The sequence below is a fragment of the Lygodium microphyllum genome, chromosome 15 (assembly GCF_053477565.2).
Source record: "Lygodium microphyllum isolate KBCC chromosome 15, Lygodium_microphyllum_v1.1.10, whole genome shotgun sequence".
Taxonomy (NCBI): Eukaryota; Viridiplantae; Streptophyta; class Polypodiopsida; order Schizaeales; family Lygodiaceae; genus Lygodium; species Lygodium microphyllum.
The window spans coordinates 112,914,627-113,058,805 of NC_141149.1; the positions used below are offsets into that span (position 1 = coordinate 112,914,627).

A 144,179-nucleotide genomic window follows, 5' to 3' on the forward strand; every position below is an offset into this window, starting at 1 on the left:
ATGAACACTAAAATCTTATGCATACTAATATCCTCTCATTTTTAACCTGCTAACAAGCTCTAAAGTTTGGGTTTTTTTAAAATCCCCACAATAAACTCTCATTATTCTCTTTGTCTACCTAAATTAATACCAGGTAGCTTGTGAATCATAATTAATGTTACATTTAACTAACACAAATCAATGAGGTGATAAAATTGTCCACTTACTGGAAACTAAAATATATTGCATTTTCATTACAAGTTGATTGGCCCAAGGCTCTATTTATCGAAGTGATAGTAACCCTCTCCAATGTCTTGTTCAAAATCTCACTCATCTAGTTCAATAGATTTTAGAAGGCTACCACATTTTACTATGAAGTTCAAAGAATTAAACTATACAAGTTTGCAAAGGATAAAAACAAAAGTAAACATTTTCATTTTCATATTGATTAAGATAAAAAATTTCAATGTTTTAGAGTTCACATACTTGCTTGCAAACTTCATACCTTCTACTTTGAGATTTCTCCACTAGGGCAAGGGGCCAATAATAAAACACCTAAGAAAAAAGATGTTTTTTTTTTTTTGGGGGGGGGGGGGGGGGGGGGGGGGGGGAGGGGGAGGTTTCACATTATGTAGATTTTTTAAGATTTGAATATGTGAGCATGTGAGGGATATCGAGAATTGAGTGTCCAATATTGAACTTTGTATTTTTGAAACATTCTATGTAATTTAAGAAGTACAATTTTAAGAGAGAAGTGTACACTTAGACAATAATGTTACACTTTTTGGCAAACCAATGAGTGACATATAAGCAATATTCTCAACATATTTCTCTTTTTTTGTAACATCACTAACCCTTAAAGTGTTTGCTTTTTGGCATCCGTTTTGCAATTAGTTCCCTTACCCTACTATTTTGTAGATTTGGTACATCCTTTATTAGAGATGTCATCCTTATCTGCTAATGCTTGCAATTAGCTCATATATTACTAGTTAATGAGAGATTATACCTTATTAACCTTTTGAACTTTCTATTGATTCAACACCTCATGATTGCAACAAATCTGAGCTACACAATGAACACTAAATGAAATAGTTCCCTATGGCTACAATTAAGAAAAACTACCATGATAGGTAAAATAAGAGATGTTCATATTATAAGAGTACATCAAAATCTAAATTTGCTTCCTCATCATTTCAATCCAACTTTCCATTTTCCTTTTGTTTCCAACTAAGGCACTCTCTCCCCTTTTATATAGTCCTCTATCATATCCCTTATTTAAGAAACATGCCATATTATCCATGACATGACTCTAATTAATATTTGGATTTCCTCTAAGGGTTGTTTACAATACACTTGTAAAGCTTGTGATCTCTAGGGCTACATTGCAAGAACACTTACATAAACCAACATGTGCACGTGCACACGCATTCAATAACATTCAAATAACCAACATTCACACATGCTCTCTCTCTCTCTCTCTCTCTCTCTCTCTCTCTCTCTCTCTCTCTCTCTCTCTCTCTCTCTCTCTCTCTCTCTCTCTCTCTCTCTCTCTCTCTCTCTCTCTCTCTCTCTCTCTCTCTCTCTCTCTCTCTCTCTCTCTCTCTCTCTCTCTCTCTCTCTCTCTCTCTCTCTCTCTCTCTCAAGCTCTAGTATCATTTAGTAAAAGCATTCAATAAATAAACTATTTGAATATATCATTAATGAAATAGCAAACATCCTCATAGAAAGCAAAGTTTATAGTACATAGAGCTGCAACTTGATTAAGGGACGTTAATACTCGCATTATTACTCTGCAATCCTTCCCATGTGTCCATACGTACACGTTCTGCCATCTTCTTGTGCATGCTGCATACAGTGTGGTCCATCGCGTAGACAATTCTGAGTCAAGATCTCAGGACAAGGATACGTGCATGGAGTAAATCATAAGAGGAAGAGAGAGGAGAGCCTGACAGGGCCTCTGTATATGGAAGCTGAAAATATCGATTGCTCTATGCAAGGTTTCCCAAGGCTTGAGGCAGCTGACAACAAACTCCCTACCTCTTGTGAGGACTACAACCTTCAGCTAGAAGCCAACCCTCCGAACATATCGAAAATCTTGGATGCAACTCTCCAACGTAACATGAAAGACCAAGTCCCTGGAGTGGCCAATATCAATTTGGATGGAGAGAACGCCTGTCATAACATCCTTCAATTCAATGTACAAGCAGTGCTGGCTTTTTTCACGGGTAGGGTGCCGAAAGCAATGGATGTTGCCTCATGTTTCAATGCTATTCTCAAGGATGATGGATCGGTTGAGCAAATCTATTATGGTGGATACAGCTTTTTCAAAGCGGTATTCGACAAGAGAGAAGCCACTTAGAAGATTTTGGCACTAGGAATTTATTTCTGGGGGCTGAAACTTGTGTACAATATGCCCCAGCCGATTGAGGCAGGATGAGATTTGCTTAAGTGAGAGTGTCCTATATGGGTGGAGATACCCAAGCTGACTGCTTACCTTTGGAATTTCTTGCCCGACATTGCCAAGGGTTTGGAGAAAACATATGTGTCACTGCTTGCTAGCCCATTTTGCAATAGTGTGTCTTTTATGGAATACTGGTGAGCCTAAGCTAGACGCAGTGGAGTTGGATATACCTCAGGTGGGTCAACTTAGGCTCAAATTGGGGTGGAGCCATTTTGCTGGTGCTTGTTTTGGATGTGGGCTATGGGAGCGTCCAAACTCAAATGCAAAATCTGCTGAAATTAAATAGAGCCCAAAGGGAACCACATGGGCAAAAGTTGCAAAAGCACCTCAAGCTCGAGGAGGGAAGCTGGATGAGACAAAGGTTACTTCTGTGGAGAAAGAGGATGGATGGAAGCTGGTTAATAACAAAAAAAGTAAAGGCCAAACAAGCAAAACACCAGAGCACCCAATGGACAGTGCAATCGACTACTACTCCATTGTTAGAAATTTCTAGAGCAAAGTTGCTATACCTTGGTCTAATAGAAACATGGCTAGCTCCTTCACATATCTTAATAGGGTTCCTTTAGAGCACCTGGATCAAACCCAATGTAGCATGCCATAGGGTGTCTTGAATCAAACATGGAGTGGGTGTTATAGGCTTATGATTTCATTTGATACCACCAATACTACAACCAGTCTCAATTGCAAAGAAAATTTTGGGGGGGGCGGGGGGGGGGGGGGGGGGGATCGCCATTAGCAATACCTAAGCATTTGAATGTTTATGATTCACAAATGCCTATTCACTAATGTTTTAATGTTGAGATGATGTATTGACGCTTGGGGATGCTCTATGGATTGATTATAGCTCATTTTTCTCAACCATTAGAAGGTTATTTGCTATCATTGACAATGGACAGCAAGCATGTGCTTTGAATGTCAGTGAAGTCTATGCTTTCATGCCATTCAAGAATATGCTCTTGGATCATATGTATGCTTGACATTGCTAGTCATGTATGAATATGCTCTTCTTTGTGCCTTGAGTGTTCATTTTAAGCTCTTGTACATTCGTATTTGATAGAGGTTGCATGGTTCCGTTATCTACTATTTGCAAGCCTGGATGCTTATGTTATTTATATGATCTCGAATATATTGCTTGGTATATTTGGGATTACAGATGTTATGAGATACATGTATTGAGAGCTTGCTTTGCTCTTGAATACTCCAATTTGCTTCCAATGGGAGTACTTTCAAATTTAATTGTAGAGCTTGGTTTTTATGGACTGTGGAAGTCTCTCATATATGCTCATTGGTTCATACAGACAGGGAGGAAAGCAAGTCACACATTGTGATTGTTGGAGTTCCCACACACCGATCTTACTCTCTTGACTTCAAACCTCCATAGCATTGTTCATGTTTCCACTCATACTCTTCTCTCTCATACTCTTCTTTCTCTCACCCTTCCTCACTCTTTCATATTGTAAAAATGGAAAAGTTATTCTACCATCCTTTTAAGAACTACCTCAACTTTTGTGAAATTTATTGGATGGTTATCATAGACATAGCCATGAATTTAAAAATGGCATTCAAGGATATAATAGTGCCCTTCTCTTTGTTTTAATGGGGACGCATGTAGATGAGATTTTAGGTTCTACTAAGAATGGGTGTTTTAATATGTGTGGTTTAGTTGTTTCATCATATTGATCCAATGTTACTTGCCAACAAGCGAGAAAAAAGACCCAGATTTGCATGATTGTGTGTGTATGATACTAAGCATGAACTAAGAAATCAATTGTAAGTGATGCCTAGCTTGATATTTGAATCATTTCATAAGCTTCAAGGGATGATGCACAATTGTAGTCTACAATATCTATACTTGGGCTTTTCACTCTATTAGGGCTCTATGGATGTGTACTATATTATTGAGTATTGTAGGTTTGCATAGTATTGTTAGAATCGGCAAATATGCATGCAAAATTGTATGAAGGATTGGAAGACATGGTGGGTGGTATTGACAATACTAATGTTCATGTCGTGGGGGCAAGTGTTTCTAAGAGAATTGTTCTACCTTTCTCTTCCATGGGTGATCCAAGGTTCATTCATCAATTATATTAGGACACTATGGGAGTTATGGTGCAAAGGGAGATCCCAATCTATCAAAAGTAGTTTCCAACTTGCTTGGTAGAAAGTAACGAAAACATGCATAGATAGGATTATAACTTTTACATGCAATCTCAATAAGTGCTCTTGTGAGATTAAATAGCACATGACCATCTTGACTTTACTAAAGTTTTTTGTTGAAGTCGTGTGGATTTCATAGACATGCCTATCAAGAAAAGGATTTTCTTAAGGGTTGCTAGATATGTTAGCATTATAGTTCGAGAAGAGAGGCTTGCTTCACTCTCATACTCTATTGATTCTAAAAGAGTTGTTTAAACCTCTAACACCATGGCATTATAATAGAATAGTTTGTGTAGATTTACCAACTAAGGAAAAATTCTATACATTGCATGAAACAATGTTAGATGTGACATACACAAACCATGTGGACTATTTAATTCATATAGTATGAGGAATGGGAAGTCTACAAAGGGATATCCAAAGAAGTTTATTCATGGGACTAGTGTTAAGTTTACTAGTTATCTTGTTTATAGAAGATGTGATGACAATTAAACTATGAATATTAATGATAATGCCATTGATAATCGTTGGGTTGTACCCTACAATCCATACCTTTCAAAGAGATACAATGCACACATCAATATTGAGATATATTTTATTATTGCAACTATAAAGATTCTTTATAAGTACATTTATCAGGGTCACAATAGAGCCACAATTAGGCTTGCCTTTGTGAGATCAAAAGGTAACAATATAAACATTTTGGTAGAAAGGATTGGTGAGATTGACAAAAATGTCGATATTTGCTATATATTTGCATCTTAGATGTGGTGGCATATTTTTTATTATCATCTGCACACTGAAAAGCCTAATATTCAAAGAGTGTGGTTGATGAAGATGGTGATGATGTATGAGATGTGCTTGCAAATATAATGCTAGAAAGACTACTCTTGTAGGGAGGCTTTTATGCAACCAACAATATCCAAAAGTGAGGCTATTTATATACTAGTACTTTCCTATACCAGGTATGGAATGCATCCAAAAAACTTTGGACAAAAGGGAAAAATGGTAATGCCATTGTTCGAATGTTTTTTCTTTCTCCTATGTGGGATGAATGATACTATTTACGTATGGTCTTAATAATTTGTAGGGGAGCACATCCTTTGAGGACTTGAGAACAATTGGCTTTGTGTTATCTTCCGCCTTTAAGGAGGCTTACGCAGCCATGGGCATATTGGAGAGTTATGAAGAATGGTTTCAATGTTTGGAGGAGGCTTCACAGATGTAGCTTGGAGGCAATTAAGGAATATATTTGTGGCAATATTTATATTCTATAAAGCTACTTCTCCATGACAACTATGGGAGAAATTTGAAGCTTCTCTTATAGAGAATATGATTTATAAGTTGAGAATGACTAGTTTACAAAAGGTTATCGATGTAGATGGCAAGAAATTATGCCTTCAAACACTTGTTGAGAATGACTAGTTTGCAAGGCTATTGATGTAGCTTGGAAGAAATTAAGGAATATATTTGTGGCAATATTTCTATTCTATAAATCTACTTCCTCATGACAACTATGGGAGAAATTTGAAGCTTCTCTTATGGAGAATATGATTTATAAGTTTAGAATGACTAGTTTGCAAGGCTATCGATGTAGATGGAGGAGGCACTTCTTAGATAATGAAAACGACTCAATAAAGGAGACTTATTGTTGCATTTCATGTTGTTGTCAATCATATTCATAGTGGTGAAAGCTATTTGTTCTTTTTGGATGGTCTTGGAAAGACAGATCATACATTTCTTTACAAATGTATTTTGGAATGAGGACAATGTTCATGTGTCACTTGTTACTCTAATCTATAGCAACATGTTAAATCTTTAAGGTTGATGTAGAGGATGCAAGTCTATTCTAATGATGACTCAATGGGTGGAGACTTCATTAGTTTGATTCAAGATATTGGAGATGGTATTGGCATAACAAATACTAATATTAGGCTTCCATTACCTGCAAACATGGTTATACAAGGAGAATACATTGGAGATCTCATTGCATGTGTATATGGTGATTTTTCCAATGTTCATGATCATGAAATCTTATTTGCTAAAAGAGCAATGTTGTGGAACAACTGCAATAGATGGCGGAATAAGTGTGGAGCTCTTATTGTTTCAGGAGTCCAACCATTCAATGTAAACCAACTCTCACCTAGTCCCTCACCTCTCTCCTCCAACCACTAGCCACTCTCACAACCAATAGATATAAGATTGTAGCAAACACACCTTGAATTTGCTCGTCATTATAGTCCCTTGCAAGCCAAAGTAGGCCCCATGATCCTCATTTAGCAAGATCTCGATCTAGACATTCAACCCAACACCAAACTCAATTACTATCATATAAAGGATGCTGAGACAATAAAGGCTTCTTATTAGACCTTTGAATATTCATACTGTGTACAATGTTCCATTTTCCTTCGTCATTACCATCCACAAATATCTTTGGTTAGTTTAGACTATCTCCATGCCTTTCATGCTAGTTTGCATGCATTGCAAATAGGATAACAATTGCTACACTTTTTCTTGCAAAGTGTTCATGTTGTAAATGATGAAATTGCCAATGTGCATTATGGTCTCTAGGGAAGCATAGGAAACCATAGTAACATGGTTATTGAAGATCCTTCATATCAAGTTCATACAAGTGGCGTTCAAAATCGATGGGACCACTATTGTGCACTATGAGTTGATAGAAGTAACAGGCTTTTATGCTCTGCCTTCGCAATAGCCTAAAGGAAACCTTTATCGTGCCACAGAGGGAGAAGAGCAATAGATGACATGGGACATGCTTTGCTTAGCACAAATACAATTCAAGAAGAACAAGTGATTGGGGGCTAAATAGATACATGGTTTTGAAGGGATAGTGTGACATGATCCCTCTTTCTTTCTACAAAATGGGGGATTGTGCTCCATTTTGCATGACTTGCTTGAGTTTGACAACACCTTGCTATGAATATACTAGCACCCAAAGATTCAAAGGTGCTTTCCATTGGGAATCTTGAGAAATTGCATATGGATTGTGGAAACTAGAATTATGCATTGTCGCACATTTGGTAAAAATTATTGTGTTTGGGGTTAAAGGCTGCCTATGCCTAGCCATCTATATTTACCTTATACTCAGTGCTTGCACACTTGTGCATTGCAAGTGATGGTCACCCATCACTTACATCTTTATTCTTTATTCTTTACTATGATAGAATAATAAAGGAAAGGCAAATCACACATCGTGAGTGTTGGAGTTCTCACACACCGCTCTTACTCTCCCAAGTTCAAACCTCCATAGCCATCGCTCTTGTTTCCACTTGTGCTCTTCTCTCTCTCACTCTTATCATTTTTCAACTAGTAGACCGCACATTTAAGGAGCTTTAGCCATCCCACTTCGGCCATATCTTGTCGCTCACAAAGGTACAATGGTGCAAACCATATGGACCATCATAATGGCACCTGAACATATGGGAGCAGAGCATGCATGTTCATTCTTATCAGTGCTCTTTCCCTCTCCCCTATTTTTTGTTAATCCACTGTCATTGTAGTTGGAGCATGTAATTTCCACTAAATATGTGGTGCACTTGATTTGTCTCCCACATTTGGGAGCTTGAAAGGAACTTGATATATTTAGTCTAATTTTAGTCTCTTTTGTTAGTATCCCATGGAGTTTGTTTTTTGAGGGCACACCTAGTCGAGAGAGAATAAACTAATAAATCTATAAATCTATGCTTATTTTTAGTTTACTCTTAGTATTTCATGGGGTCTCTTTCTTGAGGGGCTACAAATTGTGAGAGAGAGAGAGAGAGAGAGAGAGAGAGAGAGAGAGAGAGAGAGAGAGAGAGAGAGAGAGAGAGAGAGAGAGAGAGAGAGAGAGAGAGAGAGAGAGAGAGAGAGAGAGAGAGAGAGAGAGAGAGAGAGAGAGAGAGAGAGAGAGAATTGGGTTTGACAACTCTCCTCTCATTGCTTTATGGCTAGCCTTAGGAAATGTGAAAATAAGGGGGGGATTCATAATCATCTAGATGGGATCCTACTATATGCTTGCACGGTATTGCATGGAGGTTTCTTAGAAAAGATATCTGCAGATGGAAAAGTTGAGTGGCCTATGCTCCTCGTCCCAAAGTTATTTCTCCCACATTTCTACTACAAGGTTTGAACCCCTCGACATGGTCGCTCATGAGGTGGAAGCAAATGCAGCCTACCAATCCTATTTCGTTGACATGTACATGGAAAAGTAAAAAAATTGATATTAGGTTCAAACGTGTGTGAATACAAAGGTTCCCTTTTTTCCAAGCGAGTCTGGCAGACATCTGGATGATTGTAAAAGTGTGTGAATGCAAAGGTTCCCTTTTTTCCAAGCGAGTCTGGCACACATTTGGATGATTGTAAAATTGCAGATAATGTAGATAGAGAGAATTGAACTCTCGCCAACAAATAATGTTTCAAGATTTCTAAGCATCAAGTGATGGGCTGCAATCTATACTATTAGTTAACAAGAGGTGGGGGGCGGGTGCCATGTGGCAGCCCCCCACCTCCCCCACAAGAAGAAAAAGAGAACGCGGGGACGGGTGCCACGCGTCCAGCACCCGCCCCCGCCTGCAAAAATCGCGCCCACCCCGCCAGGGCGATCTCCGCGCCTAGTTTGTAGAATGGAAATGCCACACTAGTGGGGAGCTTTATGGGCCCCTTTAAACCGACCTCAAAATTGTGACACGTGAAAGTAGGTTCCTTGGGACGGGAAGTCAGACACATATGTGAAACTGCCCTTAGATCTGGCAAGGCGGTCACGTTACACGTTTTCCTTGTTCCCTTCTTCTTCTTCGTCTTCTTCCTTATGCAGGTATCTGGAAGGTTGAAGCCGCCGCAGAACCTCTGAACGCGCGGATGCCGCGAGGGAAGCAGAGATCCGAGCCTCTTCGAAGGCAGGGTCGAAGCAGGTTCTCCACCACCCGCCTTGCCTCCTTAGCTTATAGATTTTTCTTCATTAATTTCCTCCACACTCTTTTCATCGTCCCGAACAGATTGCTTCAAGATGTTCAGAAGAGGCTTGTTCCACCGTCTTCCTGCCTTTTGAGGGCTTGTGCCACCCTCCCCTCCTCCTGTGGACGAATCTGCGAAAAGCAGAGAGAAGTGCCATTGCGTTTTCGTGACCTTCCATCCATAAGCTAAACCGCCCCCCCCTCTCCCTCCTTCTCGAGCATCTAGCACAGAAAAGAGTGTGACATCAAGAATGCTTTGGATAGAGCCATCGTTGCGGTTGAAAAAGAGCGCGACATCGAGAAACACATCATGAAGCACCAAAGCAAAGTCCTTATAAGTTGAAAGCTGCAGGCTGCAGCACAGGACCTGTACATGACAAGCTGGGACCTGGGATGTGCCACTTATATCTGACAAGCTTCAACGTCTGCTCCTTTAAAATGTGCTTCTTGATTTGCCTCTCCTTCAACCACAATGATGGCTTTGAAATTGTCCAAACGTGCAATGGCGGATAATATTGCCTCGGCTCCTCAAGTAAACAATCACTTCTACTGTTCAATTTCTACTTGTCTCAGGATGGGATGAGCATGAAGTCGTTGCAGTCTTCTCGTTCTTATAGCTCGACTAATGGCAACCGAGCGGACTTTGGCGTCTCAGCATCCTTGCAAAGATCTAGTACAGGTTCTTTCTTATTTTAGATTAAAATTATCGTTAGACAGTGGCTTTGTTTGTACATAAAGAAAACTAGAATGCATGCGAGCTTTGTAGATCTGAATTTTAACGTTTTTGTTGCTATGGTTGGAAGAGAAGGATGCTCCCCGTTTCTCAAATCAGGGCTTGGTTCTTATGTCATCCTAAGAGGATTAAGAGATTTACGTTACCGTTATTACACATGATTAGCCATGTGAAGAGGAGTCCATCATGAGCGGAAAAGACCATGGGACTCGTGAAGAGGAGCTCATCATGAGCGGGAAACTCCATGGAAATTGTTATGATGTCAGCTTGATGTAGAGTTGGTCTTTGTGAAAAGTGTCTAAGGTAAACAAGTTATGTAGAGTTGGTCTTTGTGAAAAGTGTGTAAGGTAAACAAGTTTTCTTTAGCTTAGGGATTCATTCTCGTGGCTTGTGCCATTTCTCTAATGGAAGAGAGAGAGAGAGAGAGAGAGAGAGGGAAACAATTATATGGGGGTTCGTTAAGATTCCTCAAGGTATCCACTTCTAATTATCATTTACACACAAGAATCTAATTGGTAATGCTAGAAAATTTACTACATCAATTAATGACCACGAAATAGTCTAATTCATAAGAATTTTGACTTCTTACAAGATGGTTTTGTCACCTTTCACCATTTGATTAATATTTTTGTTTGCCAATTACCTTTATCTTAGTAGTCCTAGTATTAAATGCTTTGAGTTGGTAGTTTAAGTTTTTTTTTGTGGTACCTTCAGTGAGTGCCCACTTCAAGATAAGTGAACTCACATGAATAATCAAGTTTTATGCATTTGTTTCTTTTACCAATCCTTGTGATGGATACAATTGGATTGCCTTATTAAAGTATTCTTTGTCTTGTGGTAAGCTTTGTTTACATTATCCATCTTGCGGTAGGCATTTGTATGCATTGTCTGTCTTGTGGTAAGTATTGACAAGATAGTATTGCTCTGATGATGTAGATAATAGGAATTGGAATAACAACGTTACACTTTTGAGAAAATGAACTTGGGGCGTCTTTGCAAAGTACGTTGGGTTTTGAATCAAGAAATTCTTGAATTGCAATACTTCTACTATCGAGCATGCCTCTAGTTGATATGAAGATTCCTTATCACCTCCTTTCAAAGTGATTTTAATTTGTTAAAGGTATTAGGGCTCTTTGTAGTGGAGTAGCAACTTGAAAAATTGAGATTGGTGAAGCACTTCAAATGGTTAGAGGATGGAATGTAAGTCATATATGCTATAGTCTCATCTCAAATTAAAGTTTTGAGTATATGGGAGTGGGCTAAGTCATTTGGTCTAATTAAGGAAAAATTAGAGGGGGATTATTGGAGAGGAACATTATAGATGGTTTAAGTATAGCATGTAGATCATGTAGTCTATAGTCTTGTTCCAAAGTTTGATATTTGAAAAGTTTGTAGGTGATTGGGTTACCATCAAGATGAAATATTGGTGTAATCTAGATTGGATAAATGTATGGAGTGGGCTAAATTATTGGATGTAAGTATGGGAAAATGAGAGGGAAATAATGAGGGGGAAATACTACAGGAGATACAGGATAGCATGCAAGTCACATGGGCTATAATCTCATTTTAAAGCTTGGAGATTTGAAAAGTTTATGGGTATCCGGGTCACCGATGATATGGAATATTGGTTGGTGTTGCCTAGATTGGATAAATGTATGGGAGTGGGTTAGGTTATTGGATGTAAATATTGCAAAAGCAAAGGGAAATTATCTTAAGAGTTGAAGTGATCTTGAATGGGTTAGTCTCATTCAATTAGTTAGAGATCCTTACTAAAAAAGTTAAGCAAAAAGATGTGGGGCTTGGTAAGTCCTTATGGTCTTTGGTATTGTGTATAGCTAGTGGAAGCAAAGGGCTCCACGGACATGTAACAAGAAATGAGTAAATATGTCGTGATCATTGTAGTAGTTGAAGAGTCTCATTGTTGTTGCCATTAGATATTAGCACATCTTAGTATCTTAACATTATCATTGCATGGATCACTTTTTATTAATGCACATTAGTTTGCTATTTCAGATGATATATCTATAGCATTGTGATATCTTATTGAAGTTGTCAATATACTATTGCATTTGTAATATAAGAAGTGAGTTGGTGTATAATAAAAGACACTTTCTTAGTCATTAAGAAATGTTCATTAATGATCTACTAGTATTTCTAGGAATGCTTTCTCGCTTTGCGACAGCTTCATTGCCACAAAGCGGGGTGCAAGGAAAGCGAAGCTGACATGCGATAACTGTGCTATCGCATGATAGCTTCACTTTCTATTGCACAGTGGGTAATGCTATCATAAAAAAATCACATGCTTTACTCTCCTCTATTCACGGCGCCTCTAATTCACGCTCCTTTTATACCTCTCCCCTTTGTACCCACCCACACTCACTCAATCACTCTTCCTTCCTCCCTCCCTCTCTCTCTTGCACACGTTTAAAAGGACGAATATACATTTGCGTCAAGGAGTATGTAGACTCGTATAAACATGCAATGACCATGCAACAAACTTGTAAACTTATATCCATATTTCTTTGCACAACAATTAGAAGTAGCTCTAGATTATCCTTGGATGCTATAATGAGAAATAACCTTGTTACTATGAAACAAACCACAAATGAAAGATGTATAAACCACACCACAAAGATTTAAGTTTGTCCAAGCATTGCATGCAAACTCTCAATATTAATAACCCACATAGGTAAAGCAAACCTTGAAACCAAAGTTTCTTCTAGAGATTGTGTCAATAACCTTGCATCACAAATTCAAGTATCAACAAATCACGAAGTGTTGCTCCTTGATTGTGCCTATGTATCTATATGCACGTACAAAAGGTCAAACAAGCATCTAAGAGTACATAGACTTGTATATACATGCAATGACCATGTACCAATGTTGCAGTTGCATCCATACTTGCTTTGTGCAATAGCTAGAAGTAGCTTTATATGGTAATTTGACGTTACAATAAAAAATAACATTGTTATGTTGAAATGAACCACAAAGTATAAGCATATTCAAGCATTAAGTATAGACTCTTAGCAATATTAACAAATCACACAGGTAAAGCAAAGCCCAAAACCAAAGCTTGCTCCAGAGTTGATATCTTTGTATCATAAATCCATCCAAGTATCAACAAACCACAAAGTGTCACTTTTTGATTACACGTGCATCTATATTCAAACATTATAAAAATATCATAGCTCGGCAGGCATTGTCACAGCTTAATGTAGCGTCACAAAACAATCGATGTCCTTAAATTTATACGTCGGCCATCCCTTTGGTATTCTATTAGTGTGAGATCATTGTAATCTCTTTTCTTGCTCAGCTTGATCCATATGTACTCAAAAACACTGAGTATATCCACAATGCGTCACCTCAATAAAAATTGGAAGTAAAATCTCTATATTGACATTATTTTATAAATGCTCAATGATCCTTTCAAGCGTCCTTATAATATCATGCGTTGTCATTGCATGCAAGATACACTGCAGTTCATTCTAATACTCAGAAGCTGGATAATAATCCCATCTTGGAGTAGGCATCTGTAAAAGTCAAGCAAACACTTATATACAGTGTAGGAAATATATACTCAATTACAATTGAGTATATACCAATTGAATATAGCACAAAGGCCAATTTACATATACGCCAAGCAGGAACTACAAAGCCATCAAAATTCAATAGATACATCTTTGTAAAAATACAAGCATATCATCCCATCCTTCTAAAAATTTATCTATGTATGTACCTGTGTAAAAAAGCAATGCATCTTATTGTATCTTTTGAAGCACATCCTTGTATACAATGTTTGTCGTGACATTCACAATGCTTTCATTCTCATCTAGTAAGACCCTCACACCGCATGAGGATTTCACCCTTGAAAATGCAACATGCAATTGTTCATTTGTAAATACTAGTGTCTTTAAGTAAAGATCAACAACAGACAACATATGGCCTTGCGACTTATTGATCATCATAGCAAATGCTAATTGAACAGGAAATTGCCTTCGTCTCATAGTAAACAGAAATTGTAAGGTGCTAAGAATAAAAGTGGTTCTAGGAATAAAGACTCGTTCCCCTATATTTGTCCTTGTTATTATCTCAATATATATCACCTTTTTATTGAATGCCTTACATATCAACCGTGTACCATTACACAAACCTTTTGCTAGATTTAAGTTTCTAAGCAGAATAATAGGTGCATTCATCTTTAGCAACAATAGATGGGGAGGAAATCCACCTCCGAGATCTAATGTATTTAAAGGCTCTATAGAGTGTAAAAATGAGTTATCACTGGTCTCTGCAATTGAATTCGCACTATAGTACTGTATAACTTCTCTAGGCATTGATTACAATGCACAATGATTCAAAGAAGCCACCTATGTATTCCGTGCTGCAAGTATAGCACGCTCGCTGAAATATACTCCAAAGTCTCTCACTGTGGACACTTCATCGTACACACTATTAACCAAGGTTTCAATAGTGTGTCCTTTCAATACCCATGCTAGATGGAATATGTAATTTATCACAATTCTCCATAATACCCACTCTATCCCCTATCCCTTGAATCCAACTAATAAATCCATTATCCATTATACCACTAGTGGTTGACATCCTCATATTCCCAGACAACCTTAGCACCTTAACATATTGCCATAAATGAGAGTAACATAGTGCCGCATTAACAATATCTTCATGGGAGCCCTTCATCATAAAGGGCAGGATCTGCCTAAAATCACCTCCAAGCAAAGTGACCTTTCCACCAAATCGTTTATTGTAGCTCATAACATCTCTTAAAGTTCTATCAATAGTCTCAAATACAAACATGTGCATCATGGGAGCCTCACTCCACAAAATAAGACTCGATTGTTTGAACAGTTGAGCAAGATCGCTTTGAACATGAATATTACATGTGGATCGATTATATAGATCCAATGGAATTTTAAGCCTCGAGTGAGCAATACGACTATCCTGTAGAAGCAAAGCAGCAAGCAAGATGATGCTTTTGCTAATACTATATGATGATCACTGCGCAACCTAGCAAGCAAACACTTGTAAAGAAATGTCTTTCTAGACTCACTGGGACCATTTAAAAAAAAACACATCCCCAGAGTTTCCACCAATAGCATCTATACTTGCATTATATGCAGCTCTTTGTCCGTCATTCAACATTGCCTTCATAGAAACACAAACTCTACGTTGCTCTAGTATATCATATGCATATTCATCTTCCAAAAGAGGGTTAGCACACAACTTAATCGACGAGGTTTTGGCAATCCATCAAAGTCAGATAATCTTCGCCCATGCCCACCATTGGTGACATAAACCTATCCCAAAGTTGACCAGGCTGTGTAGGCTCACAGAAGATCAAAATTGCAGCAAACAAAGTACGCAATTGGGCACCAATTTGTATAGATACAGCTTCTTCCAAGCACACATCACACTCATCATCACCCTCTAACAAGCCCTTTGCAATGCAAGCTTCCTTAAAGGTGTTGTATACCATGTTGCCAACAGTACACAAATTATCAAAAGACATACATTCTCGAGACACTGTCAAGAGCATTCACAAGTAATAACGCTCACTAGATGTGGGGGCACAAAGTATATTTGACCACACGTATTTCCACGCTTTCTCTTCGTCCATACCTTTCATTGTGCATTCCACACTCCATACACCTTGAAGTCTTCATAGCGAATAGCTCAAGCCTCTGGATGAATACGATTGTACACAAACCATTACGTAAGAGTAGTTTTCCTAATATCTTCATTCTGCATAACATATGATATATTGTATGTATCTTGAAACACCACATAATTCTCATCATGCAAGTGCACCTACAACTGTTGTATATTAGGCTTTTCATTGTGCAATGCATAGTCATATATTCACCAACACGCTTTTGAAGTAGAAATATATTGTGCATCTAAATAACTCTCGATCTCATCCACTTCATGAAAGGTCGCACCATTTAACCCTGAGTTTCCAACATAAAATTTAATGGTTGCACGATCTTGTCCCTTGTATATATGCTTATACAAATACTTAACAGCTGCCACCGTTGAGCATACCTCAACATTTATATGTGCATTGTATTTTTTACTCTTGTAAGGATTGTATGGAACAATCCATCGATTATCAATAGTATTACCCTTTATTGTGATTATCTTTCCATCATCTCATCTTCTATAGATAGGATGGCTAGAGCTATTAACAATTGTTACATTCACAAACCTTCGAGGGAATTTTTTAGTGCATCGACCTTTGCGCATGCAAGGGCTCTTGGGATTCATTACACTGCAAGATCCATGAACATTGCATTTTGAGATAGTTTCAAACAAAACTGAAAACTTTGCTTTATCAGGAAACTCAACACAAACAAATCTATCATAATGGCATGCTTCAGAGGGTTTAAAATGGTACTCCAAAATTAGCAAAGTATTAGAATGTGGTAGCCTTCGCTTTTGAAACTCAATTATACTAACATAGCTTGTAACATTCCCAAACAGATTCCTTTTCAACAATGTATGCATCATATCAGCATGTTTTTTATGGAAGACTCAAGTAGTCAAATCAGGACAATCATAAGTAGTTTGTCCAGGCAACAAAGAATTGGTTGTCTCTAACCACTTTGGATTACATGTCATCGTTATAAACAGATTAGGTTTCCCTTGCTTCACACTATTGCCATGGCATCATGATACAACTAAAACATGTGCCTTGGCCTACCAATAAAAGATGGCAAAACCACCCTTTTGCCAATAGAGGCACTAATAATTCCCATTGGCCCATCATCCATCACTCCCATCATATCTGCTAAGCCCTTATAAACTTCTGAGCGTAAAATTGATTGATTCTGATGACACCAAGCCAACCTACATTGCTCTATACTACAATAAGCATCAACAATAAATTGTTGCAACAATTGGCCACCCCGCAACATGCACACCTCAATGTCCTCACGCACTTGTAGTCGAAATGCATAAAATTGCATCTAAGTAACACAGTCCTTATTAGACAATCCATGTATATTAATTGGAGCATTAATACCACTATAAGATACCTTTACATGCCAACCATCATCACCCATAGGAAAAAGAAGAATGTATAGCATTGGCATATATGCCCTATGCAAGTTTGAAATAGCAATACATTGCCCATCTTGACTATAAACATGTATGTCTCGATGATCAAGAGTACTCTCATTGCCTTGTCTTGGCATGATAGCCGCAACCTCAGTTGCCATTGGAGTTGAGTATTGTCTATTAGCATGTTGAATCCCAAAAATAATCATTCTCAAATCATGCAAGGGATTGTTTTGCAATTGCAACCCACGGATCTAAAAGCTTGTGCATATGCATTGTATTGATGCATCATAGATTGAAGCTCCCCAAGCAAATTTAGCAATAAATTAGGCATAACATCCAATCCATTAGATAACTCATGCTTAGTATCATAAACATAAAGATGTGCAAGTATTGGCCTTTCCTGTTGTTGCACATTAGGAATCAAAGGGCCTATATGATGATAAATGGAGCCATGCACTCTAAAGGTATCAGAATTTCCTACAACAGACAAAAGCTCATCAACATTGGCACCAAGTGACACAAATGCAAGAGCACTATTATATGCTCGTATATTATTTTTAAATACTCTATTTTGAGAATGCATATCATGCAACAAATCATGCAATAGCTGTGGTGGATATTGCAACTATGGTAACATTACTTTTTCATTTCGACAACAAAGTTTACCAAACAAAACTGACCCCTACACTTGACCCTCACATCTCCACAATTTAGCCGAACATCGCTTACACATCTTAGAAAGACTCCTCATGAAATGCACAAACGGGTCTTGAAATAGCAATATTGTAGTTGTAGGATGAATATCCATTGCAGGCAAAGCATGTAAAATGGAACAAAAACCTCCATTTCGAGGACTAAAGGTTGGAGCATTATTGACATGTGACTCATTAATCGCAGGATTTCCTAGATTTTGGTGATTTTCAGCATCACAATTATAATCATTAGCAAATTGCTGCTCAATCAAACTGTGAAGTCCCTCACGAATCAAGCTACCATGATTTAGAGCCCCTCCTTGCAAAATGTTATGACACTTGGCTGTAATAGAACACATCTCTTTGTGCCCCCTCCGGTCATGTAACTCTTCTCTGTAGATTGCAAGACATAATAAGTGTTTCTATAGATCAAACCTCAAGAAAGAGGCAATATACTTAAAAATAAAAATGTATTTAATATTTACAAACTCTTCAAAAGAGAAAGAATACACATTATTCCAATACATAGCAAGTTCCTAGACATTGAAACTAATATGAGAGAGAGAGAGAGAGAGAGATGTCCATATCCAAGAATTTTATAGAGAATATTACTCTTTGATACGTACTACATTGCAAAAATCAATGAAGTTTTCTCTCTAGATTGCAAGACAATAATAATTCTATCTATAGATCAAACCTCAACAAAGAGATAATAGACATATACATAGAATTATAAATGCAATCAATGTTTACAAACTCTTTAAAAGAGAAAAATGCATCATAGACTGAAGCTCCCTAATAAATTGAACCAAGCGTGAGAGAGAGAGAGAGAGAGATGAATATTCAAACATTACAATTAGACCATACAATTAGATAATATTATTCACATGCATTACACCGCAAAAATGAATAAAGTTATACCCACATTGTTTGACATGATAATGATAATTCTTTGTACAAATTAAATGTCAAGAAAGAGACATCACACCACATTGTAGGTACCCAATACATTTTACTCAATTTAGTCTCGTTACAAAAAAAACAAAGCACACATTATCACAAAAAAAGAAGTGGCCGAAGTACTTCAAAATAACATAAGTGAGACAACAATATATCATAACCTTCATCCAAATATTGAAGAGAGAGAGAGATATAGAGGTGAATATTCAAACATTACAATTACAATTAGACCATACAATTAAAGAATATTACTCTCACATGCATTACACTACAATAATAAAAAAAGTTGTATCCACATCGCAAGACATGATAATTCTTTATATAGATCAAACCTCAAGAAAGAGGTATCACATCGTTACATTAAAACCAATATAAGCTTCACAAAAAGAAAGCACACATCATCACAAAAAAAACATTGGCTCAAGCACTTTAAAATAAGATATAAGCGAGACAATAATAGATCATAAGCCTCATCCAAGCAAGTCCTCCTCAATTGTGACTGTTCATTTGATGACTCAATTGGTATAGCAAGGCATTAAACCTATTAACATTCATTTGAAACTGCAAGAGTAGTCGACAATTCCTCTAGCAAATCACAGGCTCGTGGTCATCTCCAAGTCCTCCAAAACGATGCCCACATATCATTTAGCAACAAATTCATCAACCTATTTGTCTCAGAGACAATTGCCAAAAGTTCCCTCACTTTACCATCCAAACCACTCGAGACTTGTTGAAGAACACTTTGGGTGTGCTTTGTCTCGCACATAACACCGTACAAACCTTTAGCTTGTTCATGCAACTCTGCAGAGTAAATGGCAAGCGCATAATCGACACGTGTGGATAAACTCATTTGTAATTCCATCAACTCATTCATCTTGGTCTCAAGGCATTTAAACTCCAAAGAACTTGAAGCAGCCTTTGTGTTTCTTCGAATCGTTGATGTCCTTGTGGATTTAGTAACATGTCCTCCCTATTGCCTTGCCACTTCTTTCATCTTTCGCATAGTAACTTTATTCACTCTATTAAACTCCACATTTTAGCTGCAACAAAATACACAAATGACTATCTCCCCAAAAAGTACACAATACCTTAATGAAAATACAATTAGAATAACTATCTCTTATATCCATGCGAATGGCTCCAAGCAGGCAAGCGTTGAAGAGATGATGTTGTGGTTGTTTTCTTTAATTTAACCGAATCAATTGCATTCAATGGAGTCGAATGCACTATGTTTGGAACATCGTCCATAGCTTTGCTTTGTTTCATGATGACTATACAAAACTTTCAACAGAGTATAAGAGTCTCGATAGAGAAATCTCAAAGCCATTGAAGACAAACACATTTGCAACTGAAAACCCTAAATCAAAAGTGTCTTGGATTCAAAGACAAAAGAATAGTCATGCATGAACACATGCGTAAATAATCATGCATGAGCATATACATACACAGTGCTCGCCAAAAGCCAATTAATGATTCCCCTCTCCAATGGATGTCCATTCATCCACGTGCACATGACACTCACTAAAGGTCCAGCAAGCATCACTCAAACTTGAAGATATGTTAGTCTCAAGGATATCCTAGACTCGAAAGTGAAAGAATGCACACATATTAGGCCCAACATGCATAACCAAATGCATATATGGCCATGCCTTAGCACATGCACACAACGCTCAACAAAGGCCGGCTAAGTATTGTCTAACCTCCCTCCTCTTCCCCCACGCTCTCTCTCTCTCTCTCTCTCTCTCTCTCTCTCTCTCTCTCTCTCTCTCTCTCTCTCTCTCTCTCTCTAAAAGCCCTCCTAATGGATGTTCGTTCGTCTAGATCCATACATAGGTCTTGACAAAGGCTCGAATGTGTTGAAAATCCAAAGGTGTTCGACGCTCGAAGATGAATAAATACCAATGCGAAAATATGAAAAAATAAACTATTAAAATGAGTTCAAAAAATTTTAATAATTTGGAAGAGAGAGAATGTGTTTTTCAAAATGGAGATTTTCATCAATCGAATTAAATACAACTCATTTAAAAAGTATTGCAGAGGTGATATATATCAAGTATGTGGCAATTTTCAATTTGGAAGAGAGAGACTGTTTTTCAAAATGGAGATTTTCAAGGATGTGCTTATGCGGCAGTGACTCGTCCAAGTTAACATTGCCAAAAACCTATCTAGATAAACTTTGAAAGAAGCAAGTTGCACATCAAGGGCAATGTTCTCGAGTGTAAGGGGATGACCCCACATGGCGATTCATTTGGGTTAACATTGTCGAGAACCTATTAAGAGAAACTTTCAAAGAAGTAAGTTGCACATCAAGGGAAACATTCCCATTCTTGTGAGCAATTAACTCACATACGCCATCCTCTATACGACCAGCACTGTCAATAAGATCTTTCATCTTCTCTTCATGATGATCCAAGGATCCAATACGTGGCCAATATTTTCAAACATGGTCATATATCTCCCCTATGTAACCCTTGATTTCTTCTAACTCATCATGTATCCTCACCCCATCCCAAAAGTTCCCTTCGTATTTCTCCTCCAAAATTCTCTCAATCCTCTATAGACAACTATCAATGCTCTCACCAAGAGAAATCAAAGCCCTTTGATGTCGAAATAGTACCTTCACTTGCTTCTCAAGCCCATCCAAGCGATGAATGACTCTCAAGAAACTAATAGAACTTTCGTATCCTCCAACATGCCTAAGTGCACGACGAACTGCCTTCTTCCTTGTAACCTCTTTCCCTTTGCACATATTCATTTGCACACTGGGAGCGCACTGCACAACATTTAATGCAGACACATTTTTGTCATCCATGCTGTGCAAAACACATGCGTCAACATCGAGGTGCATATCAACCCCTCCACAAAATACATTCCACTCTACAAAATTATATGAACGATGTAACACTTCCCACTCCTGCCAATAAAATTATAGCTCACACACTAAACAAACTTCTTAAGTTTAAAAGCATCAATATAGGTTTTAATAATGCCCCACAAATCGCAATCAGTCAGGCAAAGGATAGTTCTATCTCTCAATAATGAAAGTCATGAGTAATATAGTAGTATTATAATTTAGCTCCACTCTAGAACCTTTAAGGATCAACAATATAATACATATCTTAAAGTTACTACAAAATCTTCCACTCAATGTTTAAAAATCAACGTAAAAGATACCTTTCACTCCATGTCTTAAAACACATATCCTAAAACATTTATTAGTAAATTAAACATAGTTATAATTATAATAACAATAACAACAAACTAATATCTATATCTATCTAATCTAATCATGCCCAATAATCATTCTCATCAGCCTTCAATCACTTGTCTTTCTCCTAGCATTCCTTGCAAAGCGTCTTAACCCAAGAACTAATCAATGAAACAAGACCTTGAGATTTAATTTTCATTATGGCCTATGTGGTGAGTAAATCCTCATCATCCAACCCCCAAGATTGGCACCATTTACGATTACTCTCTTGCAGCACTAGGCCAAGTATCTATGCCCAAGGCGTGTCCCTTTTCCAACTTCTAACTAGAAGTTTACCTTTGAGTAAATGAATTTTCTCTTGAACATCCATCAATTGAAGCCCATCTTGTTGGAAGTCACCTTTAAGTTGCTCCATGGTAATTGGAGCCAAATATTTGGTCTGATGATTCCTTTCCCATAAGAACCGTCTTGTGAGTCCAATTTTCTTTGAGCATTAGTGTTCCAAGACAATAGGGGAATATAAAAGTGCGGTGCTAGAAAAGGAAATGTTTGCAAAATCTTAAATGTAACATGAATAGACCATGCAGTACATGCCCAACTATTGACCTTGTCCTACATCTTATCAAGAACCCAATTCACCCGTAAAACTTCTGGAGTGTCCACACCAATAGAGAATCCCAAGTACTTAAAGATTTTCCCCCTTCTTCCCATAATACTTCCTCTCCATCCTAAGTTCAAAAGGTCTCGCTCCGAGACACTAATTAAAGTAGGTTTGCAGATATTAAAAATTGAAACCAACAGCATTGTTGTAGATTTCAAGAACAAATAAAGTTCTATCCAAATTACTATCAGAAGCCTCATTCATCATCAGCAAGTCATCAGCGAAACCTTGACCAAGAAGATGCTTTCCTTTGTATCTAAGATTGATGAGCTCACCATTCGTGGCCAAGTTTTCCAACATCATAAAGATTGGGTGAGTGGTCAAAGCAAAAAGGATGGGATTGATGGGACATCCTTACCTAACATCAAGGTGGATCTCAAATTATCCCACAAGCTTGACATTAATTGCCAGTTGAGATTTTGAATTTTGAGCCAACATATATGGAAGATTTGCAATTTTTGGATGAAACCCCATCTTTAGCATTCACCTATCTAAGATATTCCCAATGGACCTGATCAAAGGCTTTCTCCACATCTAGCTGAAGAAAAACAATATTTTGGCTAGAAGGCTTCGCCCAATGAATGGCCATAATGGCGTTCAGCACATTGTCAAGAATAGATTTGCCTTGGACAAAGCCATACTGAAATGGATGAACCACATTTTGGACTATCGGGCTCAGTCTATTGGCAAGAGCCTTTGTGAAAATTTATAAACCATGCTCACTAAAGCAATAGGCCGCCAATGGGAAATTTTCATGCAATGCTTTTGCTTGGGGATAAGGCAAAGCATGATGTTGGTCCAAGAGCAAGGAAGATGACTAGTGTCCCAGTAGTGATTAACAAGTTGAGTGATTGATGGGCCCAACTCTTTCCAATAAAAGAGTATGCATTCCAATGTGATGCCATTTGCTCTTAGGAATTTCCTCCTACCCATGCCCTTTAGAGCCGCGTAGAGTTCAACTTGATCAAATGGTTGAACCAATTGATCATTGGACTCTTGAGTGACAGTTGTTTGTACATGCCTAAACATCAGGTCAATAGCACCCCAATCAACAACATCCGTGGGTCCTTATACAAAGCTTCGAAGTAGGATATGCATTGCTATGTAATCTCCTTCTTATCAGAAATCCAACGACCATCCTCTTGATCCAAGATAGTCAAGATTTCTCTAAATCTCCTCAATCTTATGCTTTGAATAAAGCTTGTAGAGATGTGGCTTAAATCTAGGACTAGTCTCTTATTGAACCGTATGGAAATTTTCTCTAGCTCTCATACATGGGTAGAGCGTCTGACTTGTTGAGATAGGGTCGGCAATGAAATTTTAGCCTCATCTAAGAGATTTTGACTTGCCCTCTGAGAGCTAACTCCTCAACGACAGCATTAGCCCATTTTAAAAGGTTTCACTCTTCATTGCAAAGCCAAATTCCTTGTAAAGAAGTACAATGCTGTAGAGTCATAGCAGAATTCTTCCATGGATCCAAACAATCATCCTCAATGTCATGAGCCAACTTAGAAATGGCCCCTTGCATCATATACTTGAAAGTAAGCTGACAAAAATGTCTCTTGTTGATTACCAAATTCTTATGCTCCCCCTCCACAACACATGGCTGGAGACGGGCATGAGTTCTAAGAGGACCGAGACATGATCAAAGAGCAAACTGATGAAATCCATTTTCAGTTTTACCATTGCAGTGAGCCATTCATCACCTCCCAACATGTATCACTGATCTAATCTAGCCCAATAAGATTGGTGACTAAGCAAATGATATGTGAAAGGACAATGCCATAACTGTAGGAATTCTTTCATATGTTTCATATCAAGCAAATTCAATTTACTACATGCCTCCCACCATTCTTCCATTTTTTCTCCCACCATTAATGAGGAGGATGATGTTGCATCATCCAGATCAAAAACTGAATTCAAATCTTCGCTAGGAAAACCTGAAGCAAGAGAAAGAGTAGTAAGTTCAGTCCAGAGATCCCACTTATGCTTGATGTCATTAAACCCATAAATATTAGTAATGGATATTCTAGAATCCTCCCATTCCATTTCAGCTGACAAGATTCGTCCATTGTTGGCTACTATTGTAAATGCAGGTAGGATTACGATTGGATTTGATGGCTGTGAAGCATCTTGACTCCCCATCTTTTGTACCATCAAAATAGCATTGATAATCCCCATAAGAAAAAGACGAGCCACTCCATTTATGCATTTTGTGTTCTTGGACCATCACAACATCCAAATCCCAACTCCGAACCCATTTCCAAAATAGGCTATGCTTCACACATCCATTAAGCCCTTTGGCATTTATTGTAGTAATCTTCCCCCTATCAATTACCCCCATTCTGATTATGTGTTGCTTCATCAAGCTATACTCCTCCCGTACCAATGTTAGTATCAATCGGATTAATTTGCTATCAACCCAAAGTGAGGTAAATTAAGATATGGAAGATAATATGGCATGGCTACACGAACTTAATATATTATGGGAACCTTTTATCAGTCACTCATGTTATGGTTTTTTTTTTTGTTAAATTTTATAGTACTTTTAATGATCTATGATGGATAGTTTGAATTTAATTGTAGGTTAATAGACTATGTATGGCCTAACTTTGCCAATACAGAGAGGGTTTTTTTTTGTTGAAAATGTAATATTTTATAAGTTAAGATCATGATACAAACAATAGCCTATATTTAAGAAAAAATATAGTCTTATTTTGGTTACAATATATGGTCTGCCTTCTTTAATATAGATGGAATTTCTACTGTAAAAATGGTATCTCAATATGTTAAATATATGGGTAGCTTTTGTGTAAATTGAATATGTTAAAATTTCTTTAATATAGATGGAAATTTTACTGTAAAAATGGTATCTCAATGTGTTAAATATGTGGGTAGCTTTCATGCAAATTGAATATGTTAAAATTACCTTCCAATATATTATGAATCGTTACCAAACTATGTAGTGACATTAGGCATAGCATAACCTCTGCCGAGTGCATTTAGCCTTGTGTATTACAACTCGTAAATATTTGTCAAATTTGAGAAAATGAAGTGTTTGAATCAGCCCAAAGATATCTCACAGCATGGGCATGACATCCCCAAAGTATTCAGCAGCAATCATAGCCATTTGGGCATCAAATGATCATAATCAAGGAGCATGAAGCATCAAGACAAGGGGTTGCCCAATTTTATAGCATGTGGACTATTATTCACAATCTAGAATTGAAGATATGGTGGTCAATCTCAATGTCAAGTGTCAATAGTCAATGATGGGGTTCAGTGCCACTTACCAAGAGTGTAACCAAGAAAGATAAGCCACCATTGAGCTGGAGTAGAAGTGGGAGAGGATTGAACTGTTAAAGAAAAGATCTAGACAACTAATGTGAATTTGCGCCTATTTTTCCTAAGGTTTGGGCAGTAGCAAGTAATGCCTTGTAAGCCTCAATTAAGGCTACATGAAGGCTAGGATAAGCCTAAACCAAGTATGGAGCAAGCCCTACAAGTCTCCATGTGCAAACAAAGGTGGAACTAACCTAGATGTTGAGCTAAAAGCCTATTTTATTAAGCTCATCACACAAGCTCAAGGAAATCATGTAAAGCACCCACAAAGGTAGGGGAAAAATAGAACTCCTAGTCTAGCTCTGATACCAATTTGAAGTGCATGGATCCAGAGAGCTTCAATGGATTTTTTAGCATTCAATCCCACTTGTTACAATAGTGAAAACCTCTGCAAAATTGAGTAAATGAGTGCTTAAATCAATCCAAGAAGCATCCAAGACATTGCCATAACATCCCCAAGCGATTCAGCATTCGGGAAGCATAAGTGACCTCTAGATAATGAGTTAAGGATTATCCAAAACTGTATTATAGCAAACTATCATAAATTATGAGCCAATGGCTAAACCCAAGAGCTCCAACTAATGCCCAAACTCATGCCAAGGTTGATGGGTATAATGCCAAGTGATTGCCCAAGGCCGGGAGCAAGGCCGAGAGCAATACTAGGAGCTGGAGATCATGTAGGATGAAGCAAATCTAAGTAGGAAGGAGAGAAGCCTAGTCAGTGCGAATTGTGCTTGATGTCCTGGGAGCTCTACTAGTTGGGTTGATGCCAATAGGGCTCAAGGGAAGCTTAGGGGGATCTCAATGCAACTCTCAAAACATGCCTTAACAAGCTAGGAAGTAAGTGAACAACAATATATACCACTTCAAGTTTGTGAATTGAAGGTATTCTCATAAGCTAAAGCAATGATGGTAGGTCAGGGGGCTCAAGCACTTGAGGAAGATGGCTTCGATACCAATTGAAAAGAGTGAGCCATGAAGTGGAAGAATGGAGTCCAAGTAAGAGCTATGTGAAAGGAGAGAGAGAGAGAGAGAGAGAGAGAGAGATGTGGGAACTCCAATAGCCACATTGTGTGACCGGCCTTCCCTTTATTAAAATGTCACTGAAAGAATAAAGAATGAAGTGACAGCGATAGGCACCTACCACCTGCAATGTACATTTGTACGGTAACTAATACATGGTGCATGTACTATCAGTGTACCTAATACATGACCGACTAGGCACAGGTGCCTTTACCCCCAACACAAATTCAATGTGCATGCCATGAAGTATCAAAATTATGAAAAGAAAGGCAAAATAATGGCAAAAATATGTTCCTTATTATGAACTGTTGAAAATTTTATTTTCTATTTTTTGAGGCACGTATCTCCTAAATAGTGAAGAATTTGGACAACTCTTCAAATGAAAAAAGTGTTCTTCTTGATGCCCTGTTTGAACTCTTTGACATGATCTTTGGCTAATTTTATTTTCTTTAGTCAAAATTAAGCTCAAATACAATATATACTGCTATGTGTTAAAATTCTTGACCAAAAATATATCATCACAAAAATTTATCAATGTAGCTTTCAAGTACAAACTTAGATGGATGAATGTGTATTGATTCATGCACTTTGGACCCATTCATTGCTTGTGATCTCTCACCCCATGAGCTTCCTAGCCATGCATCTCTCTAATCCCATCTAGTCAAAGACGCTATGATCTTTTCAAACTTAGCTATTGAAATTACCAAAAAGAAAGTAGATGGGCAAAGGAAACTCACCATGTTGTTGTCTAGAAGTTATAAATGAGTTTTGAGCTCTACCAACTCTAGTTGTCACTCCTCTTCATGGCTTCATTCTTCTTGATCCCACATCCCTTGCACACAAGCAATCAATCTCCTCTACTTGTCCATTCAAGTCGAAGCAAGTTCACCTTCTCTCTCCCTCTCTCACTCTTATTTCGTTTCTATTTCATCTCTTTGGTTAACACCTCTCCCTTCTTACCCCTCACTCTACTCCTAAAAAGAAATAGAAGAAATCAAGGAAGATGAATGGGTCTTCCAATGAGTGAAAAATGTATGCCCTCTTCTCTTAATCAATCCATGAGGCAACAATAGCCTTTTATCTCAATGGAGAGATTACAGTCAAAGCAAAGAGAAGATGAAAGGACAAGGATAAGATATGTTAAATTGCAACCACAATGATGATTTCAATTCAAAATTTTCCACTTTGAATATGATTGGTCTCTTTTCCATAATATGCTTAGCCAAATAGGCTTACTACAACATTTTTTGGAGGAGGTATGGCCGTCATATGCTTATTTGCATGTCTTTGGATATGAGGTTTTTTGCCATGTTCCCAAAGACAAACACTTGGATCCTAAATAAATGAAAGGTATTTTTCTTAGTTATGGGGATGTAGGTGAGATGGGCTATTGCTTATGAGATCCACAGCCTAGAAAGGTAATTTGTAGCCATGATATTGTTTTCCATGAGGAGAAGATGCATAAGTAGCATGAGTAGGTAGTTGAGGTACATAGGGTGATTTTTTAGGAGAAGCCTCTTGTTGCCATTATAGCTAGCTAAATAGCTTTTAGTTGATGCTCTAATGGCCCATGATCATAATGTTAGATAGGATACACATGCCCCACAACCTGTTTTGAGATGATCTACAAGAGATAGACGTCAGCTTGATTAGTTTGAGCCCTCTATGGACTATGTTATGGTGATAGATTTTGGTGAGTCCCTTACTTATGAGAAAGCCATTTACAGAAGTGAGAGTCACCCTTGGGAGAGGACCATGCAGTTAAAGTATGACTTTGCAAAAAAATCATACATGGGATTTGATTTCTTTTCCCAATGGGAAACATGCATTGCCATGCAAGTGGGTGTACAAGTTGAGGAGTAGCCTTGGATGCCCCAAGCCAGCATATAATGCCAAATTGGTTGCAAAGGGTTTAAGCAAGAGCATGGTGTTTGACTTTGATTAGGATTTTTTCTTATAGTCATGATGACTATTCTATGTTTAGTATTGGCCTTGGTTCCTTAGCTAGATTTTGATCTCTATCAGATGGATGTTAAGAGTTATTTCTTACATGGAGACTTACATTATGAGATGTATATGCAGCAACTAAAGGGCTTTTAGGAAAAGAGTAGGGAACACCTAGTGTGCAAGTTGAGAAAGAGCCTTTATGGTCTTAACCAGACATCTCTAGAATGTTATGATAAATTTTATGCATTTATGCGGTCACAATCTTACTCCCATAGTGATATGATTCTGTGTCTCTACACAAAAAAGGCTCATAGCCTTATTATCTTGGTACTTTATGTGGATGATATCTTGATTGCTAGGAGAGCTCATGATGAGCTCAATGCTTTGAAAACTCAACTCAAGAAGAGCTTTGAGATGAAGGACATGGGGTAGGCCCCACATATTCTTGGGATGCATGTCACACGTGATCACTCTAAGGGGCTCCTTTACTTGTCACAGAAGGCGTAGATATAAAAGATCCCTGAGTGCTTCCATATGTAGGATGTTAAGCCTATTGGCTATCCTTTACCTTTTTTTCTGAAGGTCAATCAGGCAGATTGTTGTCCCTAGTCAAACGATGATCTAGAAGCATGGCTCAAAGAGCTTGAAGATTTCTTTGTACTATAGGAATTCTTCGAAGAAGCAAAGGCTAAGATTGCAATTCTATAGCTTTGTAGTGTGGTAAAATTATGGTGAAAGTCCTATATGTAGAGTAGGATTTGAGTCAAGTCTATCTTATGGGAGGAGTTTCATACATCTACCAAGAAAAGATATTGCTCTCCCCACTACAATATGGGGTGTATATATATAATATATATATAATTCCAAATAGTTTGAAGATGATAACCATGATCTTTCTATCAACGAATATAAATAAAAGTCTTAATGGCTTCATAAATATGCTCTTGAAGTGACTAAAATTGCCCTAAAAGGCAAGTTCATTGAAGGATTGAAAGATGACTTCAAATATCAAGTCAAGGGATCATGGTACATTGATTTCCATGACATTGTAGCCAAAGTAGAGAACTATGAGAAGATGCAGAAGTGCAATGAAAAGGAGGTACCTTATCCATTTAACATGGAAGAGTTTAAATAGTTGAAATTGGAACCAGATAATCTCTTGAAGAAAGGGTTTCATTAGACCAAGTGTTTCTCCTTGAGGTGCTCCTATGTGGTTCAAAAAGAAAAAAGGATACGACGTCATACAACCTTTGTATTAACTACAATACCAAACAAACCATCAAGAATATTACATCCTCTTCCTTGCATTGAAAATTTTGAGTCAATTGAGTGGTGCAAAGGTGCTCTCAAAGATTGATTTGCAATCTGACTCACTAAATCTATATAGAGTCAAAGGATATTCCAAAGACTACTTTTCGTACTAAGTATGTACGTTTTGGCTTCATGATTCTAGTCTTTGGATTGGCCAATGCACCTACCACATTCATGTGTTTGATAAATCACTCCATCCCTATCTTGATGAAATCATTTTTTCTTAGATGACATTTTTTTGTCTTCCAAAGTGATCAAGAATGTCTTAAGAAAATTCTTCAAATTTTAAGAGAATATAAACTAATGCAATAAGGAGTAAATGTTTCTTGTCTAGGATAACATTGTATTCTTGGGAAGAGTTATTTCTAAAGATAGAATTCGTATAGACCCTAAAAAGTTAAAGGCTATCGTTAAGTGGCCTATACCCAAGTGTGTGAGAGATATGATAAGTTTCATGGGATTAGTTTAGTATGAGAGAGCCCATGTTCGAGACTTTCTCCAAGATAGCAAGCCCACTGAATGATATGACAAAGAAAGCAAGCTTTTTTTTAAAAATGGATTCATGCCAAAGAGCCTTTGAAACTTTAAAACAAAGGGTGGCCAAAATTAGTACTTTGGAAATTCCAAAAAGGGAAAAATATTTTCCTCATGTGATGTTATTGGGGAACAATTAGGATGTGTGTTGAAAAAAGGGAAGAGTAGTGGTATATGAGTGCCAAAAATTGAGGAAACATGAGTAAACTATCTTGTACATGACTTAGATGTTGGGATAGTTCATGCCTAGAAACATTGGGTGAAATTTGAATTAAGGACTAAGTCTAGAATACATCTTCACTCAACCATTATTGAATAACAAGAAAAAGAGATTGTTGTAATTATTTTATGAATACGACTTTGCCCTCAAATATGTAGTAAAAAAGGAAAACAAAGTCGTTGATGCTTTGAGTCATAGACCTATGTGTAATAGTTTGTTTATTGTATGAACTAATTTAGTTGATGAAATATAACTTGAAGTAAAAGATGACCCAATGCATTCAAGGCCCTTGCTTTTGTAAATGGAAATCAAGGGAAGATGTATGAAGAGAAGTTACATGTGCTAAAAGGAAATCTTCATCATTTAAATTTCTTTGTATTCTTGTTGCTTCACAAGTTAAGAATGAAAATTTTCAAGTTTTTCACAATTTGCCATTCTCTATACATCTTGGATTTGGTAAGCCTTATAACTAGGTCAAGAGTTATTTTTTTGTTGCCAGACATGAAAAAGGATATTAGAACGTATGTGAGTGGGTTCTTGGACTATCAATGGTAACGATTTAAAAAAAGCATATGCTAAGTGAAATGCAACCACTAGACATATCCTATCACATGTGAAAATTTGTATCTATGCATTTGATTAGGAACCTACTTGTTATTTGCTAAGGGAGGATACAATACCATCTTTGTGGTGGTTGATGGACTCGCTAAGATGGCCCACTTCTTGCCAATTCAAAAGACTAACATCACATTAAATAGAGCAATACTATTTGTGAGTGAAATATTTCGTTTGCATTGCATACCTAAAATTATTGTTTCAGAAAGAGATTCAAAATGCACATCTAACTTTTAGCAAGTCATTTTAAGGCCATAGGGATAGAACTGAGAATGAGCATTGCATTTTATCCACAAAATAACCAAGAAATAGAAAAGTGAATCAGGTTCCCGAGGATATTGCTAGGATGTATCAACAAGAAACAACATAATTAGACTAAATGTTTGTCATTACATGCATCAATTAAAATAACTTCTTTTTGAAGCAATGTGTAGCTATAACTATTTAACTCCTATTCATTTCTTATATGCTTCAAATAGAGTTGAGATTTCGTAACAAATGCTTGAAAAGATGGATGAAGAATTGAGAAAAATCAAACAACACGTTAAGGAAGCTCAATAAAGATAACAGAAATACATGGTAAGAGTAAAAGACCATTAGAATTCAATGAAAGTGATGTGGTTTTCCTAAGAGTTTAGCCTTGTTAGACTAACCTATTTCTTAGAAAAGATAGAAGGTTGTCTTTATGTTTTGTAGAAACGTTCAAAATTTTAGGGAAATTTGGAACACTTGCATATGAACTTGAGTTCCCATCTCATGTCAGGGTTCATTCTATTTTTCATGTTATTTTATTAAAAAAGTATATTGCTATCTCTAGGAATGTTTTATAGGACAAGTCTAAGCTTCAAGAAGATGGAGCACTAAAAATGGAACTAGAATTAATATTAGACCACATAGCTAGACATGTTAGGGATACAAATATTATAGAAGTTTTTATTAAATGGGATGCATGTCCTATAGAGGATGCAATTTGGAGACATTAAATGCTTTGCAGTCAAAATATTCTTTTGTCCAACTTTGAGGATAGAATTTTTAGAAGAAAGGGAGAATGTGATATGCCTTGATAATGACATAGTAGAAATTTTTGTAACATGTGTCCAATAGTGCTAAGAAGTGATTTTTACGCCATTTTGGATGTGTGAACAAATTTTAGTCATGACATTTTTTGTTAATTTTTTTCTAACATGATAATTTTTGTACTCGGACCAAATTTTTGGGTAAATGGAGTAGAATTTAGCCAAATGCCATCTAAATAGGTTGAAGATGGCTGCACATTTTGTTCTCTCATTAGCTTGCCTGAATTCTTCAATATTTAAGAGATATAGGCCTTCAAAAATAGAAAATAATTTTTTCCAAGAAAAAAAAGGGAACCTATTTGTGCCTTGCTTTTAGTTTTATTTTTGTTATTTTGAGAAGTCATGCATGCACGCGTTGAATTTGGAACACCACATTGATCTGGAATGTGTTTTTCTCGAAAAATGTCGAATTATGAAAAGGCTATATTAGTTGTTCGTCGCTCTGAAGTGATTTCCAAATTCATACAAGACAACATGTCGAGATGTCTTATTCTCTTCATCGCAATTCTAAGATTGAGATTGAGAGTGAGAGTGAGAGTGACAATACAATTGAGAGATTCATGTACATGTCTATTTCTCAAGGGTGATAAGGTTGCTCAAGCTCCACCTTGGAGTGCATGTTGTGATGTTGTAGTTGCTATTGTAAACTTGATCAAATATAATACCACAAATTTTCTTTTTCTCATGCAATCATGAAGGGAGCATGTCTCACTAGAATGGTACAATGGTGGGATAAAATCTTAGGATTCCAATTGGTATTGATTCTTTAGCTAGTAGTGGTAGCCATCTATTACGATTGGAGACTTGATGGGTTGCTAAGCATATATAAGCATCATACATAGAAGGTGTTGTGTTGTATAGTCAAATGGGATAATAGTTGGACCATTAATAAATAGTGCTTAAGAAATCTAGCATTATTTTTAAAATGAGATAATTACATGCAACAATGATAAAGATGATGCTTTGTATGTATCCTATTTGGGTGACATATTCTTGGTTGCTATGGATAATGGCATGTCTCAAAACTAGCTTTTGTATTCTAGAGCATCATTTCATATTGTCTAACATAGAGAATGGCTTTCTACTTTTATGATGTTGGAAAGAGAAGACATGTTTGCCTTGAAAATAACTATACATGCAACATTGTTGGCATTGGGGATGTACACTTGTCATTGTGGAATGGTTCTTCTTTTGCCTTGCAAAATGTATAGACTTGACAAAAAAGTTTGATTAGTACATGGAAACTTGATTATTGTGGCTATAGAGTGATCTTTAATGATCATGTGTGGAAAATTTGTAAGATATCTCTTGTTATGGCCAAAGGGCCAAAATTTAATACTTCGTATCCTTAGAATGTTTCTAGTGTTAAAGACCATGTTGTAGCTGTCAGTAAATAGCCATCTATTTCTTTATGGCATCATTATTTAGAGCATATGCCAATCATTAAAATAAAAGCTTCGTGTCATTTGAACTATATTCCTTGTCTAATTTTTTAAATCTTGTTTTTTTTAAGCATTGTCTCATTGGAAAACAAAATGTCACATAAGAGAGATGGTGGGGGCTAGAATATCGAAATGTCTTGAATTAGTTCATGTTGATTTATGTGGGCCAAGACCCACGGTTTCATTAGAGGGAGCATCATAGCTTGAATTAGTTCATGTTGATTTATGTGGGCCAAGACCCATGGTTTCATTAGAGGGAGCATCATAGCTTGTCACTTTCATAGATGATTCCACAAGGAAGATTTTGGGCTTATCCTCTTTGCAAGAAGAGTGATGTGATGAATGCATTTCAAACGTTATTGATATTTACAGAGAATTAGTCATGCAAGAAGCTTAAGTACTTGAGGATTGATACTGATGGGAGAGTGCACCTCATGCGCCTTTATAAACTTTTGTGCAAGCTATGGTATCAAGAGAGAGTTGAATGCTCTTAAGAATCCTACTAAAATGGTGTGGGTTGAGAAGATGAACATGGCCATTTAGGAAAGGGTCCATAGTTTTCTCTCTAATATTGGTCTAACTAATGGATTTTGGGCTAAAGTTGTAAAGACAACAGTTTTGATCAACAGTCTCCTAGCAAGCCATTGGATGATAAGATACTAAAGGAGCTATGGTCTAGCAAGATCACTTGCATGTTTTTGGTTGTGAGGCATTTAATCATATAGCTAGGGAGAAGTGGAGTAAGCTTGATCCTAAGTCCAAGAAATGCATTTTTCTTGGCTATAGAGAGCTGGGTGAAATAGGCTACCACTTGTGGAATCTTGAATCTAGAAGGGTAGTACACATTTTTCTTAGCTACGGAGAGTTAGGTGAAATGGACTATTTCTTATGGGATCTTGAATCTAAAAGGATAGCGTGTAGCTATATAATGTTATCTTTAATGAGGATAAGATGCATAAGTAGCCAATCATAATAGTTGAGATTTGCAAAGTGGTATTTTGGGACAATAGGCAACTAGCATGTGAGCAATTTGCATTATCTGTTCAACATGATGCAATACTTAGACAACCTATTAATGCTAAGATGGAAGTGCCATAGGATGGTAAATAACATCATGTCTTATAGGATAGACAAGTGAAACCTTTAGAGGCTTAGAGGGAATACATTTGGGAAGGTATTGGAGATTTCAATATGGAGAGGGAGAAGGCTATCAATGCTCTATCACCTATGTATTTGAAACTTAGCTAGGCAGACATAGCAAAAGGCTAAAATCGCCAAGGTTCCATATACATCTATAGTTGGTAGCTTTGATGTATACCATGGTTGCTACACATCTAGATATTGTCTATGTAGTGGGACTTGTAGCAGGTATTGTCCAACCCTAGCAAGAAGAATTGGGAGGTGGTAAAGAGTATCCTGAGATACTTGGATAGCATTAGACCTATGTGCAAATGCTTTAGAATGAATGATCCATGTGTTCTTGGATATGTAGATGCTAATTTTGCGAGGAGTGAACTCTAGAAGGTCTACAATATGTTTTGTCTTCACCTTCATAGGTGGTGTAGTCTCTTGGGTCTTTCTATTGCAACCATGTATGTCTTTATCTACCACTGAAATAGAGTATGTTATAGCCATTAAGGTTTGCAAGAAAGTTATATGGCTTATTCATCTAGTGGGATACTTGGGGAATAGCAAGAGAGGTGCCAACATTGCATGGAAAGTGCCATTTAGTTGGCACAAAACACTTGTCTTTCATGCAAACAAAAACCACATTGAGGTGAAGTATCACTTCATTAGGGAGGTTCTTGAGGACAAGCACATTTATCTTGCCAAGTTCCATATGGATGATCACCCTATAGATCTTGCTATAAAAAGTTTACCTTTTGAGCACTTTGCACACTACTCCTATAAAGGCACATTGGCGTTTAAATGGAAGGTTGTTGGGGTGGAGGACAATGGCCAATAGCCAAGAGGGCACCCCTTGTATACATACACATTTTATAGTCATATATAAGTGAACATAATAAAGAATAAGGGTAACATTCATTTCTTACTTGCATAACTCTATTGCATTCTTCTCTCTCTCTCTCTCTCTCAACCCTCTTACACTATATAGCTTTTATCTCACATCCCACCATAACTTCCCTCCCACTTAGCCTAGAATTTTGGCATAAGCCAATCAAACCATGAGATAACAATTCCAAGAGGAGCACCTAAATAACAAAAGACCTACCCTTCCTTGATGACTTTCAAACCAATAGAAGTGAACTCCTTGCCTTCATCATATAGGGCTAGCATCAAATCTTTAGTCTTTTCTTTGTTGAGTTACGGAGGCTGAAACCATGGCAAATTCTTCATAAACAATAAGTATCTCAAAAGTTGACCTTCTTTTAGCTCCAACAATGTTGTTGGAATTGTCATCAACAAATATCTAAGAGGAATAATAGAGCTTTTCAATTGAAAGGAGGGAGAATAATACCCATCAATATATAATATAACAGAGGCAAATTTGAACATGGATTTTACCATTTTACCAAATATACTACCAAGCTTGCACCATGCAAGAATTCGTAGAACAAAACTAACTTAGTCACAAGTTCTATACGATCCATGTTGATGAGCAAATACTTCTCTTTTGCTCACAAGATAATCTATTCCAAGGATTCAATTAAGTATTTCATCATGAAATTCTTGAATGCAAAAATCCATATTGAGTTGAATGAGCTTGGCTAATACAAATTTAATCCTCTCAACTAGTGCTTTAGAATAAACCATATATGCCACATTCATGATTCAACATCCTCTTGACCTCTCCTTTTGGAATAAGCTTAATTAGGCCCCTATTTTCTTCCCTCATCTCATGAAGCCACTCGTCCTACATGCATTCAAGATCCATGCTTTTTGGTGTGTCTTCTCTTGCCACTCTCATAATGCTCTTGCAAGAGCCATGCTTTTTGGCATACCTTCTCTTGCCACATTCGTAACGCTCTTGCTTGAGCTCTAGTCAATACTCCAACAAGAAACAAATTCCTGTCTAACATACATTTGTCCAATCAATTGCCTAATAAGGGATTTGATGTCATTATCTCTTGGATTTGCATGGGTAAGGTTATCTTCTTCCACTTGGAGACCACATGGATTGCTTTAATCACATGGTCAACCCACAAGAGGCCTATAGGATTATCGAATATATTGGCTTTAACATGACCCACGTAAAAGACTATGCACATGAAAATATAACACACAATTATGAAGTGCAAATATGAGATTTTGAATTACAAATATCAAAAGCACCTTCACTACTTTCCATAGCAATAAGTATACAACAAAAAGGTGAAATTTGGTGGCAATAATAAATTGTTTTTCACCATGTTCATTTTCCAAAGATACATCAATATTAGATATTGCACCTTGATCTAAAAAAGGAACAACTTTTAGTTCAGACATCATGGGAATACATACGCCACTTTATATCTACCATGTAGCTATAGTAATGTAGTTGGACCTTAACAACCTTATTCACAAAGGATTCGATAGAGAATACAAATAGATCCCAATCAAAAGTGCCCTCCAATGATGTCTTCCAAAGAAGATGATTCCTAAGTTTTTCTTTAAAACGTTACTAAGTCATAAAGTTGAACATGTTCCAACATTCCTATTGAAAACGTCATTCAAAATTGAGCAAGATTTAGGTGATTATTTGAGCAATTGTTGTCAATAGAGCACAATTCACAAGCATAGATGATATGTGAAAATAGTTTATACACACCTTATCCATAAAGGATCCTCGAGCCACTATCAAGATTATTTAGCATCGAATTTCACATATTAGCTCATGCACTTTGGGCCAATTTCTCTAGACCCAAGTTCTCCACTCACTGTTTATAGAGCCTCTCCAAAATATCTCGTCTCAACTTAGAGTTGAAGTGAGGAAGTTTGTAATCACCCCTATAGTATACCCATGATATTTTTATCATTTGGAAAACCCCAAGTATATGTCATGAGTTGGAGAGACAATGCCTATCTACTGGGGTGTATCTCTCATTAGATTGTAGTTTTGAAGGGGGAGCTTTGCATGAGATCCTTCACCTAATTACAACTCACTAGTTGTGACAATACCTAGGGTAGGATGGAAGCTTTTGCATAGATTCCCTATGTATAGTACATACATAGACATATACATACATAATCCACACATGCACATACATATAGTACATGTATGTATATATGTCTATGTGTGTGCATGTGTATGGGACACACACACACATGTATATGTATATGTATATGTATATGCATATGCATATGCATATGTATGTACATGTACATGTACATGTATGTGTATGTGTATGTGTATGTGTATGTGTATGTGTATGTGTATGTGTATGTGTATGTGTATGCATATGCATATCCATATCCATATCCATATACATATACATATACATATACATAAGTAATGGGCTTAAGTGACTTTCATTTTTCTTTATACATATTGAGATAACTTTCTTGGAATCACACAACAACTGGTGTTCAGTTACAAGTGTGATTGCTCATGCGGTGAGACTATGCTTTAACTTGCAAAAAGTTATCATGCTTGCTTTAGACTTTTGAAAGAGGAAATCAAATGGGAGGAAATTCTATCACTACATTAGTTGATCCATGTCTAAGGATGTCATGGTTAGAGTTCACAAGGTGGAGACACATGAATTCAACTGAGTAGCTTGCTAGGTTTGAAATAGATATTTTGGTAAATTTGACACAAAAATCAAGAACCTTAGCCACAGGAAATGGAGAGAGAGAGAGAGAGAGAGAGAGAGAGAGAGAGAGAGAGAGAGAGAGAGAGAGAGAGAGAGAGAGAGAGAGAGAGAGAGAGAGAGAGAGAGAGAGAGAGAGAGAGAGAGAGAGAGAGAGAGAGAGAGAGCACAACAATAATACAAGACTTTAGCTATTCTAGCCTACACCCTCCATGCATTAATCACTTAACAAATTTCATGAAGTAATCCTTTAAGGCACAAGATAGTAGTGAAGTTGACTAGAGGACACAATGTCTTTGTGAAGTTAACAAGATAAAGGACATGATAACACATACAAATCTTTTGTTATTTGGAAAATCCCTAGTATACTTTATAAGTTGTTTATATTTAGATAAAAATATAGGATCATCAGGCATGTATACTTTTAAAACCCATGTCACTATAAAGATAGATATACACACCAATATTAATTGTAAGGGCGTGGTGTTAGAATTATAGATTTATGTGAGGACATGTTAGGGGAGATGTTCTTCCAAGCCTCTCTAAGGCAATATATTGACATGGTACAAAGATATGTATTTTTTTACAAGTAGAAATTGAGTATTTGTGTCAAAAGCACAATGGTCCTAATTTTAAACAAAGTTATTGTCGCTCCAAGAAAGTCAAAACCTGATAAAATATTTGAGCATAGTGTCCTAAAAGAAGCATGCAATGACATCCTTGCCTCTTTAGTTTGACATACTTTGAATATTTAGTTACACAATATAAGAAAACATGCAGCCAACTTCAACCAGATTGCTTGTCATTGTACCAATGGCATGGAAATCTATTAAAATGACATATGAAGAATACAAGCCGTGCTCACTTGTCTTCATTCATTGTGGAGATTCTTGTAGCAAGGTTCTTTGGGACCAATTGTGAAGCCCCTAATGTGTGGAATGTTTCCAAAGAACATAATCATACCCCCTTGATGTGAGCACTCAAGCAAGCTACATCCAACCTTGCACTGATTGAGGAATCATTGTGCTAGGTGACATGAGCAAAGAGCCTTGCAACAACCTAACAAGCATGTTCAAAGAGCTACATGTAAGGAAAGTTTCAATGGGGTAACAATAACGCATATGAGCAATATATGCTATATTTGTATGACACTTCAAAGCTTATTGCTTCAATGTCACACAAGCTATTGTTACAAGTTTGATCACTCTATTACGTAGAGAATATTCTTATGCTACTATAAGTTATTGAGTTAAGTCATATAGCCTATCTTCATTGAATACAGCATAAATAAGTTCAATGCATGTTGTCATGTTTTCCTTGCAATGATAATACAATTGTCCACTTCTCATTTGCTAAGGCAAGATTTCAACTTGTTTTTTTGGGTCAAAAATTTATGAATCTAAAAGGCTATTGTAGCCATGGGAAAGAGTCCAAGCATGCCTTCAAACTAGCATGTATAGGACATGAATACCATTGTCATTGTATGGCATAAATAGAGAGATTCATGAAGCAATGGGATTAATGACTAGGACTTGACTGGTAAATTTCAAAGGAATGTTTTTGTTGCCCACATGTCAAATATGGCAACTCGTGTAAAACTAGTAAACTAGCATGACATGACACCTTGATGTGAAACATGGGTGGGAAAAGGTTGTGGAGTTTTTAGCTTTAAAGGAGCTAAAGACTTTTACAAGAAACTATATCTTAGTGAGTAGGTGAATGGGGTGCAAATGAGGTAGCGATTGAAGGGAGGTGAGCCTTGAAGTGAAAGCACAAGCAGGAACAAGAGCTACGGTGGAAGGAGTAAGAGCAAGAGATAGAGAGACACACACAATGTGGGACTCCAACAGTCACAATGTGTGACCAGCCTTCCCTTTCTTCAAATGTCACTGAAAAACTAAAGAATGAAGTGAGGTGATGGGTGCCCACTGCCTGCAGTGTGCAAGCATGAGTATTGTTAGTGTAGTAATACACAAGTAGCTAGGTAGAGATGCATTTGCCCCCAACAACCTCCCACTTAAAGGCGAATCTGCCTCAATGAGAAGAGTGAAAAGAAAAAACAAAAGATAGTATAGCATATACATAAATATAACAAGATGAGAAAAGATGTCATCTCATCCAACACCCATCAACCTCCTAAGGAAGGCAAAGCACTCTGTAGAGAGGCTTTTTGTGAGCAAGTCTACAAGATTCTGGTCAATTGAGATCTTGCCAAGGTCAACAAACCTATCCTCAATGACCTTGCGAATGAAGTGATACCTCACCTCAATGCGTTTCATCTTCACACGGAAGACTATATTCTTGGCTAACTGGATAGCACTCATAGACTCCGAATGCAGTGTAGGGATAGTATCTGCAATACCAAGGTCGGCAACCAAACGACCCAACTAGATGGCCTCCTTGCAAGCCTTAATGGCTGCAATATACTCAGTCTCTGTGGTAGAAAGGGCTGTGCGTTTCTGCACCTTGGACATCCATGAAAGAGCACCTCCAGCAAAAGTGAACACATAGCCAAAAGTGAAATTCCTTGTATTTGCATGTCCTGCATAGTCAGAATCAGTGGATCCCATGACTTATGTACCCTGGCTGCCATGACATATGCACATATCAACAGTCCCCTTCAGGTACCTCATGATACCATTCATGGCATCCTAATGCCTCTTGCCATGTGTAGCCATATAACGTGCCACAACACCAACTGCAAATGCAATATTTGGATGGGTGGCTATCATGGCATATATAAGACTACCCATTGCGGATGCATAGGGAATCTTGGCCATCTCTGCCCTCTGCTCATCTATCTATGGACAATCGTCCTATGATACCTTCACATGAGAAGGCAATGGACAACCGGTAGGCTTCACATCCTGCATATGGAAATGCTCAAGGACTTTATAGATCTACTCCTGTGTAACAAATAGAGTAGTCCTTGAGACATTTCACACGTCATGTGCACACCAAGTATATGAGAGGCTTGTCCCAGATCTTTCATCTCAAAGCTATTCTTAAGCTGAGTCTTAAGAGCATCTAGCTCATCATGAGCTTTCCCTGTTAAAAGCATGTCATCCACATAGAGTACCAAAATTAGTAATGAACCATCACGGGCTTTCTTTCTATACAAGCACAGATCCATAGCACTACTATGGTTGTAACCCTATGACTGCATGAATGCATAAAATTTGTGGTACTATTCCCTAGGTGCTTGCTTCAAGCCATAAAGACTCTTCCTCAATTTGCACACGAGTTGTTCCCTGCTCAGCTCTACAAAGCCCTTAGGCTACTCCATGTATATCTAATCATGTAAGTCTCCATGTAAGAAAGCTCTCTTAACATCTAACTATTAGAAGTCGAAATCAAGCTGTGCAACCAAAGCCAAGACTAAGCATAAGGGTGGTCATCTTAACCACAGGAGAGAATAACTCATCAAAGTCAACCCCATGCTCTTGCTTAAAACCCTTTGCTACCAATCTGGCCTTGTATGCCGGCCTGGGGTGTCTAGGGATACTTTTCAACTTGTACAAGTGCACAAATCGGATGCTGTATGCACGCGTAGTGAGCGTCGGAAGGTCCCCAAGAACAAATAACTCTACATAAACTTCATAAAAGCAAGAAGAGAGTTTGCACAACATGAGGCAAAAAGACAAATTGGGTACAATCTCCCCCCATGCCTTGTGTGAGCGCTCCACAAGGCATGTATTTATAAATTTATTAATCTCCAAGCTAAAAAATATCCCAATTTACAATTAGCATGCTTTGGCTTTTGTGTTTGCTTTTGCCCAAATAAAGAATAAAACAGTTGGGAGCCCCAAAAGTCGGGCTGTGCCCAATACAATGTTCAATAATGAAATATTTAAACCGAGTGTCTATGCACATACAAAATAATAAATGTTTGTCAAGTGCTTCAATAAATGAGTGCGTGTAAATAAATATTAGTGCCACCACACCTTTAATGATAAGGCATGTGCCCATAAAAAATGATAATTTATTCTAGGTAATCTGAATACACACTATCGTCAAGTGCTTCCCAACGCCACCGCTATGTGTTCTACACATCAACTGAACCATTCACAATTGTTAGAAAATAATGAAATTAAACCGACAAAAGTAAATACCTAGTAGTCTTCAGCTACAAAATAAATAAATAGGTTGGAACTCTGTCCTAACCTTAATTTAATATGAGTACACTCTAAACTCATAAACGTCTATTAATTTAAATATGTATTTTGCGGAATCACCCACTATAGAATCACCAACGTGCACATTAAATTAATCTAATGCCGGAGAAGGACATACGTCCCCGTCAACTTCTCGCACAAGGAATCCACCTTGTGTACGAGCCCCGGCAAATAAATATAGTTTTATGGAATCCATCGCAAAACCTCACTGAATCCACCACAGAATAAAAACCTCACTGAATCCACCGTGGAATATGCCTCCTGGCATCATGTACGTCCACTTGCAAGGCAAAGCCCTCTTGCCACTAGGCAAGGAAACCAAATCCCACGTATGATTCTTATGCATGAGTCAATCTCAGACTGCATAACCCTCTCCTACGAGTGACTGTTACCCTTGCGTATAGCCTCACCATAGATGAGAGGTTCTCCTGTATCTGTAACCAAGACATAATTTATGTAGGGCTCATAATGGTCAGGAGGTCATCTATCTCTAGTAGGACACCTCAATGCAGGTTGTGTTGCCTATCCAATAGCTTGGCCAGGAGCATACTGCTACAGGAGCAAGTGGCTCCTCCTCCTAAAAAATAATATCGTGTATCTCAACAACTTTCTCAGGCTACCTATGCATTTTGTCCTCATGGAACACAACACCATGGATAGTGATCACTTTTTGTGCGTGCAAATCCCAAAGATGGTATCCCATCTCACTTGCATCTCCACAGCCAAGGAAAATGCATTTCAAACTTTTAGGATCCAACTTATTACATTTGTCCTTGGGCACATGGCAAAAGGCCTCACATCCAAAGACACACAAATGAGCATATGAGGGAGGCTTTCCTATCCATGCCTCCGCTGCAACTTGGAAGTCAATACCACTGAAGGCGACCGATTAATGATATGTATTGTAGTACTAACTACCTCAGCCCAAAAATGCTATGGTAAGCTAGCCTGGCTAAGCATGCTATGGACCCTATCCTAGATAGTCCTATTCATGCACTCACCATACCATTCTAGGGAGGGATATAAGGGGTGGTAAATTAACGCTTAATACCGCACTCATCACAAAATTGCTCAAAGGTATTGAAATGTACTCACCCCCATTATCAGTCCTTAGGCATTTTAGCTTATCCCCAGAGACTGATTCTCTGTGAGAGCAAGCCAACATTGAAAGATAGCCAAGACATCATAATTTTGCTTTATGGGATAAGCCCAAACCTTATATGAATAATTGTCAATAAATGTGACAAAATACTTCGTATCCCCTAATAACTAATAGTGCATGGATCCACATACATCTCAATGCACAAGAGCCAAAGGCTCACCCATGCGTGGAACACCAGATTTTTATGTGAATTCGTAGTCTACCCCTACCATATAAACAATGATCACACAACTTAAAATGCGAGTAGTCAAAAGGTGAAAGATACTGCAAAGCACTAAGCATTTTCATTCATTTAAGCGACATATGCCCTGAGCATGCTCGAGAGATACATGTGGGATAGAACCCATTTACAAAACATGATCAATAGTAATATATACAACCAAGGGGTAGAGTCTGCCAGACTTGGCACCTCACGCAATAACAAGCCTACCACGAGTTATCTTCCATGTAGAACCACCAAAGCATATATGATAATATGTATCATCAAGCTACCCAACTGACATAAGGCTTTTAGCTAGTGCGGGTACATGACATATTATGCATAACAAAAGAACTACTAGAGGGAAATTGTAAAGTGGCATCACCAATGCCAATAATAGCAAGAGACCGATCATCATCTAAGCGCACAGAACCAGATACACTGCGATAAGTATGAAACCACTCACGATAGGGGGTCACATGAAAAGACGCATTCGAATCCAAGAGCCAACACTATGCATGCATAAAGTGAGCCTCGATCAGTTGAGAGGCATCACATGAAGAGGCTGCTAATATGTAGTCACCATCGAATTCCTCAAGCCGCATGACATTTATCTCCTCAATCTTTATGCTAGACTTTACAGGTACAATACTGCGATCATTGGATTTCTCATGCACTTTCTCTTTCCCCTTTCTTTGTTTATCATTGCGCATATTATGGCGCTGCAGCTTTATATTTCCTACTTTCCCACAATAATGGCATGTAAGATTAGACTTACGTCAAGCGGACTTGATGTGTCCATGTGACCTAGACTGGGACTTCTGAGAGTTCTTCCCATGACGATCATTATCTTTCTTGCCACTTTTGCCACCTCTAATGGATAAAGAATGTGAACTACGGAAAGCATCATTGTTTTTCTTGTTAATTTCTTTAGTCAAAAGAGTACTCTCTATATCTTTCAATTTCAGCCCATCAAGTTTGTTGATATAGATTGCAATGCGGAACAAAGGATGCAGATTATCCTGAAACTCAATACCCTATTGAAGTAGATTCTTCATGATAGAATAAAACTAGCTAAAGTGAGTAGACAATGGGGTGCCCTCTTTCATGCGGACATCCATTAACTGTTAAAGCCAATACATCTGTGAAGCATGGCTATGCTTTGCATAAAGTTCCTTAATATTTTCCCATAGATTCCATGCACTTTGATTTTCATCTTCGACAACATGATTGTAGACCTCTTCAGAGAGTGATAAAATGATAGTGGACTTGCATAGTATATCTAAATCAGCCCAGTCATCATCATCCATGTTCTTGGGTTTAATACCCTTGTTTCTTAGTGGCTTAATCTGCAATTTCTACACCAAAACTTGCCATATTTGAGACTTCCAGTAGCCATAGTTGGTACCATCCAACTTGGCAATGTTAAACAAAGCTGTATCTTTGAGATGATCAGTCGTAATGAGTCAAACAGAGGCAGACTATGTAGAAAATAACTTGTTGTATTAGCAGTAAACATGCCAAAACCATTGCCAAACAAGCTGAAAATAAGAGATATTGCTAAAATGACCAACTGTCCATTGGATAGTACCAAAAGTACATCAAAATGACATGATTAAGCTCAATAAATACATCACAGTCTTCATAAAATAACTTATTGTAATAAAACACATTAGTGAGAAAAAGAGAGCAAATAATGAGCTAATAGTGATCCAAAATCAAGTATGACTACCAAGTCAGATCCTACATCAAGCGGGCATGTAATAAGCACTGTAGTAGCCAAGAAACATGAACCAAACACCCAAATGTGTCAAAGCAATCGATATCAGTATAAGGATACAACCCTTGGTATAAAGAACTCAGAGAGTAAGCCAAGCTAGGTGTATGCCTTTTAACAGGACTTGACAAAGGTCGGTGTATGCTCAAAGAGAAGACGGATCAAATTAGCCCAAAAGCATCCAATGCAGCAAGTATCTATCAAGAGCATAGACATGCAATAAATCCCAATCTCATATACTCAAGAAGCTCAATTGTATAACCCACAAAGCTCTGCAATATCCAAAGACAGCATGAAGCTCCCACTAGTAAAAAGATCGATGTCAATCAAGCAACTAAGCTCAAAGATAGCATGTGAATACATAAGACATCATGTAGCCAAGACCGTATATAAACAGAGCATCTAGAGCAAGTGATCAGTCAAGCATTGGACAATGTAAGGAGCATGCAATTCTAACATATGCTTCAAAGCATGTATTGAAGGGTCAAGCATAGACCATAGGCATAATGAATGTCACAAAGCATGCCACTATAGACCAATGTCAATCAAATGCCAACCAAGACGGAGCTCAATTGAGGCTTAAAAGGCATTCTGGAGCAATACAAGACATGTGCCAATCTTCATATACATCCATGTAGTCACATGAATCACACGAGAAGCACTCGTGACCAATAGCCAAAGCATAAAAACTGACCAAATAAGCTTCAACCCTAGTGTATTATAGCAATAAAATCACTACTAAACTGAGATAAAACAGGGTCAAAATTAGCTCCAAATCATTCTCATAACATATGCATAACATTCCCTGACATTTGGGCATCAATCTGGTACCAAATGGCATCAACAACTAGTGCCAACCAAGCATAAACATCAAATGGTAACGTAACACTGCATGTGGACTGTTATAGCAGTCCTGAAACTGATGTATATCAGTCCAAACCCAATGCCAATGATCAAAGCCGTCAATGCCAAGCTCTAGGCATGTTTGTATGCATTAGACGAACCCTTTTCAAGTGCGAAAGGCCTGGGAGAGTTGCTCTGGACCAAAGTGAAACTGAAACGTGACGTGTGAGTAGCCAAATTGATGACACCTTCAGTCATTGAGGGGTTGAGGAGCTACAACAAAGCTTTGGCTAGGTGGCTGGGGGGGGGGGGGGTGTCCCCAAGGACCCCGTGAAGCTCCCTCTTAAAGGGTAAATGCAGTGGGAAGGTATATGCTTCACAAGAAATAAAGAGGCATGGCTGCCCTGTTGTTCATACTCTATGAATTGAAGTAAAGCAACAAAAGAAAGCTCCAGTACCTTCAAATGAATGCCCTGAGGGTGTCCAGGAAGCCCCAATACAAGGCCGACAATGATGAGATTGTCCGGAAGCTCGAAGGTGCAGCTATGGCTGCGAAGAGTGAAGACCAAGTTGTAGGTATTTGAATGAATGTTGAACCAAGCTCGAGCTCTTGAAGAAGAAGGCTTTGATACCAGTTGAAGGGAGGTGAGCCCTAAAGTGGAAGCATGAGCGGGAGCAAGAGCTATGGTGGAAGGAGCAAGAGAGAGAGAGAGAGAGAGAGAGAGAGAGAGAGAGAGAGAGAGAGAGAGAGAGAGAGAGAGAGAGAGAGAGAGAGAGAGAGAGTGGGAACTCCAACAGTCACAATGTGTGACCGGTCTTCCCTTTATTCAAATGTCACTGAAAGAATAAAGAATGAAGTGATAGTGATAGGCGCCGGTACTGTAAGTGTAGTAATACACGGACGGCTAGGCAGAGGCACCTTTACCCCCAATAATGATGAGTTGGAAACTTGGGTGTGGTAGGGCGAGCTGGGCTACTAGGTTACACAAGTCACCAAGCATGAGTTATCACTTTTGTATGGGTTACTATATTGCCTTGAAATACACACATCACTCTGACCATTGATCCCACTACTACCCCTGTGTCATATCGTGCCAAAAACAAAAAGTCGTGAAAAACCAATAATCCTTCCATGAGGTAACACTTTGATGTGAAACATGGTTGGGATAAGTTTTTGAAATTGAATTTTTAGCTTTAAAAGGGGCTAAAGATATCTATAACAAACTATAGCTTAGTGCACATGTGATTGGGGTGCAAACAAGGTGGTGGTGAGTTTGAAACTTTAGTGTGGTAGGGCTCGTTGGGCATGCCACACAATAGCACAAAGTACTACGTTTGCACGTGTTACTATGGGTGGTTATGCATTGCCTTGGACGATCGAGGTAGTGTGAAAACCATTTGTGCTATCCTTTACACACAATCCGTGGCCACATTCTTTACCTGAAGGTGGTTGGCCAACAAGTTAGAGTGTAGGAATGTGAGGGGATTGGTGAGGGTTGTAACCTCATCAATTGAAAATCTTACTTTTTTGTTAACGAGCCCTCATCACTTTGTGACTTAGGTGTCGATGTGTGCCTTAGGCTCCCAACCAAATGTGCCCATTGCCTATAAAATGTGGGCCCAATCATGAGTTGACGCATCAAGCTAATGTCATTATTTTTGCATTGATCCATCTGTTTGGGTAGTGTGTAAACAGCCTATATTGCCTCGAGATGCATGTGTCCCTCTGGCCATGGCCATTATCCCATCCCACTACTATCCCGGTCTCATATCATGACGGGACATGACTAGGATGCCTTCATGGACAGTCTCAACATTATCTCACACGGGCAGGGACAGGGATCAACGTACGAAGTGGGATCCTATGGGTATAGCCCAGCCTTTCCGACACCAGGATCTCTCACGGGACCATCGATGGAGTCCTCCCTCTTCGCTCCCTCGTCTTCTTCTTGTGGCATCCGGCGTTCCTCCTTCAATGGCAACCAGCTGCATCGTGACGGGCCACTCTATCGTCAGCCTTCTCGTCGATTGTTGCCGTCCCGCACAGCAATCCGCAGCTGCCACAGCCGAAGCTTCCAGACCAACTCCCTCGACCTGAGAACCATCGATTCCGCCCCGGCTCCCATCAATGGAAGCCCCAGTGTACCCCCTCCTCTCCGCAAAGTCCTTCCCGAATCCCTGCAGCATACTGCAGGGTTCTTGGCCTCCAACCCGCACAAAGACACCCCCTCCGGTTCGCTTCCCTTTCGGCAGTCGGCCCTGTCGTACCTCACTCGCATCCTCTCCTCCAAAGTCTATGATGTTGCCATTGAGTCGCCTCTGGAGCTCGCACCGAAATTGAGTGAACGAATGGGGGCAAATATCTACCTCAAACGTGAAGATTTACAGCCGGTACGATATTTTTCCGAGAAAAAGGTGTGTTTGGTTTACGGAATGCGGTGTTGACATTTTCCAGAAGACATCCATTCACGGAATACAGACTGCGTGTGACTTCAAGCACAGAACTTCTATGCATTGATGCATTGCACTGCGCATCTTGGATGGCCATGTAAGGACGTGCCAATTGATTAGATTGCATGTTTATAGTGCATCGAGTTCCTTATGGAATGCATACTGCAGGTGACTTTGAGCATAGGCCTTCCGTACTTTGATGCACTGCACATATCGGATTGTTTTCAAAATCACTGCACAGACCTTCTGTGCACCGATGCATTGTGCATAACAGATTGTTTTGACTAACACCGATTGTGTAAGGACATGCCAATTAGACTGCATGTTGGTAGCACATTGAGTTCCTTCCAAATCTTGATCTCCACTGTCCATATGTGCAGCATTATGATGATTTCTATTGAGAATGTGCTAGCTAATCAGACCATCAGATTCATTTCAAGTTCCCACAACATGCTTTACTTCCACAATAGGAGATGCCTCTTATTTGCGATCAATATGTGTCACCACATGCAGCAGCTGCATTCATAATGTCATTTTGTTGCCATCATTGTCTTAAGCTACTGCAGCACTGCAGACACATGCCTTGAAGCTTGTGTTAATTGTCCTTGACAAAATGGTTAATTTGAGAAAATATATCTCTGTGTGAATGGTCAAATGCAATATGCAGAGTGTGTGAAATTTTTATTATTGGTAATACATTGCTTCTTGAGGCTTCCACATGTTAAGACCAAGTGTTACTATGAGAAAGGATATTTTGGTGTGGATGATCAAATGCAACATACATGTTTTCATTGTGTGAGATTCTGATTTTTCAGTACATTGGTTGCTGAGAACACATTGATGTGCAGGTGTTCTCCTTTAAGTTGCGTGGTGCTTACAATATGATGGCCAACCTAACACAAGAGCAGCTGAAGCATGGCGTCATTTGCTCCTCTGCTGGTAACCATGCTCAGGGAGTTGCTTTGGCAGCTTGCAAGCTGAAATGTGATGCTGTCATTGCCATGCCTGTGACAACTCCAGAAATCAAGGTCTGTCACCTATCTGTGTGGGATGGAACTCAAACTAGTGAAGCTCTTGTTGTTAGGTTTTTCTTGCTAAATCAATGCTGAAATGTGATGCTGATGTTGCTGTACCTGTGACAACTCCAGAAATCAAGGTCTACCGAGCTCTTAGTTTTAGGATATTTTTCCCGGGTCAATGGATCACTAGTCCTTGGTTTTCTTTCTTACGATACAAAATTTTGAATACCTCTCTTTTCCCTCTTCCTTTACTCAAAAGTCCAAAAAGAGGAGTTAATCTTCTATACTCATGTGTTAGAAGGAATGAGAGGTATGCTGACCAGCCCCATGAACAAGGATAAACCACACTAATAAATTATAAGAGTTTCTAGTGAAATAAAAACTATTTTACTGTACAAGTTTGAAGATGTCTGTTTCCAAATTGCACTTTCAGTACAGCAAACCATGTAACAAAGAAGCTTCAAAAACATGGAAGAAGAATGAAAAACCATGAACACTGAATCATGCTTATACAATGGATCTGAGCTTGGCGATGACTGCACTATTCTGGCTGATCAGGCGGCAGCATCTGGAAGGGATGTACATTGTGAAAGGAGTCCAACGTAGTCCTTAAGAGCTGTCAGAGATGAAGAAGATGCTGAGATCTCTCTAAGATGATGGCTGCTGTCAAGGCGACTGCTGAGCAGCCAATTGGAGAAGAAAACACAAGTATGTCTGATGAAGATCTCTCCATGTAAGTGGCTGCAGATAGGCGACGGCTGGGTGGCCCTTCACATAGGAGAAAGCATAAAAATGCAGGTGTCTGATGTCGGGCTGATGTAGAGGGTGTAGACTGCTGTAGATAGCCTAGATTCACTGCAAATGCAGCGTCCAAAAGGTTGCTGATGGCTGGGAACTGTTGCCTGGGTGTTGGGGTGGCAGCAGGAGCTGGAAATGCACAATGAAGATGAAGACATTTTGCTGTATCAGCCCAGGCCCTAGGCAGGAGTGAAACCAGAAAATGCAGCAGTGGAAAATAATGAATAGATTGCTAGGTTTTGTGGACTCAAAACATAGCAAACTGGAGTGTTTGGCGGTGGTGGTGTGAACAAGCCTGCTGATATGGTGTCGCGATCAGTTAGACAGTACCACAAACTGAGATATTTGTGAGGATAGGGATGTGGACAGTAGTGATAGAGGGGTGAGGTTGAAAGTGTGATGCAGTGAATGTACTAATAAAGAATGAATAGGATGGAGCAAGGATGAATGTGATCAATATTGCCCATGCTGTATTTACAGGCACATGAGTCACTGAACTATGTAGGGTGGCTCCATTTTAGGGCTGTAAACGGAGACCAAAATAGAAATCATTAATGTAATGCAATGCACTTAATGACTTTGGTATATCAACATGCACCATGTAGTCATCAGTCCTTTTAAGTCAAGTCTCGATGCAATCATGCATTAAACATAAGCAACATTGGCTTAGCTAAGGACAATTAAGGTGGATCAACCATTAGTCAAGCTTTAGTGCAACTAATAAAGGCATAAAGGGCAATTGAGCAGGCTTTTAGATTGCCATTATGTAGTCTTCCTATGCAAGATATGCTCAAATACCAAGGCATGTGTATATCTCCAAGTAGACTTGTAGTGGTGCACTTTGTTGGCTTAGTTGAGGCCATCATATATCAAGCCCACCAACAAGTCAATGCAATAAGTTCTGAGTGTGGGCATTGCCAATATCAAGATTAGCCAAACCATGCATTGGAGGTCAATGAACAAGTTGAAGATTTACTTGTCTAGCAAATTTGCTCAACAATACTAGTAGATTCTTTGTAAATTGCCAAGATCAACTTGCAAACAAGGTACTTAGGTAGCAAGGACTACAATCAGTGCGACTAAGCAATTAGATGTGACTGGTAGCCAATCATTTGCAAGGTTGAACATGCAAGTAAAAGAGAGGCTGCAAATAAACTATAAATGCAAAGCATAAGTGTACATGGGAATAAGAAATCTTTGTGTGATTTAAAAATACAATGGCAAAGTATAAGCTCACTCAATTTATAGGCTCTCTCTTTCCACCCTAATATCTACAAGTACAAGTGTATGAATTTACTAGAAATGTTTCATCCTTTTTTGTGTTTCAAGGTTTGAAGGTTTTGTTTCATATTTGGTTTCGTTGGTTACCTTGAGGTTTTGAGATTTCAAAAAACATCATTTTTAATAATTAAAACTACTATATTGTAGTAATATTTGAGGAAGAAAATACTTCCATATATAATAGTATTAGTGGAAAAAATAGATCCATAAAATGAAAATATTCATTCCACCTAGATCCTAGAGTCAAAAGTCTAGAACCTAAAATTACCATTCACAACTCACAAATCATCACAACATATAGGCTACAATATATAGATAATATGTAATACAAAGCAAAATAAAATTATAATGTGCATGAGCAGAATCCTTTTGGGGAGGCGCATATCGGTCGAGGAGGTGAAGGCCCAAGTCAGAGGAGGAGATGGAGAAGCAATGTATGGAAAAAGTGGTGAAGGAACAGGAAGAGATGAGGTTGATGTGTTAAGCTAAAACAATTCATTATACATTAAACCTTTTTTGGCTCATTAAACAACCCCAAACTCGAATGCAATTAGTGTGTTTCATCGTCCCATAAATAAACTCCCCACATTTGGTTGGTTCCATCTTTATAAATAGAGAGTGTGCTAGGTGACTCATACCCCTTGTCATCACTTCTACCCCAGTTGCATCCATCGCATCCTCAATCTTCCCCCTTCAGTGGTGGCTGCCATGCAATGACATCTTTAACTGGCTGCTCTTCATCATTCGGTGTATTGTATTTGTTCCGAGCTTACATCGATTTGTTGTTGTTTGAGTTGCCTATCTAATGCTGGCCTGATTTGGTGGAGTTTTCATGCTACTTACTTACATCTTTTTCACCATCTCTAGTAGCCGTCTCCTAGTCTACCTTGGTGTTACTAGCTCCTCTAGCCCTTGCCAACAACACCAACCTATGTTTTTATTGTTTTAGTTGACGCTTTACCAGTAAATACTTGCAATGTTAGTCCTAAGCTTAATACAAAACCTAGTATGTAAGTATTAGAAAAGAAATTGACAAACCAAATGTTTCAAATTGAGATGGTTTGGTTACTGTGCAAGTGTGAAAAAATGGATCTAAGTGAGTGCGGATTTAGTAAGACTAAAAATAAGATGCATAAATACAGCTATTTCATGGTAGCCTAAAGATCTAGCTAGACTCCCGAAGGAAAGACTAGTCGAATGTAGCCTAAAGGATATAGATTGTACTATCCTAAGGACCCTAAGAAAGATGCATAAATCTTAAGAATCCAGCCTAACGGAGGATAATGATCAAGCAAGTCAAATAAGCCATGAGGCACTACTAAGGGGGAGATCCAGAGTCTATCACACTAGTGGTGAGCCATGATGAACATAGATACCAAGGGGTGGAGAAACTGCACTACCTTTCTAGAGAAGATACCCTCTCAACCTCCATGGAGTGGCACCATTGTGGCCAAAGGGGTTGAGATTGGTCTTGGATTTAGCTTTTGGTGTTGGTAGAATATCCTCAATTGTGGATGGTGTGATTTTAGGTGTGTGCGTCGTGGGGATGTGAATTCTTGATACTTTGCTTAACATTTGGCTTAGACATTTTAGCCATTTTGAGAAGAATTTTGTAATTTTGCCTATGTTGACTTGTCGATTAGGGTCATTTCAATTGTTTTGAGCATCTAGATGACCATATTTGGAGTTTGTATGACAAAGTTATGGTCAAAACAAGTCGCAGCTTGATTGAGGGCTTGTAGAAAAAGAAAAACATGGAAAGTAAAAAAGTAAAGGCAAGAAAAGCAAAAGCAAGCTTTTGTGTTTGGAAAGCAAGATTTTGAGTTTGTAAACAAGGGATAGAGTTGTATAAATAGAAGCATGGATAAAGGAGAAGACTTGGGCACTTCGAGAATTGAAGATATCTTGTATCTTTGATATGAAGATGCAAGCTTGAGTACTAAACGGGTGCCTTGGCCCAAAAGGCTACCTGAATGAGGAGATTGAGCTAAGATTCTACTTGACTTTGGCCTAAAACTTGAAGGTCTCATAGAGAGTAATCATTCTTGTATTGTTAGAGTTTGCTCGAGGGTTTCTCATCTTTATACAGTGCTTATATTCAGTAATACACATATTCTTTGGTCTTTATTTTTCCTCTCTCATCTTTTGTCTTGTCTAATCAAGAACCCTTGTGGTTAGTGGCTATTCGCAAATCCAATGACAACATGTTGCTCAACATTTTGGTTCCATTGCGGGGACCAAGGGCACATTATTCACGTGGTAGCTTGCATGTCTCGTGTGGCACAATAGGAAGGGCATACTCATGTCAACTTTGAAACACTTCAAATTAGTTAGATTTGTGTTCTCGGAATTAGATATATACTTAAGCTCCATTTCTAGATTTTATTTTCATGTGTGCAACTCTGATATATATTAATAGGGTGGAGTTGTAAAGTTGATAGTTAGAAACCTTTTGTACAATCGAAAATCACAAGGGATCATCTTGGATTGTGAGAGGTCAACTTGAGCGTAAGTTAGTAGTAAGGATCACACCATCTTAGGTGTGAATAGGGGCTTGAAAGGCCCATTAGGTTGTTAAGTGAAACCAGCCTTACTTCTTAGATAGGGTGGTAAATAACTTGATTTAACACCAATTACAGGAAGCATAAATACATAAACTGAAAATGCAAATGTTACCACTTAATCTTGGACATTGGACACCCAATTGGTCCTAAAATGGGTCCCCCTTGTGATATTTCTTTAACTTGTATTGCTAAGGTTGAAGTACATTGAGATCTAGCTTGATCTCCTTCAATCTTCAATACATTTTGTTGTCCATAGCAACTTGCAAGCCTTCAAACCAATTTGCCCCTTGGTTTGCTTGGGGATTGGCCTTCAATTTGCTCCTTGGATGACAAATTCTGCCCGTAACTTGATGGTGATTGGCTGGCCTCTTGAAATTCTCTAAAATCCCCACATTTCAGTTGCTAAGTTTCAAATACTAGGCCCCCATTTCTGAGCACTCTTCCTAGGGTGGTTGGTAAACCCTAATTTCTGCTGTAACTTAGGGTTTAGCAGTAGAAATTCTTCAATTGCACCCTCTTGGGATGAATTTGGCTGAGATCTCGAGTGAGAATGGAGAGGAAGCTGTAGAGAGAGAGATTTTAGAGTTTCATCACCAAAATTGGTTGAAATTTGATGTTGGCCTGTTGTGAATGACCGATTTTCTACACTCCACAATCAACAGGAGCTCCACATGTAATTGTTAGAAGTGGATGTTGTGACGGAAGTGTGTGAAAACTGCTATAATAGATTGTTGTGCACAAAAGACAAAGAAAAGAGAAAGAGAAACACTGCAAAAGAAAAGAACACTGCACAAGGGACTCAGAGGCATAGAGATACTCGGGAAATGGAATCCATATACCAAGTTATGAGATAGTACAGAGCCAATGTGCGTCACCGGCTGTGAAGGCACTGGCATGTGCTCCACTCCCTCTACTAGAACCAGTCAAGTGATAAATGATCAATGAATGTGGAGGAGAAGCCTGAATAAATAGGCAAAAATAATGCCATAAATCATGTCAGGTCAACAAACATTTAATATTGGTCAGTTAGCAATAAATGCCAAAATGACCATCATAAAATGCCAGGAAAAATGCCTAAATAATCATGATAATATCTTGGTGCCTTAGCCCATTGATATGCACAGACTCAGCTATGAACTAACATATCTGCTAGCACCCTCTCTCAGATCATGGGGGATTTGATACAATACAATACACAATGATAATGTCCCATCATAGTACATACAACAAGGACCACCAGAAGAGAACCATGGATACCCAAGCAATGGGTGCACAAGCCACCACCAAGGTGCCTCGGAGAGAACCTAACGTCAATGTCAATTGTATTAGCACTTGAAAATAGAGAAAAATCATAACAACTCTCAATATCTGTCAACAATGTCTCGCAGAAGCATCCAAGACCATGTGGTCAAAAATGCCTCTGAACATATGTGGCCATGGATTCCCCGCCTTTGGCTAGATTGCCTAAGTGTCCCCTCATGTGAGCTCAGACTAGGAGCCAAGACCGCTCGCTGTCAAAGAAGAAGCTCATCATGAACCCGGATGTCAATCCCAGCTCCAAGATTTGAACCTGCCAAATGTCGGGCGGTATGTCAAAGAAACCCCTCTCTAGCACCTGTGCACTTGTATACTTGTATAGCTGAGGTTCACCTACCCCATCTCACCACCCTCTTTACACTCCCTCTGGCACTAGAGAGTTGTGAGGGATGACCCCATTACCTGTACTAGCAACTTGGAAGGGAGATCCCCGCAGCCATCGCTGGGGCCATATAGATGGAGTATAAACTTGGACTTGGAGAAGAGGAAGACACGTTGGGAGAGTTGTCACCCGTCGTCATCGTCTACACTTGCTCCTGTTGTAGTCCTTCTAGAGGTGTCCCTTCTTGCCACAATAATAGCACCGAGACTTCTTTTTCAGCTGTATGGCACCCCTCTTTGAAACTAGAACCTCTGAAGTACCAAGAGATAGCATCCTCATAGAAACTTGAAGCTAAACATAGCAAGTCGCCAACATAACACTTGTAGATGAGTAAAGAATATTTGCATGTTGACCATTAGGAGGAGATGCTGGAGGAGCCATGAGGAGGAATATAGCAGAGAAGATGAAGAAAGACAAGGGACCTTTAGGGAGAAGAGTTTGCCAAAAATATAGACTCACAAGGATTGCACGAGTTTCAAATAGTAAAGAAAGCACATAGAGAAAAGATCAACAATAACCAGAGTGTAGTGATGAGAACACGACAATTGGATGCACATGAACCCTCTCTAACGCTGAGCAGTATACCACAGTGTGAGAAGAAAGACCAAAAATATCCAAAACCAGCCTGAAAATACTGTCACCCAGCCCTGCAGAGGAGCAAACAACCAAAATGCAGGTGCTGATCAGTAAAACGCAGGCAGCAAACACCGAAATGCAGAGTTGGAAGGGTCAGTAACAGGTCCCTAGCCTTGAAATAGGCCCAAAAAGCTGAAAACTAAAATGGCAATCAACCAAACGCTGAGGTGATTGGTTGAAAATGATCAGAAGATGGTTGCCCAGGATGTAAATCAGTCACAGCAGTCAGAACAGGTCCAATCAGCAGACGAAAAGTCAAAAGTCAAACCTGAAACAGTGTAAAACAGCAGCAAGAACAATGATCCTGCAATTTGATACCATGTCAGAAGTGGATGCAGTGATGGAAGCATGTGGAAAACTGCAGTAATAGACTGTTGTACACAAGACAAAGAAAAGAGAAAGGGAAACATTGCAAAAGAAAAGAACATTGCACAAGGAACTCAGAAGCAAAGAGATACTCGGGAAATGGAATCCATATACCAAGATACGAGACAATACAGAACCAATGTGAGTCACTAGCTATGAACGCACTGGCACCTGCTCCTGTCCCTCCACTAGAACCAGTTAGGTGATGAATGATCAATGAATGTGGAGGAGAAGCCTGAGTAAATAGGCAAAAATAATGCCGTAAATCATGTCAGGTTGACCATCATCTAATTCTGGTTGGCGAGCAATAAATGCTAAAATGACCATCATAAAATGCCATGAAAAATGCCTAGATAATCAGGATAATATCTTGGTGCCCTAGCCCACTGACATACACAGACTCAGCCATGAACTAACATATTTGCTAATAGTAATCACTTACCCTTGTGGATGTCAGAGTGTAGCGGTGTGGAAGCGTAGGACTGAGAGAGAGAGAACGTAGAGAGAGAAGAGAGAGAGAGACAGTGGAAGATGAAGATTTGCTGTATAAAGTGTGCTGAATACAAAGATATGCAGATATATACACGGGCGCAGTGCGCTAGACTGTGTGTCTCCACCTCGACGATGCAACCTACTGTTCACCTCGAAGTCCGCTGCAGTTCCTGTCTGAAATCTGCGAACAGAGACGGAATCTGCGCGTCACCGGTCTGTAATCTGCGAGCAGAGAAGTGTACGAGACTGCTGGGGATGTCGGCTATTTATAGCCAGAATCTGGACAAAATAAGGCGCAGAAAAATATCCTGTTGGCTGCATTAAATGCAGCCGACTGACTGCACTGGTCGGACTGCCATGTGGCAGTCCGGCTGTGCAGTCCGACTGCACACTGCACACCTGCCCAGCCTGGCTATGATCTCTAACACCCCCTCTCAGAGCCAAGGTAGGGCAGAAGCCTGAGGGATCTGGAATGTCATCGAAGTAGAGCCTGGGGAAGTGCCTTCGTAAACAAATCCGCAAGATTGTCCTCCGTCTTGCAGTACTCCACAGTGATGGTCTCATCCAGAAGCTTCTCTCTGATGAAGTGGTACTGGATCTCTATGTGCTTCGTCCGGGCATGAAAAACAGGGTTCCGTGCCAAGGCAATGCAACTCTCATTGTCACATTGCAGCAAAGTAGGACGAATCTGGGGGCACCCAAGCTCCTCCAGTAATCTCCGAAGCCACACAGCCTCACATGTGGTGGAAGACGCGGTCCGATACTCCGCCTCAGTAGACGAAAGGGCTACTGTGGGCTGCTTCTTGCTACTCCATGAGATAACACCTGCACCCAAGGTAAAACAGTAACCTGTAGTAGACCTCCTGTGGTCCACATCACCGGCCCAATCCGAGTCGCTCCAACCTGCAAGTACAAGATCTGAACCATCTGTCCCTGCGGGGTAATGAATCCCTAAATCAGACGTCCCCCTCAAATACCGAAGTATCCTCTGAGTAGCTTGCCAATGCACCGTCTTAGGTTCACTCATGAACCCTGCCAAGAGCCCAACAACAAAACAAAGATCAACCCTAGTGTCGAGAAGCCAAATCAAGGACCCAATCAATTGACGATAGCGGGAAGCATCCGCCATAGGAGAAGCTGAATGGGAAGTGGCCTTCCAGTTCGGATCCATAGGAGTAGAAAGGGCCCGACAATCCTCCATCTCAAAAGACACCAAGAGCTCCTGTACATATCTCTGTTGAGAGATGAAGATCCCCCTTTGAGACTGATAAATCTCATGGCCCAAAAAGAAATGGAGCAGATCCAAGTCCGTCATCTCGAACGTCCGATGTAAAGCTGACTTCGTCTCTTGGACCTGCTGTGCATCATCACCTGTGACAATCAAATCATCAACATATAAGACAAAAAGCACACAACCATCCTCGAAAGTGTGAACATAAAGCTGCGGATTGGCCTTGGAACGCCGATATCCCAACTGAGACTGGAGGAACGAATCAATCTTCTCGTTCCATGCACGCGGAGCCTGCTTGAGGCCATACAAGGCCTTCTTCAACCTGTAGACTTTCCCATTTGAAGATCCAAAGCCAAGAGGCTGCTCAACATAGATCTCCTCCTTCAAATCACCATTGAGGAAGGCCGACTTCACATCCAACTGGTAAACAGGCCATCTCCTATGGCTAGCCAAGGCAAGAACAACTCTAATGGTCGCCATACGAGCTGTGGGGGCTCCTATTCAGCTTCTCCTATGGCGGATGCTTCCCGCTATCAGCAACAAGGCGAGCCTTGTGCTTATCCAAAGAACCATCGCTAAGGTATTTGGTCTTGAAGACCCACTTGACGCCAATCACCTTCTTATTCGGGGGGCGGGGCATGAGTGACCAAGTGCCATTCCTCTCAATAGCCTCCAACTCGGCTTCCATAGCTTTCTTCCATGGTGCGGACTGTAAAGCCTCCTTCACGGAGGTGGGCTCTCGATCTTGCATAACACGGGTCATCAAACAATAGTTAGAGCAAACAAGCTCCGTAGAATGTGCCTGGTGCCGCCGTGACCGCCGCGGACCATCCTGTGGTCCCCACTCCTCAGGAACCCCCTCGATCCTTGAATCACGGAGTGTGTCACGGGCCCAGCGAGGAGGAGGCCGAACCTCCCCTCGTCTCTCTCCATCAGCAGAAGACTCTGGAATATCCACCGGTGGTAACTCCACAGGGGTGTCCGGTGGAACAGTAGACTCTGTGTCAGAAATAGAATCATAATCAAAAGGCACGGGCTCCAGGGGAACTGGAGAAGGAGCCCAACTCTCCCCTGGATCTCCAAGAACGGGATGCTCCTCACTCGTTGATATAGTCGGAACCTCCACAAACCGCACATCGCGGCTAGTGTACACATCGCGTTTGATGGGATCATACAATCGATAGCCTTGGGACCGGGAGCTGTAGCCAACAAATACCTGTCTTTGGGAAGTTGCTTCAAATTTATCACGGTGAGCCTTGGGAATGTGAACATAGGCCTCACACCCAAAGACCCTAAAGTAAGAAACATCTGGCTTCGTCCCAAAGTAAGCCTCAAACGGGGTCATCCCTTCCACGGCTGAAGTAGGGCATCGATTAAGGATGTGGACTGAAGTAGCCACAGCCTCGGCCCACAGAACCTGAGGGGTCTGTCGGTGCTCCATCATGGTGCGCGCCATCTCGATCACACTGCTGTTCTTCCGTTCAAGAATGCCATTTTCTTGAGGAGTGTTGGTATTGGCAAACTCCTGGTGAATTCCTTTATCTGCACAAAACCGAGCAAACTCATTAGAAACAAATTCACCGCCCTTGTCGGATCGCAAGGTCTTCAACTTCTGGCCCGATCGGTTCTCCTCAAAGAGAAGCCAATCCTTGAAGTGTGAGAAAGCTTCTGACTTTAATGCCAAAAAATAGGCCCATGTCATCCTACTGTAGTCATCTACGATCAGCATGAAGTACGAGCTCCCACGCAAGGACTCATTCCTCATAGGGCCACATAGATCCGTAGATACAAGCTCCATCGGTGAAGTAGACCGCCGCGAAGCTGTGTGGGGAATGACATCCCTATGCTGCTTCCCCCGAATGCAGGAGACACATGGCTGCTGGCTCACCACTATATCTGGCAACCCTCAAACAAGCTGTCCACGTGACGCCCTCCGAAGATAATCATAGTTGAGGTGACCAAACTGAGCATGCCATAACTCTGACTGTGACTGAGAGGTAAGAAGAAGAGTAGAGAGGGCGGTGGAAGACTTCAATTTATAAATGCCGTTCTCCTCATATTCGGATGATAGAACCTTCCTCGATCCACAATCAAGGACTCGCACCGTAGTACTGTCAAACTCCACCAAAAGGCCAAGGGAGCAAATCTTATGAACTGACAGGAGATGGTACCCTAAGCCTTGTATATGCAAAACCTCTGAGGTATGGGTACTACCTCGTCCATCTGGAATAAGCTGCATCTTACCCCGACTTGCAATAGATACTGAAGAGCTATCTCCAATGAGAATCTGCCCACGCAAGGGTCGCAACTGGGCAACACCATCTGATGAAGGAGTCATGTGCTGGGAGGCACCACTATCAACGATCCACTCTCGAGCCTGGGGAGCCGTCATTGCAGCATCAGAAGCATTCGGTGAAGCGTCCTCAATGACAGCTAGATGAAGAAATGCAGCTGATGAGGGTGCAGCCACCGCTCCAGAATCCTTTGTGTCCTTCTTGTTGGTGTTCTTCTTGTCTTTGTCAGGGCAATCCTTCTTCCAATGGCCAGTCTTTCCACAAATATGGCATGTGGATTCTTTATCCTTGTCCTTCTCCTTGTCCGTCTTGGACTTGTTATCCTCCTCCTTCTTCTTTTGGTCCTTCCCCTTCTTCTGAGAAGCTTGACCTGTCAGCGCCTCTGACTTGGAAGCATTCTGTCCCTTTAACTGTTCCTCTTGGTCCAAGACCATAGGAACCAACTCTTCCCACCGAAGAGTAGACTCTCGCCCCGAAGCAATAAGGGCAGAGTAAAATGTACCGAATCGTGGCGGCAACTGGGACAAAAGTGTGATCGCCATGTCTTCGGAGGAAATCGGCTTCCCCGCATTCTGAACCTGCATCTGAAGCTGCCGTAGCTTGTTAATGTGCTCCCGCAGCGAAGAAGACTTGTTTACGGACAAGGTCCGCATCTGTACCTTCAAAGAAACCCGCTTCATAAGGGTCATCCGATTGTACATCTGATCAAGCTCCAGCCATATCTCCCGAGCCACCGTCAAGTGCTCGATGTGAGCGGTCACGGCTGTAGTACATGATAGAAAGAGAAAGGAACGAATCCTGGCATTTAGTTTGTCCCAATGAGACTGAGCCTTGGCCAACTCCGCACGAGCATCGGAAGAGAGTTTGGAATCATCTCTTACCGAGGGCCGGTCGATCTCCTCCTGTACCAGCTCCGCCAAATCATAGGACTCAAGGATGGCCAACATCATGACGCGCCAAATGCGGTAGTTGTCGCCGTCGAGCTTCTAATCTGCAGGAAGAGCCGGTAAGACAGGCACCTTCCGGTCCATAATCGACTGGAACTCCAAGTCAATCTCTGTAGACATCTTCACCTGTAATGCCTTCACAAACGCAAAAGCAGCCCCCTCTGACTGGGAAAACTCAGCCTGCTAAGGCTCTTCCGCGTCCTGAAACTTCTTCACCCGCCGGAGGCGATGAAAAAGCAAAACCTGCACTTGTAGGCTGAAAACTCAAACTTCCTCCGCGTCAAACAGCAGTAAACAGCAGCAAATCCACCACCTGGACTCCTTTCCTGTGCGCCCACACTCGCTTCAGCCTTGTTCCAAGGCGCAGCCCTCCTGTCTGCCCTTAAACACAAAAAACGCAAATTTGTGTCACGATAGAAACTCCTCTTCAGGTTGATTCTGCGCTCAGTCAGCCCTCTAACACTGCTCTGATACCATGTCAGAGTGCAGCGGTGCGGAAGCGTAGGACTGAGAGAGAGAGAACGCAGAGAGAGAAGAGAGAGAAAGAGACAGTGGAAGATGAAGATCTGCTGTATAAAGTGTGCTGAATACAAAGATATGCAGATATATACACGGGCGCAGTGCGCTGGACTGTGTGTCTCCACCTTGACGATGCAACCTGCTGTTCACCTCGAAGTCCGCTGCAGTCTGCACTGTCTCCTGTCTGAAATCTGCGAACAGAGACGGAATCTGCGCGTGTCACCGGTCTGTAGTCTGCGAGCAGAGAAGTGTACGAGACTGCTGGGGATGTCGGCTATTTATAGCCAGAATCTGGACAAAATAGGGCGCAGAAAAATATCCTGTCGGCTGCATACTGACTGCACTGGTCGGACTGCCACGTGGCAGTCCGACTGTGCAGTCCGACTGCCTGTCCGACTGCACACTGCACACCTGCCCAGCCTGGCTATGATCTCTAACAGTGGGCCCCTATGTACACAACCTACAGGTGTTGTCAGTTGCCTCCAATGGTCTCTTAACCAGTTGGGGGTAGTCTCCAATGGCTAGGCTAATCACCAATGGCTGGAAAATTGCAGCAATAGTTTTTTGTCTTCCTCTCCCAATCTCCACCATACTAGAATGAGGTTCGAGTATCCTCATATAGCCTTTCGCTCATTTGCATGGGAACGTTTTGCCAAGGGGCAGCTTTGTAATTGCATTTAAAAGCAAAGTTCAGCCCAATTACATTAATTTTCAGAATAGTAATTCTGAAAGTTAATTTAACTATTAATTCTTACTTAGAAAATTACATTTACTAGCCAACAATTAAATTGGCTAGGCCAATTTGTTACCCAAGTATTTGTGAGCATTTATTAGCCCTCCAACTAGCTTTAATTGATTAATTAATGCCTAGTTCCTATTGTCACCATTGATGTTAATAGCTAATAAAATGATCTAGGCCAAAACTTGTAATTAGGTACCACTTAGTACCAGTGAAGTATAAACTATTACAACTTTTGTCTTTGAGTTACGTCACAATGACAAGTATAGGACCTTGAGATATTAGTGGGTATCAAAGGCAAAAGTTGGTAATGAGTTATATTGGTCAAGTTTAGGCGGTGCCTAGTGTTAGTTTAGGCCTAGGGCATTTAATTAGCCATTAAGCGGAAGTACTGATAGTAGGAACTAGGCACTAATTAATTAATTAATGCTAATTCAAGGGCTAATTAATTAATACTCTAGACCACTTGAGAGTTAAAATGGCCTAGTTAATTTAATTGTGGATGGGTATGTTGAGTTTTTTGAGTAGGACAAGGATTGAAATTGATTTTCAGAAAAGTTAATTCTGAAAATTAATTTAAATTACTGAAAAATCCATCTAGAAGGCTGCCAACTAGTAAAATAGGTTGTCACTTGTTAAAACTTTCCCATGCAAGTGAAGGAAAGGCTATTAGAGGTTGGTGGAGGGTCATTCTAGCCATTCGGTGGATTGTGGAGGTTGAGAGAATGAGTGTTGTTCTCGTTGGTGGCCAAAAGGTCTTTGGTTCAACTCCTACATTCTGCACGATCATTTTTATAGATGTTACAAAAAGGGAGAATTGAACCCCGGTGTGGGTTAACAAAAATAAGTGGCTTACCACTATGGTAGCCACACACACACACACACATACACACACACACACACACACACACACACACAAGATGATAGTGAGTTGGAGCGGGCAGCAGTTCCATACTCAAAAGATGCAAGTATTAGAATGAAAGTACAATGGGTCTAAAGTAAGTTAGACCTATCCCTAACCTGACTAGATTTAGATAAACTCTAAAAGTAGTGGCACAACTTGTAAACTTAGTTATGTCCACACCACATACTAACTGCCCAAAGAATTGATCGATTTGAACATCCCATCCCCCCTGGTGCCAATGTGATGATGTACAAGGAGTGAATTGATTACCAAAAGGTAGTAAGCTCAAGGATTTTCGAAATTCCTTAAACTTTTCACATGATAGTACCCGTGCCAATGTGATGATGTGCATGGAGTAAATTGATTACCAAAAGGTAGTAAGCTCAAGGATTTTCAAAATTCGTCAAACTTTTGAATGTTAAAGGTGACAGTGGTTAGTAGCCTTTAAAGCTAGGAGCCGCCAACGGTGCATTAATGAGCCGATGGATATAGAGTAGTGAAGACCATTTGGCGTGGCACATGGAGGGGGGGAATGTCGCAGTAGGTAGCGGGCTATATAAGAAAGGGAGCGAAGTGATCAAGGGTTGCACAATCCAAGAGTTCAAGTATCCAAGGGAAATTAGGATATGAAGGTAAAGGGCTCTTATGCTCGGCTATTAGTGTAACTAGCCTTCCTCCTTGGATAGGGTGGTAAATAACTTGACTAAGCACTATTTACAGCAATCAACAAATTTACAAAACTGAAATGCACACTTTATTATATAATCTTGGACATTGGGCACCCTGTTGGCCGTAAAACTGGTGCCCCTTTCAGTATTTATTTAACTTAATTGAAAAAGAAGTTGATGCACAATGGGATTCTCCCAATCGCTTTCGGTATTCCAACTCCCCTTGTTGTCCAAAATGACCAGCAAGTCTTCAATCTGATTTCCCCATTGATTCGGGCAATCAATTGGTCTTCACCCGCTTTGACGGAGATGGAAAATGCCCCAAATTCAATGATTTCTTAGTCCCTCCACTTGAATAGGCTAAAAACAACTTCAGCCTTGTTAAATCCAAGCCTTGGAGCTTCCAATTTTTGGCACGCTTCCCAAGGCTGTTGCTAACCCTAATTTCTGTTTCAAATTAGGGTTTACAGTAGAGAAATCTAAAATTTCTCAGCCTTTGGTGATCTCAATGCTGTAAAATTTGGAGCAAGGTTGGGAGATGAGAGAGAATGTTGAGGAGAGAGAAAATTCAAAGTTTCTTTACGAATAATTGAAGAAAATTTGTCATTTATTGTTGCTAACCTATCTCAACAGCTTGTAGATGCAAAGAATTAAAGAAAATCAGTCATTTATTGCTACTATCCTGTCTCAATATCCTGTAGATGCTGTCACTTGCTGTTGATTGGTCTTCTCCTACCCCTGTTGCCTCAAAAGGTCCAATGGCTGCAAATCAGACCAATAGCATCTCCTCCCTCTCTTTTGCAGGCTGAATACACTAAAAATGCATCTCTCTAGACTTTAAAGACGTTTTTCAATCTTGCATGGGCATTTTTGACAAGTGGCAGCCCTCCCAAATGGTTTTTTCAGCATTATCCATAATTAAATATTAATTTTCAGCCTTTAATTACTGAAAATTAATCTATTAATTATTTCGGTGCCCTGAAAAATAATCTGACTAGCCAATAATTAAATTTTCTAGGCAACTTCCGTTCGTGAGTGTCTCTGCACCATCTTTGACCATCAGATTGACGTTAGGTATCATTAAATGCCACTTCCCTAGTGTCACCAACAATTGATACTTATTGCTAAATGAATGAACTAGGCCAACAATTGGCACCAGATACCACAAAGTACGTGTGCAATATATCTTATAGCAACTTTTGCCTTTGACATCTCGTGATTTCTTGGAGTCTCAGGCTCGTAAATTTACTCTAACCCCAATTGCACCTCACATGTGCAAAATTTACTTAACATGTGATTAATAATTAATTCACATGTAGTGAGGTTTCAAAAATGCACGTCCTCATGACATTCCTCATGATAGTTAGATCCTTCGCGAGTCCTTTCGGTTAGTTCCATTGATTGGCATCCTGAGTGCTCTCTATTAGTAGAGCCAGTTCTTGTATTGTTTTTAGCCATAACATGTGGTAGTGGTATTGCCATTGTCTTGTATTCCATAGTTGTCTTGTATTCATGATGGTTTTGTGATTTCATACTAGTTGTTCCTTGAGTATTGTGTTGCTATCACTTTTTGTCTTTGTTGAGACAGTTATATTGTTCTTTCATATATCAATATATTTTTGGGTTGATTGTTTGAGTACACTTTGGTATCTGATTTCATTATTGTGACTATGTCGAGCTCTGAACCCCAGATGTCGATTGTAAAGTATGATATCAGTGTCCACTTGTGCCAGTTCTGAGTATGATTGCACAATGAGCCTCATAAGGTTGCCGTATTCGAATCATTGATACAGAAAAAGGTTGTGACCTGGCTAGCAGCAGAACAGGGTTGGCCAACATGGAACGATGCACTCATTGCCTTTTGTATTCGGTTCCAACCAGACTAAATAGATGTGCAGAAATTGAAAAGACTGCCACTTTAAGCAAGGAGATTGATTTGTCTAGGGGTATACTGCCAAGTTTACTATTCTTAATAGTTGAATTGATCCCAATGCGCAACCAAAAGATGAAATGTTGAATACACTTCAAAGAATCAAAATGATGACAGTAGGGATTCCACTTCTGATTTTGACATAGAAGCAGAATCTAGCAGTGAAGAATTTGACTTTGAAGAGGAGAAAGAAAAAAAGCCTACCAAGAGTAAGAAGAAGGGCAAAGGTAAGAAAACATCCGAAATCACCAAGAAGAATGAGTTCAAACCCTTTGGTTTTTGCCCGCTCAAGGAATGCAACATAGTGTGGAGACACAACCACACCTAGCATGTAGTCACTTAAATCCCAAGTTGTTGGAGTGTACGGCATTCAAATTGCAACTTGAATGTGCATTGGGAGCAGCAAATCCAACATAGGAGAAAAACAAGCAAGTTGTGAGAGAGGATCTGCAACCAAGTGGAGTGAAGAATCCAGACAGTTGCCTTGGAATTCAAAAACGGAAGCAACCAAAAGCTTATCTTGGCAAGTAGGAGAGCCAAGTACCAGATAGTAACCTTGAAAAAGATCACAAGAAGAATTCGAAAGGTCATCTCAGACAGAGACAAAGTAATACCTAGGATGTTAATCCTAGAGGAAGTAGAAGCCAATAGACTGTTGCTAAGCTCGTAGGAGCGGAAGGGAGGGCCAAGCACTTCGGTTGTTCCGGACTCATCCAAAGGATCAATCGGATGGGGATATATAAATATTATTGTGCCATTAAGTGACCTCTTAAATCTTCTCCCGGCTTTCAAGGATCACCTCTTGAAGATGATTCAGTCGGAGCGTCCTGTATTACCAAAATCAGAAGTAGTGGCTATGACAGTCCATGCTCTAAAGGCAATAGTACAAGAATCTAGCAAGAGTCTGTGCTAGCAAGCCCCTTGTTTGATCTGACCATTCCGGTTATTCCTGTTTGGTACAAGGACTAGATCATCTAGAATGTCCTGCTCGACAATGGATCGGGTGTCAATATTGTCACATTGGCCACTTGTCAAGAATTGGGATTGATGGATTTGGAACCAGCTCCCTTCTTGGTAAGTATGACCAATTAGCAACGGGTAAGACCTCTGGGTATCATTCACTTTGTACTTTTGGAAATTGCCACAATTTAATTTTTGGTTTCCTTAGTTGTGTTGAATATGGAGTATGTTGGTTTGGTGTATGGATTCCATTTCCCGAGCACATCTTTGAGTTCTCTTCCTTTGCAACATTCTTTTGTTTTTTTGTTATTTTGTCATTTTGTTTCTTTTCTCTTTTGTCTTGTGTTCAACAATTTATTTCAACACTTGTTTATGCTTCCATTGCTACACTTTTGACACATATCCCATCATTCCTTGTAGGTTTCTTAGGAAGCTCAAAAATAAATTCCATTGCAATGCTCTGCCAAGGCCTATCTAGAATAGGCAAGGGCTGCAACAAGCTTGGCATCTTTTGCCTATCGTGCTTTACCTTTGGACATATGATGCATGTCGTGACAAGCTGCTTCATATCATGCCTCAAAGCTGGCCAATAAAATAAATGCTGCATTGCTTGACTATGGCATCAATACCTGTGTGTCCTGCATACGAAGGAGCATAGCTTTCAGTGATAACTCTATGCCTCAACTGCTTTGTGACACATAGTTATCCATGTATCATCAGAAATTCATCTCTAAGCACAAAGTGCTCATGCCTTTGGCCATGGCAAAGCTGATCATATACATTGGTAAAATTTGAATCAGCAGCTTGCCGTTCCTTCATGGCATCCAACTTAGTGTGATAAACCATGGTGACGGTTGAAATTTGTGGCTTACATGAGAACAACCCTAATGTTGTTTCCACATGCATCACACTGAACCACAAATGACTTGCTTAGATCGGGCAATACAAGTACAGGATGTAAAGTCATTTTTTTCCTTTTCTAATATTGAAATTTCCACTAATGTCCATCTAAACGACATATTTTTATTTTGCAAAGTATGCAATGGATATGCAATTTCAGCAAATCCATGTATATGCTTTCTGTAGTAAGAACATATACCCAAGAAGCTGTGAATCTCATGTACATTCTTCAAAGATGGCCATGAACGTATTGCCTCAACTTTAATAGGGTCCATACGAATAGCATTAGCCGATACAATATGGCCCAAAAAATGGATTTCATATTAAAAAAATTCACTTTTCTTGTCATTAATAACCAATCTATGTTTACTTTCGTTGAATACTATGTCCAAGTGCTTTCTATGCTTTGCCTCATTCTTCGAATAGACAATCATGTCATCAAAGAAAGTACCCACAAATGCCGTATGTGACCTAATGATTCAATTCATCATCTGATGAAAAGTGGTAGGAGTATTCGTAAGTCCAAAAGGTATGACAAGAGACGCATATAAACCAAAAGATGTCCAGAAAGCTATTTGAGGCACATTCTCCGGTCTTATGCATATTTGACGATACCCACTTTTCAAATCTATATGGTTGAATGTGGTTGCACCACACATTGAGGTGAGGTATCACTTCATACGTGGGGTTGTGCAGGACAAGTCTGTTGACCTTGTCAAGATCTCCACTGACGAAAATCTTGTAGATCTACTCACAAAAAGCCTCACTACTAAGCGCTTTGCCTTTCTTAGAAGATTGATGGGTGTTGGATGAGATGACGTTTTTCCTCATCCTGTTGTATATGTGTACATTGTACTATCTTTTATTTTTCTTTTCCCTCCTCAGTGGGGCAGATTCGCCTTTAAGTGGGAGGTTGTTAGAGGTAAAGGCGCCTCTGTCTAGCCGCCCGTGTATTACTACACTGACACTTGTTACTTGTTTAGCAGCTTTGCCGGTTGGGGTGAGAAGTTTTTTTTACAGTGACCACAGTCGAGATCCTTGACTCTCAGACTGGTTTAGTGATTGCTCACGGTGAGGCACAACCTAATGGCCTATACCACATGACACTTTCTAATTGAGCTGATAGTCGAGGGCTCTGTGCTCCATAGCTTTTAGGCATTAGCCACATCTCGGGAGCCTACGAACAATGAGCGTCTTTGGCATTTTTGCTTAGGGCATCTTGGTTATGACTCTCTTTATGAGTTGTCATGCCGTGTGCTGGTTGAGGACCTTCCATGCCCGAAGCTAGCTTGAGATGTCTATAAAGCATGTCAGCTCGGGAAGCAACACCGTACCCTATTTCCTCAGCAGTCCACACATCCTGTTGAGGCATCCCTTAGATTTATTCATGTTGGTCTTCATGGGTCGACATCTATTGTTGCCTTGAATGGCGCTATATTTCTTTTTGATAGTGGATAATCATTCTAGATACATGTGGGTGTACTTCCTCAAGCATAAGTTGGATGCTTTCATATATTTTTCTGCTTGGGTGCTCCTGGTTCATAACCAGACTGGATGTCGTGTTGGTTGCATGAGGAGTGATAGCGGTGGTGAGTTTATCTCCCACGAGTTTTTTGAGTTTCTACAGTAGTATGTCATCTCTCGTCAGCTCACCTCTACCAACTTCCCTCTCAGAATGGAGTTGTAGAACATAGGAATCAGATAGTCATGGAAATGACATGCTCACAGCAGAGCTCCCTTAGTGCCTTTGGGTCGAGGCTGTTAACACTTTGGTGTATATCCTCCATCTGTGCTCGACTGCGGCTCTTCCTCAAAAGACCCCATATGAGGCATTCTTTGGCTCTCGGCCTGTCATTTCCCACTTCAAAGTCTTTAGGTGTCGTGTCTACACACACACACACCCCTGATGATAAGATAGGAAAGCTCACTCTCCGAGCTGATTTCCTTATCGTTGTTGGATATTCCTCTGAAGCGAAACCATGTCGTTTGTTCGATCCTTGGACAAATAAGGTGATTATTGAGAGGGATGTTGTATTTGACGAGAGGGATATCATGCAGTCCTGTGTATCGGATTCCGATTTGACTACTCCTTCCACATCATTGGAGATCGTGGCTACTAAGCTTGGTCTACTTCCCGCTCTTGACATTTCTACAGATTTTTCAGTTCCCAAGCTCCCTCCGCGAGACCCGTTACCTCGCTGGTACCAGCAGACCATGCAGGATTTGGGAATCCTACCATTAGATTCCACTCTGGAGGGACTTAGAAGATTTTTCGGCTTGCTCCTTAGACATCATTTGCATCGCTGTTTATAGTTGATTACATCGCGCATTGTGAGTCGGATACATGACATGAGACTCTTGAATACCCTCAATGGAGAGATGCCATGGAAAAGGAGCTACAGAGTATTGATCGAAATGAGACTTGGACATTGGTGAATCATCCAAGCCACAAGAAAGTTATCAGGACAAAGTGGATTTTTAGGATCAAGCTAAAAGCTGATGGGAATTTAGACAAGTATAAGGCTCGCCTTGTAGTGCAAGGGTTTCGACAAAAGCATGGCATTGATTATGAAGAGACTTTTGCCCCTACTGCGCGGTTGATATATTTTCAGTTACTTCTCGTGCTAGTTGCTCACCACGGTTCGCCGATATATCAGATGGATGCCAAGAGTGCCTTTATCAATGGTTATTTGGAGGAGGAAGTCTATGTGGAGCAGCCACTAGATTTTCCTTTAGGGAACTTGAGGGATAAGGTATTCTGCTTGCAAAAAGCTCTTTATGGGCTAAATTAAGCACGTGGTCTTGGTTCCATAGGATGGGCGAGTTTTGTTAGACTCACGGATACCTTTCTAACCCTTATGACTCGAACTTATATGTTCGATCTACTGCAAAGAGGGTCAGCTATATCCTGCTGTACGTTGAGAATCTACTTATCACAGGCTTAAATTTTGTTGCCATAGTAGAAATTAAGGCCAAGCTTAGTGTTACCTTTGAGATGACAGACCGTGGTTTGTTGTTTTTTTTCTTGGGGATGGAGGTAGTTTGATCTGGGGGCTATATTTTTGTGTCACAGTAGAAGTATACATTTCAGCTCATTGAACAACACACTTCGGATCAAACATGGCCAGTGGCTATGTCTCTTGATTCTATTGTTCACTTGTCGAAGGATACCCTAAGTCAACCCTTTTACGCACATACCTATCGCTTTGTTATAGGAAAATTTCTTTGTTTAATTTACACTAGGCCAGATTTAGCTTACTCAGTTAGCATACTTAGTCAGTATTTCACAGCACCTAGGATGTCACATTGGATTGCATGTCTTCGTGTATTGCGTTATTTATGGTGTACTTATTCTTATGGTCTGACATATGGTTCTGGTTTATGTTTGCAGGGGTATATTGATTTTGATTGGGTAGGAGATCCTAACACCCGACATTCCCATGGCGGTTACCTCTTTACCTTGGGCATGGCTTCCATTTCTTAGTCTAGCCGCAAATAGGAGACGCTGGCAGCTTCCATGGCTGAGGTTGAGTATAGGGCTCTCTTCGATGCTACCATCAAGGCCATCTACTTGAGGAGTTTATTGGGGGTACTTCATTTTCCTTGCGATTCTTCCACCATTGTCTATTGCGATAACCAGAATGCTATTGCCCTTGTGGGCAATCCGATCATCACATCACGGATACGGTATGTGGAAGTCCACTTCGGGAGTCCACTTCTACTTTTTTAGAGAGCAGGTTGAGCTAGGCACTAGCTGTCTAGAGTTTTTGTCTTTATCAGATAATTTTGCAGATATCTTGACCAAAGCGGTCAACCGGTCGGTTCTTTAGTACTTGCTACCCAGGATCAGCTTGGGTACACCCTCCTCTACTTCTTCAGACTGACGAGGAGGGGGTGCTTCTCTCTTGCTTTCCCTTCTAGTTTGAGAGGGGGCGGCATCTTCTCTTGCTAGTGACATTGTAACTTCATACTCACTGTCAAGATGATATGATTGTAAAAGGGCGCTTGGGCAAGTGAACAATTTCCCTGTGAGGGCACTGTTCAAGTGGCACTGTTGCATAACTTTTTGTGTGAGCATGACATTTTGCATCTTCCTTTGCATTACCCCATACATTGGTATTTAGTTCATGTAAACATGCATCTGTGCGCTTTTATCCTTTTCGGTCTTTTGGAGTGGTCAACTTTGGATCCACCATATTTGTGGGATTGCACATGGTAGTCTCCAAGGCAGTTTTTCCCTAGCTAGCTTGCTTGCTTTGCTTACCTTGCTTGCTTCACATATTTGCTATACCCACACCTTTGTCATTTTCCTTCTTCGCCGATACCTAGTAATGGTAGGGACAGTATGCTTGTTTTGTGAAGGTCTTGGGTTTGACCATCCCTTATCACTCTCTCGTATTGGGGCACGGATACTCAATAGGACAAAAATTGATTTGCAGCCCTCATTTAATGCTAAATCTATCAAATCTCAAAGGCCCAAAAAAAAAGTCTATAGCTGATTCCATCCGCCTTTGTAGGGCTTGGTAGGCCACTGGGTAGCTGACAAGCACCCTTTGTCCAATGCCCTGTCCTCTCTAGGGTGGTCACTTGGGTTCCCTTGGTAAGATAACCATCGCGTCTGTAGTTTTTGTAGGCCATTGGGCAGTCGACACGCACCCTTTGTCTCGATGCTCTGGCTGCTTTGGGGTGGGACGCCTTGGGGTAAAATATAACAAAAAAGGGCTTGGCTGGCCTTCCTTCTCGTGGCACCGTTGTTGGGCGTGAGAGGGGGTGTTGAGCTAAAAATGCATTAGCTTTACTAAAATAGCCCCCAAACATGCTTAATTAATGAAGAAACCTTGTTTATTTAAAAGAAATGCGTTCCCGGAGAGTGTCTGTGTCCCATAAGCACAAACCCACTTGGGAGGGCCCAAACTTTCTATAAATAAGTATGCTGCCCTCCATTCAGCCCTTAATCTCGTTTTTGCAGGTTTTAGGTGTTTTTAGCTTGCTGCCCACACCCCTTTTGTGGAGGACATCGTAGTCTCAGTTGTCCCTTGCTGTCATCTACAGGCTGGTGCTTGTTTCCAGCCCTCCACCTCTCGTTTGCTGCTGTTTCCAGCTTGGCAACTGCTGTTGACAACCTGCACAGCTGTCGTATAGCCTGCCACATCAGCATACTACTGCGTTTGTAGGCCCTAGCTGCCGCCAGCACAGTTTTCTCTCTCTTGTTTGCTGTCACCATCATTTTCTCTCTCCTCCCAACTGCATTTGACAGTTTTCTCTCTTAGTCTATCACAGCAGATTTTCTCTCCACTGCGTGCGTTTGCTGTTTTCTCTCTCCTGCAGCTTGCGTTTTTAGTATGTCTCTCTCTTGCACTGTCTTCTGCATGAGATCCAGCCTTCCTTGGCTGTGTTTGTTGGTGTTCGACATTCGGAGGCTGCCTTGCTACGATTCGGGATCCATTCGGAGCATGACATACTCTCCAGCTCATTACCCTTGCCCTGATCCTTGAGATACAAGAGTTAAAGGTTTAGTATTCATTCATAGCATAGTGTGTTTGCTGCATGAGCATTGTATATTCAGCAGCCATATCACTTTATTTATTTTCTGTGTTCGTTGTCTCTTAGTTACCATAACCCTAACCGTCTTCTTTTATTAGTCTGTGCTTTGTCATACGGTTTTTGTTTGTGTTTTTGTGTTAGGGTATTTCTTTACAAAGACATCTCAGTATAATTTCTTAGCTGAGTGCAAAAAACAACACTAGCACAAAGCTTTGGCTTGCAATCAGGTGCCTTGGGCCCACAAAATCAAAGGATTGAGTGGTATCCCGACAATGGAACTATGAAACCGCCTTCCTTCTTGGATAGGGTGGTAACATCCGATCAAGCAGTTAATTACAGCAATCAATAAATAAGCATAAATTGAAATGAACACTTCACCTTGTTGACCCCAACAAGATTTCCTTTTTAGCTTGTAAACCCAACGTGTGCCAATGGCCTTTTTTGCTAGAATGCAAGTCAACTAGATTCCAGGTGTTATTCTGCTCAATGGAGCGCAGGCAATGTACACCAAAAGAATGCAAGCACATGTTAAACAAGTAGTGGTGACAGCCATCATCGAGTCTTCTCGTTTCAGGTTTCTTGCAAACCCTAATCACTATGCATTAAGGAAGAGATGAAGGAAAAGGGAAGACAGCTGCGGTCTTCCACAAAAATGTGTAATGAGAAATCATTCTAATCCTTTCATCCAATTGACAGGAAAAGATTATTGACCTAGAGAGGAGATCCCAACACAAATTCAAGCTCGTCCTATTTTCCATTAGAAATCAGGAGATGCCAAATGTATTAGGAAGTGATTTTATGCAGGAAATGTCTATTGTTCAGCTATTGACGGATCTATCTCCTGTCCTCTCCTGTCCCCAATGTGTCAAATCACTAGGAGCATGAGCCTACTATTGTGCATGTTTTACAGCACATGGATGATGACCCTTTACTCAATATGGACTGCAATGAATGTGTGCAACCTTTTACTCGAAGTAATCAGAGTGGTATGGACCTTGTATGTCAGAAGTGGTTGGCTAATCTATAATATATCAGCCATACTTATTTGATATACTGCTCGGTACATACCCCCGAATAGTTCCCGGCTTTTGTAAAGTTCACAACGATAAAGCTGTTACCTACTTATCCCTTGAGTAAAGCAAGCTTTTGCATTACCTTTCACATTTAACCTTTGCCCTTTGATATGAGTAGGGTTTTATAATTGTTAACTTCATACTTCATGGTGGGTTTTCATCCCTTTTGGGGTTTCCCACTGAGAAAGATAGAGTATTAGGCAAAAAAAGAAGTTTGTTAAAGGGGGCGGGGGGGCATACGGATAAAGTGACTTTGCATGAGTTTCAATTAATGCTAGCATAATATTGATGCCATTTGACTTTTGATTTTTGACCTGTAGTGGAAATCTGTTGAAAGGCTCGGAGCAAAGGTTGTTCTAATAGGAGATTCGTATGATGAAACTCAAGCTTATGCAAAGCAAAGGAGTCTTGATGAAGGTCGAGTCTTTGTTCCACCCTTTGATCATCCTGATGTAATAGCTGGGCAAGGAACAATTGGGATGGAGATTATCCGGCAATTTTCAAGGCCATTACATGCTGTGTTTGTTCCAGTCGGAGGAGGTGGCCTCATTGCAGGCATAGCAACATTCATGAAACAAGTGCGACCAGAGGTAACTACATTTCCCATTTTTTGAGGTTTAGCTCAAGTAGTTTAAAAAAGATTTGATAATTAGCATTTCTAGCCTTCAAGTGCACTAGCTTTTGCTTCAAGGTTTTCCTTCTATTACTTGCTGACTTCAGCTGCCATGTAGGCTTATATTCAGAAGTGACCAGCTCTAAGAAATGTTTATGAACTGTGTGTGTGACTGCATAGTTACTAGCTATAAGAAATGTATACTTTTGTGAATTGCTTATGAACTATGTATGTGACTCTGCATTTACAGCAAAATAAAATTTTCAATGGATTGTTTGTGAATTGGGTGCATGACTGCATAAAGTTAAATCTGATGCTTTTAATGGAGCTTTGGGTTAAACGTATGTAAATGCCGGATTTTTCAATGCACAATACTGGGCTTTTGATAGATATTTTTGAAATGGAAGTTCTTAACTGCTTTCTAACAAGCAGAGGCTCCCAACCTACAGCACAAGTGCCCAAGTCGGGCTTACATTCAGAAGCAACCAGCTCTAAGAAATGTTTATGAACTGTGTGTGTGACTGCATAGTGACTAGCTATAAGAAATGTATACTTTTGTGAATTGCTCATGAACTATGTATGTGACTGTGCATTTACATTTGTTCTTCAAAATTGACTAGCAAAATAAAAATCTCCATGGATTGTTTGTGAACTGGGTGCGTGACTGCATGAAGTTAAATCTGATGCTTTTAACTGAGCTATGGGCTGAATGTATGTAAATGCTGTATTTGTGATGCACAATACTGGGCTTTTGATAGATGTTTTTGAAATGGAAGTTCTTAACTGCTTGCCAGCAAGCAGAGGCTGCCGACCTACAGCACAAGTGCCCAGGTCGGGCAGCATGCAAGGAAGGAACAGTTGGCATGCAGGCACAGAACATTTCTCTCTGAATATAATTCTGTGAAGCACGTATAGAACTACAGTGAAGGGGTACAACTTAATTGACATAAGTCAGGAAGACGAGCAAACATCCTTGCAATCCTGACACGTATGTCAAATCTGGTCGGGAAAAGAATGACAAGTAATAGCCTTGAAAAATTTGACATCGTTTTTTGGGGGAGTCAATTGTCTAAGTCAAATGTTGTAAGCAATGATTAGGTGTGGTAGACAGAAAGTTGTACTGCAGAAGTGAAACAGCAGGCTTTTATTGTTTTGTCTGTTGTAATAAGACAAAAAGAGAAATAATAGATTCAAAATGCTCATAAGCTACTAATGACAAACAAGCAAGGCTTAGAAAACCAGTGTTTGAGTAAGACGGCTATCAAAAGGGCAAGTAAACCTATCACCAAAAGACAAAGGTCTCAGTAATAGCACTGCGCTAGGTTAAGTATGGATTTATTAAAACTATAAATGAGGTGGTGACTTCTGTTTTCTTTGACAGTAGCAAGTTGCTAGACCAATGGTTTACTCAAGTTGAAACAAAGATAAGAGTTATCGTCATAGAATGTTGTATAGAGGCTTTAACAATTTAACTTATATAAGATGATGGAGATTTGCTAATCAGAAGCTTTCATGCCTTCGGGGAAATTACAGTGGTTGTGAGATACAAGGCAGAGATTGTGATAAAAGTGGGCTTTTCAACAAGAAAAAAGGCAAAGCTTGGGCATAATTGAAGCACCACAACTCCTTAAGAGGGGTTCTCAGTTTTTTGTTGGGTGCATTTAATTGGATCCTTTGCTATTTGCATTATATCTTAGACAATGTGGTTTGGGATGTGGTTGTCAAGTGGGAAAGTGTGTAGAATCTAGCAAGAAACACAGCTTCACAAGATCATGTTAATCAAGAATGTGCCTAGTTAGGTTATGGACTCTATAATTGAAGATTGCAGATAATTTCAGAAGATAGACATTTCACCCTAGAATGTCTCACTGAGTGAAATGTTCTAGGGATAACTTGACAAGTGGATGTGTAATGAAACACCAACTTTGAAAATTTTTGTAGGTGTACACTCAAAGGATAACAAAGTTTAAATCAAGTGGTACAAATGGCATTTTGGCCACCCCTAGAATGTGACATGGGTTTCAAGGCTACCAAAACTCTTTTCATGGATACCATGAAACTCAAGAAAAGATATTAGATGGAAACAAAATAAAAAAATTGAAAGGTTATTTGCTTCACGAAAACAGGAAGCCTAACTCTCATCTTACATTTTTGGATTACAATTACTAGGGATTGTTGCACTCTCATTTCACATTTTTGGATTAAGGTCAATTAGTAGGGATTGTTACATTACACTCTCAATAATATAAGATGGTTGAATTGCATTTTCAAGGACAAATGTCAAATAAGGGTTTAGGTGAGGCAATTGAGCTAAAACATGCTTTACAACTAATGAGCATTTTTAAACAGCCCCAAAATCTGCTTAATTAATAAAAAATGCAAATTTGATGCATGGTTCGAGAGAGTTTCAATGGTCCCCCAAACCCTAATTTTTTAGGGCACCCTTCAACATCTATAAATAGATAGGCTGCCCACCATTCAGCGTCATCCTTTTGTGTAGGTTTCTTACTCTACCGTGTAGATTTCAGCCATCAGCCACCTACCTTTTGTTGTCCAGCCATCATGATTGCAGCCCATCACTATCCAGCCTAGGCGGCTTGTTTTCAGCTATTACCTTGCTGTTTGGAGGTCTCCATCTATTGCATTATCATAGCACCTGATCAACTTGCATTTTTAGCATCTAGTGCTAGGCGACAGGCTGTTGTAATCTCTCCCACCCAGGCGACTACTGCAATATGTGTGTTTTTGCTGCCCATTAGACCATCTACATCAGCAAACACCTCTCCTGTTGTCGCCTCAGTTCCTTGACACTTTGCTTATCAGCGTTTGGTATTTCTCGCACTCCAATACTCCAATCCTTCATCATTTTGGATGCTTGTTCATCAAGCAAATACTCTTCTTGAATGTCATGGATCCAATCCTTATGTACGATTGAAATGGTAGAGATAGAACATGCCCATATTCTTGATAAGGCATCTGCCACCACATTGTCTTTTCCAGCCATATAAGATATCTCAAAGTCATATCCTTGAAGAGTAGCTAATCATCTTCGTTGCTTGGGAGACAAATTTGGTTGTGAAAGGAAGTATTTCAGCACACAATAACCGCTTTTGACCTTTAAATGGTTGCCATAGATGTAATGATGTCACTTTTTAATAGCATGCAATATTGCCAATATCTCTTGCTTATAAATATGTAATTGACGCTCCTTATCATCAAGCTTTCAGCTTTTATAAGTTATGACTTCCATGGTCTTGATATAAAACAGTCCCAATTCCTCTTCCATTAGCATCCACACATATGATAAACTCCTTAGAGAAATCTAGGAATATAAGAATAAGTGCTGAAATTGAGAGAGATTTCAGCTAATTGAAACTTTGATCGGCGATAGAGTCCCAAAAGAAAGCCTATTTTTTGAGTCTATCCGTCAATGGAGCCACCACATGAGCATAATTCTTGATGAACCTCCTATAAAAGGATGATAATCTAAGGAATAGAGGTTGCATTCGTAGGAGTAGGCTATTCTCTTTAACACATTTTACCTTGTTGGGATCCACTCTAATGCTTTACTCTCCCATAACATGACCTAAGTATTCAACTTCATCTTGCATGAAAGAACACTTCATCATCTTGGCAAAGAGTGTGTGTCTTCGTAATGTGTCGAAGACCTCTTGTATATGCCTCAAATGCTTATCCTTGGATTTGCTATGGATAAGGATATCATCAAAGAAAACAAGGACTATTTTAAATAAGGAGGGTTGCAATATTTTATTCACGAGGGCTTAAAAAGTAGCGGGTGCATTGGAAAATCCAAATGGCATAACCAAGAAGTGGTATAACCCTTTTTAAGTCCTAAAAGCTATTTGGAACTCATCTCCTTCTTTCATTTGAATTTGATGATAACCCGATCGAAGATCTATTTTGGTGAAGACATTTGCATCTTTAAGCTCATCCAAAAGATCATCAATTCGGAGAATAGGATATCTATTCTTGACCGTTGACTTGTTCAAATTCCGATAATCAATACACATGTGAAATGATCCATCATTCTTCTTGATTAAGAGCACAGGAGAGGCAAACGGTGATTGACTTTGCTGAATTAAACCCATATGTAGTAATTCTTTGACTTGTTGCTCCACTTCTTTCCTTTTAAACTTGGACAAGCGATAGGGAGGTTTGTTAATGGGTTTTGTGTTGGGCAACAATTCAATAGGATAGTCAACCTCTCACTTTGGAGGTAAAGATGATGGTGGTTGAAATAAATCCTTGTATTCCTCCCAATAGCTCTTCCAATCTTGGATCCCTATTCTTTGTGAAAGAAGATGGCTGATTTGATGATTGCTTTTTATCTACTTTCGCAAGCAAAAGAGTGAAGATGCATGGCTTGACATTGATTCCTTTTCGCAATTTTTTCATGGAGATGAGTTCTATATGGTCGATGCCTTTCAATTCTATGTGTTGTCCTTGCCAATTAAATTCCAATAGCATTTGCTCCAAGTCTAAAGTGAATTTTCCAAGTGTTTTCAGCCAATAACAATGTCAATAGGCTCCATATCTAAAGTGATCAAGTCCACTTGTATTGTGCAAGAGGGCGATAGCTCAATTGAAATACATGGACACACTTTTTTACTAGACTCATATGCACCATTGGCAACTTGTATCTGCAAGGAAGAATCCATATGAATGGGTAGCAATTTCAGCCCATTCAAAGATTTGGTGTTGATGAAGCTATAAGTGTTACTCGTATCCACTAAAATATGTGCAACCTTGCCATTAATGAAACCTTTAAGTCTAAGTGTATTTTTCCCTTTGGCAACCGATCCATGCATCATGTGAAATGATACACAAGGAAGCATGAGAATCATGAGTGCCACCCGGATCAAATGGAAATTCTTCCATGGGATCATAGAATCCTTCATTAGTGGCATCCTCAACCATTGGGTATGCATCAATATGCAATAAATTTCCCTCTTGATCTTCTTATTCTTCAACTTCCACATCTTGAGTGATCACCATATTGATTTTCGAGTTCTTAGCTTTACACTTCAGCTTATGATCTTGTGACCACTTCTCCTCACATTTGAAGCATAATCCTTTTGCATGCTTTTCTCTAAGCTTATCGTGAGGAAAGAAGTTGCTGTTAGAACTGTTTTGGGACAGTTTAGGAGCATTTTCAGTTCTTGAAAAAGTGCCTTTTGTCTCTGCTACATTTCTGAAAGTTTGCCCTTGTTTTTGTGCATAATTTCCACCCTATTTAAAGGCATAAACAGTGGAAAAAGTTGGCACTTTGCTGTTATAACTGTTTTGACTGTTATAACCCCTGTTTTCTTGTTTAAAAGAGTCTCTTGATTGATTGAAAACTTGCCCATATTTTGTAGGTTGATTGGAAATATTATTGCCCATACTCCTTTGTTGGAAATTTCCTGCATCTCTCTTGTACTTCAAAAAGTATCTTTCAGCTAATTGTATGGCCTTATGTATTGTTTTTGGTTGTTGAGCTCCTACCTCCAATGATAGGGCAGGGTCAAGACCAAAAATGTATTTATTCAGCTTAGCAAAATCTGAAATGCGTATAACATACATGGAGAGATTCAAGTAGATGTTGGAATAGTCTCTAGTTGACATTCCTCTTTGAGCACATGCATACCATCTTCTTTGGAGCCTTTCTTTTCCAAAGGAGAAACAAAAACATCAATCATTGCTTGCTTGAACTCCTCCCAAGCGAGAAAGTTTTACCCAATCTTGTGCATGTAACGCCGACAAGCATAGGCGTAACCTTTAAGATGAAAAGCCACAAAATAAATCTTGGCTTCTTCACTTCTAGGATAAAGGGTGAAGTACAATTCAAGCTTATTAATCCACTCCTCCCATTCTGAAGGTGAAGCATTATCCCCTTTGAAATTAGTGATATTGATATTTTTCTTATATTTTTTTTCATTGTAAGATGGCTGCCCATAAGAATGTTGCCTCAATGAATCTTTGTTCCATGAGTTTTGCTTAAAAGTAGGTGGCCCAAAACCACGAGATGAGGGTTGACCATTTGAAACATGCTCTTTGTTTGAGATGTCATGGGCTGATCTTTGCTCATCATGAAACGAGCCTTCCTTCCGTGGATGGGTGATAAATCCCTGACTACAACTTAATTACAGCAGCAAATAATAAATGCAAATTTGAAAAAACAAATCTACCTATTGATCTTGGACAATGCACATCCGATTGGCCCCAAAATCGACGCCCCTTTCGGTATTTCTTTAGCTTTATTGAAGAAGAAGTTGATTTACAATGGGATTCTCCCGATCCCCTTCGCAACCAGCAAGTCTTCAATCTGACTGTCCCGAAGCTGTTGAAACCAGCCTTCTTTGCGTGGATGGCTAGTAAATCCCTACCGATCTTGGACAATGCACACCTAATTGGTCCCAAAATTGGCGCCCCTTTTGGTATTTCTTTAGCTTTATTGAAGAAGAAGTTGATTTACAATGAGATTCTCCCGATCCCCTTTGCAATCCAAACTCCCCTTGTTGTCTAGAGTGACCAGCAAGTCTTCAATCTGTTTTGCCCCTTGATTCGGGCACTTAATTGGCTCTCATCCACTTCATAGAGGATGGAAATGCCCCAATTCAATGGCATGCTTCTCAAGGTTGCTGCTAAACCCTAATTTTTGCTGTAAATTAGGATTTACAGCAGAGAAATTTGCAATTTCTTAGCCTTCAAGGGTCCAAATGTTGAGATCTTCGGAGCAAGGCTTTGAAATGGTTGGGAGATGAGAGAGAAAGCTGCAGAAAGAGAGAATTTAGAGTTTTGTCACAAAAAATGACTAAAAATCAGTCAAATGTAGCTGTTGCCCTGCCACAACAGCATTAAATGCTGTTGCCTATAGTTGAGACATCCAAATTAGTTGTCATCTTGTACCTAGATGAAATCGCCCAGTTGTGAAGGGTTGGAATTTGCAATCGCCTCCTCAAAACTCACTCGTGGCTGGCTGCAATGGCTGAAAATAGGCTGGCCATGGCTGCTCACAACTCTCCCACATTTGCTATAGGAAGAATGATCTCGCTCTTCCTCTTTTTTAGCCTTTTACTAACCTCTATGGGAAAGTTTGCCTAGTGGCAGCCTTCCCAAATGGTTTTCCAATATTATCCATAATTAAATATTAAATTTCAGCCTTCAATTATTGAAAATTAATCTAATACTTATTTCGGTGCCGAGAAAAATAATCTGATTGGCCAATAATTAAATTGGCTAGGCATCTTTCACTCCTAAGTCTCTCTGTGCCATCTTTGACCATTTGATCGACGTTAGGTACCATTAAATACCACATCTCTAGTGTCACCAATTGACGCTTATGGTTAAATGAATGACCTAGGCCAACAATTGACACCAGATATCTCCAAGTACTTGTGCAGCATAACTTATAACAACTTTTGCCTTTGACATCCTGTGATTTTCTCGGGTTCCGGGCTTGCAAATTTACTTTAACTCTAGTTGCACCTCACATGTGCAACATTTACTTAATCATGTGATTAAAAATTAATCCACATGTTAAGTGAGGTTTCAAAAATACATATCCTCATGATAGCCCTCCCCTTTGAAATCTTTGCAATCATCCTCGATTGCACTGTCAAATGCATCAAAAGCAAAGTACTACTTGAACTTCCATAGGGCATGATAGTCAACACAACATTGCGCACTTCTGTTCAACTATTCCATATGCCCAACATATGCTGAAAATTACCAGCCAACATAACATAACAAAGACTCACAAAGAATCTCAAAAACCCATTTCTCATGAGCTCAACTCATCTGGCAAAACCAAACCATAGTATAGCGAAAACCAATTTTTATTGTAGCATTTGAAGATATTGTGTATACATTACCTGGAACAAAGGACTATGTGGCAACTAAAATGATAAAGGTCTATGCTTGAAGGCCTTCATCATTTCATGCATGAGAATCGTGATGTTGTCAATAGCCACATTCTTGACTTTCTAGGGAAGTTTTCTAAGTAAGGAATAGTATATATCGACAACTTTTGTGCTTTTGAAACACGCTCACATTTTCAAAGTTCTCTTGGTAGAATGGATAACCTGGAAACACACTCATTTCCAAGTTTTCTTGTGATTTGAGAATAGGGGATAACGCTCACCATGTGATTATGCTCCATGGATAACTTGGCAGTGTAGAAAGGAGATACTTAATGTCTCGGGCAATTAAGAAGGCTTTCATTGTCAACCTCATGGATACCAAACTCAATTTCTAGTCTGTTATATGCAAAAAATGCATCTTCAAGGTCACCTTCTTCCTCATTTTTACCAAATCCAGGACATGCATCGAAAAATGAATCATAAGACATGTTGCTGTCCACAAAACCAGCTGAGTACCATTGAATATTAATGATCATACGCTGAAAACCAACATTCAATAATCAGCCCCTGATGATCATTAACTGATGCTACACCAAGCATAACCAATGTCATACCAAGCATAACTGATTACACACCGAGTATAACGGATGCAAATGTATAGTTTCAGAGCTGCAGTGAAAACCATACCAATCTGCATACCAAACATAGTGACTAGTACAATGAATAGTGATCTCCTGGCAAACATATTGTTCAGCTACAATACCTTGAATGTATGCTGAATACATTTGAGATCCACTACTTTTGGAGCTGTCCATTACTGAGGAGCGGAGGTGCTAGCTCCCTCACAAGCATCATGTAATATTTTGGACCTTTGCTTTGGTGAACTTGATTGAGCTCAAACTAAAGTCGGCTCTAATTGGAAAGCATCAAGGTAAAGCTGCATTAGCGGAGGATGGTCTGCCAAGTCATCCTTCTCCATCCATTTGGCATCCATTGGTGAATAATTCTAAAACTTCACCAAGTACCTTTTGGAACCCTTACCCCTGATCTTCCTCTTTTGTGTGCCAAAATCTGCTCTGGTAGCAGTATTCATCGAGCTCTTCAACCTCCGGCTAAATGTCAGCAGATATGTCCTCTATCACATCTCCATGAAAAGGTCTAAGCAAGCTCACATGAAAGGCATTTTGTATCCGCCAGTGTGGAGGCAATTTCAGCCTATAGCATGCATCACTTATCCTCTCCAACACTTGCTACAATGCATTTCCCTTTAAAAATGTGGCTGCCTTGCGTATCTTAGATAGCTTTGTGAAGTTGCCTCTTGAATAGGCTGCATCAAACTGCTGAATAAAAACAAGTGCTTTCAGCCTATCTTATGCACCATTGAAAGGCTCAAGCTTCACGCTTTTGCCACCTTCATCATAGTCCTTCGGTCGACCTATGGGAGTCAAGTTAGCATAAATGGGCTGTTACAAAAAGGGTCCATTGGCCGTATTTGCATGAAAACCAGCACTATTTGAAGCACCTACATGACCAACACCAAATCCTTGTGCTCCAACAGTCCCTGGAGGTACCGATACATATCCATATGGCCCGCTTTGTGCCCCAAGTATCATGCCTATGTTGCATTCCACTTGCATTACCCGGATACATTGCATGTTGTGAGCCATGCATTGGCTGCTGCATACCATAGGGATTTGTGCCAAACATTCACGTATGCGGTGTTTGTCCAACCATAGCATGAAAAATGGTACCACCACCAAAGTATCCTTGCTGTCCATGCTTGCATGTGCATAATTGCCTTGCTGCCCATGTTCCCATGGATTGACACTATCAAGTTGGCCATGCATTTGCACTTGTTGCCCCACAGATACGAAGTGTTTGTGCTCATCAGGCATTTTGGGCTCTTCTAAAGAAGGCTTAGGCATTTCCTTCAGTTCTTGTGGCTGTCCTGAAGCTATAGAAGGTGTCTTCTTCTCTTTGCCTTTGCTGTCCTTCTTTGGGGCATTTAAGAATTGAGTAAACTGAGGATCCTTTGACAATTCAGCAGAAAGATTTGCTGCTGTACACATTCGATCCTTGAAGCTATTATCAAATTCTTCAGTCCCTTGCTGGTCATCAGCCTCTTTATGCATTGAAGTGCCAACATTTGGGTCATTTCCTACATTTTCAGCATGTTGTCCATGCTGAGAACGATGCCCAACATCATTCATTGCATTTCCCCCTTCACCACGTGATTGACCAAGGAGCGATGCATCCTCTCTACTTGATCCCATATCACCATGTGAAGACATGCTTGTTGTAATTCACTATTGAGAAAAATTTCAGCAAGAATGCAATAGTCCCAAGTTGCAATCAAGTACCACAGGTCCCACCAATTCAAAGGATTTGATGGTATCTCGGCAATGACACTATGAAACAAGAAAAATAATCTGACTGGCTAATAATTAAATTGGCTAGGCATCTTCCACTCCCGAGTCTCTCTGTGCCATCTTCGACCATTAGATCAGCTTTAGGTACCATTAAACGCTGCATCTCTAGTGCCACCAACCGACACACTTATGGCCAAATGAATGGCCTAGGCCAACAATTGATACGAGATACCACCAAGTACCTATGCAACATAACTTATAGCAACTTTTGCCTATGACATCTTGTGATTTTCTTGGGTCCAAAGCTCGTAAATTTACTTTAACCCAATTACACCTCACATGTGCAACATTTGCTTAATCATGTGATTAAAAATCAATCCACATGTTAAGTGAGGTTTCAAAAATACATGTCCCCATGACACAGTAGACCTTCCACTTTCATGAACTTGATTGTTGACTGCATTTCCTTTTTGTACATTTGAGGGCTAATGATAAAAAGTCTTGTAGAAGGGGTCACATCCATGATAATCATTATCCCATCGATTGTTCTCTTGTTTCCCTTCATATCTATGACTATGTTTTGGGCCGCTAAATTGAGGCCTTGGGATATGAATGCCATGGATTTGTGAAGGGTGATGGTTGCCGCTCACTTTAAATGGTTCTCCCCTTTCAAAATTGTGCATGGCTGGTTGAGAACTCTCTTTGTTTGGATGGGAAGGATTACCAACAAAGGGGATTGCATGTGGATCTTCAATAGTATGAGGTTCCCTTTGTGGCTTGCTCCCAATTTCCTTTATGGTTGAGATGAGTTCTTGGAATAAAGATTTGTTGCTTTGCTGTAGATCAGAGATTCCCTTGTTTACTTGTGCCATCCCTTGTAACAAACCTTGATTCATATGTGTTAAGCCTTTATTCAAAGTCTTCAAATCCTTAGAAAGGCCTTCATCGACACGTCCCAATTCTTTTGATAGTAAAAGGTAATCATTCACTGCATGCACTTCATGTATGTCATTTCATCCTTGGTGTGTACTGTAAGCAATCCCATTTCTTAAATTTTCATCTATTTGTTCAACATTATGAGCTTCATTTGTGTAATTTTGATCCTTTTGAAAGTTCGTGACACCATCATTCAATGCTTTAATAATGGGATCTTTCTTCTTATTCTTGGCCATTAGGAGACAATGTTGTAATAGTAGACAGTTTGCCAATTAATCCCCTATTTCTCTCAGAATATAGCACAAATCCCAATGCTTAATAGCTCTATGGGAAGCTTATTATATGGGGATATATCAGATTTCAAAAGATATGGACTTGGGTTGGATACTTTGGGTGGAACAATGTCAAATAGTATCCCCTTGTATGCTGTTTGGGTACTGTCTCACTATACCTAGTGTCAAAAAACCAGCATAACTCGAGCTCCCAATATCAGATCGGCAAAGTTTTTGATTCAAATTGAAGCTTAAGATCCCCTCTTCAAATGGAGCTATCAAGTTCCCAATTTGGATCATGACAGAATTTTCTGTAATTGAATCTTCAGGTCTGAACAGAAGTTTCCTGTGCCCTATCCACTACCTGTAAGTACCCTGTTTGACCCTGTGGGAGTACCCTGAGTGGAGAAATCCCTTGTAAACCACTATAGCAACCAGAAGAGGGTTATGAGGTACCTATAGGGCTCAAGGATAACCTGTAGATTGGTAGGTACTTGTTGTAAGACCTGTAAAAACTTTGTCCACCACCTGTAGGTATCCTGAAAATAGGAGATGCCTTGCACCTCTTCCAATCTTGTTCCAATGGAACCTTCAACCACTAGTGGTACCTTGAATAGGATTGATCACTGTTGTACTACTGCCAAACTCTGATAATGGGGAATGTACCTGCACCTAAAATTGAAAATTGCATGGGCTCCAAGACAAGAGGGGTATGCAAAGTTCCTTCTCAAGCCGGGTTGTGCATCCCTTTAGGGTCATAATCAAGAAGAGAAGGTTATCTCTCTTTTGTCTTCTCGACTTACCTGGCGTCGGTTTTTCCTCGCGGGAATCAACATGGCAAGTACATTCTAATGGCTAATCAAACAAGGATGCTATGCATTGACTAAAAAAACTTTTAAATTCTTCAATGAAATGCAAGTGGGTATTGGAAAATGATTGAATTGAAGGGGCTATGGATAGGGCATTACCTTTTTTCAGTGACTCATTGCTTTTATAATATTCCCACTTACAATTTTCATCATTATTTCAGTCCTATAGTATCAATGTTCAATCATCCAACAAAAATCCAAGTTAAGTAGGCAATGGGTAGCATTTATGCAATCAATTCAGCATCAATATTTGAATGGATAGGAAAGAAATTCATCAAGCAATCATAATCAATTCTAGGCTGAATCCTACATGTCCTTCAATGGGAATTAAGAGGTTCTATTACACTCAATCTCTCTTATGAACAATAAGACTGGTTCAACAATTGGATGAAAAGAGAGATGAAGCTGAAAGCAATAGAATTCTCTCTCTAATGTTGATGAAGAGTTGTAGATGCATCCAAACCAATCAATATTTAGCATAAGTCACCATCAATGGACTAAGATTGAAGATCATAAGACCAACTTCAAGAAAGTTTTGTCCAATTTGATTGCTCCCATGTAATTTTAGCTCTCAATCAATAAGATTGCTCCAATGCTTCAAGAGAATCCAATGACTTGATGGAAGTCTACAATGGCTTGTTGGGGAAGATCCTTTGAGCTTTGAAGAGTGTAGATTCTTGTTAGAATCAAGGATTCCAAGTTTTTTCAGACATTGCCATGTTCAAGAGGCTGAAAATACCTTAAATCTTGAAGAAATTATTCAATGTAAGCCCAATCTTTATGGAATACCTTTAGTTAAACCTTCTCGTGTTGTAGACAACAAAAGCCCTATGAATTGAAGCCTCAAGAAAGCAAAATTTGATGAAGATTGATGGCTGTCTTGTTTTGCCCCAATCTGAGATGAGGAAAATGCTTCAATCTTGCTTGGAAGCTCTAATGTTTGCCCAATGTCGGTTGTAGATGCTTGCTTTCCATTTCTTGAAGCTAAAAGTTACTAAGATTGTCTCAAAACTTGAAGAAATTGTTGAAATCTTCATGCTGTCCATTTTCAGCCATAGCTAGGGTTGTGAAGGAAGCTTCAGGGCTGAAGGAGAGTAAAAGATCAAGCAATAGAGTGTAGGTACTTCATGTAAGGACTAACAATGATCCAACAAATGAAGGAGAAGCTCAGTGATGAAGAAGATTGTGAATAACCAGGCAAGGATGAGCACAAAATGTGAAGAAAACTGCTAGGGTTTGCACTAAGGAAACACAAAGCATACGACCACGACAGAAACACAAAGAGATAGACATAGACATAAAAAGCAAAACTCAAACCCTAAACACAAAACTCAAAACTCAAATGCAAAATTCAGAACTCAAACACAAACAGAAGAAGGGAGAGAAGAACACAACTCTGAAGTGAATGAATACTGCAAATGAATGTAAGAGTTTACAGATACTCAAGGGCAGAGCAGTGTGTTGAAGAGTAACGTCCACCGGAGATGGATCCCAAGTCTGTGACCACTAGTCGGAGTGAGGAATTTGCAAAACAATGATACCAGAAGGGCCCAGAGCACCAAACGCAAGTAGGAGAAGATGTGGAGATGGAAGGCGGTCCCCAGATGAGTGCAAACGCAAACTGTGAATGTCACTTGGATGAGGAGCAACACTAGCACTTGTCGCTTGGAGGAAGAGACACCAAACGCAAGCAGCTGAGGGTGATGAAGATGTTGGCGATGGTTGGAAGATGCCAAATGCAGCATGGGTGAAGGCGTCAAACAATGGGCCACAGCTTGGATCTGCACTTAAGGGTGTGAAACTTGCACAAATGGGAATGAGGCTGAATGGGGGCAGCCTGTCTATTTATAGATGTTGAAGGGTGCCCCAAAGAATTAGGGTTTTTGGGAGACCATTGAAACTCTCTCGGACCATTTCCCTTTTAGGGTTTTTCATCAATTGTGTTTTGGGGCTGTTTTAAAATTGCTAATCAATTGAAAAGCGTGTTTAGCTCAACACAAAAAGCTGGCGCAAATTGTCTAGGCCCTTCTGCTGTTCCACGTGATGATAAATTTGATGAAGATCCTTCAAATAGGTAGTCAATAGGTTGCCTAGGGTATCAGGAATCATCTCCACTAGGTGGCTTGAAGAGAAATGATCATGGTAGAGAGAAATGAGAAGAGATCCATGGCAGTTTTCAGCAAGAAGTTTGGAAAGACGAAAGAGAAGCTTGCTCCAAAAAGTAACCACGGTTTAACCCTTCTAAACCCTGTTTAGGCTTCAGTTAAGTCCATGATCCTTCAAAATGGTTCCAAATTGACCACAAACCACCAAAATGACCATGAATCCGCCATTATTTCTTCAAGCATTCTTCAAGACTATCAAAATTTAGTCACGACTTACTGCAGAGACCTTAACTAGTCACGGTTTTAATTGAGTCAAATCCTGTGACCAATTCTTGTCCTCCAGTTACTCTGTGCCTAAAACTATAACTAGATTCACCATGAAAATGATATTCCCATTGGATCAAAGATGTGCTCTGATACGAATGTAAAGAAGCTAATTCCCATAGGAAGCCATTTAACTGAAAATACAAGAAATAGACTATTTAACCAAGAAACCATAGCCAAGGTTGCTAGGCATGAAATGATATTAGCAATGTTAGTTTAGAATCAAATGATGAGAGGCTCAGCATGGTATGCACCCCAAGCTATGGTGGCCAACAATATTCACTCTCTTAGATGGTAGAAGATTAAGACCTCAAACATGTAATGTTGTAAAATGGCAAAAAGAACCTAGGCTAGTTACAACTTAGCCTTTTATACTAAACCCTAGTAGGCTAAATATTGGCTAACGCATTTAGGCACTTTTACTATATTACAGATACCCTTCATGAGGTATGTCTCTATTATCTGTTTCATTTGAGTAAGTAAACCACACTTTTCAACTCCCTCCCATCCCACCACTATCTTCTCCACATTCAGATCTACTTACATTCCCATTCCAAAATCTTGGATTACATTCCACTTCTGCTCAAAGTACACTAGGGGTTGGATCTTCCGTCTCCACTCCTAACACTTTCTCTTTCCCCATCCCACCATCTACTTATCCTCCATTCACTCCATCTCTTGGTGCGTCGTTAGGGTGAATGCCACCCTTTAACACTATATCTCCCACATACCTCCACTTTACCACATCCTTTCACTTTGGGAGGGTTGTGATGGGCATCCTCCTCATTGCCTTCGGACACTCACAAACCGCCCCCTCTCCCCCTCCCCCATATGACCTTTCAGACACAAGGATATCCATCCTTTGCTTATGGACCGTCGTCACACATCCCTTGGATCACTTCTACGCAAGGATTTCTATCCACTGTTTCTTGTGCCCTACCCCTTCACCATGGGCTCCATAGGCACTTACCATCCCCATATCCAATTTACCCTTGCACACATTTGGATCCGCTATGCACATTTCTTGTATGCATGGTAGGCACATTGGGATTACTTCCCAAGTATACTCCACTCCATCTCCCTATCCTTCCTATCCACTCTAGCCCATTACACATCTTCTCTATCTCCTAGCACTACCACTCCTGTTACAATGGCCAAGAATGCCTTCATGGATAAGACTCATTTTAATGGATTAGATTTCACCACTTGGTTGAACTTCATGCAACAAGTGCTTGAATCTTAGGGACTTTGGGACCTTGTCATTGATGCTAAGCAACGAGTGCTGGAATCTCAGGGACTTGGGACCTTGTCGTTGATACTGACCCTCAATTACTCACCTTGATCACATCCGTCAATGGAGAGCCAGCAATTCCACAACCAATGTTGAGTTAATACAGGGGTTGCTTTTTGAGCTCCACTCTCAGTTACAACATTTTTCCCTCGCATTTGAGCGTGGGAGGCATCTCATTGATTGCTATGCGGCTCGAGATCGCACTCCACGTATCAATCTCAATTTTGAGTTTCAAGAGTTTTCCATTAAGAAAGGGGATGATCTGAAAGTCAAGTTGGCCAACTGTCAGCGTTTACTAGTTGAGTTTGCTACTACTGGCTTCTTGAAGTCGGATGACGATCAGATCACGCTCTTCTTGAATAAGTTGCCCGATAGATACTTCCATTTTATCTAGCATATTATCTCACTACTTAGATTGCCAATCTTCTACGAGTTTGAGTGTTAGTTTTTGCATTATACGATGCTGCATGATCAAGTCTTCAAGAAGTTTTCCAAACATATCCATTCAGAGGGGCGAGGGTTGGTTATCTCTTCTTCAGGAGGGAAAATTACCTGTGGCAAGAACTCCCAAGATGTGAAGGCAAGCTAAAACAAGGGTGACCACTTTCTCTGACGGAACCAAAGAAACATGACCCCTTTAGCAACAAATTTCTAAGAAAAATAGGTTTTGAATACATTGCCAGAGGTTGGGCCATGTGGACGAGGAGAGTCGTACTAAGGCCAAAGGTCTTTCATCTAGAAAACCATAGTAGATTGTTGCAACTGTCTCCACTCTGGCTGGCCAGTCTAGTGGGGCTACGTCTCTCATTATTGCACCATCTACTCGAGTGGCTATTGGATATGTGGCATGGACTTTAGATGAAAGAAGATTGAGAAGCTCGATTGAAGGATTGTCCTTCAAGAGAAGCTACTTAATGGAGGTATGTATGAATTTCTCTCTTCAGATGTTGTGCATAAATTTGATGATATTGCAGGACCGTCGAGACCTCTCTCACGGATGGGCCCCCCTGTTGGAGAACGAAATTTGGAGTATGTTCCATTTTTTAATCCTCTTTTGTCCACTCTGGTGCAAGGTACTTTAGATTCATCTTTTGTTCCTTCGTCTTTTACCTCTTTTGCTTTGTCATTCCCCTATCAAATACCTCATGTTGCACATCACACTGCAGCGGGGGATTATGGAAATATAGGCACTGCCTTTAGGATCTCATCCTTTCCTCCATTGGGTGGTGTTTCACCTACTTCTCACACACTTTCAGGATCATTGTAGCCCAGGTATCCCCCCCAGTCTCTTGCGAGTGTGGATCAGTTGGTACCACAGCTTGCCTCTATAGCATTACCTAGTGGATCTCTTGGTCATGCTACTGTGTCCCAGCCAAGCTTTGGACAGGGCTTTCATGTCCCAGTGCCTCCACCTCCATTGGCACCTTATGGAAACATTCATGTTCCAGTGCCTTCCCATTGATTGGCAGTCACTGGATACTCCTAGCCTATTTTTGCCTACCCATCTTTTCCCCCTCATTCTTCCTATTAGACACACCCACCACCACCATCTTAACCTCCATCTTCATTTTATCTCACTTTTCCGACAACTCATGGTTTCACCTCATCTTTTGCTAAGCATGCTTTCAATGATAAGACTTGTTTTAACGGATTAAACTTTACTACTTTGTCGAATGCTTTCAATGATAAGACTTGCTTTAACGGGTTAAACTTTACCACTTGGTCGAACTTGATAAGACATGTTCTTGACTCTCAGAAGCTATGGGATCTTGTGCATGGGTTGGAAGCCCAACCCGATCCCGCACTTGTTCAATACGAGGTTGTCCGCTCATGGAAGGCTAGGAATGTCTATGCTATTGTTGAGCTGATGCAGGGTTTATTGTCTAAGTTTCATTCTTAGCTTCAGCATTTTGACTTAGCGTCAGAGCGATGGGTATACTTAACTGACCGCTATGCGGCTCGGGATAGAACTCGTTGTATAAATCTTGACCATGAGCTCCAACTTTTTAAAATCACTGACCGCTATGCGGTTCGGGATAGAACCCGTTGTATAAATCTTGACCATGAGCTCCAACTTTTTAAAATCACTGACCAAGACGACTTGAAAGTTAAGTTGCCTGAGTATTGACGACTAATTGCTGAATTTTCCACTACGGGGACTCCCAAGTTCTCTGACAATTAAGTCACATTGTTTTTAGGAAATACTTCAATTTTGTGAAAGGTATAGTTTCAAAGCCTACCATGCCTACTTACTATGAATTTGAGTGTTAGCTGTTGCGTTACGTATGGTTGTTCGATCAATTTGATATGAACTCTTCCTCAGAGGGGGGCTCTTGTTGCTCATTCTCAGAAGGGGCAACAAGGGAAGGGCAAACTAAATCAAGCCTCCACTCAAAATAAAAAACAAAATCAATCCAAGGAATCACAAGGAAACTCCCAGTCACAACTCGAACAAGGGTGGCAAAATGGACCTAAAAAGAATAGGTATTGTCAACATTATCAAAAGCTGGCCATTTTGACGAGGAGTGTTGCTTAAAGGCTAGAGGCACAGCGCCCAAATCTAAGTCTCAGACCCCTGTCCCTTAGTCGGGCAATCCCCAGAAGGGGAGGCAGGGTGATGGCAAGGGGCAGTTTAAAGGTCAGGCTCATATTGCCACCGCTTAGCCATCTCAGACAACATTCTCAACTCCAGAGGGATTATCTGACTGGTTTGTAGAGGCCCACATCGTTTCCATAGAGACATCAAATGCAAGTCTCATCCACATCTGTGAGTTGCCTCATGACGATGTTACTGCAAAGGCCTCCTTGTCAGAGTCGAGCACTTCAGCTCCTGTTTGGATTGTGGACAAAGAAGCTACATATCACATGACTCCTATAGAGGACATTTTCCGTTCCTTAGCCCTTGCAGTCGGGCGGGTGCGCATAGGAAACAACTCCTTGATCAAGATTTAAGCTCAAGATAACATCAGTTTTGCCACTGACAAGGGTTCGGATTTGGCTTTGCTGGACAATGTATACCATGTTCCCCAGCTTGGGGTGAACTTGTTATTTGCTAAGTAGCTTTGCCGGTTGGGGCGAGCATTTTTCTTTATAGCGACCACAGTCAAGATCCTTGACTCTTAGATTGGTTTAGTGATTGCTTGCGGTGAGGCACAGTCTAATGGCCTTCTCCACATGACACACTTTCTGACTGAGCTGACAATCGAGGGCTCTGTGTTTCATAGCTTCCAGGCATTAGCCACATCTTGGGAGCCTACGAACAATGAACAACTTTGGCACTTTTGCTTAGGGCATCTTGGTTATGACTCTCTTTATGAGTTATCCCGTCGTCAGCTGGTTGAGGGCCTTCCTCGCCTAAAACTAGCTAGCGATGTCTGTAAAGCTTGTCAGCTCGGAAAGCAGCAATGTACCCCCATTTCCTTAGCAGTCCACACATCATGTTGAGAAGCCTCTAGATTGATTCATGTTGATCTTTGTGGACCGATATCCACTGCGGCCTTAAATGGCGCACTGTATTTCTTTTTGATAGTGGATGATCATTCTAGATACATGTGGGTGTACTTCCTCAAGTATAAGTCAAATGCTTTCACATATTTTTCTGTTTGGGTGCTCTTGGTTCATAACCAGACTAGTTGTCATGTTGGTTGCATGAGGAGTGATAGTGGTGGTGAGTTTATCTTCCACAAGTTTTCCGAGTTTCTACTAAAGCATGGCATCTCTCTCTAGCTCACCTCTACTAACTCCCCCTCTCAGAATGGAGTCGTAGAGCGTAGAAACCGGACAGTCACAGAAATGACACGCTCTATGCTGTTTGCAGTAGAGCTTCTTGAGCACCTTTGGGTTGAGGTTGCTAACACTTTGGTGTACATCCTCAACCGGTGCTTGACTGCGGCTCTTCTTCAGAAGACCCCGTATGAGGCATTTTTTGGCTCTCGGCTTGTCATTTTTCACTTCAGAGTCTTTGTGTGTCGTGCCTACACACACACACACACATGCTTGATGATAAGATAGGAAAGCTCTCTCCTTGAATTGATCTCCTTATTTTTGTCGGATATTCCTTTGAAGCAAAAGCCTATTGTTTGTTCGATCCTCGAACAAACAAGGTGATCGTTAAGAGGGACGTCGTTTTTTACGAGAGGGATATTATGCAATCCTTTGCACAAGATGCCAATCCTATTCCTCTCTCCACATCATCGGAGATCGTATCTACGTAGCCTGGTTTACTTCTTGCTCCTGACATTCTTGCAAATCCTTCATCTCCTAGGCCCCCTCTGCGAGACCCATTATCTTGCTGGCACTAGCAGACCATGCAGGATTCGGGGATTCTACCATCGGTTTCTACTCTGGAGGGACCTAGAAGATCTACTCGGTTTGCTCCTCAGGCTTCATTTGCGTCACTGTTTACAACCGATTATATAGCGCATTCTGAGCCAGATACATGGCAAGAGGCTCTTAAGCACCCTCAATGATGTCAAAAGATGACGTACCGGCGAGACAGTAGGGTTTGCAGGGAGGAACACAGAGTGAAGTCGGCAAACATGGAGAGAAGAAGAGAAGAGAGAAGAAACTCTAATGAATGGAATGATGAAGTTTTGAATCATGGAGTGAATGCGATACAAGGGAACAAGGGTGCTGTAGCACAAGGAAGATGATGAAGACAGCCACAAACCACGAACCGCAATGTCCTCCTGAAGGGGTGTGAGGGTAGTGGAGAGGCTAGAGGAAAGAGGTGATGGACTGAATGAATTAGCCGTGAGGAATGAATGAGAGAGTGGCCTATAAATAGGCACAGTCAGTCTAGGATAACGCCCCTTTTTGTGGCTGCAAACCCTAAACGCAAAACGCGGAAGCACAAAAACGCTAACTGCGGGTGAAGGGTTCCTCAACACCCCCTCTCAGGCCCAAAAAGGGGAACAAGAGAAGAGTGAGGTGGAGATGCAATGCTACATGCTAAAGAATGCTCATGCAACAGGTATCACTTGGACAGTGTCCCTTTTTCTTGCCCAAGTGCCCTAGTACAAAGATGATGAAATCAGGCAATGCATAGGAGGAATGTCGGACTTTGTGTGGTGCCGAGAACCATAAGGATATGCCTGTACTTGATCTCGGGAGGTGGCTTCATGCTGACCAAGTAACCAAGGCAAGAAGATGTAGAGGACGCCTAAGATCCAAGATTTCCACCGCAAAGGGAACCTGCAGTAAAGACTAGTAGACAGAGTGAATTGGAGAATCCGAAACTCAACCTCAGGAGAAAAGCCACTAACTCCGTGCATCCATGTTGGAAGGAATATGAAGGCCTCATCACCAAGTCGCGGCTAAACCTCTGAGATCCCGATCTAGGTAGTACCTGAAGATCTTGGGTATCAGTAGAAGAGATGATTGGTCGAAGACAGCCATCCCAAGAAAGTAGAGGATAGATGAAGAACTTCATGTGGAGTAGGTTTCCCCTTTGAGGTGGGAGGCGGAGGGCCCCCCGTTGAAGTCGAAGAAGTAGTAGATGCCCCCTTTGAGGGCAAAGAAATAACATCCCCCTCTGAATTCCCCTCTGAAGTAGATAGGGAATCCAAAAACTCATGGATCACGGACTCCGAAATGTTTGATGACGAAGGAAGTGCCGCTGGTTGTGATGAAGAAGGTATCTGGGGTGCTGAAGAACTCCCAGAGGTAGCCCCTCGAACTTGAGTAGTCGAGGGTGGGGAAGGGTGGGGCTCAGAATGAGCAAGAGGTGGGCAACAGTTGTTGTCTCTCGAAGGAGTGGACTGGGTAGCCGAAGAAGAGGAAGGAGTCAAGCAGCCACTGTCTCTCGAAGGAGCGGACTGACGAGGAGACGGTATCAAACAATCACTGTCTCTTGATGGAGTGGACTGTAGAACCGCGGGCCATGGTAGCCACTGTACCCGAAAATAGGTGGGAGAAGACTTCCGCTGGCATTGCGACGATCTCCAGGAGGTCGTAGCACTAATCGATCCTCCATGTGCTCGAAAGGACTTAGGGCGCATCGGATGCGTCTTATTGCCTTGAGCATAGTACTCTGATAGCTGATGCAGAACAATCTCTGTGGTCTAGAAAGGAGAGGTGGCACAAGGAGTGCCTAGTGGAAGATGCATATACGTCGGGGGGTGGGGAGCAAAGGTTGAAGTCGGCAAGCATCGGTGGTGTGTCCGATGATGCCACAGTAGGAGTACCCAATAGTCTAGTCATTTGTTGGTAAAGAAGCCATGGATACCAGTGTGCCTTGTTGAAGAAGGAAGAGGCCAGCCACCATGAACCATGAACCGCAATGTCCGCCTCAAGGGGTGGGAGGGTAGTGGAAGGGCTGGAAGTAAGTTGCCAGTGGGAGGAGGATGTGACCAGCGGTAAGAAATTGCAACTAGTAGAAAAATGCAGGTGAGGAGAGAAAGACTAAAAACGCAGGCAGCAGGTGAGAGACTAAAAATGTAGGCAGGACAGCTTGCAAGAGAGAGAAAGACTAAAAACGCAGGCAGCAGGTGAGAGACTAAAAACGTAGGCAGGACAGCTTGCAAGAGAGAGAAAGACTAAAAACGCAGGCAGGACAGCCTGCAGGAAAGAGAAAGACTAAAACCGCATGCAACAGGAGAAAGAAAGACTAAAAACGCAAGCAGCAGGACTGTGATGATGTGGCAAGCTATACGGCAGCAGGTCTATACAAGAACAGCAGTCGCTTGGCGGGAATCAGCTCCAAACTACGTGAAGAGGGCTGGAAATCAGGAGCCAATCTGTTCTAGACAGCAATGGCCAGCTTGGACCGCGATGTCCTCCGCGTCCATGGTGTGGGCAGCAAGCTGAAATACGTGAAATCTGCAAAAACGAGATTGTTTTCCGAATGGAGAGTGAGCAGCAATAGTCGCTTTGCTGTAAACAGCTGCAAACTATGGGTGGAAGACTGGAAACAAGGGCTAGAAAGTAAATGACAGCAAGGGACAGCTGAGATTGCGATGTCCTCCGCGAAAGGAGTGTGGGCAGCAAGCTGAAAACACTTGAAACCTGCAAAAACAAGATTTTGATGCAGCCGAAGAAGAAGAGAAGTGGATGCCGAACCTGCCATCGGTCTTTGCCTTCACTGGAGTGGAGGATCTTTGCCGCTGTTTGAGCAGATCTAGCTCTGATACTATGTCAAAAGATGACGTACCAGCGAGACAGTAGGGTTTGCGGGGAGGAACACGGAGTGAACTCGGCAAACATGGAGAGGAGAAGAGAAGAGAGAATAAACTCTGATGAATGGAATGATAAAGTTTTGAATCATGGAGTGAATGTGATATAAGGGAACAAGGGTGCCGTAGCACAAGGAAGATGATGAAGACAGCCACGAACCACGAACTGCAATGTCCTCCTGAAGGGGTATGAGGGTAGTGGAGAGGCTGGAGAGAAGAGGTGATGGACTGAATGAATCAGTCGTGAAGAATGAATGAGAGAGTGGCCGATAAATAGGCACAGACAGTCTAGGATGGTGCCCTTTTTGGGGCTGCAAACCCTAAACACGAAACGCAGAAACTCAAAAAACGCAAACTGCGGGTGGAGGGTGAAGGGTTTCTCAACAAATGGTTGGCAAGAGGCCATGGAGAAGGAGCTAGAGAGTATTGACCGAAATGAGACTTGAACATTGGTGGATTGTCCAAGCGACAAGAAAGTCATTGGGATAAAGTGGTTTTTTAGGACCAAGCTAAAAGCTGATGAGACTTGAGATAAGTATAAGGCTCGCCTTATCGTGCAAGGGTTTTGATAGAAGCATGGTATTGATTATGAAGAGACTTTTGCTTCTACTACGCGGTTGACATCTTTCCAGTTGCTTCTCACTAACTACTCACCACGGTTGGCCGATATATCAGATGGATGTCAAGGGTGCCTTCTTGAATGGTTATGTGGAGCAGCCACCGGGCTTTTCTTCAGGGGACCCGAGGGATAAGGTATTCCGCTTGAAGAGAGCTCTTTTATGGGTTGAAGCAAGCACCGCGATCTTGGTTCCATAGGATGGATGAGTTCTTACAGACTCCTAGATACTAGTCTACCCCTTATGATCCGATCTTATATGTTCGATCTACTGTAGAGGGGGTTAGCTATATCCTGCTATACATTGACGACTTACTCATCACAGACTCAGATTCTGTTGCCCTAGCAGTCACCAAGGTAAAGCTTAGTGCTACTTTTGAGATGACAGACCTTGGTTTGTTGTCTTATTTTTTTGGGATGGAGGTAGTTCGTTTTGGGAGATGCATTTTTGTGTCACAACAGAAGTACCGTAGGACAACCCTTCGATGCATATATCTATTGCTCTATTGTAGGAAAACTTCTTTGGTTAATTCATACTGGGCCAAATTTAGCTTACTCAGTTAGTATACTCAGTGAGTATTTCATATTAGCTAGGATGTCACATTGGATTGCATGTCTTCGTGTGTTTTGTTACTTACGGTGTACTTATTTTTACGGCTTGACATATGGTTTTGGTTTATGTTTGTAGGGGTATACTTATTCTGATTGGGCAAGAGATCTCGATACCCGACGATCTCATGGCGGCTACCTCTTTACCTTGGGCACAGCTCTGGCTTCCATTTCTTGGTCAAGTCGTAAGCAAGAGACGATGGTGGCTTCCATGGCCGAGGTTGAGTACTGGGCTCTCTTCAATGGCACCACCAAGGCCATCTATTTGAGGAGTTTACTGGCGGCGCTTCATTTTCCTTGTGGCTCTCCCACCGTTGTCTACTGCGACAACCAGAGTGCCATTGCCCTTACGGACAAGTCGATCATTACACTTTGGACGTGGCATGTGAGAGTCCACTTTCATTTTTCCAGAGAGCAAGTTGAGCTAGGCACTATCCGCCTAGAGTTTGTGCCTACATCTGACAGTTTTGTAGATATTTTGACCAAAGCGGTCAACCAGCCAGTTCCAGTACCTGTTACCCAAGATCGGTTTGGGTACACCCTTTGCTACTTCTTTAGCTTGACGGGGAGAGGATGCTTCCCTTTTGCTTTCCCTTCCAGTTTGAGAGGAGGTGGTTTCTACTCTTGATAGTGACAGTGATGGTGCTTACCATTTTTAGACATTCATTCCTGTATAGTATTATGGACATTTATAACTTCATCCACATTGTCAGGATGACCTGATTGTAAAAGGGCACTTAGGCAAGGGAACAATTCCCCTGCGAGGACACTGTCCAAGTGGCACTGTTGCATTGCATCTTGCATGGGCATGACATCTTGCATCACCCTTTGCATTACCCCATGCATTGGCATTCTGTTCATGTAAACCTACATTTGTGCGCATTTATCCCTTTTCGGTCTTTTGGAGTGGTCGACTCTGGATCCACCATATTCGTGGCATTACCCATGGCTGTCTCCAAGGCAGTTTTTCCTTACCTTGCTTGCTTGCTTTGCTTGTCTTACTTGCTTCACATATTTGCTATATCCACAGCTATTTTCCTTCTTCACTGACATCCAGTAATGGTAGGGATAGTGTGCTTGTTTTGTGAAGGAGTCTGACCATCCTTTATTATTGTCCCATTTGGGGCACAGATACTCTATAAGGCGAAAACTGATTTGAACCTCCACTAAATGCTAAACCTATCAAACTTCCAAAAAAAAAAATCCATAGCTGATTCCATCTGCCTTTGTAGGGCTTGGTAGGCCACTGGGCAGCTGACGTGCACCCTTTGTTCGATGCCCTGTCCTCTCTGGGGTGATCACTTGGGCTCCCTTGGTAAGATAACCATCGCCTCTATAGTCTTAGTAGGCCACTAGGCAGCCGACGCGCACCCTTTGTCTGATGCTTTGGTTGCTTTGGGGTGGGACGCCTTGGGGTAAAAGATCTTTCTCGTGGCACCATTGTTGGGCCTGAGAGGGGGTGTTGAGCTAAAAATGCATTAGCTTTACTTAAACAGCCCCAAAACTTGATTAATTAATGAAGAAACCTAGTTTATTTAAAAGAAACGCGATCCTAGAGATTGATTGTGTCCCATAAGCACAAACCCACTTGGGAGGGCCCAAACTTTCTATAAATAAGTATGCTGCCCTCCATTCAGCCCTAAATCTCGTTTTTGCAGATTTGAAGTGTTTCAGCTTGTTGCCCATACCCCATTCGCGGAGGACATCTTAGCCAAAGCTGTCCATTGCTGTCTACATTAGTTGGTGCTTGATTTCCAGCCCTCTACATGTAGTTTGAGGTTGTTCCTAGCAAGGCGACTACTGTTCCTGCGCAAACCTGCTGCCGTATAGCCTGTAGTCATCACAACCATGCGTTTGCTTCATGCAGGCTGTCGCCTAGTTGCTGTAGCTGTCATTTGGTAGTTTTCTCTCTCCTCTAGCTGTCGCCCAGCTTCTACAAGCTGTCCCTAGGCCATTTTGCCTGCATTTGGCAGTTTTCTCTCTCCTACAGGTTGTCCTGCCTGCGTTTTTAGTCCTCTCTCCTGCAAGCTATCTTGCTTGCGTTTTTAGTCTTACTCTCTCTTGCAGCTTGCGTTTTTAGTCTTTCTCTCCTCACTGCCGTCCGCATTAGATCCAACTTTTCACTGCTGCATTTGTTGGTGTTCGACATTCGGAGGCTACCTTGCTGTAATTCGGGGATTTGTTTAGAGTACGACACACTCTCTAGCTCATTACCCTTGCCCTGATCCTTGAGAAATAGGAGTTCGATGCTCAGTATTCATTCACTGCATAGTGTGTTTGCTGCATGACCATTGTATATTCAGCAATTATATCACTTCAATTATTTTTTGTGTTCATTGTCTAGAGTTACCCTAACCCTAACTGTGTTTTTTTATCGGTCAATGCTTTGTTGTATGATTGTCATTTGTGTTTCTGTGTAGAGTATTTCTTTACACACTGCATCTTCTAGGACTACTTCCCTACCTCGCCGTACGCAATGGTGGCCACACACCATAGCCTTTCCTCTTTTTTGAGACTTCCACTGCATACTTGCGTACTCATTGCATTGCACTTAGCTTTGCTTTTTTTAATTTTCAGATTTATTTTTTGGAGTATCTCACTACTCACCTTCGTGCTTGCAGATTTTTTGATCTCTTTTGCAGGGTTTTTTATTTTAGTGTAGGGTCTAAAATATACACTTGCACTAGTCATTTCTGAGCTGGAGAAAGGAGATGTACGTCATTTCTTTCATGGTTTCATCTACTTGGAGTTTTGCTCTTTTACTAGCATGGAGTCTTTCCCTCTCGTGGCTGATCGTGCACTATCTCTCTTGATGCTATCATAGTCGTGATTTCTATCCTTGCTCTTCGAGTAGGGATATTCGTCATCTTCATTCACATGGTTTTCGACACCCTAGGAAATCGACATCTTTAGGCTCCTCTTCCTTTTTGGCATCGATGTCTAGGTTGAGAGGGGGTTTCTACCCTTCTTGGTATTCTATAGGTTTCGACACTTGTCTTTGATATTGGCCTTTCTCCCCTATTGTACCTTCCCCTATACATTGCATGATTTCATCATCTTTGTATTAGGGCACTTGGACAAGTGAATAATTTTCCCACGAGGGACATTGTCCAAGTGGCATCTATTGTATGAGAAGTTTTTAGTATGTAGCACACTTTGCATCCCATTGTGTAGGGCCCCACTGGATGAATGCTAAGTTGTTTCCACTGGCGGATTACACCACCATTCTTCTTTACGTGATACTCCATCATCTTTCCCTTGTCATCGACATTTTCAAGTGGTTGGGCAAGCTTGTATTGTTTTATGATGTGTTGGGTGTATCATCTTCGTGTCTTTTAGGTCACTGTTAATTAATCGGCCGCTACCCCTAAATTTCACTTTCCAAAAAAAAAAAAACATTCAATGTGGTTTCATCCACCTTTATAGGGCTTGGTAGGCCACTAGACAGTCGACGAATACCCTTTTGTTTGATGCCTTGTCCTCTTTGGGGTGACTACTTGGACTCCCTTGGTAAGATAACCATTGCCTCTATAGTCTTGGTAGGCCATTGGGCAACTGACGTGCACCCTTTGTTTGATGCCTTGGGTGCTTTGGAGTGGGACACCTTAAGGTAAACATTGCATGCCTCGTAAAGAAATGCTCTAAATGCAAAAAGTATAAAACCAATCGTATGGCAAAGCATAGACTGATAAACTCAGGACATAGTTAGGGTTAGGGTTAGGGTAACTCTGTAATAGTGAACACAATAAATAATAAAGTAAATGAATAATGAATATACAATGCTCATGAAGTAAACACACTATGTAGTAAATACTGAAGCTGGAACTCTTGTATCTTTGGGATCAAGCAAAGGTTATGAGTTGTAGAGTGTGTCGTACTCTGAACGGATCCTGAATCGCAACAAAGGTAGCCTCTGAGTATCGAACACCAGTAAACGCAACCAAGGAAGGTTGGATCTAATGCAAATAGCTGTGCAAGAGAGAAAAAGACTAGAAACACATGTACTTGAGGAGAAAATCTGTACAGCAGCTGTTAGATGCAAACAGAGATGATAGAGGTGAGAGAGTATCATGCGGCAACTAGAAACTGCAAATGCAGCACTTAGAGGACAGAGAACCCTGGCGACAGCATCCAACTGCAGGGCGATAGCATCCAATTGTTGGCGACAACTCCACATGTCTAGCGACAGCAGCATACACGTGCAGAAGGTTGGAATTAGGCACTAGATGGTAGCAAGTGGTTGGTGGAAGCTTTGACTGCGATGTCCTCCATAAACGGGGTGTGGGTGGCAGAGTTATGGCTCCTGAAACCTGCAAAAACGAGATTGAGGGAGAGTGGTGGGATGCATGTATATTTATAGAAAGTTTAGGGCATAGAAATTGCAAACACAACATTCAGAGAAGAGGGACCATAGCGATAGCTGACAACAGGTGGTAACAGTACCCAATTGTTGTAGACAGCTCCACATGCTTTGCGATAGCAGCATAGAAGAGAGAAAATCTTGGTGATAGCTGACAACAGGTGGTGACAACACCCAACAGTTGGCGATAGCTCCACATGCCTGGCGACAGTGGCATATAAGTGCAAAAGGTTGGAATCAGGCGCCAAATGGTAGTAGGTGGTTGGTGGAAGCTTTGACTACGATGTCCTTTGCAAACCGGGTGTGGGCAATAGAGTTATGGCTCTTGAAACTTGCAAAAACGAGATTGAGGGAGAGTGGTGGGTTGCGTATATATTTATAGAAAGTTTGGGGTACCCAAAGTAGGGTTTTGCATGTGGGACACAATCTCTAGGATCGCGTTTCTTTTTAAAATAAAAGGTTTTCTTTATTAATTAAGCATATTTTGGGGCTGTTTAAGTTAGGCTAATGCATTTTTAGCTCAACAGGCCTTACCTTTTAGGCTCTGTTTTGGGCCTGGGAGGGGGTGTTCAGCTAAAACACGCTTTACAACTAATGAGTATTTTTAAACAGCCCCAAAACATGCTTATTTAGTCATTGTAGCACTTGATCAGCGTGCGTTTTCAGCATCTAGTGCCAAGCGACAAGTTGTTGCTATCTCTCCCACTAGGCGATTGTTGCAGTACGTGCGTTTTTGCTGTCTAGCAGGCCATCTACATCAGAAACACCTCTCATGTTGTTTCCTCAGTTCCGTGACACTCTAGTGATCAGCGTTTAAGTCTTTGTGTTTCAGTCTTGGTGGTGCATGATATGTTTCCTAAGTTCAAATCCTAGCATATCTTCACAAGGCCATACTTTCAGAGTGATTCTTAAGGAGGAGTGTAAATGGTTGGCATAAGCATGCTTGGAATGTGTGCTCTCTAGTAATCTTGTACTCTTGTACTTTTTTGGAATGTGCTCTCTCTCTCTCTCATTGTAGTGGGTAATTTATATTGTATCAAATCACGGGAGGCTACAAAAGTTAGATGACATGAAAGATACAAAAAGTCATTGCAAAGAAGTGGAAGATATTGCTGTTGCCAAGGAGTTAAATCCTTAGTAGGGAGAAGATTAGCATGCTGCACAAGATCTAACTGTTAGTGTAGAAGACCCTTGAGTTTGGCCATGTATCCTTGGAGGCCCATGGCAGAGTCAAAGATGAAAGTATTTCAGATGATCCAATTATGCCAACAGCCCCAAAATTTGAAGAAATGGAACAAGTTCTTTATATGCGGCTGCATTGGGGTGGGATATTTGGCTTTGGCAAAAATCCAATCACAAAAGGGCATAGGGAAGACCAACCGATGTTTGCCAAATATATGTAACGAGACCAATCGCCGTTTGCCAAATATATGTAAGGAGAGCCCAAATTTTACTAGACAAAGGACAGGAAGTAAATTTATGATGCAAAGATTTCATGCTGGTTGTACAAAAAATGCAGTTGGCATTTGAGATTTGACGCTTAGAAAGGGCCAAAGCAAGGGGAAGCCCACCAATGATCACTCTCCATAGAAAGACCTTGCATTTGAACGGGGTCTTGTTTAGCCATCCTTTCATCACTTTCATTTTCCACCAACCCTTGGATTTATGCATGCCTCAAATTGCATTGGCTTTAGTAACCAACCAATGTCCTTAATCAAAATATGATACACCTGTTTAGTTGAAGTCTTTTGAAGACAAAGATGGCTAGCAAGATCCCAATCTTGCCAAGGGTAATTTGAGTCAAGTGTAGGAAAAGGTTGCATAGGTTGCAACAACCTTTCAATGTGGCCCCATGAGTTGTGGTATCCACAAGGAATCTAGGAAAGTTTCTTGGCCGTACGGAAAGATATCAGCCCCCCATACCTCATCAAAGTGGCATCCACAATAGAAAACAAACCTAGATATACCATATGATTGAACTTGGACATGTCCTCCTGTTTCCTGTCGCAAGAGAGCAGCTGCAATACTGCCAACAATTCCAAATGAAAGGAATTTGCTTGCAGACGATCCTCTATAGGATGCAAGTGAGTCTTTTGAAGAACGAGCCTCCAAGAAGAAACCAAATGATTCGCCAAAATGGAAGAGCATGTGGAAAAGTGAGCATGAGAATTAAGAATGTGCCACCATGATGCGTGTATGTTGGTGCTACCATGTACAATACCTTGGTCTTCTATAAAAAAAAGCGGACTATAAAGACGCAAGGATGACGATTAGTACACATTGCTTTGAGGAGTGATCAATGCACCATGTGGGTCTGTACATCCAAAATTGCTCCACCATCCATGCTTTTCGGGTTGCAAACATGGCTCCAAGAAATCCAATAGATACCTACATGCAAGGAGTCCTTTTTCCACAACATAAAACGGATATGTTTGGTAAGAGCATTCAAAGAAGCGGTGTTTCAAGGCAAAAATGGTAAAAAGTAGGTAAGCATGGGTAACATGATGGTTTGGGCTACTTTGAGGCATACATGAAAGGGCCATGCCTATGTTTTTCAATAGATAAAATTTGCCTCCATCTTTTGCGAGATCCATTCTAGTAAGTATTTTGACTGAACATCAACACCCAAAGGATATCCCAAGCGTCTAACAACATTGCCGTGGGGCACTACCACCGCTTGCCATCCCAAGGATTGGATGTCAGATTTAGTGCAGCTGATGAGGCATGATTTTGCAGCATTAACATGGAGACTAGAAGCATACTGAAATAGTGTCTAAACATCCAATGCCTTGCGAAGATTGTCATTCTCTACATGCAAGATCATGGTGTCGTCTGCTAGTGACTGTGCAACAAAATGTTGTCCAAGAGGAAGAGATAACCTTGTCAATTGCCCAATGCTCACCATATGGGATAACATGATGAGCACTAGATGGGTTGCCAAGGAAAAAAACACAGGGCTCAATGGACAGCCTTGTTGTACCGAGCATGCAAGGGGGAAGGGGTCTATATCGTGGAAGGAGCATCAACATTGATGGTATAGATCAACTGAGATATATGTGGCCCAAAACCCATGGTATGCATCAATTGTGCAAGAAAGGACTAATCCAAATAATCAAAAGCTTTCTCCAAATCCAATTGCACTAATATCACCTCTTGGTTATAGGGGTTGGCATAGTCAACTCCCATTTGCACATTTGATACATTATGCAAAATGTTTCTACCCTTAATGAAGCCATATTGATTGGGGTGCACAATGGCAGGGAGGTGCCTGTGGAGGCGGTTATCCAGCACTCCTGAGAAAATTTTATACATCGAGCCCATTAAGGAGATGGGTCTCCAATGTTTCAACATTGACGGAGATGGCACTTTTGGGATCAATTTAATAACTCCCTCCTTCCATGATGTTGGCATAGCTCCTGTTTCCCAAACCTGTTGATACATCACAGCCAAGCGTTTTGCCGGATGAGTGGCGTAGGTCTCAAAAAATACATTAGTGAGGCCATTGCAACTAGGGCTTTTATCTATGGGTAAGTGCAACAAGACATCCAGGATCTCATCCTCACGAATGTCACTTTAGATGAAATGTGGTACCGGACCAAAGCATAAAAAGCTGAATGGCCCGTAGAAATATGCTCAAAGAGGTGTTGGGCCGAGCCAAGAAGGTCCAGAAAATAGTCACGACACGTACAAACAATGGACTGCAGATCTGCAACCATGTAACCATTTGAATGTTGTAGTCTAACCATATTCTCACGGGCAGGGGAAGGATGCAGGCCCCAAAAGAATTGATGAGACTAGAAGGAGGCATCTTGCAAATTGTCAGTCAAAGATTTCAGTTTAGCCTGCTGATAAGATCTCAATTGGAACTGCTAGATATGATCAACCAATCTCATAGCTAGTCAGGACAAGGATGTATCATCCAGGAACTCAACAAGCAATCAATGAACCAAGGCTAATAGTTCCTTTGCCTCTTGTCGATGCTGTTTGCAAAGGAATGCATGATTGATGCCATATTGTTGGGTGACTCTCTGTACATTACCAATTGATTGCTCAAAGGAGTGAGCTTCTCTTGATGGGAAATCAGACACGAATGGGTCAAGTAGTTCCCCCATATAACCATTGAAAACAGGGTGCTTCAAATAAGACAAATTGAATTGCAATGGAAGCTTGCCCAGAAACTGTGCAAAAGGAACCACTGATTGTGCAAGCATCTCAAACTGCACAGGAAAATGGTCCAACAAAGTGTAGCGTTGCAAGATTGGCATGCCCAATATCTCTGGCATGAAGGCATCATCATGCATGATGATGATACAATCCAGTCTAGACCATGTAGTAATATTTTGTGCCGAGTGAGCTGCATGTGTGTGTGTGTGTGGATTTGCACTTTCTTCATTTTTGCCAAAGCCTGCCTACCAATGGGTGGCTTCAGGTGAGATGGCCAACTTATGATCACCCCTGCTCTTCAGTCCATTCTAAGAAACCATATTAGATTTGGAATTTATCTCTCATGTCTACTCCTGTCATAGTTCATGCTCTAGTAAACTTTGGTGTTTGAGTTTCTTAATCTTCTTCCTAATCATATCTTTCTGTATTAGTGACTTCCATTGCTACTCGTGTCTCAACATGGTGAAAAGAGTTTTCGTTCATATTCCATGTAGATATTTCTCTCATTGCTTACCCTTAGTCAATATTGTTTCATTTCATATTGAGGTTTCCTAGCAATGACTACTAGGCTGCTGCTTCTCCTCTTTTGTTTAGTAGATGTAGATGTACTATAGTGAGTGAATTAAAGGGGCCCTGGGAGACATTGAGAGCAGATGCATGAGTACAACCAGAACTGCTGCTTGTCTGCAGAAACTCCTATTGATGGTCCATCTGAGAGTTGGAGAATCCTCAAACAAATCGCCAGCAACTTTACCTCATGGAGGGAAATATTGTCCAAAAACTACTCAAAAATACCTAGCTAATAGATGAGCCGGATAAGTATTACCTATAGTTGAGTTTTTCACTTTAAATTTATGAACATTTTGGATTATTGGGTAGTGACAGTTCAGCTTGTCCATACTGAGGTCTTTACTCCAAATTATGGACGTTTTGGATTATTGAGAAGTGAAAATCTCCAGGCCCCCACAATTTCTGCTTTCAACATTTTAAGAACGATCTTTTTTGATTGCAGAATTTTTGGTACCAGTTATGTAATTTAGTTCAGCATTGTATGTGTATGAGGATTAGACACTGTTATTCTAGAGACAAAGGTAAGACCTTTCTCAGTCATAATATCCATTACAACCTCATATCATGATGCATGCTATAAGGCCATAGTATTTCTGCGAATCAAGTTTCTGTTTTTATCTATGAATCAGGCAAACCACCTCTAAATGGTTGAAGAGTGTAAACTCTATCTTCCTCTTTAGAAACCCTAATGTTAAGCTATAAAAGCTTTTACCATTGTTTTGATTAGTGTAATCCTAGCCTCTATTTTGTAGAAATCCTGACATTAAGTCTATAAAAGCTTGTACTATTATCATGATTGGGCCTTTTTGATATTTTGTATAAATCCCTTTCTTATGATATAATAAGGTACTGAAGCACAAATGTTTAGAGAGCCCTAACTAGCATGCATGAGGGAAGCCCCTAGGATAGTATGGCCAAAAGTTTTAGCCATTATTACTCTTGGTCTTAAGTGTCTAGCACGTCCGAGTATATTGACGGCTGTAAGACTGCAAGAGGCTTGGAATGAATTCGAATTAACTCAAAGCTCTTTGAGGCACAAGACATCTGCAAATGTAATTTTTTGATCCAGCTCTTTGCCTTGGTAATGAAGGCTAGTGACAGCATGGCTTCTTATCTCAATTGTATAAAAAGTCTACTCACACAGTTTGCATGAATGAAGATTCTTGACAGCATGGCTTCTTATCTGAAGTTTTTGAAAAGACTACTTCACAGCTTGCTGAAAGCAGAAGGAAGATTGAAGAGAACATTGTTATTGTTATTTTTCTAAGGAGGCTCCCTAGAGAGTATTTTGAAACCATAGTTGCAAATCACACTGATTGACCTCTTGCCAAACATTGTGGAGAAAGCCCCTCTCTTAAAAGCCATATTTGCAACTTCATGTTAACATCTTTCCTCTTCTTCCCTCAAGGAATCTATTTTCTAGTTAGTAGTTCCTGTGGATAGACAAGTTCCAAAAACTCTTTTGAGGAGGCCAATTCTGCACCTTTTCACGAGGTTACTAATCTTTTCTTTTCGGTCAAAAATTAAGTGACGCCTTTACTTGCACATGAATTGTTGTACATGCCACCCTTAGGAATGACCAACAGGAAGGCTGTAACTTGTGGTCAAGTTTGCCTAGTCAAGAGTTGTGGTGGGAAGAGTTTTCTGGTTGGTCTTCCAGAAAGAGCAAAAGATTTGTAAATGATGACATTGCGACTCTTGTGCATATGTTCAGTAAGTACATATGTTTAATCCCTTGCAAGTGATATGTGGATGCAGCAGAGGTGGCTAGGCTCTTAATCCATGGTCTTGCACAACCTGCCAAAATGGATACACAAAATTGGAAATTATCTCTGAGCTTTTTGAAAGACGTTAGAGTTTTAACATATTGCAACAAATAGAGGTCCTCCATGTACAGGGTGCCCCTTTTTGGACTGAGTGGTCTCACAACGTTGTAATTGTGAATAGAAATTCAGCTTCCAATTGAATTGCTTCGCGATTAGAAAAAACATGGCTGTTTATTTTTACCATTGTAATTGATGTATCTATTAGTTGTGTGAACTTGTGCAGGGCAGTCAAAAGCACCATATCTGAAGCATTGAACCAATGGCACTAAATTTGTACTTGCCTTGTGTTCTTTTGGTTCATTATATGTTACTTTGGTGGTTATGACAGGTCCAGATCATTGGTGTTGAGCCTTCAGATGCTAATGCCATGGCATTATCTTTGCATCATGGTGAGCGTATAATGCTAGAGCAGGTTGGGGCATTTGCAGATGGAGTGGCAGTAAAATGTGTTGGGGAAGAGACATTCAACATATGCAGGGATTTGATTGATGGTGTTGTGCTGGTTAATCGTGATGCAATATGTGCTGCTATCAAAGTAAGGTGTTCAATTATCATACATGAATCCTTTGTTCGGTCATATCCACTTGGAAAATCAGTTCACATAGGTGTATCCAACTTTACAATTGTTTCCATTTGGTCTTATTTAGGATATGTTTGAAGAAAAGAGAAGTATCCTTGAGCCAGCTGGTGCCCTTGCGTTGGCTGGGGCCTTGGCTTATTGCAAGTACTACAACTTGTCCGGGGAGAATGTGGTGGCTGTAACAAGTGGAGCCAATATGAACTTTGAGAGGTTGAGATTGGTGACTCAGCTTGCTAATGTAGGGGCCAGGAAAGAAGCAGTTTTTGCTACCTTTATTCCTGAGGAACCAGGATCTTTTAAAAGATTTATGGAACTGGTAACTCTTTTGGCCTTCCTAAAAATGTGAAATTCCAGCCATAGGTATACCCTGAATCTTGATGTCACATGCTTTCTCAGGTTGGTCCGATGAGTGTCACAGAATTCAAATATCGCTACGATGATAGCAGGGATAAAGCCCTTGTGCTTTGCAGGTACTATTGGGATGCTTTCTACTGCTTTAGACTCATAACTTGATCATTTATTTTGGGTTGCCTTTTTTGCAACACTGATCAAAGACTGTCCTAGCAGCACAAAAAGCAAATAAGTGATTAGTTTATGCTTTTGCATTGTGGCTATTGGGGCAGTGTAGGGCTTCATAAGGAAGAGGAGCTTGAAACAATGAAGATCAGATTGGAACATGCTGGGTTTTTAACCACTGACCTTACTGATAATGACCTGGTCAAGGATCATTTGCGTCACTTAGTAAGTTTTTTATCTGAATCTCCTCCAAGACAATGCATTTCTATTTCTTTTAAGACTTGAATTCTCATAGTTCATTGTGTTTTGTTTGTTTGTTTGTTTTTTTTGGTAAAGAGGGGTTTGGGGATTATTGATAATTGAAACACCTGGATATAATCCTTAGGCTTTCTAGAAGTCTATAAATAGATGTGTGAAATTTTAATGGGTACTGATGTTTTTGTTTGGGTGAGTGCATAAAATGAAGGATGAACTATTGGACAAATTGGTGTTTCCTTAGCACGCAAAATTTGGGCTGTTTACAAGATTGAGAGTAGCTGACAGTTAGTGGTTACTAATGTTTTTGTGTGAAGATGGGTGGGCGCACCAATGTGAAGGATGAACTTCTATACAGATTTGTGTTTCCTGAGAGGCCTGGAGCTCTTATGAAGTTTCTTAGTGCCTTCAGTCCTCGGTGGAATATTACTTTATTCCACTATCGCAGCCAGGTGACCTGTTGTTTGTCTAGTTGCTTGTCTGTTTGTTATGCTTCTGGACTGAGGTTGTAATGAAGGTCGGTGTTTGAATAACCATTTTATGGAACTATTCCTGATGTTCAACAGGAAAGCATGATTATTAGGGTTAATATGTTTATGCGCATCTGGTCTGTGCAGGGTGAAATGGGTGCCAATGTGTTGGTTGGCATGCAAGTTACTAGTCAGGATGAAAAGGAATTTACAGATTGTGCTAGCCGCTTGGGCTACGACTATGAAGACGAACGGACAAATTTGGCATTTAAGATCATTATGAGATGACCTCAAATGATCCTTGTTATCTTTAACAGCTGGATGGAAATGGGATCTGGATGTCATACAATCTGGAGTGTGAACAACAATGGGCCTGTCATGAGCTCTTTTGTATTACCACTGCAACACAAAATCCAGATCCTCAAATATTTGTCTCAAATGTCATGTCCTACATATAGAGAATGATTGTATAGGAATGAATATAATGTCTTTACACCCCCCAAATCACCCTTCTCGCGCTTAGACACGTACATGTAAGAATATTTACGTGTACACATGCTGTGCCTGCTGCTATGCTGGATGTCAATGGAGTTTGGACTGCATGTTTAGGATGTGCAAAGAGAGGTTTTTGAAGGGGATGCACATGGAGTTCTGTAATTTGCAGCAGTCATCTCCTAAAGCTTGTGGTATGTTTTATGATGCTCTTTTTCAGCAAAGCACGCGTGGTTGGTGGATTCTCCCCCAAGACATTCAGCAAAGCACACGTGGTTGGTGGATTCTCCCTCAATTCACAAATTCAGTCAAAAGGTCTCTTGGCACTAGGGCCATTGTTTTCTTCCTTGGCAAAGGGCCGATGACCATGCAGGAGGTTGGGCAATGGCTTGGAATAAGCTTGGGAGGTCCTTACATGCACAAGGTAAATTTTGTTCAACAGGGATTTTGAGGCCCTTTCATATACAAAACTCAAATATGTAAGTTCAAAATGTTGCCATTGATGTTTGGATGTCAATCGTTTGTGGGCTACTTTCTGATAATTGTGTGTCCCAAATGCCCAGTTTGTGTGGAATTGCAAGATTTGCCCAATATTGTTGCTGTGCTGTTTGCTTACATTACACCATTGGAAATGCAAACAATTTTGGGTGCACTTTTGGACACGGAGGTGGGTGTCCCAAGTTGAGAAGTGGGGCACTTTTGCAATGGCTTCCTATATACATAACACAACTTTGGATATACAAAATAGTGTCTTGTTTTTCATTCTTTGCCTTAGAAGTTTGGACGCATGTTACATTTATGTCTTGTGTTACATCCTTTGCCTCTCAGCACGATGGATCAATCTAAATAGTGAAATTTTTAGCCACATCCTCAAATGCGCAAACCAAATTTGAACAAGAAAAGTATGATGCTTTAGGAGTTAGCAACGTTATTAAGGAAAACATGATGCTTTAGGAATTTGCAATGATCTTAGGGTTGGTAGTCAATAGAAGTGTCTATCATGATGAAATTATAGGTTAGGATTGGCTTCTTCAAAAGTGGTAGCTTTGATGCCTAGATCTCTTGAATTTGGATGTCTTACAGAATGATGTGACCTGTCCTAATTCCCTCATGGAAATAGAATCACGGTCCAATTCAAGGTTAGAGGAATGTTGATGTGAATACTTCTTCAAATTTGGTCAATTTTTTGTATGTATTCTTTACTCTTGTATGTGCGACCATGGAAGTGTTGATTAATTGTGACTTACAATGTTTTGAGGTATATGTGACTAGTATGGGGAGGTACCTTACCTCTAACAATCCCCATGTTTATTAACATAAAAACTTTGATGGTTACAAGGATACTTTGGTGATTAAGGTATCCCATGTGTAAGAACTCAACTTGTTTAGGAGTGGTGTGGATTGCATATGGATTACTGCCAACATTGGCTTGTTATTAGTCCCTATTTTGTGACTGAAAAGTGTTTGTTTGAAGACACAAAACTTTAGACATAGATAGTTATGTAGATTTGCTTGTGAAGATTTGTAAAGTTGTACGTAGATGGATTGTGATACAAATATATTTATTTTTGGGTATATGGACTTAGATTACCACTAACTTGTAACAAACCATGTGTTGTTCATTCAGGGAAGAAACATAACCAAAACCTTGGTGGCCACAAGGATACTTTGTTCATTAAGATAATCCGTTATATGTGAGAATTCAACACGTTTAGGAGTGGTTGCATGTAGATTCTTGCTAATATTGGCTTGTAATTATTCCATTATTTGTGATGCAAATATGTTTATTTTGAGGTGTATGAATTTGTATAGATGGCTATTATGTAGATTTGGTTATTTTGCAAAGGTGCATAAATTTGTACATAGATGGTTTGTGACAAATCTACTTATTTGTAGGGGGTTTGAACTACTAATTATACATGGATACAATATTCTTTTTATTCGTAGTGATTTTAACAAAGCTATTTATGTTGGATAATGCTCATGTATGCCTCTTGTAGCTTGGTGTTGTGGTTACATGCATTATCAAAGTTATTATGATAACTAACTATTGGGTTTTCAACATATGGTATTTGTTGGATGCAATAGTGTGATTCGATTGCGGCACGACTTTGTTAAACCTAATAGGTCATTTGTCAATATGGTAAATATTGTATGGCCAAAATGTTTGAAAGGCAAAAATGGAATTGAACATTCAAATGACATTAGTAATTGAAGATGACTCGTCAAAGTTGGTTGATGTTGCTCAAGCACAAATGGCATTAGTTGAAATCAATGGCAAAGCACTTAGACATTGGCAGATAAGAGTAAACATGTGAATCTTATTGAGAGTGATCATTTCATGAGCTTAAGTCACGGGGTAACCTTTTTTTTGAACTAGGGTGTAGGCATTCACACTCCCTTTCGCGACTAAGGTAGAGTTCGAATTGATTTTCTTTGTTGTTTTGCTCATTATGATAACACAAGTGCGTGCTCTTGTGACTTGAGAGATTCATTGTTCTAACATATCTCCTAACACTTCGAAGGAATGACATAGTGCTTCCTAGTGCTTTTGAGAGAGATTCTTTGATTAGTAGAACTTTTGGAGTGGAGTCGTCTCTACCACCATCATAATGCAATGGATTGAGGGTCATGCATATGAAGACAAAGATAAGCACTTGTGTGGCATGGTGTCACGTTTGAAGTCAATAAGGATGTGGGAGGCATGTTGCCACTTCATGTGGTCCACGTTGCGGTTGTGCTTAGTAGAATATGAGATTGTGTGCAAGATTACATCTTGGTTTGCATAGGGGCCTAATGACCACTTGAATGAATAGTTATTCATTACTCTAATGATGTTGCACATCCTAAAAGACTCTTGGCTAGTAGAGGCAAGTGCGAGGGGAGAGAGAGCATTGCCATTGCTCTTCTTGTTTGATGGATTTAATCTGTGCATGCCATTGAGTTTACATGTTTTGGGAACTCCAACAAACCTTGGGTTGGTGTGTTTAGAGCCAAGTTCATGTTGGGATAAATATTGATGTGGTTTCATGTGAGGGAACTAGGAGGGCATGCGTATGCTCTTGTGGGGCATTGTGAGTTATCCTTGGAATTGGTGTGGCTATAAGAGGTGCAATGGAGCTAGCTTGACTACTTTTCATGGCATTTGGAGTTTCTCTCGGGGCGTTTTCTTAACGAGATGCATAGAGACTTGATCACATTAAAGCATTTGTGGTGCACCTTGGATATTTTTGTTCATTGCTTGCTCACTTGTGCTTTGAGAGGGTGTGTTGAGAGTGATCATTTCATAGGTTTATGGGTGCCCATACACTTTCATGGGCAGCTTTTTTTGGAGTGTTGTCCCACCCTTTTACTTATAAAAGGAAGGCATGTGGCCTCATTCATTATCTTGCACTTGTTACATTGCCTCTTCCTTCTATTGTCATGCATTTTTTCAATAGATCTTCTATATTTTATTAATCCATTGCTCTTTTTGCTCTTCTAATAAATCTATGGATGACAAAGTTTTCTCCTTCAAAGGTGTTTTCATAGTATTAGCCTACTCTAGGTAATAAGAGTGGGTTAATGGGACTTTATGCCAACTGAGATATGTTTAAGGTTGAATCAAAATGGTTGTGGGAAATTCAAAATCAAGTGGTAATGATGAGACGTTAATGGGACAAAATCATGTCACCACATCCATTGTTATGGGATAATCTATATGTCCATTAATCATCCATTAAGAAAACCCTACCTTCTTTTTGCAAGTCAACCAATTGTTTTTTGTGCATCTAGTCGTGATCATACTAGAGTATCCATGGTGCATCTTGAATGCTCTTGTTCGTTGCTTATTTACCTATGACTTGAGAGGGTTTTTGAGAGTGGTCATTTCATAGATTCATGGATGCCCAAACCATAATTCATGGATGACTTTTTTTGGAGTGTTGTCCCACCATCCTTTTGCTTACAAAATGAGAAAACATGGGCTCATTCATTACATTGGACTTGGCTAAATCTTGGTGTGGAGAAAGGGAGTTGAGTGTGAGATGACACTCCATTTTCTCTTGACAATAATAGTTGATTCTTTTTTTCGATTATGTTGCCTCTTGCTTCTAGTGTTGTGCATTATTGGTTTTATTGATCTTGTGTGTTTTATTATTCCATTTCTTGTTTTGCTCTTCTAATAAATCTATGGACGATAGTTTTCTCCTTCAAAGTTTTTTTCATTGTATTTCCCTACTCTAAGTAGTAGGAGTGGATTAAAGAGACTATTGAAAAATTATGGTCATTGGGCTATGTCTAACGTTGATTCAAAATTATGGTGTGCAAATCAAACTAATGTGGAAACGTTGAGATATTAGTGGAACAAATTCATAATGCCAGATCCATCGCAATTAGATAATCTATATTTCTAGCAATCATCCCATCTACAATCACCTAATGCATTTTAGTTTGGGCTTAATCTCACAAATCAAAAGAGAGTGATTTTCGATAGAATAACCACTCAATTGGGTTATGTTGTTATTTTGTAATGGGGATGTCACTAAATGGCATTCTTATCCTAGTTTCATGTCAAAGTTGACACCAAATCAAGGCATCTCATGCATTGGTGCTACTTTTAGGCATAATAAATTCTCAGTGTCAAATCTCTTAAATTAAATTCTATCGAGGGAGAAAGTCGTTTACAATGGGTCATGAAAATCCAACTAGCAAATGAAGGATTCTCTTTCGTATTCCCTTTGTATCACATTGGTGTTTTTCCTATTTGCCTCAAAGTGTATGAGTCTATCTGTATTTGTCAACAACAATAAATAATACAATAATGCTAGTAATGAGGTCCCATCCATGGCAATGTTTTATAGAGAGCTATGTTCCTAAGGAGACAAAAGTCTTGATTGCTCATCACTTGGCATAAAAGATTCTCCCTTAAGTATCCTCATATCTAAAAGTTGGTCTTCGATTAGTGACCCATAGTATTGTTGGCCAAGTTGCTATAATCTATCCATGGGTCTCTCATGGAGGGCCCTCTAAATCTCTTGGATTATAGAGAAATCCATAGCCAATGACCTTGAATTTCCTTTATAGGCCCACTTTTGGAACATGGAATTGAAATCTTGACAGCTAAGCTAAGTCAAGGTTTTGCATTCTTGGCCACAAAATAACTATGTTTTTCATGGTTGGAAGCTATCAACCAATCTCCTCCCAAAATACATAAGAAGAGGTGAGTGATACCTCTTTATGCCTTTCTGGAGAGTGGAATAGATCTTGCTCATTTGAATGGCTAGCTCCTACAAGTCCACCACTTCTTTATTTAGTTTGATTTCTCGACCGTTATTGCATTTAAAAAATGTGATGGACTTATCTTCATGAGTAGTGAAAAATAAAGCAATACAAATTCTTGGGTGAATTTAACTATCATTATTAGTCTAATCTTGATAAAATCAATGTCAAGGAATTGCCTCCATATAAAATAGAACTCATGGTGCATCCCTTTGAGGCCTCTAAGTTTCTATTAAGTGTCTGGGGGCACCTTTGTGAAGGTATACCACTCTAAAGTGTTTGAAATCTCTAAACAACACCTAACCCATGATGGATAAGTTCTCTATCCTATATCAACGTCTTTTTGACCAAATTGTTGAAGAGAAAGGGCTATTGCTTCTTCTCTTCAAGTTGTAGGAAAACTTAGAAAATGCAAGAGACATTGCTCATGAGGCTTAAATGGTGACCATTGCAAATATGTCCTTAAAGACCCCACCAATGCGAGTAGCCATGATTTAATAGAAAATCCATGTCATGTAGGCTTCGTTGACTCTCCTAGTTGTTATGAGATTTTTCTTCAAAATGGAGATGAGCTTCTTCTAGAGCTTCTCTCTAAGACCTAGAATAATAAGCTTCAATAAGATTTTCTCTAGAAATCAAGTTACATGTTGCCCAATCTCCCTATAAATCTTAGTCTAATGATGGCATTTCATGCAATTTTCCCCTTGCTAGACAAATAAAGTTCCTATTGAGGTGATTCACTTGATCAATAGAACATATAGAGGAAGTTCAACATGAATTAATGTTTAATGGAGACTTGGTCAACCACTTTCACTTTTTACAATAGAGAGCCTAGTTGGACACCAATTCAATCTCTTTTGTCCAATGCTCAAAAGAAAGTTGCCAATTGGTACTCAAAATATGTTTCAAGTCCACATGCCAACCCCCACATGGGAACCCAATGATCCAATGAGGGCCCTAAGTGAACACCTCATGAAGAGTCCAAACAAGCTTCACAATATAATTCCTAAAGCCATATTAAAGATGTCAACTCCTCATCCTCCAAAGGGGAAAGATTGATGATTTTGATACTAATCCATTATCCCTTAGAAAAGAGCTTGTAGTGTCCACAACAAAAATGACTAAAATAGTGAGAGGGGGACGTTGTCTAATTGTTTTCAAAATAATGCACATGTAGCCTTGGTAACTTCTAACAATGTCTCATTGTCAGGTGATAAATTCATAGCTACTCAGACTCCCTTGACCTACTAATCTAGATACCCCTTTGAAATTTCACATAATAGATAAGGAGCGAGGACATATTTTTTTGGCACCCTTATAGTTTGCCAAAACTATCTTTTAGAGAGATTTTAGATAATTGGAGGTGACTCCAAAATGAGGTGTAAGAATTAATAATGCATTTATCAATGTAGTGACAAATGTATAATTACTGAATGCATTTGGGGACATTGTATCCCAAAAGAAGGTGTTTCCCTTAACCACAATTAGTGGTTGAGTTAGTATGTGAGTATGCAGTTGAGTTAAGTTAGAGTTTTAAAGAAACTTAGCTTGTTTTTTCCTCCTTTAGCTTCCTTCATTCTTTTACGTGAATTTTATATACTTTATGATACTATTGAGTCTATTGGAGATGGGAAGAGTGGGTTGCTAGGATATTGCAATAGTTTGCACTCTCAATATGAAACCAGAGTTCATAATGTGAGACAAATGATGGTTATGAATACCATATTCTTGGGATGAAATATAGACAACAAGCAATAGATGGATACAAAGACAAATTTCTTGCTCGGAGATTTATATGAGGACATTTGTATGCAGTAGCCTAAAGGTTTTGTTGTGGAAGGCAAGGAATAGTTGGTGCGTAAGCTACATAAGAGTCTATATGGTGTAAAATAGGCTCCTAGGGAATGGGATCATAAGTTTGATGCTCACATATGGTCTCAGGGGTACATTAGATTATTACCTATATACTAGGAAGGCTATGGATGGAAGCATTATTATATTGATTCTTTATATGAATGATGTACTTATTTTTGAACTGTTATATTGAGATGTCGAGCTCTACATGAACTGGCATTCACTACACGCCTTGGCGATTTGGTAGGATATTACTCACTAGCATGTTAGGTGACCTCAACATCAGGATATGCCAGTGATTCTATAGTTGAACTATACCCACGTAGTCCACCCTTGATTATGGCATATTTACTATGCCACATTTTTTTTCCTTAGCGAGTTCACACTTAGTGATTGCGTATACGTACATGTAGTACTTTCATATTAGTTTTTTATCATGTTGTAGATTTAGCTCTTTTGTGTGGAAGAAGAATAAGAAGATTTTAGCCTTATCCCTTTGTGTGCTCAAATCTCTATTGTTTGTGTGTATGCTTTTGGTTTCTTCATATCTCTCACCTCTTGTCTATTTTCATGATATTAGTGCTGTTCCACAACTGTTGCATGGAGTTCGATTAAAGGTTGAGGTGAAAGTGTTGGAACACGAAAGTAAGTAAGCAAGCAATGGGTAAGAAGCTCTTTCACCTTGCTTGATTTGCCTTGGGTTATTTCCATAGGAGGTTCCTGAGGTTGGCATGGTTGTAGTTTGTGATTACAGTGAATTTTGGTGAGTAGAAAGAACAATGTATATACTGTAGATGAATCCTATTGGGCTTCTCCACTGTGGCTTTTGGTGTTTGAGGTCATTTCATTCTCTATTCCAGTGGTCTAATAGCATTTTTTGGGTATACTGCAATTTCGATTGTGTTGGCTATTTACATGTGTATACATTATAGATTTCGAATCTGTAAGGTTCAAGTGTTTATTGGGTTACAGATATAGAGGGCATTTGCATATAGATTGTAGGTTGTGGTTACTATTGTGCAGTTAGTGAAAAAGGTTGCGTGCTTAGTTGTGGTGCACTTGGTATCAGCTTGCTTGTAAATTGTAGGTTTTTGCAAGTTGTTTGTTTTATCAAAATGTTTGACAACTTCAACCAGATTGTTAACGAGAAGCTTGATAATAACAATTATCCTATATGGAAGTTTAGGATGAAATTTTTTTTGAAGGACAAAGGTATTTAGAATTACATTAAGAAGACATGGTTGTAGCACCCAATGTTCATGTGTGAAATGCTACTGTAGAACATGTAAAGGCTAAGAAAGTTGGGAGCAGACACATAGTAAAGTCATGTATTGGCTATCTATCAGTGTCACAAATAGCATGATGGGCTATTTCTAGGAATCTAATACCCTTGTTTTCATAGAAGAATCCGTCAAGGTTGTTCAAAGTAAACACAAAGACTAGAAAGCTATAGCTCAAGTTAGAGCTGAACCAAGTGAAAAGAGGGAACCTATTCATTAATGATTATGCCTTGAAGATTAAGAGTATCATGGAAGCTCTTAGATCTATTGGTGTGAATGAAGGATGATTATCTTTAATTTTACAAACTTGACTTCTATGTTAATACTTGAGGAAAAGAACCTTGGCTTGGATTTCTCTTCTTCTCAAAGCAAGAACAAGTCTGAATAGGTGTTTTACTCTACTAGCAGAGGTAGAGGTCATGGAAGAGGCCAAGGCGGTAGTTGTGGTTAAGATTATGATGCACATCAAAATAGATGAGGATGGTCTCAAGAAAGGGGGAGTCAAAGAGGGAAAATTGCAGATTATTCTTATACGCAACATAATTTTGCTGATAGCAAAGAGTATTGGCATTGTGGTAAAAAAGAACACATTTCTAAAAATTAATTTAAAAATAAGGCTAAAATTAAAAATGGAAAAAATTAGCAAGGCAATCGTGCATCTAGCAAACAATAGAAACAATGATCATAGAAGCGAATAGTTGTTTGTTATGTAGCACTTTATGAATACTATGACTGCTGGTGGTTCATCAAAGAATGATATATGGTATGTAGACTCAGGTGCCTCTAACCAAATGACTTCTCATGGAGAGTGTTTTAGAGAAATGAGATATGGGATGACATAGCTCACCCCATTACTCATGTTGAAAATGTTCCTTTGAGTATGCAAGATGGTAGCACTAAGTACTTGATTGATGTCAATATGTACCAAATATTATTAAAAACTAGAAATTTGTTGGTCGATTGCAAAAGAAAAACATGCTGGTATATTGTTTACTCTTGATATAAGTTTACATGAAATGGATGTTGTCATGTTTGCACAAGGTTTAGGTGTTGTGTTGACTGATATTGAAATTTGGCATAAGAGAATGGGTCATGTGAATGTGCAGCAGTAGCAGCAACACCAGATTGAAAGATATGCATTTAAAACAAATTGTGGATGGCTTGTCCAAGTTTATGCCCAAGTTTAGGGTTGATGGGATGCATAAAGTATGTGAAGCATGCCAATTTGGAAAGCAAGCAAGGCATACATTTCCATATCAAAAGCCTGTATACAAGAAGTCACTTGAATTGATACATTATGATGTGTGGGGTCCTCTAAAGATTGCAACTTTGAGTGGTTGCAAATATTAAGTTTCCTTCATTGATGATCATACTCACAAAGTATGGGTTTACTTTATGTGTGAGAGAAGTGAGGTGCTCAGTCACTTTAAAAGATTTCAAGCTTTGGTTAAGAAGGAGACAAGGGTGCATATCAAATGCCTAAGGTCAGATAGAGGGTGGAGAATATGATTTTTTTGATTTTTTACAGAAAAATGGTATACAAAGGCGTTATATATGTAGACATACTCCACAGGAAATTGGAGTTGCTGAAAGGAAAAACATGCATATTGTAGAGGTGGCTCATGCATTGATAACATAAAGAAACTTAGCTCATTACTATTAGGATGAAGTAGTTGCTATTGCTGTATACATTATGAGCAAGACATCCATTATTGCTATAGGTATGATACTTGAAGAGAAGTTTACAGGTAGAAAGCCGAATCTATCCCATTTGAAAGAATTTAGATGTATTGCTTATGTGCATAATCGTGATGAGTTGTGTAATAAATTGGATCCCAAAGCAGAAAAATGTGTATCTGTTGGATTTTCTACTGACTTAAAGGGATACAGATGTTATAATTTTGTTACATGTGAGCTGAGAGTTAGTAGGAATGTTATTTTTGATAAAATGAGTAGCTAGTACAGTAATGTGTAGAATACAGTTGGGATTGATTACCATGAGAGTGTGGCTATGTAGAAAATAGGTTAGCAATCACATACATTGAGTGGATCACAAGAGTCTCCTAGTCATGGTTCTGTTGATAGACCTTGGAGTGTCAGATCGAGGTCACATGTTACTCCACCAAGTACATCACAAATGTGAAGAAAAGTTAAAGAGAAAGTTGGGGACTCACCTGTTATGAGAGATTTATCAGTTTAGAGATGGAGTGTATATACTCCCAAGGAGCATTGTTCACCAAAGAATCCATCTCTAACTACATAGCCATTTTTCACTTATAAATGCCATCCCTAATCATAACATCAACATAACCAGAAGGCTCATTGCAATCCGTAACCATAACTTAGTCTAGAGACATAGTATATCTATCTGGTAGTCTAGAAATCCTCTTAGCCTATCATAAAATTAGCTAAATGGGAGCTTATGGCCCTAATTGTCCATTCTATAAAACATGAGGTTGTCCACTTGCCTATGGCACTCCCACCCTATTGGTTGTCCAAGCCATACATCATGTGATGGCTATTCATACTTCTAGACCACCACTCCGTAGATCTCAAGTGTTTTAATGGGATGCGTATGTATCTTAACCTCATTAACAATGACATCATGGCTACGTAGTACCTTCTTAGACTTAGGATCCCATAAGTGACAATCCAATTTTTTAAACTCCTAATATCCAAGAAGATACACTTCTTGTACTTAGGATCAAGCTTGCTATGTTGGTCCCTAAGTGCATGCATAAATGCTTCATAACCAAAGATACATAATGATCATAACAATGCCTGTTTCTAAACCATAACCCCTCTAGAATTCTGCCATCCCATGGTTTACTAGGAGACCTATTGATCAAGTGCACTGCTATCTTTACAACTTCAGCCCAAGACCCATTCGTGAGACTAGTGCCAAAGAGCATTCTATGAATTCTTTCTTGAATTGTCCTATTCATTTTCTTAACCACACCATTTTGAGAAGGATTTTTAGGAGTTGTTAACTCTCTCTTGATACTATGGCTTGCATAAATGTTTGTAATGGCATGAGAAGTGTATTCACCACCATTTTCAGTTCTAAAAGCACTTAAGCTTTTGGCTAGACCGATTCTCTACAAATGCCAAAAACTTTTGAAATGCATCTAGCACATCGCTCTTTAGATTGTGGGCATAGGCCCACATAAATCACTGCTAAACCAAATCCAAGCATTGGTATCTTCTAGCACCATCACCTCTCTTATGTAGCAATTTAGTTTGTTTACCAAAAAGACAATGCTCACAAAAACCAATATTAGAGAAGTTCAAACATGGAACTTGATTCAAAAGGTACAAAGCTTTAATTCTAGTAAGCAACATGTGCCCCAAACAACGATGCCATGAAGAAATTGATGGTTGTTTGATGACAACTGCAACATGGTCTTCAACCCCAAAATTATGCAAAGGATACAAAGTACCATATTTAGGCCCTTTGAAAACAACAAGAGACCATTAGATAGAGACAAATTTATATCCTCTATATTAGCAATGTCACTGTTACTAATATCCTCATTAACTCTGTGACTTATTAGATGGACAAATGTTTTTTTTTTTTGAAAAGTAAAAAAATGGTTCAACAATAGTATGGTAGAATAGAAGTGGATGCATATAGCCTTGCTAAGGTAGACCAAAAAAGCTATGCAGTTATTATTATTATTATTATCTATATGTGTGTGTCTAAGCATCTCTTTCTTCCTCAGGAAAAATAAACCTAACAACAAAGACAATAGGCTTTTGCACATGTACAAAAAACCCCTAGAATGCAATGATGTAGACACTTGTAATTAAGAGTGACAAGAAAGAAAAAAAATTGAAACTTGCCATAGTAGAGGTAATTGGAGAATATCAAGCCTTCCATGTCATTTCTATTTAAGTTCATTCTAGTATTGATATTTGTTAGAAAAAAGATCTTGTAATGTTGACACATGAGAATATGTTGAAATTTATCATCACATATATCTAATATAGTCTATACTTTTTTGGCAATGCAATTTTAAAGAAATATCAACCATTAGTCACTTTTAGCTTATAATACTAACAATATGGTTTAGTTCACACAATGTTTTTTATTGTTTCATAAGTAACCTAAAATCTTAAACATAACATGGATTTGAGAGAAATAGTAATGCAAACTTACTATGTATTGTCCAAAGAACATAATGTCATGGTTGAGTATATCAAACAATAATAGGCACGATCAATGTCCATAGCACCTCACACAAGAAAGAAGTAAACAAAGATAGATAGATGTTAAACTAAAAAATACCAAAATGATAAGAAAGGTGTAGGTGTAGCTATGAGACTAGGCACGAGCGCTTAGTAAATATGGAAAGTGGAACCAAGATCACAATGTCATGGTGGAGAGTTGGCATGGTACTCTTGCAAGAATTCATAATTATGGGGTCCTTTCCACTCAAAGTGACAAATATTGTATTGTATTATACTCCACTATATTGTATTGTTTTTTATGGTGGTATAAATAAGGGTAGATAATAATAAACTTATCTCTTGATATTTGATATTTAAGTTGTCAATATATTGGTTATTTGCATACTAGTCTTTGTTCAGGATAAAAACTTGTTAACCTACACCAACCAAACCAATATCAACATAATATCTAACATACAACTTAATTTAACTTTATAACAAAAAATTAATGCATTAAATTGGATATCAGGATACCCTAACACCTATATTATGAATAAATGAATCCATGAATAAAATACACAAAAAAACATACTACAAAAGCATCCTCAGGGCCAAGGCAGTGAAACTAAGTTAGACTTGTCCAAGACATTTAAAAGACCACTATGCATCTAATTGATCTAAATTTTTTTCTTTTTAAGAATGTATTTTATATATGTCTTTCAGTGGATGAGGACACCCTAAATTTTCAAGAGATCTAGGAATCAAATGCACATACTAGTAGTCATAGTTGTGAGCTTTTACTAGTTGAGCAATTCTCATTACCTCAATGGATCTAAACTTGTTGATCAAATGCTAGATGTGAAGCCTTTACAATGTTGCTGTAACTAAAGAGAAAAAGGGAAAAGGGAGGTGCAACAATGAGGATGATAAGGGATGCAAGGATGTGGGGTGAGGACAAGGGTCAAAGGCTTGCAAAGGGACATTAATTGGTTGATAGAATACTGACAAAGAGGCGAGCTTGTGATGGAAGATTCTCTCTCTCTCTCTCTCTCTCTCTCTCTTTGTGTTGTTCCTTGAGATACCCACACCAACCCCCAACTTGATATGGTAGAGGTGCTCTTACTACTGTGCCTCAGGCCATTGAGAATATCGATATAACAATTCCTCACATGAAGGATGCATTATGATTCATATATATGCATATATCAAAACTCAAGAACCTATCACAACCTTGTCCATGAAAAACAACTATTTATTTGTTTGTTGAATAAGAATCCAAACATAAAGTATGGAAGATCAATCAAACTATACCATGAGAATCCAAACATAAAGTATGGAAGATCAAAATGAACGGTTTGCAGTGAATGGATAATGAATATGAAGCTATAAGCACCCTTGTATTCAACCCTACAATATATTGATTTTCCATCATATTCCATGATTAATCCCCAATGATAGGAATCAGTTAACTAACATAAAGCTAGTCACCAACAACAAGGAGGCCCAAAAAAGAGGATGCAAACCATAATTCGTAAGAGTGCAAACTCTAAAATGAAAACATGGCACCGGCCTAGAGAAGTGACCTAATCCTAATCCTAATTTTGATCTATATAAGGGTGGGTGGTGTTAGTTCTATTTACCCTTTTGGTGCCTCCATGCTATAGAAGCTCTATCTGTACACCTATTTAAGCTTTCCATTCACTTCTTTGATTCTATCATCTTGCCTCTATTGTTGATTGAAAGAGAGAGAGAGAGAGAGAGCTATCCATTGTTGAGAGTGACTTTCAGTATAACTATTGAAAATTTCCATTTTCTTCTTCTATTCTATCATCTTGCCTCCATTGTTTTGAGAGAGAGAGAGAGAGAGAGAGAGAGAGAGAGAGAGAGAGAGAGAGAGAGAGAGAGAGAGAGAGAGAGAGAGAGAGAGAGAGAGAGAGAGAGAGAGAGAGAGAGAGAGAGAGAGAGAGAGAGAGAGAGAGAGAGAGAGAGAGAGAGAGAGAGAGAGAGAGAGAGAGAGATGTTGAATGAAGGATTGAGGGGAGCTCTACATTGTCTTCTTATTCTTCTTCTTATTCTCTATTAGCTTCTTTATTTGCTGGTGTAGTTGATGGTGGATGCAAAGGAGTGATGGCATCGAATGATATTTGTTTGGAGGATCGTGGAACCATCTTTGAGCCTTCATGCTTTCATGCTACAATGTGGGAAGGTAGGACATGTGAGTTCATTGCACCTTGAAGCTAGTCCATGTTCTTGCTTTCTTGGTTTGGATAGAAGGATACATGGTTAGTTAAAACAGAGGGCTGAGAAGACAAGGTGAGAGATTTTTGCAAAATCTAGTCATAGCTTTTAAAGAAATAGAAGCTATCCAATATTCCAATTGTTATGAGTTTAGTCCAACATTTTGGTTCCATTATGGGGACAAAGAATGGTGTAACTATTGAGGTTCCCCCAATTCTATCATATGGTAGAATAGGAGGCTTGTTTGCTTGAGTATGGATGGGATCAATGTGGTATTGATTGTCTACATTTGTGACTTGCATACTTTGAAACACGTGTGGCTAGTTTAAGAAGGTTGAATAGGGAGGAATGAGTTCACTAGATTGAGATTGGAAAGATTAGATTTGTTAGACTAGATAAAAACACAAAACACAAAACTCAAAACTCAAACTTTTCTTGCTTAAAGAAACTATGTGGCATTATTGTGGATTGAAGATGCATCATGCTTATTTGTTTTTTGTACATTGTAGTGAAAACAATGCAAGAATGCAAAATGTAAAAGTCAAAACTCAAAACTCAACTCTTCTTAGTTGAGCAATCTGTATGTCAATATTGTAGATGCATCTTGCTTATTATGGGTAATTGATAATATGTGCATTGAAAGAAGAAGAATAAGCAAAACTAAAAAAACTCAAAACTCAAAATGCAAAGATATAAAACTTAAGACTCAAACCCGTCTTACTTGAATAATTTTTATGATAAAAATGTGGATTAAAATTGAAAAAAATTATGCTTATCACAGTTGTTTGATTGTATGTGCATTCAAAAAAGAGAAGCAAACAAAACTAAAAAAACACAAAACTCAACATGTGAGAATCAAATACATGGCCATTGTGTAACGTGTCCACCTATCCACTTGTAGGACACATCTTAGCAGCCCATCGGGAAGAGAGTCTAGGAAGCGCTGCCTAGCACCCACAAGGAATGTCACAGGGTTTGCGATCTAGGTCTTCTCGATCTACCACAAAGCAGAAGTATCCGACCGTTCCCACTTAGGACCGACCTGAAATCAGGGTTTTCCTAATAGTCAAGTATCTAGGAAGTAGCTAGCATCGAGCTCCAGATGAACCACTTTGCGTAGAAACATCAGGGTCGAAGCAGATTTATACTGCACTTGGTTCAAGGAGAATGGAAAACGAGAGGGATGTGAAGCTCAACCTCTCTGCCCGTAAGGCATAGTCCCATTCCGTTCTCCTAAAATAGCATAAATCGGGACTCTAACTCTATTGATTCTAGGTCATCACTATTTCGCTATCAATTCCTTTGAGAAAAGTTCCCAGCTAACTGGGACCACCCTTCCGTAGGACGGACCCAGAGTCACATCCACCGCACTTTCCTCGGGTTGCTTAGTTATCTATTACCTACCACATTATGTTTGACATGCAAAAGCAGCTTCCTTAATTAACCAATTAAACACTAGTTCCTTTACGTAACTTAGGCATTGACATAGAAAAACAATGTCAAACAAGTTCCTTTTTCAAACATTTGATCTTTATTTATCATAGTCTTTGGAATACATCAAATATCTTGCCCGAAGGCTATCTCAGCAATCCTCAGGATTGCTACTCCAAGTTCCACCCGTTGACTAGTATATGGGCCTTGAGATCCCATCTCGAGTCACGTCGGCCTCTTGTGCAGGATCCGGAGGCAAGGAATTTATGGCCAGAGCCTCCCTTGGCACCCAAACATCCTCCTGCTCTAGACTGCACCCACGGAGAGACCTCTTGTGACGGGTTCGGTCCACGTACCCGGCACGGCTAACAAACCCCTTGGATAGGGTCAGGCAGACAGTTGGAGGTAACTGAACCTGCCTCTCCCTCTAGGATTTTAACTTGAAGCATTAGTTATTTTTCTTGAATTAGTTCCTTGAGCAAAGAAGTACAAACAGTGTACCTAAGTGTACAATCATGAGCATTCCAGTGGTCATTCGTACGGCCAACTGCTAAGGTGTGATTCCTTTTCCCCGAATAATCCCAGCATTTGATCCTGGATCATTTGCGATTTTGCAAGATCCATCAACAGAAAGATCTCTAGCCACAAAGGTATCAATGCCAAACAACCCAATTCTTGAGCTAGCTAGAGAAGAGGCATGCCATGACCCAATCTATCAGAAATTGCTAAGGGAGATCCCCATCAAAGATCAAGACCCGAAGCTAAAAATGAAGAATAAAGAATTCTCTATCAATAGTGGACTTGTCTACTTTAGGACAAGATTATGTATCCCCACAAGCCAATCTCTCAAGTAGAAGATACTTTGGGAAGCCCATGAATCCCCTTTCTCAAGACATCTTGGCTATGCTAAGACCCTTAATGCGGCCAGGAAGAGCTATTATTGGGATAGGCTCAAAGGTGACGTTCTCAAATATGTCACGGAATGTTTGTCTTGTCAACGCATTAAGGCCAAACATGTCAAAATGCCAGGGAAATTGCAACCACTTGACATTCCCCAAATTTAATGGGGATTCATTAGTATGGACTTTGTTGTTGGCCTACCCCAAGTTCAGGGAGGATACAACTCTATTATGGTCATGGTAGATATGCTCACCAAGGTTGCACATCTTATCTATGTTAAAACAAACTATAAAGCCTCAGACATCACAAGGTTATTCATCAAGGAAATATTCAAACTGCATGGGTTACCTAGAAGAATCATTAGTGATCGTGACTCCCTCTTCACATCACACTTCTGGAGGGCTATCTTCGAGGCCATTGAGACTCAAGTCTGTTTCAGTACAGCTTACCATCCCCAAACCGATGGTCAAACGGAATGAGTCAACCAAGTCATTGAAGATATGCTTAGGGCACACTGCTGTCGCAAACCCAAAAAGTGGATTCAATATTTGCCATTGGTTGAGTTTGCCTACAATGCTTCTTACCAACAAAGCATTCAGATGACCCCTTTCCAAGCATTGTATGGGCACGATTGTTGTACTCCTTTGAGCTTCTCGGATCCAACCTTGAGGGTTGAAGCTTCAAAGCAGATGCTGGAAGACATGGATGACCAAATCAAATCAATAAGACAAGACATCCAAGCTGCCAAGGATAGATAGAATGCTTACGCGGACTTGAAACGACAAGACAGATCCTTCGATGAAGGTGATATGGTCTTCATTCGCATATGTCCAAAGAAGAGTTTCCTATCCTTGGGTGAGTGCAAAAAGCTAAGTCCAAGGTATTGTGGACCCTACAAGATTCTCAAGTGCCTAGGGTCTAATGCTTACAGACTTCAACTCCCAGAAATCCTAAAAGTTCATAATGTATTCCATGTCAGCCTATTGAAAAAATATGTGCCTAACCCTAGTCATGTGCTTGATGATCAACAAATTGTAATGCCTAGCCAAGGAGTCCTTGAGCTATGGCATGACAGAATCCTAAATGTTAGGGAGAGGCATTTGAGATCTAGGACCTTGAGAGAATACCTCATCCAATGGAAAGATTATCCCGAAGAGGATGCCACCTGGATGGATGAAAGTACTCTCAACCAACAATACCCTCAGATCTTCTCGAGATGAGGACATCTCGATTCCTCTAAGGGGGAGTGAATGTAATATTTCTACAACAAAATATTATAAAACCCTAGTTTCCGCGCAAAAACAATATGAAGTAATCTCCTGCAACAAAAAACTCTGGCCTAAGTGCTCCGTCCTTGTGAAATAACAATATCAAACCCCCCCCCCCCCTCGCGCGTTGTGCATAAGAAACTGTGTGCTTATAAACCTGCAAATCATCGCAAGAACTCCCCTTCAAGAAAAAAGGGATAATGAATGTAGGGGAGCTACGGAGCTCTACCCCGAGACCTACGGACCGCTTATTGATCAAGCGTTTCAAGCTGAGCTGCCATGGCTACCTCTCACATAGCTGATGCACAATGCCTACCTTGTGGGTGTAGTGAGCTTACCTTGATGCTTGATCGAGTTCCCTCCTCTCTCTCACACTCCGGTAGCTCCACGATCCTTGTGGCAAGCTCAAGCAACCTCAATCCCCCTCCGTCAAGCTCCATCCTCCATAGCCGCGTGAGACGAGAGAAGAAAAGAAGGGAAGGAAAGATGAAGAGAGAAGATGGGGAGCTTCTTCTCCACGATCCCTCACTCACACATACTCACTCCCTCACTCCCTCACTCAAGCACAAGGAAGAAGGTAAGAAGCAAGAGAAGAAGAAGAAGAAGCTTTAGGCACACCCAAGAATGAACTTCTCATTCACTTTTGAACTTTATATACATGCCCTACTTTTTGGGCGGTCATCCCCACTTTTTACATGGCCAACCATTAGCCTAGGCCCTCTTTTCCTATTTCCCACCTTTCTAACTTATCCTGTTCCCACTAATGCATACAATTGGCACAGGAGTAAGCCCGACGCTCTTTTTACAAGGATTCGGGAGCGCTTTCATATTTAATGGCGCACTTTTACTCTTTTCTTTTCTTGAGGCGACACCGTCAGTCAGATTTTCAGAGTCTAATCTCCATCCATGACACCTTTCCTTCCTTTGTCATGTGCCTTCTTGGTTGTCTCCTTCTTCCATTTTTCTCGCACTTCTGCTTCATTTTTCATTCCTCTGTGCGACCGTAAACATTATCCCCCTCCTAGCGGAGTGCCAGTCCCATGGCATTGGGGTGGGATCAGTAGGGTAGTTGGGATTGGTGCTAAGTGGAAATGGCGGGTAAATGACCACTGTCTAAAAGGTGGCACTTTGATGAGAGATGATGGGGTGTTGGTTCCTGGTGATTTGGAGAGGTTTCGGCTTGCTTTGATCTACATGAAAATGCTCGGCCTTGGTTACACAGTTGGAATTTGTCGTTGGCGATGATTGTCAAAATCGGGGCTTGGTAATCAATTGAAGAACACATGGTGCCAAGATGTAGCCAATGGCGGGCCCGACTGAGTTACGAACAGCCTGTAAGAGAAAGTTGTTCACTCCCTAAGGGGAGTATCTGTCTCACGGTGAGGTGTAAGTGCATGTGCAGTGGAACTTGGGTAAGCCCTTGGTAATGTCTCACACTTGAGGACCCAGTTTGTGCGTTATTGGAGGTGTAGTACAGTGCAGAGCTTAGGGTGACAGGTCTGAAAGTCCTGCCCTTGATATGCCCTAAGCGTGGAGTGGGGCGAGGGGCTAGGGGTGATCCCTAGGTGCGGTGAGCAAAGTGTGTGCTTTTTTTTTTTTGAAGGCGTTTGGCTAGTGACGATCACCGTCAGCCGAAGTGCAGGAAGGTCATAGGCATTGGGATAGAAAGGCACGACTCTGGAGATATTCTTTAATTGCAGCTCGGGCCTTCAGAGGTGTGGATGACAAAAAGGGGTGGTTACACCATGTGAAGCGGGTGTCATTCATGTTTTCTAAGAGCTCCAAGCAAAAGGAGGGGAGGAGGGATGCCCTCATCATTAATTGAGTCATGGCTCTACTATCGATGCCTAGATTGATGTCAAAAAAGAGGGGGGGAAGGTGAGCTTCTTCAACGGTAGGCTTCTGTAGTAATAGGAATTTGAGCAACCTAAGATAGTTGTAGGTGGTTAGGAAGGTAGGATTCGGGCAGGAGGAGAAGTCCGTGAGGAAGCGGGTGATGGATGGAAGGATATCCTGTCGTCTAAAGACTAAGCATTCCTCGGGAGTGTCGGCATTTACATTATATATTTTAGGAAAGTCAAAATCCCCATGTATGGCATGGTCATAGTCCACTCCATGCCGGCGGGGGTAGGGCATGTAGGAGGGGTCGTTTCGCTCCTCGGGGAGTGAGCTGCAGAAGGCGGTCTAGGCATCAAAATTGGCATCCCAAATCCTCCACCGCCACTTTAGCTACGCCTCGTAGCCTTGGACGGATTTGGGAATCCGGTTCACCTTATCTTGCCAGTAGTCTGCAGGCTTTTGCCTCCACCTGGTCATAATTAGGCTTCTTTCTTCCACCCATCGGTTTGCTACGTCATTGGCTAGATCCTTGATTTTGGATAGGATACTGAGCGGCAGCGCGCCTGGTCTAGCGAGCATGGGTAGGAGAAGGATATCTCAAATGGCCTCGTCTGAAACTCCCAATCACGCCAGATGATCAATTCCTGCGGCCAATCAATGGGGTTGGGGTCCCTTCGTAGTGGTACTGGCTTGTCAGAGAATTGTCTTGGCAGTGACCGGGCTCTGCGTTGTGCATCCTCTGCTAGCTCCTGTCTCCTTCTTGTGGCTGCCACAATGCACTCCGACATGTGGGCATCTTCAGTCTTGTCTGGTGGGAGGTCTGGTAGAGGGGGACTGGGAGCTTTCCGTAGTTCTTTGTCAGCTTCTTGGTCCGAATTCGGGCCTTCCTCGGTATCTTGTTTGGCCACGGCTGGGATTGTTTGCGATGGTGGTGCGGGCGGCTCCTGCTCTTCGAATCCCAAGTCCTTGAACTCAACAGTGGAGAGGCTGGCACTGCGCAGGTAGCTGAATTGTTGTACCTTGGTGAGTCCCGTACTAGCAGGGAGCTCCCGTTCTTGAAGACCGTACCTTAGTGCCCGAGTAGTCAATTCCAGTTTTCTTCTCACCCTTTCCACTGAATAATCACCCTGTGCTTGGGTGACATGTAGCACGGTGCTGAGGAAGGCTTGCCTTTGTGCGTGGGTGCATACATTGGCTACTTCAGCTCTAGATTCGGCAAGCACTCTCTTCCACTCTGCCACCGCCAAGCGCTCCATTAATTGCCTGATTCTGTCAAAGTTATTTGCTTCCCAAGCGTTGGTCCCTTCATCCATCTTTTGTCTTTCCTCTTCCATCACACTCGCCAGTGTGGTCATCATCTGTTGTTGGTCGTTCATTAAAGCCCAGAGTTGATGCCACTCCCTGGACTTTCGAGCCAGCTGCGCTTCGACGATTTCCTTCGCTTGAGTTGCGATACTCAATTTATGCTTTGCCTCATTAATTTGTTCTGATCTCTCCTGTGCTAGCAGCTCATGGCTCTGGATTTCTGCAAGGTGCAGTCTCCGTTACATGAAGGCCATGGCCATGAGGGCCTCAGTGTCTTCATTGGCAACTTTCAACGCCCCTTGCAGCCGTTGTATCTCCTGTTGTTGTTCTTGCACTTCCGTTGTGAGGGTTGTGGACCGGCCATGTGCCATGAATTCTATCTCTCTTTCTAGCCTATTTTGCTCCTCGAGCTCATACTGAAGCTTTGCCATGGCGTCCCCTTGCCCCTCGCTCGGTTCACCTTCTTGAGTTGCCAATAGGCCGTACCTCTCTAGTTTGGCCGTTCTTTGCTCTAAGTCGGCATATTGTCACACCACCAACAACTTTATACTTCGTTGCTCGGCCCACCAGGTTCTGTTCTTCATCCTCCAGCCTCTGTCGTAGGCGGTTCTCATTGTCCTGGGCCTCCTTCTTTTTTGCCTCCAGCTGGTCTTGTAACGCCTTGACCTCCCTTCGCCAGTTAGCCTCTTACTTTGAAACTTTGAACTTCAGGGCCATCAAGGTTTCCCTTTCTTTCTCTAGCTCCAGTAGGGCCACCTTCTTTTCCTCCTTTGTCACCTCCAGCTGCGCTAAGAGCTCGGCCATGTAGGCATCGTAGTCTGCTCCCGGTGACAGGGGGATGGGAGCTGTGGTGGTAGATGCTTTGAGTTTTTGCCGTTTAGGGTCTTTCCTAGATTCAACATCAGCGGTTGCAGGTCTTTTCACGCTAGGTTCTGGGACAATCTCTGCCACCTTACTGACGAGCATCTGCATCATGCTCATTAGTTGGGCCATGTCCGGAGAAGGCACGGGCTGTGGGGCATTTGGGGCGTTTTTTGGCGTCGGCACGAAGGAGGGAGGCAGGGGGTGTAACGGTGACTTTCCCTTGCCTGCGGTCATCGGGGCTGCCCTTGCGCTGCCACTTGCTTTGGCTTCATGGTGAGGACCATAGGGGTTGATTTCTCCTAGTTTGTGAGCTTCTTCGACAGACCTGCAAGTGGCCTCAGTCAACTTGGCCAGTTCCTTCATGCTCAGTTCGTAGGCTTCCTCTTCCGCCCTTCTCTGCCGTTCCTCTTCTGCCCTTTTTGACTCCTCTTTAACTCTTGCGACTTCTTCCTTCTCCTCCTTTTGCAGTTGTTCTTCCAACCCACATGACTCTTTTTGAGCCCTCTTCACCTCGACTTGCTTCCTTTTTCTTAGTGTCTTCATCGTCTTTTGGCCCTTGCCGTCCTTCGTTTGCGTTTGAGGCCGGGGGTGGTACTTCAGGGTCCCCTACATCGCTAGCCATCCTTTCACTTGAGACTTCCTCCTCTCGATGTGATGAGTCTTGGTGCTCAATCTGCTCTCCCTCCATGCCAGCACCCTTGATGGCCTCATCAATGATTGCTATAAGTATACCTCCGTACCTGATCGTGGAGGCCTTGATGGCATGTTTTTTTCTCGTGGATCGTGCAGTGGAGGCTAGGGATTCCCCACCGGCTGGTGTTGCGGCTGGAGCTAGAAGGGCGGCTGAACTCTTTATAGTCTTCTGGACGAAACCGTTCCAGTCCACCTCCTTTGGGACCCCTGCCACAATTCTTTCCAGCAGTGGTACGCTGATCCTATTCATGAGGGCGTTGTACCTGTGGCTGCAGAAGAGAGAATGGATCATTTTAGCTTGCATCCTTGTCACCGGGTCTGGAATGTCGGGTAGACTAATTCCATTGACTGTGTGTACATCTTCCTTTTTGACTACCAGCATGGCGTATACGTCTCTTTTTGGGTGTCTTTCCTTTTTGGGCACGAGTCCTAGGGCTCTTTCTACAGTGGCGGCGTCAAGGGGCACCTGTACCCGTCTTTCGTGAGATTACCTTCCCTTATCGTGACTATGCTACAGCTTTGTCCTTCATTGAAATTTCTCAAGAACTCTGCGCACATGTTATAGTGGACAGCCTGCCCGACTTTCTCTATGTACTTTTGAAGGCTGCATTTGTTCACTAGCTCTCTTACGGCCGGCTCCTCCGAGATAGCCTCATCTAGGTTCATGGTATGCTTGAAAGTAAATTGGCTGAATCCCCGTGTTTCGATGCTGATTCCATATTTCATCATCTCTACTTCCGTAAATGGAAGTTTGCCCTGTCCTGCCATGGTATGTGCCTGTCATTACCCCAGTCAATGTTAGAGTTACGATTTGATTCATTCCTAGCATATACCAAGAAAAAATATGTGCACCAGTTTACTGGGCAGATTTAAGGAGATGAAACTTGTTTAGAAATAATTAACAACCACATCTTTTCCTTCCTTGCTTCCTTTCCTCTTTTGAATTTAGTAGAGCGTTGTTAGCCTTCGCCCTTTTGTTACCTCACTCGGTCTGTCCCTTGATCATCACTGGCTCTTCCCCCCTCTTTTCTAAGTGGCACGGGGGAGGGAAGGCACGCATGGGCTATGTGGGGTGGGCTACTTGGCCATAAGCTAGGTATACAGGTTCGGGTTGTATTCAAACTGGTTATGGCGATCAAGTTCGCCTGGTTGCAGGGAATCTTGAGTGATGTAGGTTAAGACGTCATGGAATATGTCTCCCGAGTTGAGGCGACTAGCAATGTGCAACTCCTCCTCTGTGAGGAATTGGTCGATGTACGGTTGGGCCAGTACCTGATCATCTAAGTGTAAGTTGCGTGTAATGGCCAAAACTCTGAATGAAAGAGGTGCCACATACGTAGGGTCGCGCTCAATTGTTTTGATTGCCCTCCTTTGCTCAGCATTAGTCATGATCCGGCGGCCTTTTTTCTCCCATTGGAGGCGTAAGGCATACCACAATTGCAGGAATGGAGAAGCAGAGTTGGCAAGCTGCACAAGCTCCTCCAGTTCACGTTCCGACATAGAGCGAGCGGGCTTGTGGTATGAGGTGATTAGTCTTCTGAGAACAGCTTGTTCCTTCGAGATCTCTCCATTAGCGATTAGCTCGGCCACAATTTTGGGAAACTTGATGGTCATGAACTTGTAGTCCTCCCAAGTGCATGGCAATGAGCAAACATCGGAAGTGAGGGGTTCGTCAAGAAGTCCTAGGTCAAGTCTCTCGTAGCTTCTAGCAAATGTAGTGAAGGTGTCGTCCAAGTCCTTGATGCACGTCACTACGTCATTCCTGGAGGTCTCAGCAAGATCCTTGGCCGCTGACAGGAAGGATCGTCTTTCGTACAAAGGTTTCAGACCCGCTGGTGGTGATGAAGCATTTGGGTTGGACAGTAGTGACTCTCTTGCAGGGGTCGTTAATGGAATTGTGCACTTTGGATCATTTGGAAACGCTGCGGCGGGCTCTCGTGCCCTAGGGAGCATGCTGCAATTCATTTGAGCGGGCATTGGGGTGTGCACCTTGTCTGCCCTAGATGGTGCTGGATCATCAGGTTTGGGGCACTGAAGGTGCTGGGTGGCCTTAACCGTCACCGTTGTTGGTTTGATGTTCTGTGCGACTTATGCTTTGCCTGTGTCGGTCTGTCCAGCTGGAGTGGGGCTGCCCAAAGTTGACTATTTCGGGTGTTTGACCTTAGGTACCCATATCCAGGGGTTGCCCTCATAGTATCCCTGCACTCGCAGGAGATCTTTCGGCATCCATCGTGGCATGGCGGTGCACCCATGTCGATGGCGCCTGGGTTGCCTCTTAGGCCGCGATTGATAATTTTTGCATTTAGGAGAGTGTTTCTGTGGTCTAGCAAGAGGTCGGGCTTGCCATTTCAGCTTCCATATGTGCGTGGGCTCCCTGGCCATGTGGACGGGTTGGGTGGGTTTGCCTCTAGCGGTTGGGGTACGGGGTAAGGCATCCCTACCCTTTTCCTTAGGCTTGGCTGCGGGGGTCTCCATCGGTGGCTCTGCAGTTGTAGAAGGCGCAAGATGGCCCTTGCTGAAAGTAGTTACTATACGCACACTGCCCATGGTCAAGTGAATGCGGTCTAGGTTGTAGTCCACATTGCAGCTTGTCTGCTTTTTGAAAGTGTGCCCTAGTAGTGATTTATCACCGATACCTTTAGTGTTTGGTAACACATAAAAGATGACTAGGATACTCCCAGACTTGACGGAGACAGCTGCTTGGCATTTCCCTAAGAGAGGGTAAGTGTTGCCCCCAAATGGGCTAAGTTTCACGTTCGTGGGCTATAATTTGGGCTGACCAATGCGTGTCCAATGGTCATGTGTCAAGACATTCCGGTCGGCCCCTTCGTCGATCAGAGCATCAAAAGAATATGTCCGCTCTGCGGTGACCGTGATTCGAAGGTAGGCAGGTGCCACTGCTTCTTCATCGTGATCGATTAGTTTGGTGATTGTGGTCAGGCAGACAGCATGGGGGGTTCGCGCATCGGTGGTTCGTGCAGCGGATGGGAAGGGGGATAGTACTTTTTCATGTGACTGCCATTGAAGAAGCCTATTCCTTCCCCTTTGAGCGTCTCCAACTCGACATTGCCCATTCTGCTAATTGCACGCACCTGAAAAGGCCCCAGCCCTCAAAATTTCATTTTCTGTTTGTGCCCTTTCATCGAGTAGAGTAACACGAGGTTCCTGTGATCAAAGTTGCGTTGGTTGACGTGCTTGTCATACCACAGCTTTCGTCGTGCCTTTTCGCAGATTAGAGCGTGGGTGGCTAAAAGTCGAGTTTTTGTGAGACGCTCTAGTTCCTCTAAGCGGTTAGTCCAAGTCTCTCTCCCCTCCCAATGCTCCTGCACTGCTATTCTCAAGCTAGGGACAAGAAATTCTAGAGGTAGAATGGCCTCCATCCCATAGGTCAGCCTAAAGGGTGTTTGCTCGACAGCCGTCTTATAAGCTGTCCGATAAGCCCACAAGGCAGCCATCAGCTTATTATCCTAGTCTCTTCGTGATGTGGATACTACCTTAGTAAGCACATTGACTAGGATTTTATTTGTGGACTCTGCTTGGCCATTTTCTTGTGGGTAGTAGGGGGAAGACCTTCTATGAATGATTAAAAAGGTTGAGAGCAGGTGGGATATTACTTCGTTAACAAAGTGTGCACCTTGATCACTCACTAGTTCGATTGGACAACCAAACCATGAAAAGACCTGTTTTCGCAGGAACTTTGCAGTGGTCCTAGCATCGTTCCTTCTGGTGGCTCACGCCTTCGCCCACTTCGTCAGGTAGTCCGTTGCCACAATGATGTAGCGCGCCTGGGAGTATTGAGCCGCTGGACTAATAGGTCTGATGAAGTCAATGCCCCATTTCTCGAAGGGCTGTCGAGCTATTATGGGGGTTAACTCCATCTTATCTTTGCGCATAGGTATCTTAGTCCTTTGGCATTCCTCGCAGTGTTTGACGAACTTAGCGGTGTCGGGGAATAGGGTGGGCCACCAGAGTTGGGATTGTAATACCTTACAGGCAGTCGTGTCCCCACTAAAGTGCCCGCCAGCTATCCTGCCGTACACCTCTCTCAATCGTGCTCGCACACACATCTACGTAACAGCCCGTCCTGTCCCAACCTATAGAGTTGGCCAGCAATTGATTGGTATGGCTGGATTTTTAAGATGAGTCTCCTTAGCCTGGCTTTCTCAATAGGTCTCTCTGGCAGGCCGTTTTCTAACACTTTGACAACATCGTCTGCCCAGTAGGGTGTCAAATCAGCTCTAAACAAGTCCCCTTCGCTAGACAGGCAAAAGAGGTGTGCGTCCGGTAAATCGTCAGGGATGTCTTGGCCAGCAGCTTCCCCGGTGGGTATGCAGGACATGTGATCTGCCATGTAGTGCTGCTTCCCTTTACGTACAATCATTGAGAAATCAAACTCTAGCAGGAGAAGTAACCACCTTGCTATGCGGCCTGTGGCGCATGTCTTGTTTATGAGATATAGTAGGGCTTGGTGGTCCACATAAAAGACGAAGGGTGTGGCCAACAGGTAATGCCTAAATTTCTTCACGGCGAACACCATGGCTAGCCCTTCCCTTTCTGTAGTGGAGTAGTTCATTTCCGTTTCGGTGAGCTGCCTGCTAGGAAAGCTCACAGGGTAATCAAGACTATGTTCATCAGGTTGGCATAGAACGGCTCCGATGGCAAATTTGGAGGCATCTATGTGTACATGGAATGCTACACTCCAGTCTGGGGCTCGCAAGATGGGTGTAGTGGTGAGAGCCTTCTTTAACTGTTCATACGCGCGTTGGCATACCTCAGTCCACTCGAATACAATCAGCAGCTTGTACAATGGTCTAGCAATTAGCGTGTAGTTTAGTACAAAGCGTTGGTAGTATCCTATGTGGCCTAAGAAACACTAGACGCCCTTGTAATTGGTGGGTGGTGGGAGGTCGGTAATGGCCCTGACTTTTGAAAAGTCAGTGGCAATGCCATTCCGTGACACTACATGCCCTAGGAAGCATCCGTGCTTCACCTAGAATTGGCATTTCAAGGGGTTCAGTGAGAGTTTGTATAGTCGGCATTGTTCAAAGACGGCTCCCAGCCTCTCTAAGTGTTCGGCCCAACTGGAGTGTATGCGTAGGTCATCCACAAACACCTCCAGCTCGCATCACAGTGATCCAGGTTTTTTACAACCCGGATTACTACCACAAAATTTTGGCCAAAGCCCCTATCAAGAGCCTACCATATCACTCTGGGTTTACTCTTCAAGCACTAGGTATGCTACATTGCTTCTCGATTACGATAACTCTTGCAAATGGGGGGAACAAGTTCTTAGGAGGCATGTCAATGTAAAGGGTAAAAGGGATGGTTATCTTAGTGAAGATGAAAATGGATTATACCTAGGAGTTGAGTGAATGCATAGATTTTTCAAAGGACTAGCCTCCAACTACACATGGGCCCCGTCTGCATCACTAAGATTTGGAATCTATCACCATCATTAGAGGACACCTCACCCTTGCACACAAGTCAATATCCACATCATGGTGTCATTTGGATCTTGCACAAAAGCTTACAAGCATGGACCCCTTTTGTCACATGCTTATATGTATTTATATACATATGGGGGACTAAAGTCAAAGCAGCTTTTAGAAGTCGTTTTTTATAATCTCAATAACTCCCAAGAAAAAGCGAATTTCAAGAAAATTCTCGCGAGGCCCGATCGGTTTCGACCTGGTCTACAAAGTTGCAGAAGAAACTTTTTTCAAATTCCTCACGGATTTGAAGTTACAAAGGCGCAGACTGCTGGCTACATGCAATTTTCTTCTCTCTTTCACCACACCAACTTTCCATTCTGTCCTTCTTGTAAATATATTATAATAATGTGCTTTGGGCACCCACCTCTTGTAATCTAGCTCCATTTCTCTATGTTGTCTACCACCACCCTTGGCTTCTTGCATGATGACCAAGGTGGGGACTTGTCCCATTCACTATGCTCCATATTTTCAAAGATGCCATACATCATCTAGGATTATGTTAATCAAGAAGATTAGCTTAATCTAATCCCTCATGGAGGCTATATAAAGAGCCCATGGAGAATGAAGAAGGGAAAGGGAGGACAATGACAAGTCCATGAGAGCACTCTACAATATCCTCATCTCTTTGAGGTAAGCTATGAGTAAGTTCTTTTATTATGTAGTATAATGGCAAGCTTCCTCTACCTTTTCTCCTATTATCTCCCTCTCTTCTCATCTTCTCATTCCATGTAGCATAATGCCAAGCTTCCTTTACCTCTTCTCCTCTTGTCTCCCTCTCCTCTCATCTCTTTCTCTTCTATTCCAATATGGTGTCTGGTACATATATTCTCTCTTGTAAATTTGTATCTTGGTTCTCTTGATTCGCTTTGAGAAAAGGGATGTCCTAGCCCATCCTCCCTTTGGCTAGGTGGTGCCCCTCTTTAGTTCGCTTAGTGAGGATTGGAGGTTGGATGGGTAAGAGGAAACCCGTTCATCATTTCAGCCCTCAACAGCATATCATTGA

The 144,179-nt window shown here is 40.7% G+C and overlaps 1 protein-coding gene across 2 annotated transcripts; it reads left to right on the top strand.

Annotated features, from left to right (window-relative positions):
- The first annotated feature begins 49,063 nt into the window (after positions 1 to 49,063).
- LOC148024924 (threonine dehydratase 1 biosynthetic, chloroplastic-like) lies at positions 49,064 to 115,329 on the top strand. Of its 2 annotated transcripts, XM_087694601.1 has the most exons (9): positions 49,068 to 49,688; positions 50,597 to 50,776; positions 76,633 to 76,902; positions 112,599 to 112,805; positions 112,918 to 113,166; positions 113,247 to 113,320; positions 113,474 to 113,591; positions 113,939 to 114,073; positions 114,239 to 115,329. In XM_087694601.1, exons 1-9 carry the CDS (start codon positions 49,098 to 49,100, stop codon positions 114,377 to 114,379), a joined length of 1,965 nt encoding a protein of 654 aa, XP_087550727.1. In that variant the 5' UTR covers positions 49,068 to 49,097; the 3' UTR covers positions 114,380 to 115,329. The 2 variants fall into 2 exon arrangements, 1 of the variants encoding a protein (XP_087550727.1); XR_015693375.1 differs by lacking the exon at positions 114,239 to 115,329 and having other exon boundaries at positions 49,064 to 49,688; positions 113,479 to 113,591; positions 113,939 to 113,976.
- The last annotated feature ends 28,850 nt before the right edge of the window (positions 115,330 to 144,179 follow it).

Excerpts from the sequence above, each read along its gene's own strand:
- LOC148024924 (XM_087694601.1), top strand. The coding sequence starts at position 49,098 with ATGGACAGTCTCAACATTATCTCACACGGGCAGGGACAGGGATCAACG. Across the intron at positions 49,689-50,596 it reads AACGTGAAGATTTACAGCCG|GTGTTCTCCTTTAAGTTGCG; the intron begins GTACGATATTTT and ends ATTGATGTGCAG. Across the intron at positions 113,167-113,246 it reads TTAAAAGATTTATGGAACTG|GTTGGTCCGATGAGTGTCAC; the intron begins GTAACTCTTTTG and ends ATGCTTTCTCAG.